The sequence below is a fragment of the Mus caroli genome, unplaced genomic scaffold, assembly GCF_978045245.1.
Source record: "Mus caroli unplaced genomic scaffold, Mus_caroli_1 scaffold_13, whole genome shotgun sequence".
NCBI lineage: Eukaryota > Metazoa > Chordata > Mammalia > Rodentia > Muridae > Mus > Mus caroli.
This window is the reverse complement of record NW_028227268.1, coordinates 98,773,559-98,917,737: the sequence shown is the minus strand read 5'-3', so window position 1 is coordinate 98,917,737 and position 144,179 is coordinate 98,773,559. Positions and strand designations below refer to the sequence as shown.

Below are 144,179 nucleotides of genomic sequence, written 5' to 3'. Positions count from 1 at the left end.
TTTCTTAACAACCCAGTACAATGTGCTTCCATCTTGTTGGGACTCTTGCTGCCCTGATATGATGCTTTTTCATTGGTCATGGCCTCTTCCATCTTAGAGTTGCTATTAATGACACAAACATACATCTCTGTTTACTGAGCTCTCTTCTCTCATCTGCTGTTTCCCTTGACTTCTCCTATTAAAGCCCTGACTATCTTCCTGTCCCAGGTTCACTCCCAGGTTACTAACTGTAGCTGGAGAAATCCCTCAACTCTGATGGCTTTTCATTGATGAAGACAAGCTTTAGTACCACATTTTCTCTTGTTGCTTTTGTGACTTTATTTTACCTGTCTTCAAGACAATAATTCTGACTTCTTTTCCTTCCCAAACACTAGCAGTCCATCTTACTCTTTCCTTTACCAAAAGGATCTCCTTTCTCATTTCTCCTGAGACAAAAAGATGCCATGGCTGAGAATTATTTCTGTGTATTACCACACATACCAGCCTACCTGCACAAGAGGACACTTCTTATCTGTCTAAGTGGGTTCTGCCTGCCTCTGACTCTGCAGAACACAACCATATGCTCACTACATGTCAGCCTGTCCTAGTGTGCTACTATACAAGGTCCTTTCTGCCTGGGAGGTCTTTCAGCCCTAGTGTTTCCTTATCTCCATATCCACCCTCTTGAAACAATTGCCTGGTACTTCTCTATCTAGTTCTAAGCCTGCTTACATTACCTTCTGAACACAGTTTTCCTGACAACCCTACTTAAAATAGTACATCTTCTTTCACATTACCACTATGTCCTTACCCTGCTCTATTGCAAATTTCTATCTGAAAAATAACCATTATTTACTTGTTTATTTCTGTTTTTCCTAGGAGAATGTAAGCAACTTGACAGTATGATACTCAAATGCTTGTTATGTTATTTGCATATGGCTTAAAATTACCCATCAAATAGTAGGTGCCTCAATCTGATGAGCAAATGCATGCAGAAACAAGTCTGATCGTCTGCATGATCTTAGATAAATCATTTTATAACTGTTGCCCTTTGTTTTCTATAAGGTAATGTCCTGTTCATTTTCTGTTGCTATTATAAAACTGAGCAAAAGCATCCTGGGGAGGTAGAAACATCATGTGGTTTTTTTGTTTCATTGTTGGCTTAAATGTCTCAATCAGTGTGTCACTGAAGAAAGTCAGAGTAGGAACTCAAATGGTAACAGTGGAAGGATGCTGTTTATCAGCTTGCCTTCTCTGGCTACCTTGCTTATATAGCCCGGAATCACCCAGTCAGGGTTGGCATCACCCACAGTGGCATAGGCTAATTCTACATGAATTAGAAATCAAGACCATGCCCCACAGACATGTCCACAGGCCAGTCTGGTAGCAACAATCACTAACTTCTCAAGTATGTCTAGTTCTATGTCGAGTTGACAACAACTAAGCAGCACAGGTAGATAGGATGCCCACTGACAGGAAGGGATGTCTGTTCCAGGTTCTGTTCTTCCTGAATAATGAATATCAGAGTAGTTCTAAGACACCGTCTCTCATCTAGCTATTGGCTTAGCTTGTAGGGTTTTAAAAGCATTTTTACCACTCTCTCTAGGTGAGCAGTGCAAGTCCAAGATGACTCCCTCTTGGTGCCATGTGACCAGGGTAGGTAAAGCATGTCTGGGACAGCCTGCCACATGGTGCAGGTTGGGCAAAGCACACCTGAGATGATCTCAGATACCATGATGCTGCCAAGAAACCATGATGCTGCCGAGGGCCTGGGTAGATCAATGGGCCTGCAGCACTAGGGTTCTGTTACCACCAAAGACCATGAAGATGCTCTGAGCTGATTCTGTGGTTGTATTGATGTCTGAGGGCTGTACAGAGATGGCCTTGCTCCTTGCATCACTTGGAAGAGTGACCCCACTTCTCACCTTGACAGCACAGTAGAGCTGACCTTGGTGGTGTGGCCCTAAGAATGTGAGTATGGGAGAGATGGCTTCACCCCTTGCCTGGGCAGTGAGGTTGAGCTGGCCCCACCCTTCACCAACTGAAGCACTCAGAAAATCAGGCTCTGCATATCACTTGGGAGGCACAGTAGAACTGACTTTGGTGGTATAGATTTGGGAAAGCTAGTTCTGAGGGCATGAGAGCAGGTGAGCAGGCCCCACCCCTTGCCCAGGCAGTGTTGGCAAACTGGCCCAATGATGTGAGTATGGGAAAGCTGTCATGTTGATCAGCTCAGCTTGCTACCCAGACCCAGATCCAATGCTTTGAGTTGGCATTGACTCTGTCTATAAAGGGGCCTGTCCTCCAGATCTAAAGCTGCAGGACCTCCATGTAATAAGGCAACAAAAGCATATCCAAGAGCAGTCCCAGTGAGGATCCAGTATTGCTAGTGTAGCAGAAGACAGAAACCTTGAATCAGACCAATGACTTAACTGCAAAGGTCATTTGCAAGAAAAGCTGTTTGGGCAAAAGGATATACAGTGTAACACATGATACACTACAGCTTTCATGAAGAGATTTTTTTTTCTTTTGGAGGGAGATTGCAAGAGTGGATATGGAAGAATGTGGAGAATGAGTGGGATTGGGGTACACAATGTTAAATTCACAAAGAATTAATAAAAAGTTATATATTTTAGTTAATTGATTAATTAATTAATTAATTAATAAGTGTGTGTGTGTGTGTGTGTGTGTGTGTGTGTGTGTGTGTGACATGTGAGCTGGTGCCTAGGATCCAAAAGATGGTTTTGATCCCATGGAGCTAGAGTTACATTCAGTTGTGAGTTGCTCACTCCAACACGGACACTAGAAAATGAACTCCCGTCCCCTTAAGAGCAGCAAGTGCTCATAAGCACTGAACCGTCTCTCCAGATCCTGTTTTGATTTTAATGCCCATGAGCTTCTTGGAGATCCCAGAGGCTTCTGCTTGGCTAGAGTTCTACATCATTTGGCTGAGCTGTGCCAACTCAAACAATAGAATATGAATGGAGAATGCTGTGGATATTTGAGACTGTGAGTGCTAAGAGAGTCCAAGGAAATGTTATAAAGGGCCCTGTCCAGGTCAGTACAACTTGAAGAAGTGGCAATTAAACCCTTAGCTAGACAGAGGGAGAGTCGGTAAGGTATTGTGCTGGGCTAAACATTCTCTGGGGAGTTCCTTAGGGCTGTGTGTTCTGTGTGGTTAGTGACTGCTCTGTTCATATACTCTTTGGCTGGAATAGATGATACTACAGAGGGACTTTTGGGTTGAATCAAGTTGGAGAGGTATTATCCTTGCCTGTCTACTGAGGCCCATCATGGAGTGCATTCTGAATTAAACATACTAATAATGGTGGCCTGTGTATGTGTTTTCAAGAGCCACTGTGTTGGGTTTTATGTTCAGCTTTATTTAATCCCTTATCATCCATGGAGTTAATCATAGGTCATATCAGTGTACATCAGTCCTGTCTGTGGCCCCACCCAGCCCAGATGCACTAGCCATTTCAGACCTCAGGTCCCTAGGCCTCTCTGCTTCTATGACCTGTGTCATTTGGTGTGCAAGAGCTTGCTCTGCCCACAGGAAGGGCAGCCAAGGAGTACCAGTTCTAGGGATACCTTCAGGTAACCAGAACAGGAGCTAACAGATGTACAGAATGGCCATTTCATCCTTCTGGGAGGGGCAATTCTTCAGATAGTCCTAAAAGGTTCTCTAAGTGGGATCTATTCTTACCAGTGACAATGGTAACCAGCTTATTGTCCAGTATTCTATCACATTTTCTCCCTCCTTCTCTGTGACTCTTGCATTGGCTTCCCAATTACTGTATCTGTGTTCATGTCCTTCCTCTACCATCTGCTTTTAGGGGAACTGAAACCTTGGCCATAATTGATTCTTAGTTTATAAATGAAAACATTACAGACAGGAGAACTGGAGGCTAAAGTGTACATCTTTGCATTTAAATAGACTAGGCAGGACTCACCTACCCTGCTTGCCTGTGAATGGTCACCAGTGTCTTGGGTACAGGTCCATTTGTTTTTGAGATATGAAAGGATTTGCCTATATGGACTCCCTGGCAATGGGCAGAGCATCCTTACAGAACTATAGGTGTGACCTGTGTAAGGCACACTGCCAAGATATCTAGGCTCATCTGGTTAAAAACAACATGACACATGTTCTAGAAACACCCACTTCAAAGCCCGAGCAGACGTGATCTGACAGGCTGAATCTGCCCTACTGTGTCCCACACTGAGTCCCACACAGGCACAGGTGCATCTATCATCTTTCCCAGGCTCTATGTACCACCCCAGACATCTGGGCTATGTGTACGTTACAGCATGTCTTTCTAGAGGCACCCTTTAGCCCATAGTATTGGAGGGACCAAAGCTCTGAGCCATGGTGGGAATGATGGAAGTCAAATTAGGTATTTAGAAATAAATAAATAATGAGGTGGTGTTTGAGAAGGAAATATTGGCAGAAGGGGAACTATACTTTCTAGATCTTAAGGTAATTTTGGGGTCTAATGTCTTCCATAGTGGCATTCTGGAGTCAGAATAATGGCAGTACTTAAGCAGAAGGCAGGGCCTGTCAAACCAAGAACACCTAGTGAGAGGGTTAGACTCTGCCATAAAACTGTGATAATGATCTGTTACTCACTCTGATCTGTTGCTGTTCTAAGAGCAAATTGGGATTACAACAGCTGCAAAGTCCTGGGTGGTACCTGACTCAGCAATAGCATGACATGGCCTTCTGTCTTCTGCTTTCCTACATGCTGTGGAATGGCAAATGACTTAGAGAAGGGTTCTCATACCTCCTTGAACTTCAGAAGGAAAATAGTTCTGTAGAAGAAAATATAAATATATGACACATCAAAACGATGAAGATAACTCAGGATTTGAAATTAAAAGCTCAGAAAAGAGAAAGGAATATTAAAGAGAATTATTAAAGATAACTCAAGCTGCAATGAAAATGGAATTGAGAAACTCAGTAACACAGCTAGGAAACTCAAGAGAAAGCCTTAGGAGCTGGAGGACTCAACTAGGTGACCAAATATCAGCACCCAAACATAAAGGGAGGGAGCTAGACCAAATGAACAAAGGATATAAAAAGAAATTTGAAAAGCACAAGAAAGGAACATGGAGGGATTTCGGATACCATGAAAATATTACATCTGAGTTATAGACATAGGTAAATCTCTGGCATTTGACAGAGTTCAGGTCTTCAACAAGGCAGAAGGAAACTATCCCAAACTAAGAGAAGACATGCACATACAGTTACAAGAAGCTCACTGACTCTTCTGGCCTGACCAGCACCAGGGTAGCTAGAGCGCAGGGTCAGCTGACACCCGCCAGCTACCCACGACACCCGCCACAGGATTTTGAGACTTCTGGTGAGTGGAACACAGCTTCTGCTCCAGTCCAATCACGCGGGACCTGAGACTGCTTTGGTTGGGGAGGCAGAAATCCGGCCTGAGTAGGGCCACAAGCCTCTTCCCGTCAGAACAGCACCGGGGTAGCTAGAGCGCAGGGTCCAGCTACCCACGACACCCGCCACAGGATTTTGAGACTTCGGGTGAGTGGAACACAGAGTCTGCTCCAATCTTTAAACAGTGACAACGATAACAACTAACCCCAGAGATTACCAGATGGCGAAAGGTAAACGTAATAATCTTACTAACAGAAACCAAGACCACTCACCATCATCAGAACCCAGCACCCCCACTTCGCCCAGTCCAGGGCACCCCAACACACCGGAAAAGCTAGACACGGATCTAAAAGCATATCTCATGATGATGGTAGAGGACATCAAGAAGGACTTTAATAACTCACTTAAAGAATTACAGGAGAACATGGCTAAAGAGTTACAAGTCCTTAAAGAAAAACAGGATAACACAATCAAACAGGTAGAAGTCCTTAAAGAAAAACGGAAAAACACATCCAAACAGATGATGGAAATGAACAAAACCATACTAGACCTAAAAAGGGAAGTAGACACAATAAAGAAAACCCAAAATGAGGCAACACTGGAGATAGAAACCCTAGGAAAGAAATCTGGAACCATAGATACCAGCATCAGCAACAGAATACAAGAGATGGAAGAGAGAATCTCAGGTGCAGAAGATTCCATAGAGAACATCGGCACAACAATCAAGGAAAATGTAAAACGCAAAAAGATCCTAACTCAAAACATCCAAGAAATACAGGACACAATGAGAAGACCAAACCTACGGATAATAGGAGTGGATGAGAATGAAGATTTTCAACTCAAAGGACCAGCAAACATCTTCAACAAAATTATAGAAGAAAACTTCCCAAATCTAAAGAAAGAGATGCCCATGAACATACAAGAAGCCTACAGAACTCCAAATAGACTGGACCAGAAAAGAAATACCTCCCTACACATAATAATCAGAACAACAAATGCACTAAATAAAGATAGAATACTAAAAGCAGTAAGAGAAAAAGGCCAAGTATCATATAAAGGCAAGCCTATCAGAATTACACCAGATTTTTCACCAGAGACTATGAAAGCCAGAAGATCCTGGACAGATGTTATACAGACACTAAAAGAACACAAATTCCGGCCCAGGCTACTATACCCAGCCAAACTCTCAATTAACATAGATGCAGAAACCAAAGTATTCCACGACAAAACCAAATTCACACATTATCTCTCCATGAATCCAGCCCTTCAAAGGATAATAACAGGAAAAAACCAATACAAGGACAGGAACCACGCCCTAGAAACAACAAGAAGGTAATTCCTCAACAAACCTAAAAAAAGACAGCCACAAGAACAGAATGCCAACTTTAACAACAAGAATAACAGGAAACAATAATTACTTTTCCTTAATATTTCTTAATATAAATGGACTCAACTCCCCGATAAAAAGACATAGACTAACAAACTGGCTACACAAACAAGACCCAAGATTTTGCTGCTTACAGGAAACTCATCTCAGAGAAAAAGATAGACACTACCTCAGAATGAAAGGCTGGAAAACAATTTTCCAAGCAAATGGTATGAAGAAACAAGCTGGAGTAGCCATTCTAATATCTGATAAGATTGACTTCCAACCCAAAGTCATCAAAAAAGACAGGGGGGGGCACTTCATACTCATCAAAGGTAAAATCCTCCAAGAGGAACTATCAATCCTGAATATCTATGCTCCAAATACAAAGGCAGCCACATTCATTAAAGAAACTTTAGTAAATCTCAAAGCACACATTGCACCTCATACAATAATAGTGGGAGACTTCAACACACCACTTTCACCAGTGGACAGATCATGGAAACAGAAACTAAACAGGGACACAGTGAAACTAACAGAAATTATGAATCAAATGGATCTGGCAGATATCTACAGAACATTCTATCCTAAAACAAAAGGATATACCTTCTTCTCAGCACCTCATGGTACCTTCTCCAAAATTGACCACATAATTGGTCACAAAACAGGCCTCAACAGATACAAAAATATTGAAATTGTCCCATGCATCCTATCAGATCACCAAGACTAAGGCTGATCTTCAATAACAAAATAAATAATAGAAAGCCAACCTTCACGTGGAAACTGAACAACACTCTTCTCAATGATACCTTGGTCAAGGAAGGAATAAAGAAAGAAATTAAGGACTTTTTAGAGTTCAATGAAAATGAAGTCACAACATACCCAAACTTATGGGATGCAATGAAAGCATTTCTAAGAGGAAAACTCATATCTCTGAGTGCCTCCAAAAAGAAACTAGAGAGAGCACACATTAGCAGCTTGACAACACACCTAAAAGCACTAGAACAAAAGGAAGCAAATTCACCCAAGAGGAGTAGACGGCAGGAAATAATAACTCAGGGGCGAAATCAACCAAATGGAAACAAGAAGAACTATTCAAAGAATCAACCAATCAAGGAGCTGGTTCTTTGAGAAAATCAACAAGATAGATAAACCCTTAGCCAGACTCACTAGAGGGCACAGGGAAAGCATCCTAATTAACAAAATCAGAAATGAAAAAGGAGATATAACAACAGATCCTGAAGACATCCAAAACACCATCAGATCCTTCTACCAAAGGCTATACTCAACAAAACTGGAGAACCTGGATGAAATGGAGAAGTTCCTAGACAGATACCAGGTACCAAAGTTGAATCAAGATCAGGTTAATGAACTAAACAGCCCTATATCCCCCAAAGAAATAGAAGCAGTCATTAATAGTCTCCCAACCAAAAAAAGCCCAGGACCAGATGGGTTTAGTGCAGAGTTCTATCAGACCTTCAAAGAAGATCTAATCCCAGTTCTTCACAAACTATTCCACAAAATAGAAACAGAAGGTACTCTACCCAACCCATTCTATGAAGCCACAATTACTCTGATACCTAAACCACAAAAAGACCCAACAAAGATAGAAAACTTCAGACCAATATCCCTTATGAATATTGATGCAAAAATCCTCAATAAAGTTCTTGCTAACCGAATCCAAGAACACATCAAAACAATCATCCATCCTGACCAAGTAGGTTTCATCCCAGGGATGCAGGGATGGTTCAATATATGGAAATCCATCAATGTAATCCAGTATATAAACAAACTCAAAGACAAAAATCACATGGTCATCTCGTTAGATGCGGAAAAAGCATTTGACAAAATCCAACACCCATTCATGATAAAAGTCTTGGAAAGATCAGGAATTCAAGGCCCATACCTAAACACGATAAAAGCAATCTACAGCAAACCAGTAGCCAACATCAAAGTAAATGGTGAGAATCTTGAAGCAATCCCGCTAAAATCAGGGACTAGACAAGGCTGTCCACTTTCTCCATACCTATTCAACATTGTACTTGAAGTCCTAGCCAGAGCAATTTGACAGCAAAAGGAGATCAAAGGGATACAAATTGGAAAAGATGAAGTCAAAATATCACTTTTTGCAGATGATATGATAGTATATATAAGGGACCCTAAAAATTCCACCAGAGAACTCCTAAGCCTGATAAACAGCTTCGGTGAAGTAGGTGGATATAAAATTAACTCAAACAAATCAATGGCCTTTCTCTAAACAAAGAATAAACAGGCTGAGAAAGAAATTAGGGAAACAACACCCTTCTCAATAGTCACAAATAATATAAAATATCTTGGCGTGACTCTAAGGAAGTGAAAGATCTGTATAATAAAAACTTCAAGTCTCTGAAGAAAGAAATTATAGAAGATCTCAGAAGATGGAAAGATCTCCCATGCTCATGGATTGGCAGGATCAACATTGTAAAAATGGCTATCTTGCCAAAAGCAATCTACAGATTCAATGCAATCCCCATCAAAATTCCAACTCAATTCTTCACAGAGTTAGAAAGTGCAATCTGCAAATTCATCTGGAATAACAAAAAACCTAGGATAGCAAAAACTCTTCTCAAGGATAAAATAACCTCTGGTGGAATCACCATGACTGACCTAAAGCTTTACTACAGAGCAATTGTGATAAAAACTGCGTGGTACTGGTATAGTGACAGACAAATAGACCAATGGAATAGAATTGAAGACCCAGAAATGAACCCACACACCTATGGTCACTTGATCTTCGACAAGGGAGCTAAAAACATCCAGTGGAAGAAAGACAGCATTTTCAACAAATGGTGCTGGCACAACTGGTTGTTAACATGTAGAAGAATACGAATCGATCCATTCCTATCTCCTTGTACTAAGGTCAAGTCTAAGTGGATCAAGGAACTTCACATAAAACCAGAGACACTGAAACTTATAGAGGAGAAAGTGGGGAAAAGCCTTGAAGATATGGGCACAGGGGAAAAATTCTTGAATAGTACAGCAATGGCTTGTGCTTTAAGATCGAGAATTGACAAGTGGGACCTCATGAAACTGCAAAGCTTTTGCAAAGCAAAAGACACCATCAATAAGACAAAAAAACCACCAACAGATTGGGAAAGGATCTTTACCTATCCTAAATCAGATAAGGGACTAATATCCAATATATGTAAAGAACTCAAGAAGGTGGACTCCAGAAAGTCAAATAACCCCATTAAAAATGGGGCTCAGAACTGAACAAAGAATTCTCACCTGAGGAATACCGAATGGCAGAGAAGCACCTGAAAAAATGTTCAACATCCTTAATCATCAGGGAAATGCAAATCAAAACAACCCTGAGATTCCACCTCACACCAGTCAGAATGGCTAAGATCAAAAATTCAGGTGACAGCAGATGCTGGCGAGGATGTGGAGAAAGAGAAACACTCCTCCATTGTTGGTGGGATTGCAAGCTTGTACAACCACTCTGGAAATCAGTCTGGCGGTTCCTCAGAAAATTGGACATAGTACTACCGGAGGATCCAGCAATACCTCTCCTGGGCATATATCCAGAAGATGTCCTAACCGGTAAGAAGGACACATGCTCCACTATGTTCATAGCAGCCCTATTTATAATAGCCAGAAGCTGGAAAGAACCCAGATGTCCCTCAACAGAGGAATGGATACAGAAATTATGGTACATTTACACAATGGAGTACTACTCAGCTATTAAAAAGAATGAATTTATGAAATTCCTAGCCAAATGGATGGACCTGGAGGGCATCATCTTGAGTGAGGTAACACAATCACAAAGGAACTCACACAATATGTATTCACTGATAAGTGGATATTAGCCCAAAACTTAGGATACCCAAGCTATAAGATACAATTTGCTAAATGCATGAAACTCAAGAAGAATGAAGACCAAAGTGTGGACACTGTGCCCCTTCTTAGAATTGGGAACAAAACACCCATGGAAGGAGTTATAGAGACAAAGTTTGGAGCTGTGATGAAAGGATGCACCATCTAGAGACTGCTGTATCCAGGGATCCATCCCATAATCAGCTTCTAAATGCTGACACCATTGCATACACTAGCAAGATTTTGCTGAAAGGACCCAAATATAGCTGTCTCCTGTGAGACGATGCCTGGGCCTAGCAAACACAGGAGTGGATGCTCACAGTCAGCTATTGGATGTATCACAGGGCTCCCAATGGAGAAGCTAGAGAAAGTACCCAAGGAGGTAAAGGGATCTGCAACCCTATAGTTGGAACAACATGATGAACTAACCAGTACCCCGGAGCTCTTGTCTCTAGCTGCATATGTATCGAAAGATGGCCTAGTCGGCCATCACTGGAAGGAGAGGCCCATTGGACTTGCAAACTTTATATGCCCCAATACAGGGGAATGCCAGGGCCAAAAGAATGGGAATGGGTGGGTAGGGAAGTGGGGGGCGCTATGGGGGACTTTTGGGATAGCATTGGAAATGTAATTGAGGAAAATATGTAATAAAAAATATTAAAAATTAAAAAAAAGAAGCTCACTGAATGCCTAATTGTCAAGAAAGACTGTAAAAGAAATGCACATGGCATATCAGAGTTAAAACACTAAATATGGAGAACAAAGAAAAAGTATTAAAAGTCACAAGAGAAAAAAATGTAAGTCACATATAGAGGAAAGCACACCGGAAAACAGTTCTTTCTAGAAGAAACCCAGAAGAGCCTGGAACAATTCACTCTGTTCTAAAAGCCTCTGACTGCCCACCTAGATTACTGGACCCAGAAAAAAAAAGCTATAGTGGATGGAGAAAGAAAAACTTTCCATGATACAAACAGTTAAAAAAAAAATAGCCCTAAGAAGCATATTGAAAGCAATGCATTCAACTGATTGAGGAGGAAGTATGGCCGGGAGGCTCTGAAAACAAGTGACACTATAATTAATAAAATACAAAGCATGACAAAAACAAAAACAGTAAAAATTAACCCAACTCAAATCACCAAATGACTATAGTCAACACACACACACACACACACACACACACACACACACACACACACACACACCCCTCTCTTTAAATAAGTTGAAATATTTATAGTCCCAGTTTTTCATTCAAAAGATATAAACCGTCTGAACAGATTAAGAAACAAAATCTAAAATTTAAGTACAGTGGTACACGTCTTTAATCTCAGCTTGGGAGACAGAGGACAGTTTGAGCTATACACTGAGTTCCAGGACAGCCAGAAGTATACAGTGAGACCCTGTCTCAAAAATAAAACAAAACACAAAACTAACAAATAAACAAACAAAACCCACCAAAATCTTAAGAGCCCTCTCCCACAATAAAACAAAAGAAACCATCCCTACCAGTCTGTTGCTTATATAAAACTTATCTCAGATTTAAAATTAGACACCAGTTAAAGTAAAAGAGTGAAAAACTGTACTCTAAGCAAATGGGATCTGGAAGCAGACATCCATTGCCATCATAATCTCTGACAATATAGATTTCAATCTAAAACTGACCAGAAGAGACACACAAGGCATGTCACTCTAGTTAAAACAAAGATCAAGCAAGAAAAGATTACAATATTGAATGTATGTGTACCAAACTCCACTGCAACAAATTCCATACAAAAGCAAACTACTGGAGTTAAAGGCCTAGATTAATACCCTTCCAATGTCTCATTTTTACCAATAGATAGATTTTTTTTTTTGGATAAAAGTAAATAGAGAAACTTTGCAATTAAATAACATCTTATATCAAATAACTCTACACACATTTACAAAATATTCTACACAATAAAGAATATATAGTCTACTCAGCAGCCAATGACCATTTCTCTATTTTGTCCCCATCTGGAGACACAAATCAAACCTTAACAAATTGAGAAATACTGAAACAATTCCATGTATCTAATATGGCCATTATACAACAAAAACTTAAAATTAACAGCAAACAAATCTCTGGTAACTGCAAATCTTATGTAGATTAAATCAGTCATTGTTGAATGATGAATGGGTCAAAAAAGAAATTAAAAAGGAGAATTTTTAAAAATTCCTGGAACTAAACAAAAATAAAACACAAAACAGCAAAACCTCCAGGAGACATTATAAGCAATTTTAAGAGGAAAATTTATAGCTCTCAGTACCTACATTAAAAAATGAGAAAGAGTACAATTAGTTGACTTAATGGTGCAACCCAATAATTAGGAAAAAGAGGAACAAACCAAACCCAAATCCAATAGATGGAGAGAAATAATAAAAAGGATGGAGAAATGAATGAAATAGAAACAAAGAAAACAAAACAAAGAAACATTTAATCTAATATCTGGTTCTTTGAGAAGATAAGATCAACAGTCCCTTGGCTTAATTAACCAAAAGAAAGAACGAGAGAGAGAGAGAGAGAGAGAGAGAGAGAGAGAGAGAGAGAGAGAGAGAGAGAGAGAGAGAGAGAGAGAGAGAGAGAGGAGAGAGAGAACCTAAATAAATAGAGCCAGGAAGAAACACATTTTAACAGACACCAAAGAAAATCAGAACATTATAAGAGAATACTTTGAAAACATGTACTTCATTAAGTTGAAAAATCTAAAAGAAATGGATGAATTTCTAGATTCATGTAAACTACCAAAGTTAAGCCAAAAATTGATCAAAAACCTAAACAAAGCCATAACAAACGAGAAGGTTGAAAAAGTCTTCTAGAAAAAAATTGGGGCAGGCAAAGATTTACAGCAGAATTCTAACAAATCTTTCAAAGATTTGGAACAAATACTTTACAAATTATTATTAAAAAAGAAAAAGAAACAGAAACAGAAGGAGCCTCTGAAACTCCTCCCACCAAGCTATATTTCTCTAATATCAAAACTAGGCAAACATACAGCAAAGAAAACCAAAGTCATGGAGCTATATTCTTGATGAGCATATATGCAAATATTTCAATAACATACTTGACAATCAAATACAGGCACATATCAAGAAGATCATCCATCAAAGTCAAATTGGCTTTATCATGGAAGTAGAGGGATTGTTCAATATGTAATAAACTATATAAATAGAATTAATGACAAAATCACATGCTCACCTCAATAGATACAGAAGAAGAAGCTTTTGATGAAATCTAGCACACATTTGTGATAAAAGTTCTAGAGAGAGTAAGAGTGGGTGCATGCAGCAACATAATAAAAGTAACATAATATAGCAAACCTAGAGCCAACATGAACCTGAATGAAGAGAAACTCAAAGCAATCTTATTAAAATCAGGAATGAGACAGAGCTGTACATTAGTCCCACTCTTTTTTAAATATAGAATTTGAAGCATTACAGCTAGAACAATAAGGCAAGAGAAGAACATTTAAGGGACTTGAATACGATAGAAAAATTATCTTTCTTTTACACATGATAAGGTGTTACACATAAGAGATTCTAAGAAGTCCATCAGAAAACATGTAGAATAATGAACAGTGGCAGCAAAATGGTGGGATATTAACCAACATACAAAAATCAGTAGCCCTTCTATACACCACCAAATAACCAATTGAGAAAGAGATAATGGATACTCCCATTTACAACAGTATCAAAGACTATAAAATATCTTGGGACAAACTTAGTCATGGAAGAAAGACCTCTACACTGGAAACTTCAAATCTCCAAGGAAAGAAATTTAGAAAGGCATTAGAAAATGGGAAGATTTCCCATGTTCATGAATCAGTTGAAATGATTTTGCAAAGCTGAGCATTCTATCAAAAGTGTTTATAGATTCAGTGTAATTCCACTCAATATACCCACAACATTCTTCACAGAAATAGGAAGGAAATCCTAAAATTCACATAGAACTCTAAAAGATCCTGGAGAGTGAAAAGAATCCTAAGCATGAAGAACAGTACTGGAGGGATTACATTCCAGATTTCAAAATACATTTCAGAACTATAATAATAAAAAACATATGGTACTGGCACAAAAACAGACACATAGACCAATGTAACCAAGTAGATTACAGGCATCTGCCATTTGACAGAGAAGCCAAAAACACACACTGGAGAAATGACAGAATCTTTAACAAATAGTGCTGGGAAACTGGATATACATATGCAGAAGAATGAAATTAGAGCCTTATCTAGCACAATGCATAGAAACTAACTCCAAGTAGATCAAAGACCTCAATTTGAAATCAAAAAATGCTAAAATTTCTAGAAGAAAATATAGGCAATACCCTAAAAATAACAAGTGTAGGAAAGGACTTTATGAACAGGACTCTGCGCAGGAATTAAGGTCAACATTTGACAAGTGTGACCTCACAAAACTAAAAACCTAAGAAAATACTCAGCTGAGTAAAGGAAGAAACCTACCAAGTGGGAGAGAATTGTTGTCAGTTATACATCTGATAGAGAATTATTATCTAGAATATAAAGAACTCAAAGCAAGGAGCAAGAAAACAAAGGATCTTATCAATAAATGGGCTATGGGTATTGTCTTAGGATTTCTATTGCTGCAATAAACACCAGGACCAAAATAATGTGAGACATAAAAACAAATTTTTGAGCCTATGACTCTTAGTCATGCTCTATCACTGATGGAAGTCAGGGAAGGACCCAGAAGTATATACTGAAGCAAAGGCCACAGAGAAATGCTGCTTACTGGCTTGCTCCTTATGACTTGCTCAGTCTTTGTTATCCTTTCAAGACCATCTGGAATGTGCCCTGGAATGGTCACAGTCATGGGGTCTTCTACACTGATCATCAATGAATTTTTCACAGCCAGTCTTAAGGCTGCATTTTCTCAATTAACATTCTTCTTTCATAGGTATGTCTAGGTTTGGACCAAGCTGACAAAACCCAATGAGGATAGATCTGAAGAAAGTTCTTAATAGAAGAAATAAAAATGCCTAACAAGTGATTCAAAAAGCATTCATCATTCTTAGCAATTATGGAAGTGAAAATGGAAACTACTTGAGATTTTATCTCATACTAGTCAAAATGGCTAATATCAACAGAACAACTGACAGCAAATGCAGGCAAGGGTGCAGGCAAAAAGAACTCTCATTCACCATTGCTGGGAATGTAAACTGGTGCACTCACTTTGGAAACCATATTAGAGAATGCTCAAAAAGCTAAAAATAAACATGCCATGTATAACTATACTGCTTTTTGGCATATGCCTAAAGATTTGATGCTCTACACCACAGATAATTGCTCAGCCACCTTCATTGCTGTTCATGATAGATAGAAAATAGAAACAACCCAACTCTCCTTCTACTAATGACTGGATAATGAAAATATAAACCATCACACAATGGAATGCTGTTTATCTGTAAAGAAAAATAAAAATTTCAGGTAAATTAACAGAACTAGAAAATATCATGTTGGGTGAAGAAATGTAGACCCAGAAACACAAAGTTGCAAGTTTTCGCTCATGTATTGTTCCTAGCTCTGGATGTTCAGATGTGAGTATATAATTGGAGTAGCTTCAAAACCCGGGATATATCAAGGGTAGAGTGGGGAACAGCAGGATACACATGATATCAAGTAGGCAATTTTAAAAAGTGGAGCTGTGAGTCCTAAAGAGAAAGAAGGAGGGAGGTCAATACCACAGAGAGGGAGAGAGGAAGAACGAGCATCAAGAATGTTTAATAAAGCCCCCAGCATTCATACTACTTAATAGTTATATAAAATCATACTTTATATATGAAGCTCTGCTACTTGGGATGGTATTGAGTCCCACAAAAGCCATAGACCAAAACTCCAGAAGGAGTCTTGAGAAACTGTTCAGTTATTGCTCAGGGTGTACAAGCAACTTTCAACACAATGTAGAGCATTGTTGTTGCTCTTGGTTTCCCTTTCGAAGGTGGAGGGAAGACTCTCTTGTTAAAGACACCATTCACTTAGGATACAGGACTTGGGAGATTTGAGCTGGATCTAACCTGAAAGCTTCCTTCCTGTGGTCTAGTTTTAATAATATCAGAAATTACTATGCAAGCTACCAAGGGAAGGAAGCAATTACTAGTCCTATCTAGTTGGGATGCTTATGAACCCCAATAATGACCAGCATAAAAAGATGCACCTAAATATACAATAGTGCTACTCATTTATTGGTAGTAACAGCTATCTATTAGGCTTATAGCCTATCCAACAAGAGGGAAATTATGCCTGGCACTAGAAATCCAGCGAACTACATGGTGCTAGACACTTTACTAGACTGGCATTCTAAAACATACCCATATACCCACAGGTAAGAATAACTTTTACCACCAATCAAGGAAGCATCCCTTCACAGCAAGCAGAGACCATTACAGATTCCCATTGGTGGTCATGATGCAGATCACGGGGTCATGGGAATCTCCACCCCAACACACTCATTTATAATACAACTGTTATACTCAAGGTTCAGAAAGCATCAGAGAAAAAAAAAAGAAGAAAGCATCAAGGAGGGAGGAAGATTCTCAGCATCAGGTCCAGGCACTCTACTGCTAGAACATTTCTCTTAAAAATGACAGAGAAGATCTTGGGTCCTGGATCCCTCAGAGACTAGTCTGAGCAGGTAAGAGTGCTGACTACAGAAGCAACACAGCTTCTGGGACAGGCTGAAGTGACACAGCTTCTGGGACAGACCCCATTTCGGGCTCCAGATATCCGGGCACCTTCCCCACCAGAGGAGAGGTGTCTGCCTGGGAGGGCTCTGCTGGAGCACCTGGGGGAGCCATCTTGGGTCTCTGATCCCTCAGAGATTAGTCTTCGCAGGTGAGAGTGTGGACTTCAGAAGCTATACAGCTTCTTGGACAGGCAGAAGCAACACAACTTCTGGGACAGGCCCTGTTTCGGGCCTTCATTTTCAGCCAGGAGGCAGGTCTGAATGCCAGATATCTGTGCACCTTCCCTGCAAGAGGAAAGCTTGCCTGCAGAGAGTACTGTGACAACTGAGACTCAGGAGAGAGCTAGACTCCCAGGTCTGCTGACAGAGGCTAACAAAATCACAGGAGGAACAAGCTCCAACCAGAGACAACTATAACAAATAACTTCAGAGATTACCAGATGGCGAATGGCAAACATAAGAATCTTACTAACAGAAACCAAGACCACTCACCATCATCAGAACCCAGCAGTCCCACCTCAGCCAGTCCTGGGTACTGCAACACACCGGAAAAGCAAGACTTGGATTTAAAATCATATCTCATGATGCTGGTAGAGGACATCAAGAAGGACTTTAATAACTCACTTAAAGAAATACAGGAGAACACTGCTAAATAGGTAGAAGTTCTTAAAGAAATACAGGAAAACACAACCAAACGGGTGATGGAATTAAACAAAACCATCCAAGACCTAAAAAGGGAAGTAGAAACAATAAAGAAAATCCAAAGTGAGACAAAGTGGAGATAGAAACCCTAGGAAAGAAATCTGGAATCATGGATGCCAGCATCAGCAACAGAATACAAGAGATGGAAGAGAGAATCTCAGGTGCAGAAGATTCCATAGAGAACATCGGAACAACAATCAAAGAAAATGCAAAATGCAAAAAAGATTCTAACTCAAAACATCCAGGAAATCCAGGACACAATGAGAAGACCAAACCTACAGATAATAGGAGTAGATGAGAATGAAGATTTTCAATTTAAAGGGCCAGTAAATATCTTCAACAAAATTATAGAAGAAAACTTCCCAAACCTAAAGAAAGAGATGCCCATGAACATACAAGAAGCCTACAGAACTCCAAATAGGCTGGACCAGAAAATAAATTCCTCCTGACACATAATAATCAGAACAACAAATGCACTAAGTAAAGATAGAATATTAAAATCAGTAAGGGAAAAAGGTCAATTAACATATAAAGGCAGGCCTATTAGAACTACACCAGACTTCTCACCAGAGACTATGAAAGCCAGAAGATCCTGGACAGATGTTATACAGACCCTAAGAGAACACAAATGCCAGCCCAGGCTACTATACCCAGCAAAACTCTAAATTACCATAGATGGAGAAACCAAAGAATTCCATGGTAAAACCAAATTCAGACAACATCTTTCCATGAATCCACTCTTTCAAAGGATAATAAAGGGAAAACACCAACACAAGGACAGAAACTACACCCTAGAAAAAGCAAGAAAGTAATCCTTCAACAAACCTAAAAGAAGACAGCCGCAAGAACAGAATTCTAACTTTAACAACAAAAATAGCAGGAAGCAACAATTACTTTTCTTTAACTTCTCTTAACATCAATGGACTCAATTCCCCAATAAAAAGACATAGACTAATAGACTGGCTACACAAACAGGACCCAACATTTTGTTGCTTACAGAAAACCTACCTCAGGGAAAAGGACAGACACTACCTCAGAGTGAAAGGCTGGAAAACAAATTTCCAAGCAAATGGCCCAAAGTAACAAGCTGGAGTAGCCATTCTAATATCTAATAAAATTGATTTCCAACCCAAAGTTATCAAAAAAGACAAGGAGGGGCACTTCATACTCATCAAAGGTTAAATCTACCAAGATGAACTCTCACTTCTGAATATCTATGCTCCAAATAGAAGGGCAGCCACATTCATTAAAGAAACTAGTAAAGCTCAAAGTACACATTGCACCTCACACAGTAATAGTGGGAGACTTCAACATCCCAGTCTCACCAATGGACAGATCCTGAAAACAGAAACTAAACAGAGACACATGGACACTAACAGAAGCTATGAAACAAATGGATTTAATTGATCTCTACAGAATATTTTATCCTAAAACAAAAGGATATACCTTCTTCTCACCCCCACATGGTACCTCCTCCAAAATTGACCATATAATTGGTCACAAAACAGGCCTCAACAAATACAAAAATATTGAAATTATCCCATGCATCCTATCTGAGCACCACGGACTAAGACTGATCTTCAATAACAACATAAATAATAGAAAGTCAACATTCACATGGAAACTGAGCAACACTCTGCTCAATGATTCCTTGGTCAAGGATGAAATAAAGAAAGAAATTAAAGACTTTTTAGAGTTTAATGAAAATGAAGCTACAACATAACCAAACTTATGGGACATAATGAAGGCAGTCCTAAGAGGAAAACTCATAGCCCTGAGTGCCTGCAAAAAGAAACTAGAGAAAGCATACACTAGCAGCCTGACAGCATACCTAGAAGCTCTAGAACTAAAGGAAGCAAATTCACACAAGATAAATAGACAGCAGGAAATAAGCAAACTCAGGGCTGAAATCAACCAAGTGGAAACAAAAAGAACTATTCAAAGAATCAACCAAACCAGGAGCTGGTTCTTTGAGAAAATCAACAAGATAGATAAACCCTTAGCCAGACTAACTAGAGGGCACAGGGACAGTATCCTAATTAATAAAATAAAAAAATGAAAAAGAAGACATAACAACAGAACCTGAGGAAATTCAAAACATCATCAGATCCTACTACAAAAAGCTATACTCAACAAAACTAGAAAACCTGAATGAAATGGAGAACTTCCTAGACAGATACCAGGTACCAAAGTTAAATCAGGATCAGATTAATGATCTAAACTGACCCATTTCCCCTAAAGAAAGAGAAGTAGTCATCAATAGTCTCCCAACCACAAGAAGCCCAGGACCAGATGGGTTTAGTTCAGAGTTCTATCAGACCTTCAAAGAAGAACTAATTCCAACTCTTCTCAAACTATTCCACAAAATAGAAACAGAAAGTACTCTACCCAATTCATTTTATGAAGCCACAACTACTCTGATACCTAAACCACACAAAGATCCAACAAAGAAAGAGAACTTCATTCCAATTTCCCTTATGAATATCAATGCAAAAATACTCAATAAAATCTTCGCAAACCGAATCCAAGAACACATCAAAACGATCATCCATCATGACCAAGTAGGCTTCATCCTAGGGATGCAGGGATGGAACGTAATTCAGTATATAAACAAACTCAAACACAAAAAACACATGATCATCTTATTAGATGCTGAGAAAGCATTTGCCAAAATCCAACACCCTTTCATGATAAAAGTTTTGGAAAGATCAGGAATTCAAGGACCATACCTAAACATAATAAAAGCAATCTACAGCAAACCAGTAGCCAACATCAAACTAAATGGAAAGAAACTCAAAGCAATCCCACTAAAATCAGGGACTAGACAAGGCTGCCCACTTTCTTCCTACCTATTCAATATAGTACTTGAAGTTCTAGCTAGAGCAATTCGATAACAAAAGTACATGAAGGGGATAAAATTTGGAAAGGAAGAGTCAAAATATCACTATTTGCAGATGATATGATAGTATATATAAGTGACCCCAAAATTCCACCAGATAACTCCTAAACCTGATAAACAGCTTCAGTGAAGTAGCTGCATATAAAATTAACTCAAATAAGTCAATGGCCTTTCTCTACACAAAGGATAAACAGGCTGAGAAAGAAATTAGGGAAACAGCACCTTTCACAATACTCACAAAAAATATAAAATACCTTGGTGTGATTCTAACTAAGGAAGTGAAAGATCTGTATGATAAGAACTTCAAGTCTCTGGGGAAAGAAATTGAAGAAGATCTCAGAAGATGGAAAGACCTCCCATGCTCATGGATTGGCAAGATTATTATAGTAAAAATGGCTATCCTTCCAAAAGCAATCTATAGATTCAGTGCAATCCCCATCAAAATTCCAACTCAATTCTTCACTGAGATAGAAAGGGCAATTTGCAAATTCATTTGGAAAAATAAAAAAACCTAGGATAGAAAAAACTATTCTCAACAATAAAAGAACCTCTGGTGGAATCACCATGCAAATTGCAAAGCTTCTGTAAGGCAAAAGACACTGTCAATAAGACAAAAAGGCCACCAACATATTGCGAAAGGATTTTTACCAATCCTAAATCTAATAGGGGACTAATATCCAATATATACAAAGAGCTCAAGCAGTTGTACTCCAGAAATTCAAATAACCCCATTAAAAATGGGGTTCAGAGCTCAACAAAGAATTCTCAACAGAGGAATACCAAATGGCTGAGAAGCACCTGAAAAAATGTTCAACATCCTTAATCATCAGGGAAATGCAAATCAAAACAACCTTAAGATTCAACCTCACACCAGTCAGAATGGCTAAGATCAAAAATTCAGGTGACAGCAGATGTTGGTGAGGATGTGGAGAAAGAGGAACACTCCTTCACTACTGGTGGGATTGCAAGCTCATACAACCACTCTGGAAGTCAGTCTGGAGGTTCCTCAGAAAATTGGACATAATACTACTGGAAGATCCAGTAATACCTCTCCTGGGCATATACCCAGAAGAAGATCCAACTGGTAATAAGAACACATGCTCCACTATGTTCATAGCAGCCTTATTTATAATAGCCAGAAGCCAGAAAGAACCCAGATGTCCCTCAAGAGAAGAATGGATACAGAAAATGTGGTACATTTACACAATGGAGTACTACTCAGCTATTAAAACTATGGATTTATGAAATTCTTGGACAAATGGATGTATCTGGAGGATATCATCCTTAGTGAGGTAACCCAATTACAAAAGAAGTCATCAGATATGCACTCACTGATAAGTGGACATTAGCCCAGAAACATAGAACACCAAAGATACAATTTGCAAAATCCAAGAAAATCAAGAAGAGGGAAGACCAATGGATGGATACTTCATTCCTCCTTAGAATAGGAAACAAAATACTCATGAAAGGAGTTACAGATACAAAGTTTGGAGCTAAGACGAAAGGATGGACTATCCAGAGTCTACCCCACCCGGGGATCCATCCCATAATCAGCCACCAAACTCAGACACTATTGCATATGCCAGGAAGATTTTGCTGAAGGGACCCTGTTATAGCTGTCTTGTATGAGGCTATGCTAGACAAATACAGAAGTGGATGCTCCCAGTCATTTGTAAGATTGAACACAGGGATCCCAATGGAGAAGCTAGAGAAAGCACCCAAGGAGCTGAAGGGGTCTGCAACCCTATAGGTAGAACAACAATATGAACTAAACAGTACCCCCAGAGCTTATATCTTTAGCTCCATATGTAGCAGAAGATGGCCTAGTCGGCCATCATTGGGAAGAGAGGCCCCTTGGTATTGCAAACTTTTTATACCCCAGTACAGGGGAATGCCAGGGCCAAGAAGCAGGAGTGGGTGAGTAGGGGAGCAGGGCAGAGGGAGGGTATAGGGAACTTTCGGGATAATATTTGAAATGTATATAAAGAAAATATGTAATAAAACATTAATAAATAAAAAATGACAGAGAAGCTTCATCCATGATGCACAAGCATGACTGTCCAAACTATTTTCAATAGACACACTAACACAGAAGAAGGAAATCTCAAGGGGTCCTATCATAGACACAGAATTATATGCAATTGAAGACAGTGGAGAAATGTGAGAATTAGTCTTCTTCAGGGATGAGTCCCATAACTGATTGTCCAATACAAAGTGATCAGTCCTGAAATCATATATACACAATCAACAAAAATCAGCAAATTGTATTTATATATTTGTACCTATATGTGTGTGCATATATGTAATTAATTGGTGGCATTTAAATATTATTGCTAGAGAGAGAGTAATATAATATAAAATAATACATAAGGATAAAACAATAATCCTCAAAGAAGGCATCAATTTGAGAGGGAATGAAAAGAGAGGGGTTGTGTGGGGGGGATATAGGAGGATATGGAGGGAGGAAAGGAGAAGTGATGTAATTATACTTTAATTTTTAAAATATCTTCTTAAAAGGCATTACATTAGGGAGTTCAATAAATGGTGATTATTTTCCAGTGCCCTAACAGTCTAATTTAATAGGTGTCTACATTTTATTCAGCAACACCAGCGGATTTAATCTAGTTTTTCTGAACAATCTCATAGAGTATTAGGATTCAGGAATGCCAGCACCTACAAAACTATGAAGGCCTATATTCTCAGAACTTTATCTCTGGTGTTTTGGGTGATGGTTAATTACATACATCAATTTGAGTGGGGTAAGTATTCCTCAAATCTTACTGATGAGTGTTTTTATGAGTCTATTCCTAGAAGAAGTTAGGGTTGGAGTCAATAGATCCAGTAAGAGAAAAAGTATCCTCATCAATATGAATGGGCATTGTCTTAGTTAGGTTACTATTGATGTGATAAAGCACCCATGAGCAAAGCTACCTGAGAAGGAAAGGGTTCATTTGGTCTACAATTCCACAGCACTGTTCATCATTGAAGAAATCAGGACAGGGCTCAAACAGGGCAAAAGTTCCGAGGTGGAGGTGATACCCTGGCCACGGCAGAGTGGTGCTTAGTAGCTTGTTCAGTCTGCCTTCTTATAAATCCCAGGACCATCAGTCCAAGGCTGGCCCCACCCATAATGGGCTGAGCCTTCCCACATCAATCACTAAATTTTCTTAATAGGCTTGCCTACAGCCTGATTTATGGAGACATGTTCTCAGTTGAGGTTCCCCCCTCTCAAATGAACTTAGCTTGTGTCAAGTTGACATAAAACCATCCAGCACTGGCATTCTCCAGTCAGTGGAGGGAAGGCAAATTCACTTTCTTTTCTTGAGCTGAGCCAGGTATTTTCTCTTGCTCTAGGCATCAGCATGTCTGGTCCTCAGCCTTTATACTCCCAGTAGATTATACTCTTGGCTTCTCTCATTCTACAGCTTGAGTATGGCATGTTATAGGACTTCTTGGCTTTCATAATTACATGAACCAATTCCTATAACAAACCTCCTCTTATGTGTATGTATTCGTAGAGATTGGAAGTATTCCTCAAAGGCCCATGGATTTACATGCTTAGTTGCTAGCCTATGATGCTGGGCGACGGGGTAGAAGGAGGTAGGTCACGGCGATATCCTTGAAGCAGTTTTTGGAACCCTGACATAATCTGATTTTCTCTTCATTTTCTGGTTGCTGTAAGTTAAATAGGCTTCTTCTACTACATTCTTCCCCTATGCTGTCCTAAGCATACCACAGAACCAGATCAATGGGCTCAAGTGGCCATGGGCTGGAACCTCTAAAATGTTGAGGCAAAAATAAACCTTTCCTCTTTGCAAGTCCATTTTTTAGGTATTTTGCCACAGTGATAGGAAGTTGAGAAAGTTGAAGTAATGTGTGTGTGTGTGTGTGTGTGTGTGTGTGTGTGTGTGTGTGTGATATCCTGTTGTTTCTAATTCTCTAGAGAACCCTGATGTACATACACAACTCTCTTCAGAATGTCACCAATGACAAAGTTTTCTTCAGCAAATCCCGAGCAATAAGAAAAGATGATTACTCAGAGACTCTCACCACAGAATGGCATCTTCCATGGATACAGTCGGACATTCTCAGCAGCTTTCCAAAGGAACTCTGCTACCTTGAAAGTAATTTTCTTTTCACCTAAAAAGAGGCAGAAAATTTTCTTCTAACCTTGATTTTATGTTTACTTCTTAACAACTCAAGTATAGTTTTCCTGTGTATTGCACATTTTTCATGTGTGTGTTTGTTAGGGGTGTGTGTGTGTGTCTCTGTGTATGTGTGTGTGTGTGTGTTTGCATGTATGTGTGTGTGTATGCATGCATGTATGTATGTATGTATGTATGTATGTATGTATGTATATATATATATGTATATTTGTGTATACATGTATGTGACTATGCACATATGTCTGTGTGTGTGTGTTTGTGTATGTGCACGTGCATGTGTGTAGGCCAGAAATAACTTTTGGAAGTTTGAACTCAGCTTGTCAGGCTTGGTGGCAAATGACTTTATTCACTGTGCCACAGGTTGTACAGCTGCCTCTGACTTGACCACACATGTGGGGCATCTTAGCTGAAGTAGAGCTTACTTGTTAGGAATTGAAGATTTGGTTTCTTTTCATATCTGAGCAGAAGAGCGTCACACATAGCTTCTGGAGTCCAGTTGGCATCTTGAACCCCAGAATGTTGTGTGGTGGACTCTTGATAATTATTCTAGGTCAGGGGAACCATGGAGACCTTCTCATCAGGCCTGCTGCCTGGCAACCCACGCTGAGAGTTCCACTTCAGCCTTTCCAGCCCAGCCCAGCTCATACCCCCTCCCTCTTTCCCTCACTCTCTCCTTTCTCTGTGTTCCATACCTGCAATTTTTTTCAGCCTCTACAATGGAAACATCTGTCTTAAATCTGAAAGACTAGTCCAAATGTTTACTCGGCTTATTTAATAGGAAGAATAATGATAACTGCTTCTGTTTGTTTTGCTAAGTGATCCCCAGGCAGAAGGAAAGAAAATCCGTTGCCCAAAGTGAAGCTACAATCACCCTAAATCTGTATTCATAAAGAGGAGGATGAGACTAATATCGTGACTGTAGCAGCTATTGCTCAGTATCAAGTTCCTCTCTCTATTCCCATCAGGAATAATGTTGCAGATCAAGGGCTGAAGAGAGGAACATCCTTGAGGATTGGGTGAGGTGGGGATGGCCTCATTACTATATGGAGCCATGTGAGCTTTTAAAACAGCAGTATTGGTATATAATTGTCACATCATTTAAACTATATGTAAAAAGCATACACTTTGATAAATTTTGTTAAATACATATGCTTGGGAAACTATCCCCATGATAATGAGCCTATCTAGTACATAGAATATTCTTGTGTCTGTCATCTTTTACTCCAGGCTCTCCATCTGCAAGCAGCCACTGATCTGCTGTGGCCATAAATACAGTTGCTTCATCCAGAGCTTTATGCAAGTAGATCCATGCAGTGTGGTGTGTGTTCTTTATACCTGACCTCTTCAATCCAGAATATTCTTGGTTTGTCATGCTGTTGGCCATATCACTACTTCTTACCTTTTACAGCTGGAGAGTATTAATTATATGCATGTAATAGGTTTATTTAGCTAATCTTCTAGTTTTTGTTGTTGTTATTTTTGAGACAGGATCTTATTAGGCAGCTTAGGCTATCCTATCATCGGGATCTTCTTGCTTCTGGGGTGGGTGGCAGACAGGAGCCATCACCCCTACCCCATTCTTTCCCTGATAGGTATTTGGAACATTTCCAGTTTGGACAAGGTAATAAAGCTTCTAGAAAATTTGTACACAAGTCTTTGTGTGGGTAATTTATATTCTCCTTTCGATTGGATAAATAGCTTGGAGTACAGCGTGGAGCCATGTGGCTTTTAAGAAGTGTGAGGGATGATTGGAAAGAATCTAGGTCTGGCAGTCAGAAAATTGTGTTTAATCTTAATTTTCCTAGTTACTAGCTGTGTTACCTTAGGCAAAGCACTTTACAACTCTGAGTCTCGAATTTCCTTGTCTGCCAAATGAGATGAAAATTGATCTCCTTTTCACATACAAGAGCAGACGACCGTGGGACGTAACCCAGGAGGATGCTGCCAACTTTAAAGGCTTCATAGAGCACTTTGGAGCCATTATCGAGAATACGCTCCCAGAGGGAATAAATTTCTGCATTAGTTCTTGCTTTGCCAAGAGATGGAACGGTCCAAAGCTTTTGCAGGTGAAGAATTGCATTCAGTATTTACTTGTTGCCTGTGGTTCCTAAGTTGCTGCAGTTTTTCTCTCCCTGATGCCCTGTCCCCTCCATCTCCTTTGATGGTTCCTCAAAGAAGACAGGCCCATTGAGCAAGGCTGAACTATCAGAGTCATCCATGAAGCAAGCTACAGTTACAATAGTTTCTTCTCCTGACTTTAGTTCATAAATCCAAATGGCAGAAGTGAATCAGGAGGGCAGTGTCAGAGCTGAGAGGCCAGAACAACTTTGTGGGTCTAAATTTCTACAAGGAAAAAAACATTGTGAAAGGGTTCTCATTTAGGTAGGCTTGCCTCTCAGGAGCTTGTTCTCCTGGGAGGCATTGCCCATGAGGGTGGATAGCATCTCAGACATGGGATGTGCTGTGTTCACACTCAAGTCTTGCTGTGTATTGACTGCTTTACCCAATAGACCCTGATTTGCCCACTGTGAAATACAAGTAAATGATAATGTTTACAGGCTAGATTAGCTCTTGTGTAACTGTGACTATGATTCCTAACAGAAATAGCTTGTGGGAGGACAATTTTATTGTGGTTCATGGTTTCAGAGGACTTGTTCCATTATGGTGGAGGAACATATGATAGAGCTGTTAAGATCAGAGTGACCAGATCTATGGCAGACACTGTTCACATCATGCTGGTCTGGGAAGCAGGAGAAGAGTGAGGCAGGAAGCACGGACCAGCAGTAACATTCAAAGGCCTGCTCCTTGTGACCTACTTTTACTCTTATCTTGCACCTCTTCCTGGTTTCACTGGCTGGCAAACAACCCTCAGACTATGAGTCCATGGCAGACACATGAAATTACAGCACCCAAATATCCCAAGGATTACCTTAGCCATGCTTTGGAAGTACACAGTTTTGCTATTTCTTTATAGGTATATTCTTAAGGCTGCATGAAAGGATGGATGGGATGGCACAGTCCCCCTTGTCAAGATGTTTTCTCCACATTGAAAGTCTCTACTGCCTTGAGTCATCAACTTCTACATAGCAGTACACTTATCTCAGCTAGTTAGCCCTGAATAGTGTCTAAATCGGAGCACTTTCCTAAAAACATTCAGATCATGAGAACAGAGTGGATTTGGGAAAGGTGGTTGAGAATGGTGATCCCAGGGCTTTCTATTTATCTGCAGGGCCATGCCTGGTCAGGGGAGAAAGGTGAGGAGTTTTTTTTTTTTTTTTTCAGCAGTCCATTGAAAATCCATTCTTCATCTGCTTTCAGCATTTCACTGTGTCTTCCCAAGTCGTCTGTCTGCACTAGTGAAGCAACATGGGTGTCCTTGGACAAGACCAAACCAAACACCATTAGATAGGGAAAATTTCCTGTTATCTCCTTTAGTCTCATGTTTTTTTTTTCTATGAACAAGTGAAAAAAAGAGATGGTGTTCTATCCATTATACAGACAGGAAAATTAATTAGAGGCCTTTTAAAAGGCTTCCCTTCCTTCCTTCCTTCCTTCCTTCCTTCCTTCCTTCCTTCCTTCCTTCCTTCCTTCCTCCCTCCCTCCCTCCCTCCCTCCCTCCCTCCCTCCCTCCCTCCCTCCCTTCCTTTCTTCCTCTCTCCCTCCCTCCTTTCCTTCCTTCCTTCCTTCCTTCCTTCCTTCCTTCCTTCCTTCCTTCCTTCCTTCCTTCCTTCCTTCCTTCCTTCCTCTCTCTCTCTCTCTCTCTCTCTCTCTCCAAGATCATAAATTTAATGATAACACTAAGTACTAAGTTGCTGAGAATGCCAAGTTTTGAGGTTTGAGGACTCAGGGGCTTTGTTCACAAGGTTCTGGGTTTCCTAGAGAGGAAGGTGTTCCTACTGTTGGTAAAACTGGGAGGATCCTTTTCCTCTGAGACCTTAGGAAGACTCTATTAGAGTCTGGATCCTACTTACTTACTCCAGGACCTCCAAATCACTAGGATAAATGGAGGACAAAATTTAGTCAAGAACATGACTGCCATTTATTTTCCTGGAGATGGGTACGACATGGTGATTATGACTTTTATTACCCCATTCCCTTTTGTTCTGTAGAGTGCTGCCTTTTCTTGTTACTGAAACCAGGAATACAGGATCTCAGCTTTTCCCAGTTTTTGTCTGTAACACAGAAAGGCAGATGGGATTTTTGTAGAGCAACATTTTTAGCTTTTTTTCTAAGGAAACTTGGGCATGAGGACATGAGTGACTCACTCAAGGTCATGCAGACAGTTGGTGAAACTCAGCTCTCCATTTATTCTCTGTGCTGTCAGGAGTGGTGTACATCTCCCCACTAAACTTATAGAGAATCTGACCTACTTGAAGTAAAAATCCTACACTTCCTACTTGCTCAGGTCCCTCTCTGGTGGTGAAGGTGTGATGATTGGAAGGAAAGCTACAAGTAGGAAATAATATCTTGCCTAATTCTTAGAAACAGAGCCACAAAAGTACTAGAATATGGTGCCTTCTTCTCTGACAATGTGATTCACGCCATGAAAACCCATGTGTTTATATCTTCATACCTTTAGTTCACTTTTGGGCTCCTTGCATACAGTTCTCTTAACTCTCTGCAAAGTGGAAACAGCACCAAGAGTAGGTTTCCAGAGTTAGGCACAGTGATTAATAATAAAGAAATAGGCTAGCCAAGCAAGTAATTAGGAAGTAGGTAGCATTTGTAACTGGATTCTATTTTACACCATGATATCCCCTTCCCTGTTTTATATTTTTTTGAGCACCAAGATCTTGATCATTCCTGTGCCCCACCTTCTGAAAACTTCTTCAAGCAGAGCATTTAGTATATATGCCTTACATAAAAAATGTCTTCTCCTTTGACGCAATCTGTTGCTGGGGAATCAGTAAAGTCTATTCCAAAGGACAAATGTCTGAAGAGGTAGAGGCTTCAAAGGCTTTGTCATGCTGTCTCCTATTCTGACTCAGTCAGAACTCTTGGAATCACTACTACAAGCTAGGTATCAGGTAAGTTCCCATAATGCTCACCCCTGTCTCCCATCACATACACTAAAACAGTCTTGTGACTCCAGAAGAAGCCAACATCCTCACATGGATACTGCCTAGTAGCCTCTCTTGGTCCTGTTCTAGTACTTCAAGCACAAGAAGAGCTCTTGAAATTTTACCATGTTTCCATGACCTTCTACTCCAGTATCTCTGTGGTGGTTAATCTTCATTGTCAACTTTACTGGATTTGAAATCACCGAGGAGACACAGCTCTGTCAAAATTATGAGTTTGAGGAACTTACACTGATCATAGAAGATCCACCTTGAGTGTGAATGTCACTTTTGTTTGGGTACCAGACTTAATAAGAAAGAAAAAGGCAGGCAGATGGATGAACACTAACATGCATCTCTGCTTCCTGATTGCAGAGGCAATGGACCAGATGTCTCACAATCTCACAATCATTATATTCCTGTCCTAATAAACTGTATCTCACACTATGAGCCAAAGCAAGCTCTTCTTCCCCAAGTTGCATTTGTGAGCAATTTTGTCATAGCAGGTAGAGAAGTAATTAATAGAATGCATCTTCTTGAAAAGACAAAACACAAACAATATCATTCATCTGTTCACATGTACATAGTCACTTCTTTCCTATAGACTTTGCCTCCATGGCATCCTGAATGTATTGAGAATTGGCTATAGATTTATTCAAATATTTGTAGAATCTAAGACAAGAGTACAAAGGGAGGCCCATATGATACATGCCCTAATATCCAAAAGATGTAGATTAAGCTAGGGAATTCTTACATAAAATATATTTATTTTCCTATCTTGATGATTGTATTTCTTAATGGTAAAATCGACAAACATGTGCAAAGCTATTCTTTTTATGTAGCTAAAAGTTGACATAAAAATCAAAGAAGACAGAATTTAATTGTTTCTGGGAAGACCTGAATCATTTTTATAGTTGGAGGTATTTGGTTAAATAATAAAATGAAGGTGTCTATGTATTTTATTCCCTTACTTTAATTTAAACAACAATCATTGATTATGGCAACCAAAAGTTTTGCATATTTGGTTTTCTTTTGACAGTAATGATCTAAGAAATAAAAATTATAACTGTAATAAATATATACCAATGAATATGTTTTCTGAAAAATGATGAATGGTAAATATAGCATATAAGTTAAAATTATATTTACATATACCTTTGACAAGTTCTTTTTTTTTCTAAATATTTCAGACTATTATAGCGAAGAACAAAATATAAACTGTAATTAATCATATGAACACTTTTGCTTGGAGTTATGTAAATAAAGGTGACATTTTAAGTTTGTGAAATATAATTAAATCATGTTTTTGAGAAACTCAAATCGTTCTAGTTTTAGCACCTAAAGTCTACCTACTTGCTGTGGTAATGCTTCCCAGCATGCTTCGTGAACACTACACCTAGATTTACATACGTACATAAATCTAAGTGTAAAGGTACTGTGATATTGCAAAATGTTCCCCAGTCACTCTATGCAACTGCTGTAAATGTCGTATTTATTTGTGAGTGCCTCCAAAATTATGAATTGGGACACAAAAGCATAAAAAGAATGCTTGGTGCTTGTGGGAAGCCAGCATTGTGCAAGAACCGATTGAGTTTCAGCTATTTGAAGAGAACTTGTCATGATAACTCATATGTTTACCATTTTAGTTAAGCAGTTTTAATGCTTTGTTTCTCCATATCACAAAACAGCATCAGGATCAATGTCAGCAGCAGCAGCAGCAGGAGCAGCAGCAGCAGGAGCAGCAGTGTTGACAACAGGATAGCCCATGAACGTTCATGGCATTCCAACACAGGTGCTTTCTATGAGAATTTTGGGTGAAATTGTTCTGACCAACTGCTGGAATTACCTGTAAGTCATTGGGGAGCTCTGAAGATGTAGCATTCATGACTTATGAAGACTTTGTCCTCAGATATGGAGAGATTGTCCTCAGAGTCTGGGAAGTACAAACCAGAGTGTAATGTGTAAGGTGGCAGCTCTTCTGTGGCAGTTGTGAGTCCTGGATATGGAACTCCCACGTTTTCTTTGATACATGCCCTTTTATCTTATGAGTGACAAGTAGGATTCTAGGTCAAGTCCTTTTTGCCTAGATTTTGTGTGATTTTTCCCTGTGGATACATAAACAAATGCCTACCCATCCTATATAAGACACCAACAACAGACCAAAGAAATAATCCTCCTAAGTCTAGCTCAGAGAGTCAGTGACTTTATTGAGATTGCTTGTGGGAATGAAAGGGAAGAGTTCCTCAGAGGTGGATGGATGACCCAAAGCAGCTTTATTGCCATAAATACCACCCCATCATGGGACAGTTCATGAAATCTATATCCTTTATGCTCCCTGAATGACTTACAGACAGCTCTGGCAGCTGGTCAGACAATCTCCTCTCTATAGTAATTGCTTACCTCTTGTAAAACTTTAGGGAGCTTTTGTGAATCTAGTAAGCTTTCCTGTATTGAGCTAAGTTTTGGTATTTCAGAGTCCCTTGAGTTTCCCTCTTTCCTACAGGAAGGATGTCTCAAGTTGGAGGATATTACTATGTAATACTAGATTTAGGTAGACATAAATGAAGTACACTCACAGTGTTCCAGAGAAATGTAATCAACAGAATCTATAGATTTGTAGATACCTATCTGCCTACCTGTCTATCTATCTATCTATCTATCTATCTATCTATCTATCTATCTATCTATCTATCTATCTATCTATCTATCTAACTATCTGTCATCTGCTTGTGTGCCTGTGGTGTTTTAAATGAGTACAATCCTCACAAGCTCATATATTTGAATACCTCATCCCCAGTTGGTTAAACTGTTTGGAAGGATTAGGAGTTATGACCTTGTGTCACTGGAGCCTGGCTTGAGGGTTTCTAAAGACTCTTGTATTACCAGTGTGGCTCTTTCTGCTTTGCTCTTGTGGAGGAAGATGTGAGCTCTCTGCGACAGGTCCAGCACCATGCCTGTCTGTTTGCCACAATACTCCCTACTGTGATGGTCATAGATTCTACTAACCCTCTGAACCTATTAGCCTCAAATAAACTCTGCGTTTTGTAAGTTACCTTTTGTAAGCTACTATGATACTATCTCTGTCTATCCATTATCTGTTTACTCACCCATCCACATAGGCTTTGTGGTTGTGGAGACTGATAGGCACTAAGATATACTAGTGACGATTAGATACAGATATTCTGTCTGCTCTCTCTCACAAAAGTCAAGCTAGGTCATTCTTAGGATCTCTCCAGGGCCCTATAAGCAACTCATTCTGTGACCTTGCAGCTCTTACAGAGTTGTGTTCTGTCCTTTTCACTTGCAGTTGTGAGCAAGACCTTCTCCCTGATACATGTCTAGTCCTTTCTGTCTGGATCCTGACACATAGACTAAATCACAGATGTAGAACTTATTTCACCACCCCCAAGGAAAGGGATTAGACACAGAAACTGCTGTGCTCTGTGGAACCAGTCTGGCTTTCCCATCTCTCCCTCCAGGACCACATTACACTGACCTTATTTACCATGTGGGACCACATTACACTGACCTTATTTACCATGTGAAATGGTTTTTATTGGAATATCTCCCACAGACTCATCATATATTTGAATGCTTCGTTATTAAGGAGGGCCAATGCTTGACAGGACTGTAGATGGTGTGGTCTTGATGGAGGAAGTGTGTCACTGGGGGCTGGGCTTTGGAGTTTCAAATGCTCAAGCTAGGCCCAGTCTTTCTCTCTCTTCCTGCGAAACTGGATGTAGAGCTGTTAGCTACATCTCCATGGCCATTTCTACCTGCATGCTGCCACATTTTCTGCTGTAATGATAATGGACTAAACCTCTGAAACAGTAAGCCATCCCCAATTAGATGCTTTCTTTTATAAGAGCTGCATAGTCATGGTGTCTCTTCACAGCAATAGAACTTTGACTAAGACGTTATGCTTACTTAATACTCTGGAAACTAAAGGGTGCCACACTTAGGAGCCTCATCTGCTATCCATAATGGCCATCTCTCCTAATGAAACTTTCTCTGATATGAAAGCTTGCTTTTTCACTTCAGGATAAGATGTAGTAACTCTCCTAATAAAGCCTGTCTGAAGGGTAATTTATCTTAACTACCTATATATGAACTTACCATCTTTTACTCGTAAAAGTGGAAAGCTAGAGACCCTGGGGAATGGATGGCATAAGTTCTACTCTGACAGCCAGTAGGCTCAAGACCTAAGAAGAGTCAATTTTTCAGTTTGAATTGAAAAGCAAGAAAAGACCTATGTCCAATGTGAGCAGGAAGCATTGGCATTTGCCTAGTCCTTATGTTTTGGTTAGGTGTTTAACTGATTGGATGGGGCCCATTTATAGATTACAATTGGTTTTGTTTAATCCAAGGACTCAACTGTTAATTTCATTTAAACACATCCTCACAGATAAACCCAAAATATTTGACAATATAGAGCTGGCATATAAAATTAACTATTATAACAACTATGAGCCAAATACATACTACATTGGATTGGATGGGGCCCATTTATAGATTACAATTGGTTTTGTTTAATCCAAGGACTCAACTGTTAATTTCATTTAAACACATCCTCACAGATAAACCCAAAATATTTGACAATATAGAGCTGGCATATAAAATTAACTATTATAACAACTATGAGCCAAATACATGAAGTAGACATTTCAAATTCATGATTACAACTATTGCTTGGGAGATGGGACATCTGTGCAGAAACCTTCTATTTTCAACATTAACATGGCATATCCTTACTGTAGGCTAATCCAGTAACACTGAATACTTAATTCATAGCAATCGGATTAAGATATATGTCATATGCAAATGCTTATATGAAGGGCATACTAGTGTACATATCAATGCAAAGAAATGTGTAAAATGTTAACATTGTCTTCATCTAGAATTTTTATAATATATTGAAGACTATTCATGATATTGTAGTTTTCAGTGATCAAAAAATAATTATTAGTGTGGATAGATTTTTTCCTAATGCAAAACACATGAAGTGTACACAAATTTGTGAATGAATCTCATTCAATAACTGTGTACTTTCCAGGAGTAAAGTGATCTACATTTTCCAAAGCAGCTAGGGAAGAAGTAAACTCCTCAACAGCATGAAGTCTAAAGTCTTGTGAGGAATGTAAGAAAGAACAAATACGTTCCTACAAGCACTGACTATGGAAATGAACTCGAACACAGACAGTGTGCACATCTCAAACTACACCTTTTCTCTTCCTACTTGTTTTTAAATTTTAATGGTGGTGGTGGTGGTGGTATTTGGATTTGTTTCTTTGTTTTTGAGTTATATTTCCTGGGTATCTAAAATGTACCAGACACTAAGATGGTAGCACAGACTTTAAATGTGTCATTTGAGTTTTAAATTGTTCATTGAGGTGAGCATTTTACAAAGGAGGAATCAAGTCTTTTTTTTTAGTAGATATTTTCTCTATTTACATTTCAGATGATATCCCCTTTCCTAGTTTCCCCTCCGAAAATCCCCTATCCCCTCACCCCCTCTCCCTGCCCCCTAACCCACCCACTCCAACTTCCTGGCCCTGACATTCCCCTATACTGGAGCATAGAACCTTCATAGGACCAAGGGCATCTCCTCCCATTGAAGGCTGACTAGGCCATTTTCTGCTACATATGCAGCCAGAGCCATGAAGTCCCACTATGTGTTTTCTTTGATTGGTGGTTTAATCCCTAGGAGTTCTGGGGATACTGGTTAGCAGTTCCTCAGAAAATTGGGCCTAGTATTGCCAGAAGACCCAGCAATACCACTCCTGGGCATATACCCAGAAGATGCTCCAAGTTGTAATGAGGACACATGCTCCACTATGTTCATAGCAGTTGTCTTAGTCAGGGTTTCTATTCCTGAACAAACTTCATGACCAAGAAGCAAGTTGGGGAGGAAAGGGTTTATTCAGCTTACACTTCCATGCTGCTGTTCATCACCAAAGGAAGTCAGGACTGGAACTCAAACAGGTCAGAAAGCAGGAGCTGATGCAGAAGCCATGGAGGGATGTTCTTTACTGGCTTACCTCCCCTGGCTTGCTCAGCCTACTCTCTTATAGAACCCAAGACTACCAGCCCAGGGATGGTCCTACCCACAAGGGGCCTTTCCCCCTTGATCACTAATTGAGAAAATGCCTTACAGTTGGATCTCATGGAGGCATTTCCTTAACTGAAGCTTCTTTTTCTGTGATAACTCTAGCTATGTCAAGTTGACACAAAAATAGCCAGTACAGCAGTCTTATTTATAATAGCAAGAAGCTGGAAAGGACCCAGATGCCTCTCAACAGAGGAATGGATACAGAAAATGTGGTACATTTACACAATGGAGTACTACTCAGCTATTAAAAAGAATGAATTTATGAAATTCTTAGACAAATGGATGGATCTGGAGGATATCATCCTAAGTGAGATAACCCAATCACAAAAGAGCACATATGATATGCACTCAGTGATAAGTGGATATTAGCCCAGAAGCTCAGAATACCCAATATACAATTTGCAAAACACATGAAATTCAAGAAGGAAGATCAAAGTGTGGATACTTCCATCCTTCTTAGAAGGGGGAAAAATACCCATGGAAGGAGTTACAGAGACAAAGTGTGGAGCAGAGACTGAAGGAATGACCATCCTGAGACTGCCCCACCTGAGAATTCATCCCATAAACAACCACCAAACCCAGACACTATTGCAGATGCCAACAAGAACTTGCTGACAGGAGCCTGATAAAGCTGTCTCTTGCGAGGCTCTGCCAGTGCCTGGCTAATACAGAAGTGGATCCTCACAGCCATCCATTGGACAGAACACAGGATCCCCAATGAAGGAACTAGAGAAAGTATCTAAGATGCTGAAGGGGTTTGTAGCCCCATAGGAAGAACAACAATATGAACTAACCAAGTCTTTTTCTTAATTAGATATTTTCTTTATTTACATTTCAAATTTTATCCCCTTTCCCCATTTCCCCTCTGAAACCCTCCCTATTCCATCCCCCTTCCCCCTGCTCACTAACACACCTACTCTCTCTCCCCTCTGTCCTGGGATTCCGCTGCACTGGGACATCCAGCTTTCACAAGACCAAGTGCCTCTCCTCTCATTGCCATCTCACAAGACCATGCTCTGCTACATATGTGGCTGGATCCATGAGTGTCTTCTTGTGTACTCTTTGGCTGGTGGTTTAGCTCCTGGGAGCTCTCAGTGTACTGGTTAGTTCATATTGTTGTCCCTCTATGGGGCTGCAAACCCCTTTAGCTCCTTGCGTCCCTTCTCTAGCTCCTTCATTAGGGACCCTGTGCTTAGTCCAATAGATGGCTGTGAGCATCCACTTAAATATCACTATTTGCAGATAATATGATAGTATACTTAAGTGACCCAAGACTTTCTTTAAAATAATACTTATTTTTATTTCTGTGTACTTGTATGTTCTAACTGTCTCTATGTATCTGTCTACCATGAATGTGCAGATCTTCTTGGAGGTCAGCTGTAAGCTATCTAGTGTGAGAGCTTGAAACTGAACTAGGACCTTCTGAAAAAGCAAGTACTCTTACCTTTAAAATTATCTGTTCTAATCTTCTGGCTCTTTCTAATTCTATGGCTTGTTCCGTCGTCACCCATCTCTAGGTTCTCTCTTCAACCTTTTTCTATAAAGCTCTCCCAATAAAACTTCCCTCCCTCCCTCCCTCCCTCCCTCCCTCCCTCCCTCCCTCCCTCCCTCCCTCCCTCCCTCCCTCCCTCCCTCCTTTCCTCCCTCCCTCTTTCCTTGCTTCTTCCATCCCTTCCTTACCTTCTTTCTCTTCCCCCTCTTCTCCTCTTCCTCCTCTTCTCTCTCTTTCTGTCTCTGTCTCTGTCTGTCTGTCTTCCTGTCTCTCTCTGTGTCTCTGTCTCTGTCTCTGTCTCTGTCTCTCTCCTGCTCTCTCTTAAGTAGCCTCTATTTTTTTCTCTTCTTGTGAGAGTTTGCAACATCCTATTCTGTCAAATTTTTCATCAATGTCTGCTTCTCAATTAGAAATTACTTTTATTATTCAGAATGCATTTGTTAAACAAGTTAGCAACATAGAATTGTCAGCTTCCTTCAGTACTGTCCTTAATAGAAAGATTAAAGACAGACGATCTACAATAGACACTTTATTATTTGCTCATGTGATCTAGTATTCTCAGAGAGGTTGGCCTTCTGAAGCTAATTAAGTACTTTCTTGCAAGTATATCTGAGTGATATGCAACTTTGGACTAGGAATGGTAGTATTCAGATCCATGTTTATTTGCTCTAACATATATTATCATGGGACTGGAGAGATGGCTTGGATCACTTTCAAATATGGGTGCTTCCTTCTACAAACTAATTTTATCTTCACTGTTTGGGATTAATGATGTATACTAACAGCATGCCCATATTCTGACCATAGGAATTAAAGGTGTGTGCTGAGACTGAGCCACACCACAACAAGAAACAGGTTTTTCTTGTAAACAACACAATCTCAGGGTTCAAAATGTGGTCAAATATTGTGCAACACTTACCTTCCAAGCCAAGTAGAGTTTTATACTTAATACAATGGCAATCACCCTGTGTATTACTTACTGGGACAAAGCTCATAGGTACAGGGGTCCTGCTATGTGTACCACAGGCAAGGATCTCCTTCCCCCACACTCCCTGTAATCTTGCTGATAAATGAGATGGACTGATAGCATCCACTGAGTTAGAGACCCTTCATTTTAGAATTATAAAACAATGGCAGAAATGAACACTGCTTATGGTTTCTTTCTTGTCATGTCTTGCTACCTAGGTAAAAGGGATCATTTCTGCTCACCGGATTTTTCCAGGTAATTAGTGTCACTGAATTATCTCAAGTAAATCCCATGGTTCCTGCAATCAGAGATATCAAGGGACTATTTTAGAACTAGCTGGTATGATTTAGATTTTGATCTACACCTTCAATTTTCTTGTGATTCATTTTGATTTCTCCAGTTTAGTATGCTGATTCACTCTGTGTGTGCTTGATCCACTTGTTTCTCTCCTTGTTGGCTGTAGGTTTATGTTTCTAGTCTTCTGCTTTCTTTCTTTCCCCAATATTTGATCAGAAGGTAGCTTCTTCTTTCCTCAGTTGCTATTTTGGTTTATCTACTCTGCTGTCGGGCCTCATGTTGTCCATGAGAAAATGGAAATGGAAGTGCTTTTGAATCTGTAAAGCATTATTCAAATGTATGAGAAAGATTACTGATTTATTAAAAGTAATAACCTTTCTGGAACTCTGAACCTTCAAGCAGTACAAGGGTAGAGGAGAAAACCTGACTGGACAGACGGGGCATTTTTATGCACTGAGAGCCTGCTGTAGCAATGGAGTGGCCTGTGTTTGCATTCCTCAGTTCTCTGTGAACATATATTTACATCTTTTGCATCTTGAGGATGGAGACACAAGCCTAGACAGGAGACTTAGGAGTACATTTTGGTTTTTCTTCCTTGACAAATGATCCTAGTTTTGCATAGAGTTATTCAGTGTTAGGCATGCTGGATGCACACCATTTTATTGTACTGGTGTTTCATTATGGTTATGCCCGTACCCTGATTTTGGATACCTGAAATACTCTTCCAACCCAGGACTAGATTTCCTCCTATTCTTGTTGAAGAGGGAAATGAGTTGTGGCTTATTTGGATATCCCCTTTACAGAGCATGTGTAGCAAGAGGGCAGTGCCTTTGTGGACTCTCTTTCATCATGGACAAATTCACATTACCTTTCCAAACCTAATTTTAGGAGTCTTTTAAAACTCTTAAGAGAGGATTTCATCTGTGTAAGTAGTTCTGCCACCCTATCAAAGAAGTTCTCCTGATTATAGGCCTGTAGTAGGCCTTTGCCCAGTGTGTAATGACCCTTTCTCAGCTGGTATAAAAGGCCACAATATGGATACTGATGCCCTTAACTTGCTTATTTTTACCTATTGGAAAGTTGATTTTGGTTTTAGGTAAGCTGCCATTACTAGAATCCATTTTAATCTTTAATTGATTAATTAATTGTTCATCATCATTATCTCTATTGGCTCCCTAGTAGTTTAAAAATGCTAAAATTTCACTCTGCAGGAAGGGGATGAGTCTTTGACTCTCCCTAAAACAGTGTGAAGAGTGAAAGTTGGTTCTCAGGAGGTAAGAAGCACATTGTAAGAGGTGACAGACATGTCTATGACTGAGTGCCCATAGATTGGTGCGCAGGCAACATTTAAGTCTAATGATGTTTTCACATCTCTTCTGCACCCTGTACTCTTATTCACTTATTAAACAAAAGTAGACTGAGCATGCACTTAGCACCAGGCAGATTCTGGGCTGGCAGCAGAGATTACTAATCCAAGCATCTGGGTCATGCAAACTTGTCCTCTAGTGCCTTTTCCTCTGTTTTATGTTTAGTGTTACTTGACAAATCGTACCCCATTGTACTCTCTGGTGTTTTCAACTCTTTTTAATGCACCTATAAATTTGAATAATAATGGTAACCACTCAGAGCTGTGCGGGGATTCCATAAATGACATTATGAGACTCATCTTCCTATTAATTTCGTGCTCACCACCTCAATCTCACTGATGCTTCTGTTGTCCACAGAGCCATTCATCTTCCAAGAGGAGTTTAATAGTGTTTTAAGTCTTTGTGTGGGCAAGACAAGATCTTGTCGGTAAAATGAAACAGAGTCTTGCGATGTGGCACAGGCTGGCCTAGAGTTCATGAGTCTTCTACTTTATATCCCAGGTGATTGTGTCAACAAGCTCACCTATCTGATTAGTTCACAGTCTACTTCAGGTATAACTGACTAGAAAAAGCTTTATATATTTAGAGTGTACAAACAATGTTTTGAAATTTACCCAGCCAAATACAATCACCCTAGCTAAGTAAACAACTATTAAAATAACAAAAGAAAGAAAGAAAGAAAGAAAGGATGATAACATTGGAGAGAAAATGGAATAATAAACAGTATGCCATCAGTTCAAAAAAGTATGAAAAGAGAAGAAAACTATATACATGTCTCTAATAGGAAAAAATAGAAAAAAATTGAATTTAAGCTAAGCAACAGCAGTGATCACATCAACCAATCACCATAAGTATCAATATACAAACAAATAAGTTATGATGTATTAAAGTAGATCAAAAGCAAAAGGCCTACTATGCTGACACTTTTGCTCTAGAAAGTCTATATTAATATCAGACAAAATAGCTTATACAGTAAATGACTGACTAGGGATAAAGAGTAGCATTTTGGCTGGGGAAATGGGCAGGGAAGAGTATTTGTCTCTCTTACTAAGGATCAGCATTCAGTTCTAAGTCCCTTATAACCTGCACATCTAGCTCCAGGACACCTAACACTGTCCTCTGACCTCTGTGGGCACCTGGATGAATCTGGTGAACATATAGACAAACAGACACAGACACACACACATGCACATGCACACACATTCATGTACAATAAAACAAGCAAAATTTTTAAAAGGGTAAAATTTTATAACAAAGAAGTCTATACATCAATATGATTTAACAGACTTAAATGTATTGTGCACAAAATAACAGAACTTCCAAATACATGAAACAAAAAATGAATTGAACTATAGGGAGTTATATAAACATGCAATTATAATGAGAGACTCAGCATCTCTCAATAATAGATGGATGTTTAGAATGTAAATGGATAAACTAACTTGACATAATTGGCCTTTGTAGACGATTTCATCCAGCCATGGAACACCTGGTCCTCCACACCTGACAACACACCCTGAGTCAGCACTCTGGCCAGTTCTCTCTGTGAAGAAAATACTCCCTATAGAGAGTACCATTGTTTTAGGCCTTTGCCTGCCTCTGGAAACGGCACAGAATTCCTGTGAGATATTGTAGAGGCCCCAACTCTGACTCATTGTTGCTGGAGAGCCTACTAATAGCTCCAAGAGAAGGTCATTGTTTCAGGGGAACAGCTCACCTTGCTTAGGATGAGATCAGAGATTGAATCTAAATCAAAGCTCTAACCCACCCACTGCCACCTGCTGAGGAGCATAGAAGCCTGTAGCTGTGTCTAAACCCATTGATACCAACATACTAACATTGCACTCAGAGACTGAGCATTGAAAACGTAGCAACACCAGAATCCCTGGACTGCTGAAAATCTTATGAGATCTTATTTCTTATTTACTTTTTATCCTTGGATATGTATGATTGGTCTTTTTATCCCAAACCATTCCAAATGCAGAAAACTTATGACCAATAAGAAATATGATACATCGGTGAAGTCTACATACAACCGACTTCAAGTTATAAGATGTAATTTATGTAATAATAAATTACAATTGTCTGGTTGAAGAGGAAAATATAAGCTAGAATAATACTTAGTATAATGATGCCACTTCATGATGTCATTTTGTGAGAGATGTAGCACCAGTAAGCCCCAGTGAACTGTCCTTGTGACACTCAGATGGACAATAGAAGAATGCAGGTTTGAAATAGCTTTAGCTGTGCCACAACCTGCATCAATTTGGGATTGACCTGACTGGGGCAACAGGGAATAAAGAAAGGACAGACACACATACAGGAAGGCTAGAATCAGCTTGGCTATGCACTTTTAGAGAGATGTACCAGCAACCCAGAAACATGGCATGTTTATTATATATAGCTGAAGAAGGAGGCATGTTTATTATATTACATATAGCCGAATGAATAAGGAGGCAGGATAGCTAATTTTGAGAGGGGTGTCTTTAGGGGAGACATCTCAGGCTGCTGAAATTTGAGGAGGAAGGTATGGTAGATATCTGCATACAGTGTCATCTATGCTTGGACCAGGAGAAGACTTTGCCATTTCCCAGAGTCTGACCTAGGGAAGGCCTTGCCTTACCCTTGGGTCTAGGGCATTAGGTTCCTGATAATGCCATGTTCATGTCAACTATACATTCAGTTAGGTACCTACTTTATCCATATACTATCTTGACAGTTATACATACCTCACTATGGCACTTGAGGAGTTTTCTGTTTTTGCAAGCTAAATGGGTGTTCTTTCTGTAGCTGCCCCTCTTGTTTATATGAAGTGATGCCCACTTCATAGCATAATGCTTCATTGTATCTATTGTGAAGTAAAGCCATACTGCTTTATGCATATAGTGTGTATACTTTGTAAAAACAGACTGACATTTCTCCTCTCTTGGCCTTTGTGCTATTATACTTGCATATATATTATAAAACTCACAATAGATTTAAACTTGATTTTGTGTTAAACAACCAATTGTCTTTTAAGTAATTTATACAATCTAAAATATATTTTGTTAATCTAACCATTTAGCTTTCTTTTCTAGTACTCTTCATATTTCTGTGCAATTCAATTTGTATCTTCTATCATTTTTTCTCCTGCTTTAATTATTTGCCACTTCATGTAATGGATGTCTTCTGGTTGAGAATTATTTTAGCTTTCTTATATTTTATAATATCCTCATTCTGCCCTTATTTTAATGGTCTTTTTTATATTGACAACTTGGCTCTCCATTCAATGACAATGGATATGTCACTCCACTGTGTTCTAGCTCATGTTATTTCCAAGTAAAACTTTTCTCCATTCAACTCTCTGTTCTGGGTGAATGTACTTTTCTTCTTTATCATTCATTTTTAAGACATTTGATAATGATGTGCCTTAACATAGTTTACTGCTGGTGTGTGTGTGTGTGTTTGAAATTTCTGCTTTTCAAACATATTTAAAATGTGTGGCCAATCTTCCTCACTATCATTTCTTGACTGCTTTCAGAGTCTCAGAGACATGAACAGCTGGCCTCTTCTCATCGGCCCACAGCTTGTAGTTTCTCCATTTTTTCCTACTTGGAAAATTTCTATTGACAAGTCTTCAATGTGCTAATTTTCTATTTAACAGCGTTTAACCTGCTCTTCATCTGATCTAGAATATGCTTCATCTCAGACCTCGAAGTTTCTATCTTTACAAGTTTGACTTGGGTTGTTTTACAAATATTATTTTTCAGATTTCAAGTGGCATGACAAAATACTCTTTTATCCTTTTTAAGTCTCTCTTTTTTCTTCATTTTTTTTTCTTCAAATCTCTTTTATCGGAAGGTCAAACAAAAACTTCATTTATTGTATTTGAGATCACTGTTTTGTGAAAATGCTGCTTACATTTTTTACTACAAAAAAACCTATAAATTATTTTAGAAATGTAGAGAAATATCCATTTTAAATTGTGAAAAAAGGTGTGCCATAATTACTGTTGCAGTGCAGCCATGACTGTGTCTTCCATGTTTCTTAAATACCTATCTTATCTGATAATATATAATATGAAGAATAGTTATTGAGAATATCTTGTGGCTGTAGATAGCCAATCATAGGCACAGGAGCTGCAGAAGCAGACTATGCATATGACTGTTGGTGCATATCTTTGTGCACATATGCATATGCCTGTTGGTACAGATCTTTGTGCAAATTTGCAGCATTGCTTCCATATTGTCAAGTGCTATCATAACTTCTGCTAAGTCCCTGTTGGGTTACTAGTCCTAAAACTGGTCTGAATAGCAGCAGATCGAAAATTACTTCCAACACTCCCGCTGGTATAATTTACATCACTATAAACACCATTCTGAGTTTTAGTCACAAATCTCTGTAAAACAGACTAGAATAATCTGTCAGAATTTTCCCTGTCTCTAAAGATGAGTTTCTGTCAAGAGGAACATGCCTACTCTACCTCTGGAACAACCTCTGCCTCTGTCTTCAACCAATTGAAGCAGCTTGGGATTAATAGCTTGATTAACTTCCTGAAGCACAGTGATAAGGTCACCCACTATAGTAATTTGAGTAGGAATGGCCCCCATAGACTCCTGTGTGTGAATGCTTAGCCCATAGTCAGTGACACTATTAGAAGGTGTGGCCTTGTTGGAGGAAGCCTGTCACTGTGGAGGCAGGCTTTGAAATCTTACAAACTCAAGACAAGCCAGTGTGTCTTAGTCTTCTTCAGCTGTCTTTGGATCAAGATGTAGAATTCTAAGCCCCTTCTCCAACACCATGTCTACCTGCATGCTGTCATGCTTCTTGCCATGGTTAAACCTCTGAAACTGTAAGCCAGTCACAATTAAATGTTTTTCTTTATAAGAGTTGCTGTGGTCTTATTTCCTTTTCACAGCAGCAGAAATCCTAAGACAGTTGCCCACTTGCTTTATGTATGTGCTGTGCCTGGTTTGGTAGTGTGAGCATGTCTTCCAATATGATGAATATAACCCCCTGAGGAAGTAGGATAGTTATAATTGATGACAAATTTCACATCCTCCACATCGATACCTCTCGAGGCCATATGGATTGCAATCAGAATAGGAGCTTTTCCATGTTTGAATTTATTTAGAACCTAGCCATGCTCCTGTTGATTCTTGTCAATATAGATGCCCATGGTAGGGCACCATTCCTCCTCAATTTTCTGGTAAGTTCATCGAATTTTCTTTTCATTAAAAAGCAAACAAACAAACAAAAAACCACAATGGTTTTATTCTCCTCATGCATGATCATTAGATGAAAACTTATTTCACCCTTTTCTACATCATGACATATATCCACAGTCTTTGTTATGTCTTGTGCTCAGTTCTAGTGCACCAATATTGATATGAATATAGTCTGTCAGGAAATCTTCATCGAGCTGTCTTACTTCTTTTGGCCAGATTGCACTCTACATTAATGTTTGCCTATCAGGTCTTATTTGATTCATGATTTGCCTGATTGGTGTTCAAAGCCCATGTCAAGCATTCTATCAGCTTCACAAAGTTAAGATAGGTTGTTCTCAGATAGGTTGCTCCACACTTTCAAATGTCCATCAGTCTTCCAGGTGTTGCAACACCGATTTCCATACCTCTCTGAAAGTATGGAGTGTTTCACAAGTTTTTCTGCCATCCTTGTTCAGGAGACATACTAATTTTCTCTGGTGTAATATGTAGTATGTATGTGTCTGTGTAATATAGTGTTTCCTTCCAGAGTAAGGAATCTTTCACTTTTTACCTGTTAACAAATATCATTTTAATTACTTTTAATATGCTTGTCTACTAATTCTATCATGGGTCTGTTTAAGTTTTTGTTTGTTTGTTTGTTTTGAGACAGGGTTTCTCTGTATAGCCCTGGCTGTCCTGGAACTTACTTTGTAGACCAGGTTGGCCTCGAACTCAGAAATCCACCTGCCTCTGCCTCCTGAGTGCTGGGATTAAAGGTGTGCACCACCATGCCTGGCTCTGTTTGAGTTTTTTAATTTTCTTTTACTTATCATAATATTTTTCTACTTTTTGTAGGCCTGATGATTTTAATGGGACAGTAGAGATTATGAATTTGATCTTGTTAGATGTTACATATTTGACTGTTCTTTTTAAAAATTTATTCTTCTCTCACATATTACATCTCAATTACAGTTTCTACTCCCTCCATTCCTCAGTCTCTCCACTCCCCCAATCTCCTTTCTTCCCCAGATCCACACCACATCCAACTTCCCTTAGAAAAGAACAGGCCTTCCAGGAACACCAACCAAACATGGCATAGCAAGTTACAATATACCAGGCATACACCATCACATCAAGGCTGGACAAATCAATTAAGTAGGAAGAAAAAGGTACTGCAAGCAGACAAAAGAGTCAGAAACAACTCGCTTCCCCACTATTAGGAATCCTACAAGAACACCAAGCTAATCAGCCCTAACATATATGCAGAGGACCTAGGTCATACCCCTCCAACTTCCCTGATCTCTGCCACTCTTTATGAGTCCCAGTCACTTGATTTTGTGGATTGTGTTCTCCTAGTGTCACTGTCCTCTCTGGTTTCTCTGATCATTCCTCTCCCTCCTCTGCAGGAGTCCTCAAGCTCTACCTAATGCTTGGCTGGAGGACTCTGCATCCATTCCCATCAGTTGCTGGATGAAGTCTCTCTGGTCTCTCTAATGATGTTTATGCTATGTTCTGATCCCAGAACACTCTGCAGGCAGGATAAACTGTAGGGTGAAGGTTTTTTGGCTGTGTCGGTGTCCTAATCCCTCTACTTGAGACCTTGGTTACAGAAGATGGCCCATTACTATGAGTCTTTGCCAAGTTTACTCCTCAAGTACTATATAATAAATAGATATGGAGAAAGTAGACAGCCTTCTCTTGTTCCTGACTGCAAACTTAATGCAATTGTAGTGGAATTGCTTTAAGTTTCTCTTCATTTAATTTGTTGTTGGGTATAGGCTTGCTATAAATTGTCTTTATTGTATGAAGTATGTCACTTTTATCCATGATCTCTTTAAGACATATATCATGAAGAGGTGTTAGATTTTGTCAAAGGCCTTTTCAGCATCAAATGAGATGATCATATGGTTTTCTTCATTCAGTTTGTTTATATGATGGATTACATCAACATCTATTGAAACACCTCTGTGTCTCTGGAATAAAGCCTATTTGATCATAGAAGATGATCTTATTTTATTCTTGGATTCAGTTTGCAATTACTTTATTGAGGTTTTGGTTTTTTTTGTTTGTCTTTTCATCAATGTTCATGAGGGAAATTGGTCTGTAATTCTCTTTCTTTGTTAAATCTTTATGTGGTTTGGGTATCAGGGTGACTATGGCCTTTTAAAATAAAATTGACATTGTTTATTCTGTTTGTACTTTGTGGAATAATTTGAGGAGTATTGGTACTAGCTATTCTTTGAAAGTTGATAGAAATCTACTCTAAAACCATCTGGTCTTAGACTATTTTGGTTGGGAGACTTTTAATGAATAATTCTATGTTTGTTTTTACAGGTTATAGGACTACTTAAGTAGTTTACCTGATTTTGTTGTTGTTGTTTAACTTTGGTAAGTGATATCTATCTAGAAAATCATCCATTTCTTTCAGATTTTCTAATTAGGTGCATTATAGGTTTTTGAAGTATGACCCAATGGTTCTTTAGATTTTTCTCAGTGTCTATTGTTATGCCCTCCTTTCTTTTCTAATTTTGTTATTTTGGATATTGTCTCTCTGTCTTTTAGTTAGTTTGGATAAGTGTTTGTCTACCTTGTTGATTTTCTCAGTAAATCAACTCTTTTTTTCATTGATTCTTTGTATTGCTCTTTGTCTCTATTTTATCGATTTTTGGCTCCCTGTCTGATTATTTCCTTACATCTACTACTCTGAGATTTGGTGTGTTTGCTTTTTTTTTTTTTTTTCTTGTCTTTTTGTTCTTTTGATTTTCCCCTAGAACTTTCAGGTTTGCTGTTATATCACTAGCATGAGAACTCTTCAATTTCTTTATGAAGGCACAGGAACTTTTCTCTTGGCATAGCTTTCATTGGACCCCATAAGGTTGGGCATGTTGTACATTTATTTCTATTGAATTTTAGGAAGTCTTTAATATTATTCTTGGCACAGTAGTCATTCACTATAGGGAAATTTTCTTCTATGATTTTGTTGAAGCTATTTTTAGCCTTTAATCTGAGAATCCTCTTCTATTCTTATTATTCATAGGTTTGGTATTTTCATAGTGTCCCAAGTTTCCTGGAAGTGTTGTCTTAGAAACTTTTTAGATTTGACATTTTGTTTGATCAATGTTTGTATTTCTTCTATGATATCTTCTACCCCTGAGATTCTCTCTTCCATTTCTTGCATTCTGTTGGTGATGTTTTTGTTTGTAATTCCTGTTCTCTTTCCTAAGTTTTCTATCTCTAGTATTGCCTCTGTGTTTTCTTTATTGATTCTATTTCCATTTTGAGGTCTTGAATAGTTTTATTTATTTTCTTCCCCTCTTTGGCTGTATTTTCCTGTATTTCTTTCTATTTATTCATTTGATTGTATTTTCCTGTTTTTCTTTCGAAAATTTATTTATTTCCCCTTTAAATGTCTCATAATCTCCATAAGATTCTATTTAAGCTCATTGTCTTGCTCTTAAGGTATGTTAGGATATGCAGGGCTTGCTGTAGTAGGAGAGCTGGGTTCTGATAGTACCCTATTGCCCTGGCTTTTCTTAATTCTGTTCTCATGCTTGCCTTTAACTGTCTGGTTGTCTCTGGTGTTTGCCTGCCTGGTAGCTTGACTCTGGGACTTCAGGTATAGCTAGTAGTCTCTAATGGCAGCAGGCCTTTAATTGTCTTGGGTGACAGCAGGCCTCTGATTGGGTGGCAGTGGGCCTCCAGGGAAGCATGCAGAGCTGGTTGTCTTGGGTGTAGTAGGCAGCCTAGAGGCAGGCTGAGCTGTGTCCTGGGTAATGGAGTGCAGATCTGGGATTGCAGGTAGAGGTGTGAACCAGAAGATGGAGCATCAGAAGATAAGGCCAACCTCATGGCTGCTAGGCTTGCCAGGATATCTAATTTTCATTTTCTTTATTGCTTCTATTTCCATTTTCAGGACTTGAACAGTTTCCTTCACTTGTTTGTTTGATTATTTGTTGGCTTTCTTGGCATTCTTTAAATAATTTATTGAATTCCTCCAATTTTTATTTGTCTTTTTCTTGACCTTTAAAAACTTTGTATTAATTCCTTGTGAGTTTCACACCATGCACACCTTTGGCCACCAAGCAGGGCATAAATCTAGGATGAACAAAGAATTGTCATCTGCTCTGCCCTTGAAGAAGAACAGCACCAACAACAAGGTGTCTCTTTTCCAATTGCCAGGGAGGTTCCTCAAAAATGTAAAGGGATTTTTTTTTCATTTCCTTTTAAGGACCTCTATCATCTCCATAAAGTTATTTTTTAGGTCATTTTCTTGTGCTTCAGCTATATTGTAAAATCCAATATTTGGTGTTGCAGAATAGCTAGGCTCTGGTCATGCCATGTTGCCCTGGCTATTTTGAATGTGTTCTTACACTGGCATTTGGGGTATCTGGGTTTAGGATGACTATAGGTTTAGGTGCTGACTTCTGAGTTTGTCTCTATTGGATTGGTGTTTTGTTCTTTGGTTTTTGTTTCCTATTTGACTGTCTAGTTTTTGTACCCTAATTTCTGGCCACTGGCATGATCTCTGACTCAGTAGGCAGCCTCTGTCTAAGGGGCTGGACTTAAGGTGGCTAGCTTGGCTTTGGGTGTAGCAGGAGGTTTCTGCCTGAGCTGGGGGTTTGGGGGATGGGCTATATTGATGAAGAGGGGGATGGAAATTGGGAACTATGAGTGAGAGGAAGAGGCCTACAAATAGGCTTCCTGTCTCGGGTTCTGGTGGCTGGTGTGGTCTCTGGTCCACCAAAGAAACTCTGACTGAGTTCGCCTACCTTTTTTTTTTTTTTTTTTGGTTTTTCGAGACAGGGTTTTTCTGTATAGCCCTGGCTGTCCTGGAACTCACTTTGTAGACCAGGCTGGCCTCGAACTCAGAAATCTGCCTGCCTCTGTCTCCCGAGTGCTGGGATTAAAGGCGTGCGCCACCACGCCCGGCTCGCCTACCTTTTATTTCTGGTTTGCTTGGTCTGCATATGATCTTCAAATGACACTAGTTCTTCTGACTGGTGTGGTCTGAACCTAGAGAGCAGAACTCCACCTATGTTGGAGCCAGGGATACAGCATGGGGAGAGCTTTGCAGTGAGATGGAATGAGGGTGGAATAGGTCTTTGGGAACCGAATCTTGGGTATGGGACAGTTCAGCTGGCAGGTGGGTCGCTTACCTTTGGTTCTAACTGGTATGGTATTTTAGTGTTCTTATAAATATTTTGAGCTTTATTCTGAGATATTATAAAATTATTTGGAAGTAGTTTGAGTCTTGTAGATCATACCTGTATTTATCAGGCCAGATCAGAGTAGTTTAGAACTAATTTTCCCACCACTAAAGCAAAAACCTTCATTTGTACAATTATTGTTCTTGACCCTGGCTGGCAGAGAGGCCCTATGCTTTTTTGCTATTTCCACCCCCTATTGCCCCACTCCTCACCCCTGCTGGAATTGCTTAGTTCCCAAATTTCCTCTAGCAGGTCACTGTTCTGCCAAATCCTGCATGGACCTTCCTAAGCTACCACCCAGTTCGTGTCTCTGCAGCACTCCTCCAACAGTATCTTCCCTGGATACTTTCACTATCAATAAGAAAACCAGTGTCCTGGAAGAGCACTGGACTCCATGAAAATCCCTCTCCTTGCACAGTGATCTGGAACCTTCTGCAAGTGGTAATTTGGGGGAAAATACTGTGAATTTGGATCTAAATCATGCTCAAAGCCTCATGTGTCCAAGTTGTGGCTGCCACTTTATGGTATTATTGCCAAGTGGAGTTTAGTAGAAAGTCTTGGTGGGGGTGGGATGTGGGGTTGGGGGTGTGTGCTTAAAGTATTAAATTTCACATTCCTTACTCTCTTTTTCTTCTCAAGTGCTATGAAGGTTTGAATATGCTTGACACATAGAAAGGGCTACTATTATGAGGTGAGGCATTGTTGGAGTAGATGTAGCCTTATTGGAGGAAGTGCATCACTGTGGTGGTGGGTTTTAATGTCTTATGCTTAAGCCCTGCCCAATGCAGAAGAGACCCTCTTCCTGGCTGCTTGTGGAAGACAGTCTCTTCTTGGTTGTCTTTGGATCAAGATATAGAACTCAGCTCCTCTCCAGCACCATATTTGCCTGCATGTTCCCATACTTTCTGCCATGATGATAATGGACTGAACATCTGAAACTGTAAGGCAGCCCAAATTAAATGGTATTCTTTATAAAAGTTGCTTTGGTCATGTTGTCTCTCCATAGCAGTAAAACCCTAATGAAGACAGAAGTTGGTACCAGAGACTGGGTATTGCTGTGAGGGGCCTGACCATACTGGAGATGTCAGTACCAAGGGATGACCACCAAGACCATCGGCAGTAATGGAATAGAGTCAACAAAAACCTAGAGTACTATATAGGGCAGAGCTGAGGAAGTGATGAACTCCTCTTTTGGAGGACTACAGAAGATCATATCATCTGTAGATCCTAGACATTGGAACAAGAAGCTCTAAGGTCAAAGTGGCCTTGGATACTCCAAGATATTGAGATGTCAGAGCCATGGGGTACCTGCTGATGAAAGCTGCCACCAAGAAGTAGAAACCAGCCCAAGAAAAAGAAGGTTGTTGCAGTCAACAAAGATAGAAGGAGTTGGAGATCTGAAAAACACTTTGACATCAGACATGGAGATGCAGAATTTAAAGTTTGCCTACCTGGTTTAGGTCTTGGCTTAGTCCAGTATTTCCCCACTATGACATTTTAGAATGGTAATGTATATATCTCATGATGTTGGAAGTCTATGATCTGCTTTTTAAATTTTGACCTTATAGGGATTACAGTTAAGAGATTGCATCAATCTCAGAAGAGTCTTTGAACTTCAAACAGTGTTGAGACCATGAGAGACTATGGGGACTTTTGAAGTTGGATTAAATGTATTTTGTATTATGCTCTGGCTAGGTATGGCTCCCATAAACTCATGTGGGACCAAGGAGTAGAATTTGATGATTTAAATATGTTTGGCCTATGTGAAATTCTCCTACTAGGACTTGTGGCCTTGTGGAAGAAGTGTGGGGGTAGGCTTTGAGGTCCTATGCTCAAGCTCTGCCCAGTACAGAAGAGACCCTCCTCATGTCTGCCTGCAGAAGACAGTCTCTTCCTGTCTGTGTTCAGATTAAGATGTAGAGCTCTTAGTTCCTTCTTCAGCAACATATCTGCCTAGATGCTGCCATGCTTTCCACCATGATGATAATAGACTGACCATCTGAAACTGTAAGGCAGCCCCAATTAAATATTGTCCTTTATAAAATCTGCCTTGGTCATGCTGTTTTTTCACAGCAATAAAACCCTAACTAAGACAAGTACCATGATAGGATTATCATACTCTCCCTAACCATGATAGGACTCTCCATGAGCACAAATTCACTGGGCCAGGTGACCATGAATTAAAACATGAGCAGATTACAACTTTGCCCCTTTTACATACTTTCAGATATTTTGTCACAGCAATGAATGGAAAAATGAGGATCATAAAGATTCCATGTTTATTTCCTTGAGAACCCTGGAATTTAACAAGTAGTTACTACTCTAAAATACATTTTTAATTCGATATCTGTTGCTTGTTTTTTAATTGTTTTAGGTGTAGAGGGTGAAACCAATTCCCCTCATTCCCTATTGGCTAGAAGCAATATTTGCACTATTCTTTATAATTTAAAAAGTTTTTGTATTGTTTTCATTTTTTACATATATTTATTTTATATGCAAACATATCTCTCTCTCTCTCTCTCTCTCTCTCTCTCTCTCTCTCTCTCTCTCTCTCTCCCTCTCTCTCCCTCTCTCTCCCTCTGTGTGTGTGTGTGTTTGTGTGTGTATTGGAGTTTATAAAAAGAAACCAGGGCTTCCGGTCGGTGCAAGCTGTAGGCCACCTTGGGCTCGAACTCAGCAGATGGTCCCACAGTCCCCAGAGGACTCTCCACACCGCAGGCTCCCTAGCACACCCAGAATCTTAGGATCACTGGTGAGTGGAACACAACATCTGTTCCAAAACAATTGTGACTGGCCTGTGACAGCAGGAGCAAGGACACGGGAGCCCTGCATGGTGATCCTTCTGATTGGTGCTGGTATACCATGGGTTCGAACACAATCATACAGCCCCATGGTCCCCAGAGGAGACGCCACTTCCAGGTGCTGTAACATGCCAAGGATCTTAGGATACCAGGATATCAGAAGCTTGGGCACACCAGGATTTCAGGGTCTCAGAGGAAGCTTGACTTCCAAGAACTCTGACACACCCAGAATCCCAGGTTCAAAGAAGCCCAGAATCACAGCATCACAGAGAAAGCTGAACTCTGAAGAGTCCTGAATCAACCTGGCTTATAGGAAGGACAGGCTCCAATCAGATATATTGAGGGCAGCAAGCACTTGAGATAAGCAGATGGCAGGAGGCAAGCCTAAGAACAGAAGCCACAGAAACTAAGGTAACTTGGCATCATGAAAACCCAACTCTCCCACCATAGCAAGTCCTGGATACACCATCACACCAGAAAAGCAAGTTATGGATCTACAGTCACTTCCCACGATAATGATGGAGGACTTTAAGAAGGAAATAAGTAACCACCTTAAAGAAATACAGGAAACACAGGTAAATAGCTAGAAGCCCTTAAAGAAGAAACACAAAAATCCCTTAAAGAGTTATAGGAAAACACTACTAAACAGGTGAAACAATTGAATAAAACCAACCAGGATCTAAAAATGGAAGTAGAAACAATAAAGAAATCACAAAGGAAGACAACTCTGGAGATAGAAATACTAGGAAAGATATCAGGAACCATAGATGTGAGCATCAGAAACAGAATACAAGAGATGGAAGAAAGAATCTCAGGTGCAGAAGATTCCATAGAAAACATAGACACAACAAATCAGAGAAAATGCAGAATGCAAAAAGATCCTAACTCAAAACATCCAGGAAATGCAGGACAAAATGAGAAGTCCAAACCTAAGGATAATAGGCATAGATGAGAATGAAGATTTTTCAACTTAAAGGGCCAGTAAATATCTTCAACAAAATTATAGAAGAAAACTTCCCTAACCTGAAGAAAGAGATGCCCATGAACATACAAGAAGCCTACAGAACTCCAAATAGACTGGACCAGAAAAGAAATTCCTCCTGACACATAGTAATCAGAACAAAAAATGCACTAAATAAAGATAGAATATTAAAGGTAGTTTGAGAAAAAAGTCAAGTAACATATAAAGGCAGACCTATTAGAATTACACCAGACTTCTCATTAGAGACCATGAAAGCCAGAAGATCCTGGACAGATGTTATACAGACCCCAAGAGAACACAAATGCCAGCCCAGGCTACTATACCCAGCAAAACTCTCAATTACCATAGATGGAGAAACCAAAGTATTCCATGACAAAACCAAATTCACAAAATATCTTTCCATGAATCTAGTCCTTCAAAGAATAATAAGTGGAAAACATCAACACATAGAGGGGAATGATGCCCTTGAAAAAGCAAGAAAGTAATCCTTCAACAAACCTAAAAGAAGATAGCTGCAAGAATAGAATCCCAATGCTAACAACAAAAGTAACAAGAAGAAACAATGACTTTTCCTTAATATCTCTTAATATCAGTGGACTCAATTCCACAATAAAAAGACATAGACTAACAGACTGGCTACATAAACAAGACCCAACATTTTGCTGCATACAGGAAACCTACCTCAGGGAAAAAGACAGACACTGCCTCAGAGCAAAAGGCTGGAAAATAACTTTCCAAGCAAATGGTCAGAAGAAACATGCTGGAGTAGACATTCTAATATCGAATAAAATCGACTTCCAACCCAAAGTTAAACAAACAAACAAACAAACAAACAAAACCCCCCAAAACCAAGGAGAGGCACTTCATACTTATCAAAGGTAAAATCTTCCAAAATGAAATCTCAATTCTGAATATCTAAACTCCAAATTCAAGGACATTCACATTCATTAAAGAAACTTTAGTAAAGCTGAAAGCACATACTGTATGGCACACAATAATATTGGGAGACTGTAACACCCCACTCTCATCAGTAGATAGATCCTGGGAACAGAAACTAAACAGACACTGTGAAACTAACAGAAGTTATGAAAGAAATGGATTTAACAGATATCTACAGAACATTTTTCCCTAAAACAAAAGGATATATCTTCTTCTCAGCACCTCACAGTACCTTCTCCAAAACTGACCATATAATCGTCTCAAAACAGGTCTCACTAGATACAAAAATATTGAAATTATCCCATGCATTCTATCAGATCACCACGGACTAAGGCTTATTTATCTTCAATAACAACATAAATAATAGAAAGCCAACAATGAAATGGAGACTGAAAAATACTATACTCAATGATAACTTGGTCAAGGAAAAAAATAAAGAAATTAAAGACTTTTTAAAGTTTAATGAAAATGAAGCCACAATATACCCAAACTTATGGGACAGAATGAAAGCAGTTCTAAGAGGAAAACTCATAGCTTAGAGTGCTGCCAAAAATAAACTAGAGAGAGCACACACTAGCAGCTTGACAGCATACCTAAAAGCTCTAGAACAAAAGGAAGCAAATTCACCTGAGAGGAGTAGATAGTAGGAAATAATCAAACTCAGGGCTGAAATCAACCAAGTAGAAACAAAAAAACTATACAAAGAATCAACCAAACCGGGAGCTGGTTCTTTGACAAAATCAACAAGATAGATAAATCTGTAGCCAGACTAACTGGAGGGCACAGGGACAGTATCCTAATTAACAAAATCTGAAATGAAAAGGGAGACATAACAACAGAACCTGAGGAAATCCAAAGTATCATCAGATCCTACTACAAAAGGCTATACTCAACAAAACTAGAAAACCTGGATGAAATGGACAAATTTCTAGGTAGATTCCAGGTACCAAAGTTAAATCCAGATCAGATTAACTATATAAACAGCCCCACCATATCCCCTAAAGAAATAGAAGCAGTCTATTAATAGTCTTCCAATCAAAAAAGCCCAGGACCAGATGGGTTTAGTGCAGAGTTCTATCAGACCTTCAAAGAAGACCTAATTCCAATTCTTCTCAAACTATTTCACAAAATAGAAACAGAAGGTACTCTACCCAATTAGTTCTTTGAAGCCACAATTACTCTGATATGTAAACCACAAAAAGACCCAAAAAGAAAGAGAACTCAGACCAATTTTCCTTATGAATATTGATGCCAAGATACTCAATAACATTCTCACAAACCGAATCCAAGAACACAGCAAAATGATCATGCATCCCAGGGATGCAGGGATGGTTTAATATACGGAAATCCATCAAAGTAATCTACTATATAAGTAAACTCAAAGACAAAAAACACATGATCATCTTGTTCTATGCTGAGAAAGGGTTTGACTAAATCCAACACCCATTCATAAGTCTTGGAAAGATCAGGAATTCAAGGTGCATACCTAAACATAGTGAAAGCAATACACAGCAAACCAGTAGCCAACATCAAACTAAATGAGAGAAACTTGAAGCAATCCCACTAAAATCAGGGACTAGATAAGGCTGCCCACTCTCTCCCTACCTATTCAATATAGTACTTGAAGTCCTAGGCAGAGCAATTAAACAACTAAAGGAGATCAAGGGAATACAAATTGGAAAATAAGAAGTAAAAATATCACTATTTGCAGATGAAATGACAGTATATATAAGTGACTCTAAAAATTCCAGCAGAGAACTCCTAAACCTGATAAACAGCTTCAGTGAAGTAGCTGGTTATAAAATTAACTCAAACAAATCAGTGGCCTTTCTCTACTCAAAGGATAAACAGGCTGAGAAAGAAATTAGGGAAACAATACTATTCACAATTTTCACAAATAATATAAAATGCATGGATATGACTCTAAGAAAGTGAAAGAACAGTATAAGAACTTCAAGTCTCTGAAGAAAATAATCGAAGAAGATTTCAGAAGATGGAAAGACCTCCCATGCTCATGGATTGGCAGGATTAATATTTTAAAAATGGCTATCTTGCAAAAGCAATCTACAGATTCAAAGCAATCCCATCAAAATTCCAACTCAATTCTTCACAGAGTTAGAAAAGGCAATTTGCAAATTCATCTAAAAAAAAAAAAAGAAAAAATGTAGGATAGCAGAAAGTATTCTCAAAAATAAAAATAGCTCTGGCAGACTCACCATCCTGACCTCAAGCTGTACTATAGAGCAATTGTGATAAAAACTGCATGATACTGGTGCAGTGACAGACAGGTAAATCAAGGGAATGAATTGAAGGCCCAGAAATAAGCCGACACACCTATGGTCACTTTAACTTTGACAAGGGTTAGCAGGTAGAAGAATGTGAATTGATCCATTCTAATCTCCTTGTACAAAGCTCAAGTCTAAATGGATCAAGGAACTCCACATAAAACCAGAGACTCTGAAACTTACAGAGGAGAAAGTGAGGAAAAGCCTCAAAGACATGGGCACATGGGAAAATATACAGCAATGACTTGTGCTGTAAGACCAAGAATCAACAAATGGGACCTCATAAAATTGCAAAGCTTCTGTAAGGCAAAAGATACTGTCAAGACAAAAAGGCCACCAACAGATTGGGAAAGGATCTTTACCAATCCCAAATCCGATAGGGGACTAATATCCAATATATATAAAGAACTCAAACAGTTGGACTCCAGAAAATCAAATAACCCTATTAAAAATGGGATACAGAGCTAAACCAAGAATTCTCAATGAGGAATACCGAATGGCTGAGAAGCACCTAAAAAAATGTTCAACATCCTTAATCATCGAGGAAATGCAAATCAAAACAACCCTGAGATTTCACCTCACACCAGTGAGTATAGCTAAGATAAAAAACTCAGGTGACAGCAGATGTTGGTGAGGATGTGGAGAAAGAGGAACACTCCTCCATTGCTTGTGGGATTGCATGCTGGTACAAACACTCTGGAAATCAGTTTGGTGGTTCCTCAGAAAGTTGGACATAGTACTACCTGAGGATCCAGCAATACCTCTCCTGGGCATATACCCAGAAGATGTTCCAACTTGTAATAAGGACACATGATCCACTATGCTCATAGCAGCCTTATTTATAATAGCCAGAAGCTGGGAAGAACCCAGATGCCCCTCAAAAGAGGAATGGATACAAAAAATGTGGTACATTTACACATGGAGTACTACTCAGCTATTAAAAACAATGGATTTATGAAATTCTTAGACAAATGGATGGATATCATCCTAAGTGAGATAACCCAATTCCAAAAGAACACACATGATATGCACTCACTGATACGTGGATATTAGCCCAGAAAATTAGAATACCCAAGATACAATTTGCAAAACACATGAAACTCAAGAACAAGGAAGATCAAAGTGTGGATACTTCATTCCTTCTTAGAATGGGAACAAAATACCCATGGATGGAGTTACAGAGACAATGTTTGGAGCAAAGCCTGAAGAAATGACCATCCAGAGACTGCCCCACTTGGGGATCCACCCCATAAACAACCACCAAACCCAGACACTAGGCAGATGGCAACAAGAGCCTGTTGACAGGAGCCTGATATAGCTGTCTCCTGAGAGGCTCTGCCAGTGCCTGGCAAATACAGAAGTAGATGCTCACAGTCATCCTTTGGATGGAGCACAAGGTCCCCAATGAAGGATCCAGAGAACTACCCAGGGAGCTGAAGGGGTCTGAAGCCACTTAGGAGGAATATCAATATGAACTAACCAGTACCCCCAGAGCTCCTTGGAATTATATCACCAACCAAAGAAAACACATAGCGGAACTTGTGGCTCTAGCTATATTTGTAGCAGAGGATGGCCTAGTCGGTCATCAATGGGAGAAAAGGCCCTTGGTCCTGTGAAGGCTCTATGCCGCAGTATAGGGAATATCAAGTCCAGGAATGAGAGTTGGTAAGTTGGAAGCAGGGGGAGGGGATGATAGGTGATTTTTGGAGGGGAAAGTAGGAAAGGGGATAACATTTGAAATATAAATAAAATATCTAAAAAGAAAGAAAGAAAGAGAGAGAGAGAGAGAGAGAGAGAGAGAGAGAGAGAGAGAGAGAGAGAGAGAGAGAGAAAGAAAGAAAGAAAGAAAGAAAGAAAGAAAGAAAGAAAGAAAGAAAGAAAGAAAGAAAGAAAGAAACCAGGAATAATATTTCCTTTGGATTTAATGCTAAAATCTGCCTTTCTTTTGCTCCTTTTCCTGTTACAGTTCTTTGTTGAGGCTATCTTTACTAATCTGATCGTCTGTCATTCTTGCCTAAATCCACCGTAGCTTGTGAACAATGCTTAGTCAGCATCCCGGGGCCTCTTTCCAGTAGTCACAGTTGTCCCCATTTCCCATCTTCCCTTCAGGCATGCTTCTGCTCTCTGTCATGGTGGTAGAGATGGTCTCTGGAGAGAGAGGCTATTCATTCCTACTCTTTGGCAACTCAACCTTAAGAAACTATCATTTTCCAGATTTTATCTGATAAGAATAATTATATTATGTACTTTCCAGAGTTGTTGGGAACATGGGGAGAACTTTGGGAAGCTTGACTACCAATCCTGGTGGTGAGTTCTGTAGTGACATGACCCATTATTATGATTATTCCTTTAAGGAACAGTGCTCCTTGCTCTCTAGGCTCTTTTTAGCATTGTTCTTCCTTATGGAACCTCTCCCTATCTCTAGCCTCATGAGTTTTCACCTAAGGAATTCTTTTTTTCAAATGAATCTCAAATTTTTCCAACAAGGAAAGTGTCTCTGCCTCTGGCCTTGGCAGGATCTCTGTGGCATACTGTGGCATAGAATAATTTTTTTTTAAAGATTTATTTATTGATTATATGTAAGTACACTGTAGCTGTCTCCAGACACTCCAGAAGAGGGCGCCAGATCCCGTTACGGATGGTTGTGAGCCACCATGTGGTTGCTGGGATTTGAACTATGGACCTTCGGAAGAGCAGTCGGGTGCTCTTACCCACTGAGCCATCTCACCAGCCCCGAATAATTTTTTTTTTGTCTTTGTGTTTTTGTTTTTGTTTTTGTTTTTTTTTTTTGCCATTATTTTCTCTTCTGTCTCTGTTTCTGTAACAGATGCAGAGACTGGGAAGTTACTGCAGGTCATCAAATAATAGTAAATGAAGAATGAATGAAGTCCGATATGTCTAGTGAAAAAAACAGATGAACAGAAAAATCATGCTCAAGATTGCCTTTGGAGCTTCCCTGTGAACTACCAGATAAGGCTGCAGCAGTGATTTCTCTAGTTCAGTGCTAAGCAATCCTACTTGACAATAAAAAGTTTATAACCTGGAGATGAAAAGGGAGGGGGAAAAAGCAACCATGAATCAAAATGAACAAGGACTCCTAACCCCTGTCCTTGCTCTGTGGCCCACATGCCCAGTGTAGACACTATTACTACACAACTGGGCTTTCAAGAATTGCCTGCCAATATTGACATTACTCAATCCTATGGAAGGAAATCAAGGTGGACTGGTGAACAATCACTTTCAAAGCTAATTATTAAACCTGCAGGTCAGAACTCTCAAGCTAATGCTTGTTGACTTAATGGCAATTTTGGTGTTTGCTCTTTAAAAAAAAAAAAGAAAGAAATGATATTTTTGCTCTCTTTTCACTATGACACAAGGTAGAATTCTTACATTTTCTTTTTAAGGCAGTTTAAAGGGCTTCCTGCTTAAGTTTTCTGAGCAGTTGTTTTCTTTCTATCCCTCTGCTCTCTTCTACTTCTCTCCTTTCCATTGGATGTTAACTTAGCAGCAATGTTTGTCTTGTTCATTAGTTCTTCTGCAAGGACATTTAGAAATCATGGTAAGTCCACTTCCCATTGTCCTTTGTCCTCTGCAAATCTCTGGAGGCTTTGTGCGGAGATCCTTCATGAACAAGTCATTGGTGATGGGCTCTGAGTATTGTCCATTCGTGGGCAGCTCCCTTTCTGAGTACTGGCTATTCATGGGCAGCTCCCTGGCAACCCTGGAGAGTGAAGGTTGGGAGTAACTCTGTGTTCCTGGCAGGGTTCTCCCCTGAACACTAAGCCTTGTGCTCCTGGTTTGACCCTCCCAGAAAAAGCCATATCCCACTGCTTGGATCTCCTTGCCTTTCCTTCACACTACATCTCAGTCTACAGTGAATGACAACAGGGGTGTTTGGGAATACTTATTTGGGGAAGGAAACTGACAAGGTATCAGTTCTTTCTCTGCTAACACTTGGCATGAATTTGAGTCTATCAGTATATTTCCACTTATTGATGAGCAGATCACAGACTAGCCCCTGGGCATGTTTTCAAACTTAATGAAGAAAAGACAGTTCATGACACAAGAGCTCTTCATCTCACTGACAGCATCAATCAAGAGGTTCTCTGATCCTCTGACTGCTCCAGGAGTAAAACCTTAAGTGCAGAAAAGGTAAGGGCCATGGATGGGAATGGAAAGGAGATAGAAGTTTCTGGTTCATGTTGTGTGCCCTGCTTTACCTCACTCCGGACTCTGCTGAGGACAGTAAAACCAGGGGTTAGAGTTGGTAGCTGGGAGATCATAGAAATTATGAGGGATGGGTGGCAGTGGCTTTACACATAGTGGAGTGTTTTATTATTCCTAGAGGTAAAGATGCAGTGATGGGAGATTCTCCTCCCAGCAGCTCACTGCCCTTTCTGTTTACTAAACCAACCAAGCAAGCAACAAGCACAGAAAACAAAATTGGGAGTTGTCTTGGAAATTAGTCATTTTCAGCTAGGAGAAAATTTCCTTTTCCTTCACAGGAAAGCTAGCTCTTCTATAAGAGCTTACGAACAGACCAAACCAAAAGGAGGAAAGAAGAATGGGCATTCTGAGAACAGGGAGAAGTGGAAAGAATGGGTGGGTTGGCTTAGACACCTCGGATAACTGTGGAGGTTATGAAGTTTCTCTGAAACCCTGGAAACCGTGAGTCTGGTTCAGGGTTTTTCAGTCTAGCATCAGAGTGGCAGCCCATCTATCAGAGCTCAAGCTTTCAGAGTGAGGCCAGCTTCTGGCCCCCTTTCACTTTACAATAGGTACCTAATGACCCTGGGGAGAAGAGGTGATACATAAGCTTTCTGTCCATCATTGAGAACTTGTTGACACAGTAGGTTGCTCTACCACTATCTCTGCTTCTCCAGCCACAGTTTTATTATGGCTCTGGGGATTCCTGTGTCTGTGATGGAGTAGCTTTGCACTTCCCCTGACAAGAGCAATGATTTGCTCTCATTGGTCAGAAAACTACAAAAGGCCCTTGTTATTGCCAACACCACAGTTCAAGGCAGTCTACAGCACTGCCTTTCTTAGAACTCTGATCCAGAACACCAGACAGTAGATCGGCAATGGCCTCCTTACTGACTTTGTTCTTTTATTCTGCTCTCTTTAATTTCATTTGTTTTTTTTGAGACAGAACAAAGCTGTCCTTGAACTTGTCATCCTCCTGTCTCATCCTCCAGAATACTAAGATTATTCACTCTGTAATTGCTCCCAGTGTTCATGCTTGAGAGCTGTCACTACTGCTATTCTCTTGGCTCCCCACTGGAGCACTTCTAAATCTTTGTCACTTTGGAAGGGGAGGTGTCTAGGTTGGAGTGCTTCTGTCCTTTGGCTGTGAGTACTCAGGGGCTGGCAGGTCAGAATGCTACTGGCCACATTCTCATCCTTTGGACTAGGACTTCTTAGTCAGTCACAATGTTAGTTATGAAAAGCAGCAAGGGGCAGTCACAGCTCCTAGCACTCCATCTCTGAGGACCACACTGAATCTTCTGGGTCTGTGGCTTCGACCAGATGGCAAATAGTATTTGGTCACTTTTCCTGCAGTGGGAATTTAGAGCAGAATCTGGCCAGAAAATATGGGAAGGAGTTGTTTATAGACACTAGAATCCCTCTGCTGTTCCACATGTGATGATATTGGCATGTGACACTTGTCCATTTTCTCAACTGGTTTTAGCCTGTCCTACTCTGGCATGACTGGCTCCCACTTCTCATTGTTTCTTCTCTGTCACCCCTATTGTGGACAGCTTCTCTGTGCAAAAAGCAACCCCAAATGTCTACACAAAATTTGAGAACCACCTCCCAAGAATCTTGCATCAGAAAGGGGTGCAGCTTTGTAATAATCTGTCATTATCATATGACTTCATGACCTGGCAGTCTGGGGCAGGGATAAGTTTTCAGACTGGATAATTTATAAAGGCACTCTGTATTTCCTTCCTTTCCTTATAGCTCAAGCTAAGATAGAGTAATCAAAGTGAATGAGGACTAGTCTTGAACAAATAGGTTGAAAAGGTTTTTTCCATCTTAAAACCTTAGTAGTAAATCCTTTTACTCCCCATATATGGTTAAGATACACAGGCCTAGGATGAAGAGTCCAGTGAAGATCTCCCAAGAGTCATCCTCAATGGCTGCTGGGGCACATAGTCTTTTGGAACACTGGGAACAGGTAGTTGGGAATGACCTTGAGTCTTACTTGAAATGGCCACAATATTCTTGATGGGGCTCCTTGAGCATTGAACCATATGATTCTTTGATTCACATTGACAATGGAAGGGCTGGCTCTATGGCACACTGTGTGAAACTGTTTCTGAAGCTTTTCTTCTCAGCTTGAAATGAGAGTGAACTCTTGGTGTCCCCCTTAGAATGTAGAGTCCAGGCATAGACCATAGTCTAGCAGGACTGAAGTTGCAGCTCTACACACAAAGACAGCCCTGGCTTCTGAGAGAGTAGTGACAATGGCAGGGTGGAAGAGCATAGAGGCTCTATATGACCCTGCCAGCTGATGTCTCCTCTCAGTTATCTCATGTCCCCTGATTCTCTCTGAACTCTGCCTGAGGAAGTCCCCAGGGTCCCAGCTCTAAGAATTTATGGAGAAAATGACTCTGTGCCCTTTGAGTCTTAGATGAGGCTGTGGCTTTGATACCTATCAAGTCTGGCTGTAGCTGAGGGCGAGGGGTTATGGGGATGGATAGATGTGTGGGTATTATCTCTGTCCACATCTCTCTTGCCATGCTGACCCCACCCCTAGAGCAGCAGAGGTACCTCAGCTTTGCAGTTGAGCATTGGCCAGTCGTGTATCGCCCAAACAGGTGCTTGTGGCTGTCAATGTCTTGAAGCAGTTAAACTTGCCTTCACCTCTGGTGCAGTTCCCTTAAAAGAAAATAGAGAGATCTTGGAAAAGTGGAAAGGGTGGCAGGCCAGAACAGTAAAGTGTGTGCAATCGCTCAGATACAAGTGGCACCACTAAAAATTGCCTTCATATATCAGCTTATGGTTTACACACTCTGGCAGAAAGGACACTGAAAGGTCAGCTGGAAAAAAAATCGGTGTCAGGCCTGGAGCTGAGGCTTCAAAGGTGGTGAGAAGACATGGTCTCAGAAGGGTTCTAGAGTTCCTATTAGATGGGGTAGGATTTGGGTGTTTTTTGTTTTTTGTTTTTTTTTTCCTTTATTTTCCTTTGTTTTTAAAGAACTTGCCTGCTAACATCAGCAGAGAAGGTAAGGTATAGACTCCAAGTAACCTTTCCATCTGACCTCTGGTGACAAGACGGATAGTTCCATTCATCTGTGGGTGAGCAGCAGAGGCTCCCTGCATTTTTTCTCCCCTTTGCTTGGATTCAGGATATATTTGTTTGCAGAAAGGAATGTCACTCCTGTGAATGCACTGCTCAGTCATGTGCCTGCGGTGGTGAAATCTGTGGAGGGGAGAAGAGACAGGAGGGAAGGGGGGTGGTGTGGGGAAAGGGCAAGCTATACTCTGGGGGCTTTGAGTGATGCCAGCTCAGATCCAGGAACAAATCTTCAACCAAATGATAATGGAGAATGTGCCTTCCAACCAGAAGAATCACAAATGTACTGTGAATTAATAATGCAGCCTTTTAGTAGTGATTGACTTGTGAGATGGTCTGGGGAGGACTGTTCACCCACTCTCAGTCCCATCTATGAGAAGGAAGTAGGTGCTCTGTGGCTTCCTTGGAGTTTTGTTTAAGACTAACTCTCCTCCTTACTTTATTAACCATGTAACATTTTAAGGTTGTTTTTTCCTCTCTGTCTCCTCCAGCAAGTCTCTATCGATCACTGTTTACAGTTATAATCCCTTTCAAATTTATCATCCATGACTAACACCACATGTATTGATTAGCGTTGACGGATGTCCCTCTACAGCATAGAACTGCTGTGATCTTGGCTAGGGAAACACAGCAGAGATGAGAAGAGATGGAGGCATACATTTTCCCCTTCTCCTTCATTTTTCTCTTGGTATTCTTTTGCTCTCATTTTCTTCCTAGCTGACATGAGTAATTTTCTATGGAAATTGAAGGATGGCTTTGCATATTTTAATTATATATTTTTTACCCCTCCCCATAGCATTTGTTGGGGGGAAGAAGGGGCTGTTCAGTGTCAACTGGGGTGAGGGGGGCTACCAACAGGTCCTAAAGGAGCTCAGATTTATGAGTGGCTGCAAGATATCTTAACCTACAGCCTTGAGTAACAAGGATATAAAGGGTAGTTATTTTAGGGACAAATTTGATGTCACTTGTGACCAAGGACAAGGTATCTAAAATTTGAAGTATAAATGGTAACATTTGTCAATAGTGGAATTTTGTATCCCCTTTTGCTTGCTCTCTGAGATACTTTCTTTGCCTGTGATAGCAATAGATCATCAAGCTTTTCTCGTCACACTTCCCCAGCCAAGTTTCTTGGTCTCCCTATCTTAGAACACTGCTGTGCCCACTCATTCCCTTTACAGAAGACATCCAGCCTGTGTGGCTAGTCTAACAAGTTAACCTGGCAGCCTCACACTGAACTGCTCAGGTCTGGTCCCACAACCAGATGTGAGTAGAATCCTGTCATCAGTGTGACTGAGTAGTAATCCTTTTCTACCTGTCAAACAGTAAGGCTGAGGGAAGCTTCAAATGTCTCAGAGGATCGCCCAGGACCTAAGCTCCTCCCTTATTCTCAGATTCCAAAGATGTCCTATTCCTCTGGAAAGCATTTCTTATAGTCAGCATTCTAGGACCAGTATGAGAACAGAGTGAAGGACTATAGAACTCACAGGGAGCTTAGCGGTCTTGGATCTTAGCTTACTAGCTACCATGAGGGACCTGATGGAGCTTCAGACATTCAGAGTAAATTGTTCCATGCCATATGTGTGAGGGAAGCCATTCAGCCCTGTAGTTCAACAAATGACTCAGTTTCTCCTCCTGTCTGGAATACCATCACCTGGCCTCCTCTCTACTTCTGTTTGTCTGTCACATCTTCATGCCCCACTCCTCTCTTCTTCCCTTTCTTACCAGTGCTTCCTCAGTGACATTCTAGATGGAGAGGGGGATCACAAGGACTCGTTACTCAGCTCACTCTACTTTGCAAGGCCATTTTCTAACAAATTCAAAGGTTTCTTTACCACAGAGAATTCACATTAAAAAGCTAATTTTCTTTCCAAAGGAAAGAAGGGAGGTATAGTCAGCTCCTAGGAGAGGGCAAATCTACATAGTGGTGTGCAGTTCTGTCATGCTATGGCGCCTTTGAATAGCTATTTAGTTGAGTCATATGGAAATGATATTTTGTCCTCCCTCACTGCCTCTACCCCCACAATTGACAATAATTTGATGGGATATTTTTTGCCTCTTTGCTTATCTATTTCCTAAGTTTTCATGGTCTGTTTGTAATAGTGTTTTGAGTTCTTTGAAATACTTTAAATTAAGTTTCTCATATGGGTCTTATTACACCTGAATACTGTTCAGCTACTTGATGACATAGTTGTAAATCCTCAATAAAAAGATCTTTAATAATCAGTTGGCACTTATTTTGTACACCACCCATCTTATTAAATCTAAGTCTTCACTCGGGTTTAGTAGGCTGGTTTATTGTGTGTCAGCATCAGATCAGCGGCGCTCCAGTTCTGCTTCGGAGGGTACTTTCATTACAGATTCCTGTTTTTAGGCACTTATAATTTTCTCAAGTAGCACACTTATTTCAATGTGCAATCATTTTTGGTCCTCTTCTCCCTCCCTCTCTCAACTTGAACCATCCCTCCCCCTCACATTTTAAGAAGTTTAACATGGAAATACATCTCAAATTTTAGAGGAAAAAGCTGTGTCAGTGGCTGAGAATAGCTGAGCAAAGCTGCCAGGCTCCTCACTATCCAGACTCTTGCTTGGTACCATAAGCTATCTTGATGCAAACAATAATGGGGCAGGGGCTGGTGGCCCCAAGCATTTTCAAGTGTATCATTCCCTCTCTGCTCAAGATACTCCAGCATTCCCAGTGATAAGAAACTAGAGAATGCAACAGACAGTAAACAGGCTAGAGGGGAAAACATTCCCATGCATTACCCATTCTTGTCCCCTTCTTGTCCATTTTGTATGGAAGTATGAACCAAGGTCTATCACCTAGGTTCTTTACACAGGATCTTCCTCCATGCCCACTCGGAACCTGACTACTCTCATTTCTTCCCATCTCTAAACAAGTATCATTTTCTTCAAGATGTCTATTGGAACTGTGCAAAATGAATTGATTCCCTTATATGTTGTTTTAGAACACACATTATACTTCTGTTTATTTTGTGGCCCACTATAGCTGGCACTTTCTGTCTTATACAAAACATTGTTCCCAATGCTTTATTCAGTGCTACAACCTTTAAGCATGGCTGTAGTGAAGTAATTGCACAAAAGGATGGGCAAGTGGAGCATATCAAAGTCTAGTTCCTTCTATATATGCTAGGGATAGTTAGAGACTGAAATCTGATTCCTCTCCTAAGTCTTTTGCTGGATGAGAACAGGGACTTGGTCTATTTTAGTCTATGTTATATTTCTGTCTCAGTGTCTGGCAGATAGAAGGTAGTCAAAGGACTGCATTTAGAAAGAGAGACCTGAGTATAGATGCGGTCTTATTTAAGCAACTAGATTAGACCATTCAAAGATCTTAGACTCACAAAAATCAACATTCTCCATGATTTGCCTATAAGAGTATTTTACCTCATATTAAGATTTAGCTTTCTAAGAAAAGGGAAATTCTTAGACCCTCAGTTGATTATGCTTCTAGAGTGACCCATCATATAGCCCTTGTCATTATGTGACTAGGTACAGAGAAGAAGAATGCATTTAGTCAAGAAAAGAGAATAGGTGGCCATCTTTTAAAGTAAACATTGCTTTATAAGCTTTATATAAATACATTGCAAAGAAAACGAACCTCACTCAGATTAGCCAGATCTACATTCTATACATCTCAATAGCTTCTATATGGTTAGAATAGACATCTGAAGCTATAGAGATCATTCTTGAGTGTAATATTATGCACTTATACACCATCCAAAATGAAGCATTCATGACAGAAATAATAACAAGACAGTGAGCTTCGTGTTCTTATTCATGACTACACCACTATCTGCAGTCAGCCCTCTGCCATCCCTGAACACTCTATGCCATTAAACTTTCTCTTGTCAGCTTGTCATGGTGGTGGTGGTATATGTCTGAAATCTGTTCTTGAGAGTTTTGGTTTCTGTAAGGAAGACTAAATAAACTGAATAGCTTTCACACTATTTAGAACAAGTAGGGAAAAAGCTGTAACAAGAATCTATTGAAAATCAGAACAGGGCTAAGTTGGCAGTGCAAGTTAATAGGAGCCAGACTTGTGGGTATCTTGGAACCAAGGTAGATAAACCCAGTCTTGGAGGAGCTTCCTTAGTGGAATCTATAGAACTCTTAAAAGAGGCTCTTGGCAGTTTCATAGGGCTGATGTAGAAATTGTGTTCATGGATTGCCAAAAAGTATGAAGTGGTGGAAGCACCAAGCTTGCAGTTGGATCAAGATAAAGTTAATTTTGTATCAATGAACAGGGGCTTTTAAAGCCCAGTTCCAAACCACCTTAAGGTCTTATTGCAATGAGGTGACCTGTGTCCCTCAAAGGCAAATGCAAATCTTCTTAAGAGGACATTTTGTATCCTAGTCCTGAAATTACTGCAATGTTTTCTATATATGGTGTTGTGAAGCAAATAAAGATATCCTGACATATAACATATTAAGCAATATGATACAAATTAAGAGAAATAATATATTTTATAAACACACCAAAATGTAATATCAATGTAATAGAATTATCAGACATTACTTTTAAAATGATCATGTATGGTTCTTATTGCCAAGAATAAAAAAGAGATGATTGTATATTTGGGAGGATACATCAAATATTTTAGTAAGTAAATATTTCTAGAACTGATAAATATAATAATGATAAGAGCTCAAAGAATAGGCAATAAATAGACACTGTGGGATAGAGGATTACTTCAGAATATCTCAGAATAAAGTATTCAAATGAAGCTTGTATAATGGAAAGCAATAAATGAAAGAAGATGTGGAAGAGATGCAGAAGAAATGTCTAACCAGTGAAGCAGAAGAGAACCAGGAAAGAAGAGGAAAGACTGAGTAAAAGCAGTATAGTAAAGGAGAATGTCTGATGTTCCTTCAAATTGTAGCAAGACACCTATGAAATAATGTGAACTCTGAGCATGAAGTAGAATAAGTTACATGTGACATTACTCTGATGAAAGCAAAAAGAACCCAACAACCAATTTTCCATCAGTGACAGTAGAAGCCAGGAGTACATGGACTCAAATAACAGCAATGTAGAATTCTGTGCCCACCAAAATTATCCTATAAAATGAAGACATAATGAAATATATTTTCAGATAAGTAAAACAGAGAAGGTACTCCCATAGATCTATAATACAGAAAAGCAGAACTATCCTATGATAATTTCAGACTGAAGGTTGAGAATATAGAAGTAAAAGGTATAGGAGTGTGGATAAATGTAAATGAGTCTGAATTATATAAATAATAGTGCCATTTGAGGAGGCTAAATAAATACAGTCTGTCTTACAATGGTTTGACTTAAGGGTGTCCAGCTTTACAAAAATATAAAACTAATGTTTAATAGAAAGTGCACTTTGATGCTGAAGAGTTCCAAGACTAGGGATCTATGGCAAGACTCTGCATGATACTGGACAGCAGCAGGAAGCTGAAGCTGTCAGTCAGTCATATGACTAGAAAGTGCTCAGCTATGTTGCTAAGCTATCATGTTCTGAGGGCTTGTTGTATTAAGTCTATTTCATCTTAACAATATTTTCAATTTACAATGGATTTATTAGAATGTAACTCCATCATAAACTAGAAAGCATCTGTACATATAATTAAAATGCACTATAACAGTGGCAGATACATTGGAGAAAATGATAGAATTAAAGTGTTGTGAGGTCCCTGAATAATTTGGGAAAAATGAAAAGTGTGAATTAAACTTAGACAACAGTATAAGTCATGACTGTGTATTTTTATTTCTAGATAGTCTTAAATAAAACACAAACACTCTTATTTTTTAGTTTTTTTTTAAGACAAGGTTTCTCTGTATGGCCCTGGCTGTCCTGGAACTCACTGTGTAGACCAGGGTGGCCTTGAACTCAGAAATCGACCTGCCTCTGCCTCCCAAGTACTGGGATTAAAGGCGTGCACCAGCACTGCCCGGCTAGATACAAACACTTTCATTAAAAGAATGGATAGAGAGATAATGAGAATGGTCTAAGTAAAATACATAGCCTATAAGAAAAGAGGGAATGAATAGCAAAAGAATATAGAAAACAGAACATGGCAGGATAGGGAAAGTAAAAAGCACAGCTTTAAACCCAAGCACATCAGCTACTCTAGTAAATATCACGGATTAAACGAAGTAGTCTTGTAAATTCTCAGCTCAGAGAAGTGACAAAATCGAACCATGTGCTGCTGTCAAGATGCGACTCCAACGCATGGTCTTATCATACAGAGGTGCTGAAATAGAGTGCTTTCCCAGAAGGTTCAGGGCTCTGGGTTCCAAACCTAGTACCTTGCCCAAACTGAAAAATGTTTAAAAACATAGGAAAACATCAACCATAAGAATGCAAATATAGCCAAATTAATGCTAAAGAAGATTTTAAAGCAAAAATATTATGAGAAATGAAAATGGATATATTATAATGAAAAGATAATTTTTTTGCAAAGATAGCACAGTTCCAAAGCTATAGTCACCTAGTAACAGCCCTGAATGTGCATCAACCAATTTAAAGGACAACTGTATTGATTACCTTTCTATTTTTGTGATAAAACAACATGACCAAAATAACCCATGGAAAAAAGTTTACTTGAACTTGCAGTCAGTCCATGTGAGACAGCAGTGATGGCTGAAGAGCTGAAGAGCAAGCTGAGTGCTCCTGTCCTGTCGTGACTTACAAGCAGAAATCCTACAGAGCAAACTGAGAATGTCATGTGGCTTTTGAACCTCAAAGTCATCTCCAGTGATACACTTCTTCCATCAAGGCCACACCACATGTCCTAGAACCAGCCAAAGAAGGCCACCAACTGGGGAACAAGTATTCAAATTCCAAAGACTATGGGAGACAAATCAATCAAACCACAACATGCAAAGGAGTCAAGAACTCATAATTGAAAAGTAATGAATAGAACATGAAGGCCAACAGTTAATAAGGAGGGAGAATGATGAATAGCATGTACACTCAATTGTCCTAAGGAACACATACTGAATACTATGTCCAATAATGTACTTTTTATTATGCTAAAACATATCATAATTTAGCATTTAATTGTGTAATTCCATTTCAATGGTATGAGATATACCCAGTACCATACAACAACCACAACCCATCCCCAACAGCTTATGTTTACATATACAGACAGCATAGATCAAGTTGACCAATGCAATAGTTTGCAAAGCAAGTAAATTTTCAAATAATTGAAATCTTACAGAATATATTATATAAATAGAATAAAAAAAAACCCTATGTATCAACAAAAATAGTCTCTTGAAAAGACAACTGCCAACTGCTTGTAATTAGCTAATATCCTTAATAGTTATTGCATTGAGAAATCACATTGGAAATAATACAAACAATATCTGTAGTGCAACAAAAAATAACATCTACCATGACATTAGAGGTGCTACCAAAAATGTGATTAGAAAGAAACATGGCATATTATTTAAAGGGGAAAAGGCTGTATCTGGTAGTTTTAGAATAGCAAAGAAAAAAAAAACAATAAACATAAGAGCAAAACCTAGTGTGTACACTTTGAATATTTAATGACAATGGTTAGAACCGCCAAATGATCATTCTTCAATAGAGAATGCAAAAGCCACAAGTTGTATTGATTACAAAGGGGAAGAAAGACACAAAGTACCAACTAGGAATGAACATACAATACAGATACTGTCAGTGTTTAAATAATAAAGAGAATAATAAAGAAAATTATATGGCATAAAATTTAGAAACTTGAAGAAAAATAGATGAATTTTGACAGGATAAAAATATATAGAAAGGAAATATCAAACAAGAACATGTGATCAATGTAGCACACATGCAGCTCAGCCTCCATGTCTGCCTTGTCTAGCCTCAATATAAGAGGATGCGCCTACTCCTTGGTTGGTGTGTATGCATCCTCTTATGTTGAGGCCAGACAATGAGTACACATGGAGGAACCCATGGCTCCAGCCGAATATGTAGCATATGTAGCCTTGTCGGTCATCAATGGGAGGACAGGTCCTTGGTCCTGTGAAGGCTCAATGTCTCAGTGTAGGGGAATGCTAGGACAGGGAAGTGGGGGTGGGTAGGTTGGTGTCATGGTTTGTATATTCTTGGACCAGGGAGTGGCATCATTTAGAGGTGTGGCCTTGTTGGAATAGGTGTGATCTGGTTGGAGTAGGTGTGTCACTGTGGGTGTGGGCTTAAGGCACTCACCCTAGTTGCCTGGAAGTCAGTCTTCCACTAGCAGCCTTTGGGTGAAGATACAGAACTCTCAGCTCTGCCTGTGCCATGCCTGCCTGGATACTGCTATGCTCTCACCTTGATGATAATGGACTGAACCTCTAAGACTGTAAGCCAGCCTCAATTAAATGTTGCTTTTTATTAATAAGACTTGCCTTGGTCATGGTATCTGTTCACAGCAGTAAAACCCTAACTAAGACAGAAGTTGGTACCAGGGACTGGGGTATTGCTGTGATAGGCCTGACCATGCTTTTATTTGAAAAAATGTGGATTTGGGGACTTTGAATTTGGAACACAGTGGAATGCTTTAAATGGGGCTTAATGGATCATCCTAGTAGGAATATGGAAGACTTTGTTGTTTGGAGTAATTTGAACTGTGTTGACCTGGCCCAAGAGATTTCAAAGGAGAAGAATTTCAGAATGTGGCATAAAGACTGTTTTTGTGGTATTTTGGTGAAGAATGTGGCTACTTTTTGCCCTTGTCTGAAAAGTCTGCCTGAGGTTAAGGTGAAGAGACTCAGATTAATTACATTGACAAAGGAAGTTTCAAAAAAGCCCAGCAGAGACTTTATTCTCTGGTTAAGTCTCATGAAGAGAAGTTTGAACAAGCATAGCAATCGTAGAAAGGAAAAAATATAAAATATATGGTTTGAGTATTAAAGGGGTACCAGGAAGTGAAATGGAGCAAAATCCTGTGTTCTAGGAGATAACATATTAAAGGAGTGGGACCTTGGGGCAAGATCCTACCCAGCTAAATTTAGATCCAGGCATGGTGGTACACACCTTTAATCCCAGGAGACAGGCATGCTGATCTCTGCGTTCAAGACCAATCTACAGAGCAAGATTCAGGATAGCCAAGCTTAGGCAGTGAAGGATTTGTAAAACAGAAAGCCAGTGACAATGTAATAGTATAATCAGGTCATGTTCTAGTTCCTGCAAGCAGCAGAACTCTGCAGCTTCAGCCATGTGGCTCGGACTCTAGAGTTAAGAATGGAAGGAACAACTGGGACAATTGATGCTGGTTAGCTGGAGCTAAGAAATTAACAGTGATTAAGAAGAGACCAGCATCACTGAGGTGAAATCTTCTGGGAAGTGTTTTCTGGGAGCACAAAAAAGCTGTGTTCCAGAGATAGCCAAGGTTGTACCTCCTGCTGTGGCTGGACTTGGTAATATGTAAGAATCACCCATGTGGTACTGTTTTTGAAGGCATGAAGGTGTCATGAGGAACAGCTGAGACTTGGCACTGTGAGAAGTCATGGAAGGCCATTGGAGAAGGTATAGCCTCAGCTGAAATTGATGGACCAGGACTGAAGGAGAGTCATGTAAGGATTTGAGGCTTGGCACCATGAAGAGAGCCTATGAGAGGCTATTGGTGAAGCCTAGTTGGAGTGGAACACCCCAGTGTATTGGAGATGTCAGTACCATGGGATGATCACCAAGAACAGCAGCTGTAGTGGAGTGGATCAACCTGAGCTTAGAGTACTACATAGGGCAAAGCTGGAGAAGTGATACAAGCCCTTAGGAGGAGCCCAAAAGATCAAGTGGAATCCTAGACACTGAAACAAGAAGCTGTAACATTGAAATTGCCTTGGAGACTCAAAGATGTTAAAGATGCCAGAGTCATGGGATACATGCTGAGAAAAGCTGGGAGTAGAACCAGTCCAGAAGAAAACAGTTGTTGCAGTCAACAAAGATGAAAAAGGAGTGGAGATCTGAAGACTGCTTTGACATCAACCATCTCCATGGTTGATAGTTGGAGATGCAGAGTTTGGAGTTTGCCCAGCTGGTTTCCTGTATTTCTTTGGGGATTACAGTTAGGTGATTGGATGAATCTTGAACTTTGGACTTTTAACATTGTTGAGACTGCTATAGACTATGAAAACTTTGTTGCCACCCCCATAGATTCATGTGCTTGAACAAGTCTATGGGGGCCAGGGAGTGGAATATCATGGTTTGTATATTCTTGGACCAGGGAGTGGCACCATTTGGAGGTGTGGCCTTGTTGGAATAGGTATGACATGGTTGGAGTAGGTGTGTCACTGTGGGTGTGGGCTTAAGACCTTCTCTCTAGTTGCCTGGAAGTCAGTCTTCCACTAGCAGCCTTTGGATGAAGACATAGAACTCTCAGCTCTGCCTGTGCCATGCCTGCCTGAATATTACTATGCTCTCACCTTGATGAGACTGAACCTCTGAGACTGTAAGCCCGCCCCAATTAAATGTTTTTGTTTTTTTTTTATAAGACTTGCCTGGGTCATGGTGTCTGTTCACATCAGTAAAACCCTAACTAAGACAGTTGGTGAGCAGTGTGAGGAAGATGGGATAGTGGGTTTTCGGAGGGGAAACCAGGAAAGGGGATGAAATTTGAAATGTAAATAAAGAAAATATCTAATAAAAATCTCTTAAAACAAACAAAAACGAGGATGCAACTAATCTGGCAGAGACTTGATATGCCAGGCTGAGGGGCATACCCAAGGGGGCTGCACCATCTCAGAGGAGATAGGTGAGAGACTCTGTAATGGAGGGAGCAGGAGGTGCAGTAGCATTTGGGATGGAAACAAACAAACAAATGAATGAAATATGATCTATTCTTACAAGTTTTCACAAATTTTTCAGGCCTATCTGATTTGACAAAGTGTTTAAATTTTTACTTAATCACTTCTTGGCCTTTTGGCTAGGATCAAGTGTAAATTTTTACTTAAGATCCATTTTATAGTCTAGAAAATGCTTTGCCTTGGTAACTACCTTGGTCATTTTTTAAAATCTCAACTATTTCTAAGTATATAGTTTAGTGTTGTCAAGCAAGGTCATATTGCTTTCCAAATCAATCTCCAGAACTTTATTTTGCAAAATTAAGTCTATACTTATCAGACAACTCCAGTGCCTACCCCTCATCAACCAAGTCTTTGGCCACTATTAGTGTGCTTCACATTTTTATGATCTTTACTGCTATGGAAATCTCTGAATGAGATTATGTAGTATTCGTCATTTTGGGCTGGCTTGTTTCTCTTAATGCACTCGCAGCTCTATGACTAAGCACATGTCAGAATTCCCTTCTATTTTAGAGGCGTGTAACTTATTTTATTTTACTGTGCTAGATGTTTTTATTGCCGGAATCAAATCCTGGGCTGAAATTACCACTGGAAGAAAGAAAAATTTCCACAAGTTTCAGAGGCTTCAGTTTGTCAATGCAATAGAGGGTAAGGGGAACCATGCTAACACCAGGGCTGACAGGAAACAGTGGAAAGAACACCAGAAGTGATGAGAGCAAGATGGAAGCCCACAAAGACAAGCCCCTCCTGTGACACACTTCCTCCAACAATGCCCAACCTCCTACTTTTCAGGGCCTCTTTTAGGGCCATCATATTGTGAATCCATCAGGAAAGTAAGAGATTGAAGAAATCAGAGCCCTCAGGATCAAATTGCCTCCCCAATACCTAAACATGTGGGCAACATTTCATACCAAGCCATCACAACCTTCTTCTGGTGGATGTATGAGCAACCTCTTGACTACTGTACATTTTGCAGCAATAGACATAGATGTAAAAATGTTAGTTTTAAGGTCTCACTTTCAATTCATTTGTTCATATACACAGATGTGGCATGAAAGTATTATATAATAGATGCATTTTTATTTACTGAATGTGGTTATTTGTTCTAACAGTGCCTGTGACACACACATGCGCTAGTATGAGAGTTTATGGATAGGATCATGTTGTATGAGAAACATACTTTTACTTCATTTTAAGTTTAACAGCTTTTTGTTGTTTTCCTTGATAATTTGTTCTGTGACTTGTGGCATCATGTTAATATGATGTGAACATGTTCTTTTTTTTTTATGGATCTTGACCTTTAAGAAGAGGATTTCAATCTTTTACCATGAAGTGTGGTTTGGGGAGGGGGATGTCAGTGAGTTTTTCCTCATAAGCTTTCTTATGTGAAAGCGGTTTCCTGCAGCACCTTGCTTATGGAGTGATATTTTGTATTTTTAGAATGAATGTTTCTGTTGTTGGGTCGATTTTTGTGTAAATGTCTCCTAGGCCATATTGTCTGACTAAATTTCTCTGTTCCCTATCTCCACTAATTTCCTGTCCCATTTTTTTTTTTTAGCAATTACTAAAAACACTAAAAAAACTATTTCTTGTTTATTTCTCATTTTCTCTATCCACGTTTTGCTTTGACATTGTGAATGTTCTGTTAGTAAGTGAAAAATGTTTAAGATAATCATTTCCTCATACCGAGTTGATTCTTTTATATTTTGAAATGACTTTTATAAGTATGCTCTGAAATCTATATCAAACAATCTTAACATAATTACTCTTCTCTCTTGAAAAAGGTGTTAAAATAACATATACTTTAGCATTTCTCCTTTTTAGACAACTTCTACTTTCATAGTTGAGTTTCTTCTGGTCAGTCCTTTTGAGTAAGTTCCTGGATTCTGTGTTTTAATCCTATTCTTATTAATTTTTTTTTGCAGTGTTTAATCTTTATTCTCTTTTATTTAAAAATTACATTAAGCATTTGATAAGTGACTCTTAGTAGGTTCCACTTTAGAAACACCCAAAGAATCTTTATAGTTCTTAGCCCCATACCATAAGATTCTAACTGAGTAGCATAATGTGCAAACATTGGTATTTTCAAAGGACACCCAGGTGCTCTCAGTTTTGCAGCCATTGCTAGTTTCTGCTAATACAGTCTACATATTAGTAGACAGTACAACCCCCCATGTATTATTAATTTGAATTTTAAGTTGCTAATTTATTTAATTCGCACTAATATGTGACTATAAAGTACCCAACCAAAGAGATTCATTCTTAAATGCAATTATGTAGAGTTTATAGGGGTACCCTTCCATGAACAAAGCCCAGATTGATAAACATGGTTCTAGAACAATAAGACTGTGAGATGATCTGCTTATACATGCACGTGACCACTCACCATTATACAAACATTTCACTATTAATTTGAAACCAAATTTTATTAATTATTTTTTTTTATGTTCCAAATGTTGCCCCTGTTCCTGGTTCCCCCACCATGAGTTATTCACCTCTCTCCCCTCCCCTTTGGTCACCCACCCACTATTACCTCATCCCACTAGCATCCCTCTTACCTGGGGCATCAAGTTTCTACAGGATTCAGGGCGTACTTTCCTAGTTCTGGCAGACAAGGCAGTCCTGTTACATATGTCGTGGGGGCCACTGACCAGCACATGTATGCTCTTTGATTGGTGAGTTAGTCTCTGGGAGCTGTGAGGGACCTGGTTAGTGAATACTGTTGTTCTTCCTATTGGGTTGCAATCTCTTTCAGCAATTTCAGTGCTTCACCTAACTCTTCCATATGTTTGGGCTATAAGTATCTGCATCTGCATCAGTCAGCTGCTGGTAGAGCCTCTCAGAGGACAGTCATGCTAGGCTGCTCCTGTCTGCAAGCACAATACAACATCAGTAATAGTGTCTGGGTTTAGTGCCTTTCTGTGGGATGGATCCCAAGTTGGGGTGGTCAGTGGGTGGCCTTTCCTTCAGTCTCTGCTCCATTTTTGTCCCTGCATTCCTGCATTATAGACAGGAACAATACTGGGTCAAAATTTTTGAAGATGAGTGAGTGACCCCATGCCTCAATTGGGAGCATGTGTCCTTGTAATATAGTGGAACATCTTTTGGTTATATACCCTGGAGTGGTATAGCTGGGTCTTCAGGTAGAACTATTTTAAATTTTCTGAGGAACTTCTGGATTGATTTCCAGAGTAGTTGTACTAGTTTGCAATCCCATCAGCAGTGGAGGAGTGTTCCTCTTTCTCCACATCCTCACCAGCATCTGCTGTCTCTTGAGTTTTTGATCATAGCCATTCTGATTTGTGTGTGGTAGAATCCCAGGGTTGTTTTGATTTTCCTTCCCTGATGACTAAGGATGTTGAACATTTCTTTCTGTGGTTGTTCCTTTTGTTTTTGTTTTAATATTATTTATTTATTTATAATTATCTTTAATCTTTTATTACAATCTAGTCATTATCCTCCTCCCGTTCCACCCTCCAACACTTCCTCATCACATTCCTCCTCCTCTGTCTCCAAGAGGATGTTCCCCTGACACCCCTACCTCGCCAGACCTCCCTACTCCCCAGGCCTCAAGCCTCTCCAGGGTTAGGTTCATCTTTTCTCACTGAGGCCAGACCAGGCAATCTTATGATGTATTTGTATCTAGGGGCTCATATCAGCTAGTGTATGCTGCCTGGATCGTGGCTCAGTGTCTGAGACATCTTGGGATCTAGGTTAGTTGAGACTGCTGATCTTCTTATGGGGTTGCCTTTCTTACAGCCTTTTCTTAATTTAACCACAGCGCTCCCCAGCTTCTATCCATTGATTGGGTGTAGGTATCTGCATCTGACTCTTTCAGCTGCTTATTGGGCCTCTCAGACGGCAGCCATGTAAGGTTCCTATCTGTACACATACCATAGCATCAGCAATAACTTCAGGCCTTACTGAGCTGAATTCCAATTTGGGTCCGTCACTAGACATCCTTTCCCCCAGTCTCATCTTCATTTTTGTCCATGCAATTCTTTTAGACAGGAACAATTCTGGGTTAGAGTTTTTGATTGTGGGATGGTAACCCCATCCCTCCACTTGGTGCCATGTCTTTCTACTGAAAGTGCACTTTCCAGGTTCCCTCTCCCCACTGTTGGGCATTTCATACAAGGTTCCTCCCTTTGAGTCCTGAGCATCTCTCACCTTAAAGGTCTCTGGAGGATTCTAGAGGGTCGCCATCACTTCCTACCTCCTGAGGTTGCCTGATTTCATTCTTTCTGCTGGCCCTCAGGGCTTCAAGAACTCAAGAAGCTAACCTCCAAAAAAACCAAACAACCCAATTTTTAAAAAATGGGGCATAAAACTAAACAGAGAATTCACAACAGAGGAGTCTTGAATGGTCAAGAAGCACTTAAAGAAAGTTTTAAAGCCCTTAGTCATCAGGTAAATGCAAACCAAAACGATCCTGAGATTCCACCTTACACCAATCAAAATGGCTAAGATTAAAAACTCAGGTGACAGCACATGTTGTAGAGAATTTGGAGAAAGGGGAACACTCCTCCAATGCTGGTGGGATTGCAAACTTATACACCTGTTCTGAAAATCAATCTGGAGGTTCCTCAGAAAATTGGAAATAAATCTACCTGAAGATCTAGCTATATCACTCTTGGGCATATACCCAAAAGATGCCCCCTCCATGCCATAGGGCTATGTGCTCCTATGTTCATAGTGGCCTTATTTGTGATAGCCCAAAGCTGGAAACAACCCAGATGTCCCACAATGGAAGAATGGATACAGAAATATGGTACATTTATACAATAGAATACTATTCAGCTAGTAAGAACAAGGATATCATGAATTTTGCAGGTAAATGGATGGAACTAGAAAATATCATGAGTGAGGTAACTCAGACCTAAAAGGACATGCATGGTATGTACTCATTAGTCAAAAACGTACAGAATACCCAGGATACAATTCACAGAACTCATGAAGGTAACCAACCCAAAGGGCCCAAGCAAGGGTGCATCAATCTCACTTGGAAAGCAAGCATGGGGGACAGAGGGAGGGAGGGACCTGGGTGGGACAGTGGGTGGGGAGTGGGGAAGGGGAACATGATCAGGTATTGGGGCAGACAGGAGTGAACATTTCTTTAAGTGCTTCTCTGCCATTTGAGATTCCTTAGTTAAGAATTCTCTGTTTACTTTTTCTTAATTTATTTTTATTAGATATTTTCTTTATATACATTTCAAATGCTATCCCAAAAGTTCCCTATATCCTCCCTCTGCTCTGCTCCCCTACCCACCCATTCCTGCTTCTTGGCCCTGGCATTCCCTTGTACTGGGGCATATAAAGTTTGCAATACCAAGGGGCCTCTCTTCCCACTGATGGCCGACTAGGCCATCTTCTGCTACATATGCAGCTAGAGACACAAGCTCTGGGGGTACTGGTTAGTTCATATTGTTGTTCCACCTATAGGGCTGCAGACCCCCTTGGGTGCTTTCTCTAACTTCTCCATTGGGGGCCCTGTGTTCCATCTTATAGATGACTGTGAGCATCCATTCACTTCTGTGTTTGCCAGGCATATTTTTAAATTGGGTTATTTGGTTTTCTGGAATCTAATTTCTTGAGTTCTTTGTATACTTTGGATATTAACCCTCTATCAGATGTAGGGTTAGTAAAGATTTTTTTCTCAATCTGCAGGTTGATGTTTTGTCTTATTGGCAGCGTCCTTTGCTTTACAGAACCTTTTCAGTTCAATGAGGTCCCATTTGCCAATTGTTGATCTAAGAGCCTGAGCCATTGGTGTTCTCTTCATAAAATTTTCTCCTGTGCCAATGCATTTGAGGTTATTTACCACTTTTTCTTCTATTATGGTCAGTGTATCTGGTTTTAAGTAGTGGTACTTGGTCCACTTGGACGTAAGCTTAGTACAAAGTGATAAATATGCATCAGTTTGCATTCTTCTACATGCAGATCACCAGATAGACCAGCATCATTTGTTGAGGATGCTTTCTTTTCTTCACTGTATGGTTTTGGCTTCTGTGTCAAAGGTAAAGTATCTATAGGTATGTGGATTTATTTCTGGGTCTTTAATTCTATTCCATTGATCTCCCTGTCTGTCTCTGTGCCAATACCACACTTTTTAAAAAAAAAAAAGTCACTATTGCTTTGTAGCATAACTTGAGGTCTGGGTTGATGATTTCCCCGAAGTTTATTGTTCAGAATTGTTTTGACTATCCTGGTTTTCTTGTTATTCCATATGAAGTTGAGAATTGCTCTTTCCATGTCTGTGAGAAATTGTGTTGGAATTTTGGATTTCATTGAATCTGTAGATTGCTTTCAGAAAGATGGCTATTTATTACTATGTTAATCCTATCAGTCCATGGGCATGGAAGATCTTTCGATCTTCTGAGGTCTTCAATTTCTTTCTTCAGGGACTTGTCATACAAATCTTTCACTTACTTGGTTAGAGTTGTACCAAATTATTTTATATTACTTGTGATTATTGTGACAGGTGTTATTTCCCTAATTTCTTTCTTGGCCTGTTTTTCCTTTGTATAAATGAAGGCTACTGATTTGTTTGAATTAATTTAATATCCAGTCACTTTGCTGAACTTGTTTATCAGCTGTCAGTGTTGTCTGGTAGAATTTTTCGAATCTCTTATGTATACTATCATATCATCTGCAAATAGTGATACCTTGTTTTCTTCCTTTCCATTTGTATCCCTTTGAACTAATTTGTTGTCTAATTGCTCTAGCTAGAACTTCACGTACTATATTAAATACACAGGGAGAAAGTAGGCAACTTATCTTGTCTCTGACTTTAGTGAGACTGTTTCAAGGTTCTCTCCATTTAATTTGATGTTGGCTGTTGGTTTTCTGTATATTGCTTTTATTATGTTTAGATATGTTCTTTGAATTCCTGATCTCCCCATGACTCTTAACTTGAAGGAGTATTGTATTTTGACAAAGGCCTTTTTCAGCATCTAATAAGATGACACAGGGCCCTCAATGGAGGAGCTAGAGAAAGTACCCAAGGAGCTAAAGGGGTCTGCAACCCTATAGGTGGAACAACAATATGAACTAACCAGTACACCCCCCCCCCCAGAACTCATGTCTCTAGCTGCATATGTAGCAGAAGATGGCCTAGTCAGCCATCATTGGGAAGCGAGGCCCATTGGTCTTGCAAACTTTATATGCCTCAGTACAGGGGAATGCCAGGGCCAAGAAATGGGTGTGGGTAGGTGTGGGTGGGTAGGGGAGTGGGGGTGTATGGGGGGCTTTTGGGATAGCATTTGAAATGTAAATGAAGAAAATACATAATTTTTAAAAAATTGGACATGATAAAAATAAATAAATAAATAAATAAATAAAAATAAGATCATGTCAATTTTTTCTTTGCATTTGTTTATATAGTGGATTATGTTGATAGATTTTCTTATACAAAACCATCCCTGCATCCCTGTGATGAAGCGTACTTGATCATGGTGAATGATTCTTTTGATATGTTCTTGGTTTGGTTTATAAGAATTTTATTGAATATTTTTGCATCGATATTCATAAGCATAATTGGTCTGAAGTTCTCTTTCTTTGTTGGGACTTTATGTGGTTTAGTTATCAGAGTAACTGTGGCTTCATAGAATGAATTAAGTAGTGTTACTTCTGTTTCTATTTTGTGGAATAGTTTGAGGAGTATTGGTATTAGTTCTTCTTTGAAGGGCTGGTTGAATTCTGCACTGAAGCCATCTGACCCTATGTGTTTTTTTTGTTTTTTGTTTTTGGTTTTGGTTTTGGTTGGGATACTTTTAATAACTGTTTGTATTTCCTTTGGGGGTTATAGGACTGTTTAGATAGTTTACCTGATCTTGATTTAACTTAAGTATGTGGTATCTCTCTACATTTATCTAGATCTATCTAGATTTTTCCAATTTTGTTGAATATTGGTTTTTATTTTGGGATCTGATGATTTTCTAAATTTCCTCAGTTTCTGTTTTTATGTTTCCCTTTTCATTTTGTTAATTTGGATATTGTCTCTGTGCCCTTTAGTTTTGTTAAGGGTTTATCTTTCTTATTGTTTTTCTCAAAGAACAACTTTTTGCTTGTAGTTGGTTTATTTCAATGCTGAGTTTGATTATTTTCTGCCATCTACTTCTCTTGGGAATGTTTGCTTCTTTTTGTTCTAGAGCTTTCAGGTGTGCTGTTAAGTTGTCAGTGTAGGATCTCTCCAATTTCTTTCTGCAGGCACTTAGTGCTATGGATTTTCCTCTTAGCACTGCTTTCATTGTGCCCCATAAGTTTGGATATGCTGTACCATCATTTTTATTAAATTCTAGAATGCCTTTAATTTTTTTTCTTTATTTCTTCCATGACCAAGCTATTATTGAGCAGAGAGTAGCTCAGTTTCCACAAGTATGTGGGCTTCCTGTTGTTTTTGTTGTTATTAATAACCAGCGTTAGTCCATGATGATCTGATGGAATGCATTGGGTTATTTCAATCTTCTTGTATCTGTTGAGGCTTGATTAGTGTGGGATTATACGGTCAATTTTGGAGAAAGTACCATGAGGTGATGAGAAAAAGGTATATTCTTTTGTTTTAGACCAAAATGTTCTGTAGATATCTGTTAAATACATTTTATTTATAACTTCTGTTAGTTTCTCTGTGTCTCTGTTTACTTTCTGTCTCAATGACCTGTCCATTGGTGAGAGTGGGGTATTGACATCTCCTACTATTAATGTGTGAGTTTCAATGTGTGTTTTGAGTTTTAGTAAAGTTTCTTTTATGAATAAAAGTGCCCTTGCATTTGGGGCATAGATGTTCAGAATTGAGACTTCATCTTGGTGGATTTTTCCTTTTATGAGTATTACATGTCCTTCCCCATTTCTTTTGATAACTTTTGGTTGAAAGTCTATTTTATTGGCTATTAGAATGGCTACTCCAGCATATTTCTTGGGACCGTTTGCTTTGAAACCTTTTTTCCAGTTTTTACTTTGAGGTAGTGACTGTCTTTGTGACTGAGGATATTTCTTATATGCATCATGATGCTGGGTTCTGTTATGTACCAATTCTGTTATCCCTATGTCTTTTTATTGGGGAATTGAGTCCATTGATGTTGAGAAATATTGAAGACCAATGATTGTTGGTTCCTGTTAATTTTGTTGTTGGAGGTGATAATATGTTTGTGTGATTCTCTTTATTTTGGTTTGTTGTGAGATGATTAATTTCTTGTGTTTTCATGGGTGTAGTTACCCTCCTTGTGTCAGAGATTCTTCTTCTAATATCCTTTGTAGGACTGAATTAGTAGAACCTATTTTTAAATTTGGTTTTATCACTGAATATCTTGGGTTTTCCATCTATGGTGACTGAGTGTTTTGTTGGGTATAGTAGCCTGGGTTGGCATTTGTGTTCTCTTAGGCCTGGATGGCATCTGTCCAGGATCTTCTGGCTTTCAGAGGCTATGTTGAGAAGTCTTGTGTAATTCTGATAGGTGTGCCTTTATATGTGACTAAGCCTTTTCACCTAACAGCCTTTAATATTCTTTCTTTGTTCTGTGCATTTCGTGTTTTGATTATTATGTCCTATCTATTTGGTATTCTGTAGGTTTTTTTTTTTTTTTGTATATTTATGGCTATCTCTTTCTTTAGGTTGGAGATGTTTTCTTCTATGATTATATTGAAGATATTTTCTGTCCCTTTGAATGTGGAATCTTCTCTTTCTTCTATTACTATTAATCTTAAATTTGGTCTTTTCATTGTGTCCTGAATTTAATGGATGTTTTGAGTTAGAAGCATTTTGCACTTTGTATTGTCTTTGACAACTGTGTCAATATCTTCTATGGTATCTTCTATGCATGATATTCTCTCTTCTATCTCTTGTATTCTGTTGGGGATGCTTGTATTTGTAGCTCCTGACCTCTTCCCTAGGTTTTCCATCTCCACAGTTGCCTCCATTTGTAATTTCTTTATTGTTATCTTGGACTGTTTTGTTTAATTCTGTCACCTGTTTGTGTTTTCCTGTGTTTCTTTAAGGGGTTTATTTGATTCCTCTTTAATGACTTCTACCTATTTGCTTGTATTTCCCTATATTTCGTTAAGGGAGTTATTTATATCTTTCTTAAAGGCCGCTATCATTTTCATGTGATGGGATTTTAGGTCAGAATCTTTCTTTTCAGGGGTTTTAGGGTATCCAGGGCTTTCTGTGGTGGGAGAACTGGGTTCTGATGGTGTCAAAGTACAGTGGTTTCTGTTGCTTATATTCTTGCACTTGCCTCTCACCATCTGGTTATCTCTAGTGTTAACTGGTCTGGGTGTCTCTGACTGGACCTCCTTCCTTGGAGGGAGATATAGCTCTGTGACTCGAGTTAGAGAAAGCCTGCTGAGAGGCAGGCAGTGCTGTTTCTGGTTTGATGGGATCTCCTGTGTCCCTGGTTGTCCCAGAGATCCTGATAGACAGCCAGGCTATCCCCCTGGTTAAGGCAGATCTCCTGAAAGACAAGTTTGTGGGTGTGGGATAGGGGCAGGAGCACCTGATCTGTCTCAGGTGGAGTTGTAGACCATAGCAAGATGGGGCTCAGGCAAAGCAGCTAGATCTGTCCACTGGGCTCTCTGGGGGTCCTAGCTGTGGCAGGTATTGTGACAGGGGTCTCACCTGTGTCCTTGGTTATGGCAGCCCTCCTGGGAGAAGTGTGTCCAATCTGCCCTGGGTAGAGTCGCAGGCTGGCTGTAACCCATTATTACACCACTTGTATTAACTGTGCTTATTGATATAGTTGGACTTAAATGTGCCTCATATTTTGTTTTGAATTGTATTGATATCATCTTACCTAGTTTCAACTCTTTGACTGATATATGACCTATAACCTTTATTGCTTCTGTTCATTGTAGGGTGATCTTACTGGCAGCATAATTGTTTGTTTTAATGTTTTGTTCAGTATTTTCCCTCAAAATAAAAACATGACTGAGTATTTATTAGTAAATTTACTGTATTAGAGGATATTAGTGAAGAATATTTACATGGAATGGTTTTGGCAAAATTCAACATGAATTCACATTTATCTGCTAGGGAAAAACACAGAAACATATTTTTCTTAATATGATCTGTCTGTGAAAAACAAAACTTTGTGTACATCTATGTTTAAAGACATAATGTTCAATGTATCCTTATGCAGTTAGGAATGAGACAAGGAACCTGGATAGCTTTATTTCATTCAGCATTGTTTTGGAGTTCTCCCCCGCACAAGCCTACAGTTCCAAAGAAGTAATTCTCTTACTCTTTATAGACAGCATGATTTTATTAATAGAAAAATCCCCAAATATCCATATGCATTATTAGAATTTAGAAAGAAACTTAGAAAGACTGCCACAATATTGGTACACCTAACAGGTATTTTTATGTTCCCAAAATATGAAATGAATGGTGAAAAGATAACATAATAATATTAAAATATTAATATCTTTTAATAGAGATAAGAAGTATTTGATATTTATAAGAAACACTTTTAAATGCTTTTAAGATAGTAGTTCTTATATTTATATACAGAGCCAACACAAGCTATAGAAAACTCCCAACAGATTTATCCTGTGCATATGCAAAACCTTAGTCTAATATTTATCTAGAAATGAAAAAAGTTGTGGATAGTTAAAATAATCTCATAACACAACCAGGTGGGAAACACACTGTGTGGCATAGCAAACATATGTGAAGCTATGGCTAACAAAACAGTGTGGTGCTGGCATATATTTGCACAAGGCGATCAAGAGACCACAGGAATAAGATACACATATATTGATGCTTGATTTGGGCCAATAGTAGAAGGCCAGCACAGGAAGAGTCTAGCACCTTTGCTCGACGACAGAGCAGTGTTGATTCTATGACTTCCTATTGAAGTTTGACTTTTACTATACATTATACAGAAAACCCAGGTAGAGGTGACTTGTGTGACTAAATGTGAAAGCCAAACTATTAACAATTCTGGAAGATAATTTAGAACAATCTCCTTATGATCTAGAGTTGGAGAATGTCATCTGAAAAGTACTAAATGTTTAGGAAAAGACCAAACTACATTAAAATTAAGAAATCATGCATATCTATTGATACTATAAACTTTTAACACAAGCCACAGGGTGAATAATATTTTCAATATCTAGAACCAAGAAAATGTTCATGTTCAAGTTACATTAATAATGCCCATACATCAATATGGAAAAAGATATAGACTAATATGTCTTTTAGACTAATAGACATGCAACTTGGTAAGCCCTTCATAATGGGAGAAATATGAATGCCCATGAACCTGTACAATGGTATATGACCTCATTAGCAATCAGAGAAATGAAAATTTAAATTAAATTAATTAGTTCCTGCATGTAATTTGTATTTGTATCCTGCATGCATATAGCTGGCACTATACACATTTTGTGGTGGTTTAAATGGAAATACTCCCCATAACCTCCCTCATGTGTTCAAATACTTGATCCTCAGTTGGTGGAACTGTTTGGGAAAGATTAAGTGTGGTCTTATTGGAAGAAACCTGTTACTGGCATTGAGGTTTCAAAAGTCTTGCACAATATCCAATGTGCCCTCTCTGCCTTTTCCTTGTAAATCAAGTGTGAGCTCTCAGCTTTTTCTTCCATCATGTCTTTGTTCCACCATGATGGACTGTAACTCTCTGAAACTATAAACCCAACTAAATGTTTTTTTTTTTTCATAAGTTGTCTTGGTCATGGCAAATGTCACAACAATAGAAAAATAACCAATTCAGTATTAAGATGGTAAAGTGACAGCAGCAACAAGTAAGACAAAATAATAATGGCAAAGAAAGCTGATCTGGAGCAATTGTTCCTACATGTAAGAGTGTTCTGAAATTACCCTGGTGTTACTGACTTCAGCTGGGATTCCCTACCGTCCAGCTGATCTGCTTCTAGGTTTATGACAATAAACACAGCACTGAAGGATATATGTGCTGATGCTCACAATACTGCTTGTAAGAGTCCCAGTATGTCTTTAAGTAGTGGCATTATAACAATTAATATGTATGTTATGTATAACTACCTGCCAAAGAACCAAGGAATCCAGACACAAATGCATGGTATGATTTCCTGGAGTAAAAGTCTAAAAAGGAAGAGCATACAACCCATGGTATTTGATCTTTGAGGGAAGGAGGGACTGTGCTGGAGCGAGGATTTACTCATTTTTGTTGTCACTGTTACAAATTGCCAAGTTAGGGGCTTCACACAGACCGACTTTGCTGACTTACAATGCCATTGGTCAGAAGTCCTGATTAAGGTGTGATTCAGTGCAGTCACCTGGAGGTTGAAAAGGGAACTGCTTTCCTTGCAACATTAGCCCCTGGAGGCTGCTAATGTTCTGTGCTTCATCCTTCTTTGCTATAGAGTTGAGTCCTCATGCTGGTTCCTCTGTCCTGGCTGTTATCTTTTACTTCTTCATTTTAGGACCACATGATTACATTGGAACCACCATGGTAATTCAGAATAATTGCCTTACTTCAAAGTCAGCTGATTAATAATCTTAATTAATTCCCATTTGTCACATGAAATGTAACATAGTCACTCATCCTAGAGATTCAAATATGGAGATCTTGAGGGCCCAGTATTCTATCCATCCCAAGAGTTGTGGGGACTCTTCCCTTTCTGTCTTCCTCCTCCTTTTCTTCTTTCCTTCTTCATTGCTGTTATTGTCATCTCCTCCTCCTCCTTTCTTCTTTTCCCTTTGAATATAATCTGAATTGGCAATCACTTCCATTACTATGCCTTATTCCACTACTCAACCTGAATAATTCTTTCTAATTATCTAGAAACTGCATGTTTGGAGACTAGGGTAGCAAAAGAAGTGTGTTCTCTGTGACATTGCTGTGTCAGTGATAGAGACTGGTGACACCTTCTCTATCAACACCAGTGTGCTGATGCTTTCTAAGCGAGACCACAGAGTGGAACCATTGTGCTTAGTTTCCTTCTGGAAGTGTCAAGGGGAATCCAAAGAGCTTCCATGCAGAGAATCTTCTCCCTAAAGGATCCCAAAAGTCTTCTATGCCTCTCATCCTGGAATAGGGAGTTATTAGATTCCCCAAGATTCTGTCGTACAGTGTTGACTCTTAATATTGCTTTAACCATGTAAGTTAGACAGCAGCTCAAAAGCCAATTTACACCCTTTCTTATTTTAGTTGTGAAAATAAATTTCAGTGCAAGCAGCCATCCAGCAGTGTCTTGCCACCTCATCTGTTGGAGCAGACTTTTCCCGAGATGACTAGAGAAAGGTATGGTTTCAGCATGCCAAGCACACATCCATGTGTTATGGAGACATGGCACATAAGGTATTAGAAAAAAAACCCCACACATTAAATTATTAGGACAAGTGCATTTTGAGTATGTTCCTTTCTTTCCAATGATTTCCCTCTTCCTAGTTCTGCCAGAAAAGAATTATTACCTCACTTTGGACTGACTGGCTTTTTTCTTTCCTACCACGTCATGTTGTTCCCTTTTGAGTAAGGTTTGGCTCCCATACTGAAGGAAGCAGAGTCCTTAGAACTGATGCAGAGAGCTGCCTTCTCCATATCACGGTGGTATCTGCCCACCTGCACCTTTGAGCTTGATTTCCTTTACTTCTCCCTCCCTTTGTTTTTATGGCCTTTAGGCTACTTCTGGGTGTGGGCTTTGATTTTCACATTACCCCTTTCTACTGTGATTTAAATGTGGGTAGACCATGTAGCTGTTTGCCCTGCTTCCCCTTTGCAACCACACAGTGAGCAGATTGGCTGGGAGTTGCATCCCCTCATGGAAATCAGCTATGTTTGTGCAAATGGCCAGATGAGGAAACAAGGGGAATCTGCCAGCTTTGCTGATATAGATAGTTTATCAAACCCCCACAGACATTATACTTTATGCCTGTATCTACAGGCACCACAGTCTGCACAATCAGTCCTTCTGAATTCTGAGAGAAATCGTGTTAATGTAAGTAGTCCTCTCAATGGTGTTTTAAGATATTGGTGACCTTCTTCAAGAACAGAAATCGGAATCTGTAAAATCCAGACTTTATCATTAAATAAATTAGATGCCAGAAAAAAAAACCATAAAACAGTGGTAAATTTAATTTCTGCCCAAAGAGTTTATAGAACTACATGATATTGATTATTGCCCCCAACACATAGATGTTCTTAATCAGGTCCAAGGTGATGATGTATATAAATTCTAAGTAAAACTGGACTTTTATCTCTACAGGTCACTCCTGGAAATTTCTATGAGGATCTGTAATTTTTGTTATTCAGCAAGTACAGTAATTAACACATAATAGATGACCAATAAATGTATGAAGAATGAATTTTAGCAAGAACTGATGTTGTGGCCAAAAGAAAAAGGGGGAATATGTGGACCATTAACAGTATCAATACTGAAAGTAACCTTAGAATTAGGATGTCATTCTAGTTCCCAGAGCCCAGGTTTGAGAAGAGAGCAAACATCCAAAGTAAGGGGACCTATAAGATCAGAGTTAATGACTAGATTCAGAAGCTATTGCAAAACCCCCACAAATCAAGGCTTCAGATTGCTTGTAAAATGAAGTGGGAATTGATTTCTTTTCAGTATGTCAGTGATGTCAGTATTTGAGCCAGGATAATCTTTGCTTTTCATCCATTACTTTTTGTTGAAGATATTCCAATACTTATATGAATTACAAAGTCATTCTAAGGCTGTAGGACAATGTGCTAAATGAGTTACAAATAAAGTTTACTTTGACTTATCTATTATTCATTTAGGTTGCAGAGATAGCATTAAAAGAAACACAATGCTAATGCCAGATAGAAGGGAGGATGATGTATAAAGTAGATGAGCACTGGCAGACAATGGTGAACTACATGGGAAGGTCTTCCCTTGAGGTGTTTAACAGAGTCCCTGTTAAATACTTCAAAGTCCAAAGGCTTGTGGCTGAATATGAAGAAGAGTAAGGAAATAGAGATAAAGGTTCACCTTTGTTGTTCAGTGAAAGGAAATCATATTATTGGAGAGTTAGTGGCTAGTAGCTAGCTCTTCTACAAGCTTTCTGCTACCTATGTAATTTAAATTAGAGTTTAAGTAGAGAATTTCATTGAAAGTGTGCGGGGCCATGGGTGTGGGGGAAAGAAGGGAGTGGGAGAGAGCCTGCATTCCGCAAGAGTTCCAGTGCTCTGGGTGGGCGCACACCGGAGGACTGTGCACACTTTCCATGCGGCCCCAGGTGGGCATCTGGCTGTGTTAAGCCACTGACCCCACTTGGTGGGTGGTGGACAAGGGGCAGCCCCAGGTACCAGATTCGATATGGTGGAGGAGCTGAGAATAGAATAGGGGCCCTGGGGTAGCACTAGGCTCCAGGAGGAAGGGAAGAGAGGGCAGGAGGAGAGGGGGGCTCTGGATGGTTCCCATGCAGGTGAGAGTCCTTTGTCAGGTCCATGGCTGGAGCACATGGCCTTCTGGTGGGAGGTTAGGCATGGCTTGTTAGGAGAAAGCCTATCCCATCGTTCAAGCACAGGGGGCCTCCATGATCAGAGACAGACTATGATTTTAGAGCTTTATTGTAGAAAGGCAGGGAGAAAGGGGAGAAGGTAGAAAGAGAGAGGCCAGCCATGGCCACATGGAGAGAGGGGGGAAGAGAGAGAGAGTGAAGGAGGCCTAGAGAGTAAGAAAGGTAAAAGCTTAAAGAGAGAGAGGTGGGGCTAAGCAGCCCCTCTCTTAGTGGGCTGGGCTATCTTGCTGTTGCCTGGTAACTGTGGGGAGGAGCATACCTGGCTATAGTCAGGTAACTGTGGGGGTGAAGTCTAACCAGAATGCCAGAAGCTTGGGACATTGTCTGCGTGACTAATTGCCACAGACCTCTCTTGTGGGGGCTGTGGGGGCTGTGAGGGCTGTGGGGGCTGTGGGAGCTGTGGGGGCTGTGGGTGCTGTGGGTGCTGTGGGGGCAGCAACTTTGACAGGAACCAGCAGTCCAGGAGACATGATCAAATGCCTTCCATCCCATGTAGGTGGAAATTACCACCCACTGGGTCCTACCAGGGTTCAAGACCTAAGCTCGACTGGAGACCAGGCTGTCTGTGCATAGCCCATTACCCTACAAAAGTGGTCTTGTTTAAATACGAAGCTGGGTGACTTTCTTCCTTTGTCTAAAGAAAGCCATCTCCAAGCCAAGTCTAAAGTTCCAAGAGAGGACCCTGCAAAGTCATTGAAGAGTTAAGGCAGGTATAAGCAAACCTATTAGGAAGCAAGTCCACATGTGTACATGTGTAATAGGTGAGAGAAAAGGCTGAATTCCAAGTTAGACTTGGAGAATCTTCATTTGCTGAAATTACCAGACTTTCAGCTTAAAATACCTGTGCTCAATCTATTAAAAACTTAAATGGGAAACCTTCAGCTATGAGAAAGGGAGAGAGACTAAGATGATTGAGATGAATTTGTTGAACAGAAAAGTATGCTAAAGGTTAGCTTGCTGGATGCCATGAAAAAGCAGACAGAATCAAGCAGGGATTTTATCTCGTTAAGTGGACTACAGGAGACACCAGAAATCCCAGCAAGGACCAACCTAGAAGACAGATAATGCAGACAGAGTCCAAGAAGCTAGGGAAGATGTGGGATGGGATAAAAAGGCCTAAAATATATCTCATCAAAGATATCGACAGTTGTTACAGGAAAAATGGAAAATGCCATATTAGATGAATAATTGAGAATTTTTATCAGTTACTTAGCATAAATCTTCAATAGTTCAACATAAATTGGGCAGGATAAATATTGGACAGAAAAGCTATAAAGTATCAAAGCCAATGAAAGGACTTAAAAAGCAGTCAGAGAACACTATATATTTTCTGCAGAATATTGTATTTAGACTTTCCAACAGTGGCAATAGAATATAAGATATTAAGGTATTCTACATACTGGGAAAAAAAAACCCTCAAACCCAGAGCCCTCTATTTGGAGTTTAACATAGAAAAATCTCTAGAGAACTGCTCCAGATAAATTAAATAAAAATCACCTTAATTTGAGGCTACCAAATAGGAGGACTCAGGAAAAATGAAAATGGTCATTTACAAAGTGTGGGATCCTGGATGGAGTTACATAAAGTAATTAAGAGTTGGATGAATCAGAATGGCTAAGATCAAAAATTCAGGTGAAAGCAGATGCTGGCGAGGATGTGGAGAAAGAGGAACATTCCTTCATTGTTGGTGGGAAATCAGTCTGGCGGTTCCTCAGAAAATTGGACATAGTACTACCGGAGGATCCAGCAATACCTCTCCTGGGCATATATCCAGAAGATGTCCCAACCGGTAAGAAGGACACATGCTCTACTATGTTCATAGCAGCCTTATTCATAATAGCCAGAAGCTGGAAAGAACCCAGATGCCCCTCAACAGAGGAATCGATACAAAAAATGTGGTACATTTACACAATGGAGTACTACTCAGCTATTAAAAAGAATGAATTTATGAAATTCCTAGGCAAATGGTTGGACCTGGAGGGCATCATCCTGAGTGAGGTAACACAATCACAAAAGAACTCAAATGATATGTACTCACTGATAAGTGGATATTAGCCCAGAAACTGAGTATACCTGAGATATAAGAGACAATTTGTAAAACACATGAAACTGAAGAAGAATGAAGACCAAAGTGTGGACACTTTGCCCCTTCTTAGAATTGGAAACAATCACCCATGGAAGGAGTTACAGAGACAAAGTTTGGAGGTGAGACAAAAGGATGGACCATCTAGAGACTGCCATATCCAGGGATCCATCCCATAATTAGCCTCCAAACGATGACACCATTGCATACACTAGCAAGCGTTTGCTGAAAGGACCCTGATATAGCTGTCTCTTGTGAGACTATGCCGGGGCCTAGCAAACACAGAAGTGAATGCTCACAGTCAGCTATTGGATGGATCACAGGGCCCCCAATGGAGGTGCTAGAGAGAGTATCCAAGGAGCTAAAGAGATCTGCAACCCTGTAGGTGCAACAACATTATGAACTAACCAGTACCCCGGAGCTCTTGACTCTAGCTGCATATGTATCAAAAGATGGACTAGTAGGCCATCACTGGAAAGAGAGGCCCATTGGACAAGCACACTTTATATGCCCCAGTACAGGGGAACTCCAGGACCAAAAAGTGGGAATGGGTGGGTAGGGGAGTGGGGGGGGGGGAGTGTATGGGGGACTTCTGGGATAGCATTGGAAATGTAATTGAGGAAAATACGTAATAAAAAAAAAAGAGTTGGATGAAGGGTTAGAGCATAAATGAGCTAGGTTTGTGTGGTTATTAGGAGGGCAATAACTGTAGGAATCCACTTTGAGCTTTGGCAACTTACTGTCCACAGACAGAGAAATAGAGAACCAGAGAGAGAACAGCTTAACCTTCAAAAAGGAAGGGAGTGAAATTTAAAAAGAGGAAGAAAGTTAGTAGGGCAGGGCTGGTAAGATGGCCAGGGTATAAAGGTGCTTGCTGCCCAAGCCTGGTGACCTGGCACCCAGTTAAAATCGATTGAGATAACTAACACTGCAGAGTTGTCCGATGATCTCCACACTCATGCATAGACACCCTAAGCACACATCATGAATATAACAAAAACAATTTTTTAAAGTGGCAGGGCAATAGAAGACATGTGGTAAGATAATAAAACAAACTTAAATATAACAGCAATTACTATAAATAAAAATTAATTCTCTGACCAGAAAGCACAGGCATCATATTAGGTTTTTAAAGTATGTTAAGTAGTTTAAAACATATTCTTAATAGCTAATGACAGGGATGTATATAAGTGCTATCCTAGCACTTGTGAGGCCAAGGCAGGAGGTTTATGAGTTTCAGACAAGCCTGGGATCTGGAGAGAAACTCTTAGACAAACAAAAGCAACAAACACCTAAAGACACACAAAACTTGAATGAAAAATGTATCTAAACAAATTCTAACAGAAGCTTGAAATTTCTATATTAACTTTAGAAAAAAGCATTACCAAGAAAAATGTCACATGATGAAATATCAAATTCTTAGAAGGCTATTGTAATTCCACATTGTGGTATATCTTGTATTCAACAAAGATAGGAAGAACCTTTAGACAAGTCTAACTCGTTTTGTGATTCTGTGCCTATTCTTTATTAAGTGATGCACAAGTGAAGAAACCTCAGGAAGACTGTAGAAGATTTAAGGTATGCATAACAATTTGCCACAATGGACATAGTGAAACGGTGTGCCAGTTTAGAACACATGTTTTTTATTATTTTTTGAAGGCACACAAAATGTGTTATCATCTAACATGTACTGTCAAATATCATTACTAGAAAGCCACATCTTCTGAACACAATGAAAATTTACTATAAAACAGTAGCATGGGCTACCTAAAGGAAATGTCCAAGAGGATTGCCCCACTGTGTAAGGAATTGGTCCCAAGACTCTGGTAGATAGGGAAATTCAGAGTCTCAAGCAGATACAGAGGTGGAATAGTCTTTCGATATATCCTACATTCATTTTCCAGTATGTTTTAAATGTTAAATTTAAACCTTTTACAGGTATAAATAGTATGTAAATAGTTGTTAGATGCTTAGGGAATAATAAAATGAGTTTGTTCATGTTTTAAATCTCTGGTTGGTTGAGCTTGTATATGCAGAACCCACAAATATGAATTTATAATCCAGGTAAGTAATATGTCACAGAAAAAAACACAAGGCATTTAGGATTGCATAATAATTATTTATGTTTCCAAATTATGTGCTATAGCTTATGCTATGTATAGAGATAAGTTTATAGACTTAGACATTTAGAAATTTAGAAGTTTAGGATTACATAATAATAATTCATGTTCCCAAATTGTGTGCTATAGCTCATGCTATGTCTAGACATACATTACAGACTTAGAAAATAAGAAATGATGAAAATCAATGAACTAAGCCTCCTGGTTTAAAAGCTAATAGTGTGGAATAGTATAGAGCCCAAGAAAATAGAAGGGGGATAGTGCAGATAATAGCAGAGATAAAAAGACTGGAAAACAAATGTGGAACAGAGGAGACCCAAACCATTCTATCTTGATTAGAAGCACTAATGATAGATCTCTCTGAAGTCAATATTTCAGAAAAGAAGACAAAATAAGCATTCAGGTTTGGATGTGAAATGGTCTACACAGGCTGTACTGGCTAGTTTTGTGTCAACTTGACACAGCTGGAGTTATCAAAGAGAAAGGAGCTTCAGTTGAGGAAATGCCTCCATGAGATCCAGCTGTAAGGCACTTTCTCAATTAGTGATCAAGAGGGAAAGGCCCTTTGTGGGTGGGACCATCTCTGGGCTGGTAGTCTTGGGTTCTATAAGAGAGCAGACTGAGCAAGCCAGGGGAAGCAAGCCAGTAAAGAACATCCCTCCCTGGCCTCTGCAACAGCTTCTGCTCCCTGACCTGCTTGAGTTCCAGTCCTGACTTCTTTCAGTGATGAACAGCAATGTGGAAATGTAAGCTGAATAAACCCTTTCCTCCCCAACTGCTTCTTGGTCATGATGTTTGTGCAGGAATAGAAACCCTGACAAATTGGTACCAGAAGTGAGGTGTTCCCCTGACAAGGTTTTGAGGAGGACTGCGGAAGGACTTTGGAACTTTGGGCTAGAAGATCCATTCGTTGTTAAGAGCTCTGTCAGATGTTGTGCAGGAACTTGGAAGATAATGTTGAGAACAGTACAGAAGATGGAGGCCTGGCTTGTGAAATTTCAGAGGGAAAATTAAAGACTTTTTTTTGCGGCCATTGCTATTTTGGAGTTTGATTATTCTGTGGTTCTGGTTAGCTGGGGCTGAAGAATCAGCTGTGATTAACAAGATACCAGAACTACTAAAGCAAAATCTTTGCATTACTGGGACTATTGATACTGGTTAGCTAAGAAATTAGCGGTGATTAAGAAGAGACCAGCATCATTGTGGTGACATCTTCTGGGAAGTGTTTTCTGAAAGCACAAAGAGGCTGTGTACCAGAGATAGCCAAGGTTGTACTCCTGCTGCAGCAAGACTTGGTAATGTGTAAGGGTCACCCAGGTGGTACTGGTTTTGAAGGCATGAAGGGGTCACACAGAGCAGCTGAGGCTCGGCACTGTGAGAGGCCATGGAAAGTCATTGGTGAAGGTGCAGCCTCAGTTGCAATTGATGGCCCAAGACTGAAGGGGTGATGCAGTGTTCTGGAGATGCCAGTACCATGAGATGATCACGAAGAGCAGCAGCAGTGGAGTACAGGTATCTGGAGACTAGAGGATGATGCGTGTGCTACAAAGGGCATGGCTGGAGAAGTGACCCAAGCCCTTGGAGGAACCCAGAAGATTGTGAGTTGGATCCCAGACATTGGATGGTTGGAGATTGATTTTTGCTTTTGATTGTGACTGTGCCCTGATATTTTTATTTTAGTGGAGAAGGAAGAAACTATTTTAGTGGAGCCCACAGTTAAGAGACTTTTAATTGTAAAAAGACTTTGGGTTTTAAAAGAGATGGATATTTTAAAGAGATTGAAAATTTAAGAATATGTAAAGACTTGGGACTTTTAAAGTTATTTAGATCTTGGGGATGAATAAGAATGTTAAGAGTTCTTTTATCCTTGAGAAGAGTTTTTGCTATCCTAGGTTTTTTGTTATTCCAGATGAATTTGCAGATTGCCCTTTCTAATTCGTTGAAGAATTGAGTTGGAATTTTGATGGGGATTGCATTGAATCTGTAGATTGCTTTTGGTAGGATAGCCATTTTTACAATGTTGATCCTGCCAATCCATGATCATGGGAGGTTTTTCCATCTTCTGAGATCTTCTTTAATTTCTTTCTTCAGGGACTTGAAGTTCTTGTCATACAGATCTTTCACTTCCTTAGTTAGAGTCACGCCAAGGTATTTTATATTGTTTGTGACTATTAAGAATGGTGTTGTTTCCCTAATTTCCTTCTCTGCTTGTTTATCCTTTGTGTACAGAAAGGCCATTGACTTGCTTGAGTTAATTTTATATACAGCTACTTCACCGAAGCTATTTATCAAAAAAAAAAAAAAAAGAATGTAAGAGTTGAGGCTTACTAGTGATGTTTGTGTGTCAAGTTAACAAATGGGTCAATTGTACTGGCTAGTTTTTGTCAACTTGACACAACTGGAGTTATCACAGAGAAAGGAGCTTCAGTTGAGGAAATGCCTCCATGAGATTCAACTGTAAGGAATTTTCTCAATTAGTGATCAAGGAGGAAAGGTCCCTTGTGGGTGGGACCATCTCTGGGCTGGTAATCTTGGGTTCTATAAGAGAGCAGACTGAGCAAGCCAGGGGAAGCAAGCCAGTAAAGAACATCCCTCCCTGGCCTCTGCATCAGCTTCTGCTCCCTGACCTGCTAGAGTTCCAGTCCTGACTTCTTTCAGTGATGAACAGCAATGTGGAAATGTAAGCTGAATAAACCCTTTCTTCCCCAACTTGCTTCTTGGTCACGATGTTTGTGCAGGAATAGAAACCCTGACTAAGATACAGGCTTATGCTTTGAAATGCATGTTCCATTCTGTGGTGTCATTTTGGGAAGCTGGGTAATCTTTGGGACATGGTACATTGTTGGCAGAAATGGGTCCCTGGATAGAGGCTTTTGAAAGCCTTAACTCGGCTCCTAGTCCATGCCTCACTTTGCTTCCTGGTCTACTATATTACTGGTAGACAACTTCATAGCACTCTCTGCTGCCACTGGCAGAGCTGTTTGGCCATGCCTCCCTGACACAAGGGACTCAAATCTCCCCACACCATGAGCCCAACTTTCCTGAGTCATTTCTTTCTGTATTTGCTCATAGTGACACAGAAGTAAGTGGTATAATAAGTGTGGACCGAGGGAAAGGGCAAAATAGAAAGTGCTGTGGAGACAGAAAGCTGATTCAGTGTCTCATCATCACTGTGCTAAATACTTGTCTCAAGTGCTGTGTGGGAACTGCTGAGAGGCCCAAAGGGAGGGGTCAGCCAGTATGCACAGGTCATCTAGCAATCTGGAGGGTGTAAGTACAGAACTTGCCAACAGGTCATCTGGTGATGAAAGATGGTACAAATCTCGGGGGCAGGGAGGAGTCAGTACAATCGTCCCAAGAGACTCCAGCTCTCCCTTTGGGATGGATTTAACTGGGAGCTTGAAATGGGTAAAGAAGGGTGGTGAAAAGCTCACCTTTGGGTAGCTTTCAGACCTGGAAAGCTGGGTCTTCTTGTACTATCAATCCGAGCGTTGACTGACCAGCTAGCTCTTGTTTTGGTTCCACTACAGACCTCCAGGTGTTCCTTCTAGGACAGTCACAAGGCTGCTCCCAGGATAAACTCTTATTCAGGGTGTAAACAGCACTGCTGTATGATCCTCCCAGTGACTGGCTCCCAGGCCCTTCCACTAGCTTGTGACTATCTCCTATTTGCCTTGTGCTCATTTTCTGTTTCTGTATCTATATTTCCCTCCTTTCCAAGCCTCCCCCTTATCCTGCCTCCCTTTCTGCCCCATCTCTCCTTTCTTTTCCCTATACCTCAAACATTCTTAAGTCCCCATCACCAAATGGGGGAGGGCCAGACTTAGGCTCTGGTCTTTGTCACAGTTGCCCAACCTTGATTTTTTTTTTTTTTTTTTTTTTGGCCCTTTATATCTGACATGACCCAGCTTGACCACCGAAAAGTGGTCTCTGCTTTGCAGCTTCCATGTGTGATTTCTTGTTCCCCCTCGTTTCTTCCCTCTAAGATTTAGCGAAAGGCCAAGGAACTGAAATATGAATTGATTGTGCAAAACAAGCTAAAATCTGCCTTGGGGCAATATACGGATTTTTCATTTATTTCCCTTAACATCCTTGCAGTTCTTGAGTGTGTGTATAACGGAGAGAAGCCCTAATTTATCACAGGGCACATAAGAGACACCATGGCTTTTGTCTTTGTCTTCTAATGATTAGATGCTATTGTCATTTAGAGGTGGGGGCCTTAGGGCTAAGGAAGCCCATTTAGGACCCTGGCTCAGGCTGTAGCTTTTTATGATAAGAAAGCATTTTTTTTTCACTTTCCCCCACAGTCTCTCTGTGAAAAGAGCCTTGGAAAACTGGATAAAGATTCAACTGGGAAAGGGGATAACATTTGAAATGTAAATAAAGAAAATATCCAATTAAAAAAAGATTCCAGCTCAACTATTTGCTAACTTTATTACTCTCTCTCTCTCTCTCTCTCTCTCTGTGTGTGTGTGTGTGTGTGTGTGTTCAGTTAACCTCTTTGAAATCCAGGCAAAGCAACCTACTCTTTAAAATGGTGACAATTAATAGCTTTTAATTGTGGGGCTGCTGAGGAAAAACTGACAAAAGAGTGCTTTGTGAATGTGTGACTGTGGAGAATGATGCTAGAGTGTTCTTCAGATCACTCAAAGCTCCTTGGTGTTCCCAAAGACCTTATTGGAGAAGATATTGAAGGCTAAGGAAGAAAGCCAAATGATTTCTTGGTCCCAGGGATTCTTTGCCTCTGTATTTCTTCCAGAGTATCTGTCTTTGGTATGGAATTCTCTTCTTTTCCCAAGCTCAGCTATTGTCTGAAAATTCCTAGGTCCTTTTTTACATATGATTGCTAGCAGCTTTGAGGAATCCCCTTCCCTCCCTTTAGTTCTGGAATTCTTTCATGATTTAGTACATATATGCCCCCCCACCCGTGTGTGTGTATGTGTGTGTGTACATCTACACTACAGTCTTCGATCTATTATTCGCTCAATACTTGGCCAGTTCTGAGCCCAAAGTTAGTAACTGATAAGTACTTGTTTAGGAAAAATTAAGTTGGGATATACAGATTGCCTGAATTTGAGTTTGTCTTCCCCAGGTCTCTGAATGCCTCATAGGCTAGTGCACACTCTGAATTTGCTCTGTCTGAGGCTGGTTTACTGGGGTGTTATTAGAATGTCTGCATGTTTAAGTAGCTGCTCCACTCTTTTAATACCAACTGCATAGTATGCCTGGTACCCAAGGGAAATCAAGAACTAATGAAAGCTTCCAGTCTGGGTCCTCTGTTCCATCCTAGAGCTGATCAGAGATGCCTGTCTCCAGACATTTTGATAGGCACTCTAGGGCTTGAGGGCCTCTCAAATTAGATACTGCTGCTGGATTTGTGGTGAGTGTGTGTGTGTATGTGTGTGTTGAAATAAATTGGTCCCCCCAACCAGTAAATGAGGCCAGTTTTCTTTTATGGCTACTAAAATAATGATAATAATAATAATATCAATAATATTCAGTTCAGTTATAGCATGCACAGAGTGGGAAGAAATAGATGCACAAATGTCTGATTGTTTTCTCAATAAAGAAATTAGATTTTTTTCTGCTCCTGGTGGCAATGTGTGTTGTGGACAACTTGTGCCACTAAGGAAAAAGATCTTAGGAAAGCAGGAAGGGCTGGAGAGGTGGATTGGTGATTAAGAGCATGTGCTGTTCTTGCTGAGAACCTGAATTTGATTCTCAGCACTTGTACCTGCAGCTTACAGTTGTTTGTAACTCCAGCTTCAGGAGGAACGGCCTCTGCCGTACTCACATTGGTACTCAGTGAGACTCATGTGTATATACTCACAACCTAGTAATAAGAAGAAATCTAAAGATTCTAAAGATCTGAGAGCAGTCGAGGACACTGCCTGGAGAAGCTGACTTCGGAAGCTGGCTCAGTGCAGCACTGCTGGGTGAACACTCACCATTGTTTTCATCCATGGATCTGTAAAGTCATTATCTGTGAGGTTCTGGCTCAGAAGGATGTAGGGAATCTGTTTTTTTTTTGTTTGTTTTATTTGTTTTGTGGTTGTTGTTATTGTTGTGTATGTTTAGTTATTTAATTTCTAATTAAACAATTAGTGTGAATACCAATGGTATTTTAAAGTGTTTTATAAGATCTATCTATCTATCTATCTATCTATCTATCTATCTATCTATCTATCTATTTATTTATTTATTAAGTATGAATGCATGTATACAGGTCAGGGGACAACTCTCAAGAATTGCTCCTCTATTTGTACCATGTGTGCCCATGTATACACATGTAATCTAGCTGAGCAGCCAGCACTTCTATGTACAGAGCTACCCACTGCATGTAGAATATAGAATCATTGCTCAAATGAGGGACTAGCAATTTACTCCTAATGGGCCAGACCATAAATATTTCAAGTTTTGTTGGCCATACAATTTAGTTACAACCACTCAACTTTGCCACTGTGAATGAGTATTAACGAGTCATTGATGAACGAGTGTGACTCTGTCCCAGGGAAACTTTGTTTATTTAAACAAGTGACAAGCTGTATTTAGCTCTTGGACTAAAGTTTTCTGAACCTGCTCTCAGATCTAGGCTAGCATTTTTATAGGACATGGTGCTGTGTTTGTGAAATTCGATTCTGGGTCCCTTAGCATAGTGGCCTGGCATGAAATAAACACTTCATAAATACTAAATTAGACTGAACTCAGTGACCTTGTACTTATGGAAAAATACCCAAGAAAGCAGAGTAGTAAGTCTTGGTGAGGGGAGTTTAAATGGCAGAATTTGGCATGGAAACTATTTATGGTTAAAAAATTTGAGATAATTAAGCTAAAATTCTATTTAAGTTTGTTAAATTTTGTTGAACTCATTAGTAAAACTTTTCAAATGAATTCATACTAAGCATGTATGTGTGAACATGCTTATATATTAGAAGGGGAAGAGAGAGGAGAAAAAAAGACAATGATAGAAAAATAGACAAATAGGTTCTCAAAATAGACAAAAGCTTGAGAATGATTTGATTTCATATAAAACGTGTCTGTCACTATAAAATTCCAAACATCCAGGAGGATTTCTATGAGTTAGTCACCTTGTGGTGTCTGTCAAGTCTGCTCTGAGTCGACTGAATTGCCCAGACTATTAGACCTTTGTATTGGCAAGCTCTTGCTAACACAGTCTCTGTGTTTTATAGACCAGAGTGAACTATAGAAGAGATACATACTTTCTCTGTAATTCTAGACTTGATGGCCATAAAAAGGAGGAGGAGGAGTAACAGGAGGAGGAGGAGCAGCAGCAGCAGCATATTAGTAAATGAGTGCCTGAGAGCCACCATCAAGCCACTGGATAAAAAAGTAGACGCCTACAGCTCTTGCATCACAGCCTCAAAAATGACCAAATGGCCACAGGGAGTGGCTCACTATGGTAACTAACAGAGAAGAATTTAGGAGCAATCACAGAACACATGAGAAAAGCATACAAAGAAGTAATTCTTTCACAGAGATGCACAGGGAACTAGGCCAGCCCTCTATTGATCAACTGCCCCTGTCTCATTGATAGTTCATTTATCCCCCAACCCCATTGCATACAGAGTATCTTTTATTAGAACTTACTGTTCTCTTGGGCTTGGCATTCCTAAGTTCTGCCATCCTAGTTCTATAGAAATGGTGAAGTGTGTGAATGGTTGTTGGATACAAGTTTCTTGAGCCTCAAGTAGATTTGTGCCTATGAGCATCTAGTAAGCAGAGACTGTCTTCCTGAAGCCTGCAGACTCCATGGAGAACATTCAGAGCATTGTCTGATCAAGCTGAAGACTTTACCATGAAGGTCCTTGGATTCATATAGACCACAGAGGATCCTGCTAAGGAGCCTTCATGTGGACAGGGCTCACAAAGGAGGGGTATGTGCAGGAAAGCTGTATCTATGAGCTGTAGGTCATTCTACTTTATGGGATGGCAAGCATCTGTTATTAAAATGAGCTTATTGGCACAAAAAGGAGCCCACCTCTGGCACAGCAGCAGGGAAAGGGTTTTAAAGTTTTAATGGAAAGCTAAAATTGCTGTAGACAATCGAGACAGTTTCCTCTTCCCCACCTGTGACTTTGAAATGGAATTTCTCTCAGGCAGTAAGTTATTGTTTACCCAGGACAGAACATGCAGAGGTATGCCTTTTTATGCTTTTGCTAGAACACCTCTGAGTACAATTGTTAATGCCAGTCCTTTGGGGAATCTGTTCTTCCATTCACATGTCCCAGATTGTCTTTCCTTTTCCCCTCCTCCCACCCCTTCTCTTGCAGCAGAGTAGCAACCCTCCTGCCATTAGCAAGATGTCTATTATAGTGTCATTAAAAAAGCCATAGTCAGTACGAGGAATGACTCATGTCATGGAGGACTTAATAATTCACTGTAATAAAAGTATAAAGTTTTATGATAAACCACTCTCAGGGGAGTTAAATATAATCCTTAGCAGGTCACACACTGACTACAAAGCTTACATTTGTAATGGTAATTTGAATTTACTACATTGCCTTTAGTTTTTAAGCGTTTGTGTGTCATTAGACCTTATAAATTGATTTATATGTTTCAACTCCAGTATAATTCTGCATAAAAGTACAATAAATTTTATGGATTGGAGATATGGCATCTAAAACATTTTAATAAAATTATTATTCTAAATTCATTTAAATGGCATTGACAAAAGGCTGCAACAAAGAAGCCAGTGATTCAGAAGTGTCGTGGACCAGATGAAGAGGATGTGGCAGGTGCGGGGAGTCTTTGCTGTCTGTCCTTTTCCAAGGTCCTCTGTCAGTAGATAGAGAGGCATGAGCTTGCACTGGGACAGACACCTACTGCAGTGTGCCCTGTGGGACATCAAAGCTCTGGGAAATTTGCTGAGGGTGGGCTTGCAGATGACAGCGACAGGATCAGCCTTCCATAGGAAGGGCTGTACAAGTATTTGTTAAAAACAAATGTAATTTCCAGTCTTTCCAAGGAGACCTAAAGATGTGTTCAAGCAGGCCACCTTCCAGGAGGAAACAATACCTGGTATTCAGTCTTTGACTAGTTTCTAGTGTCTGAAGCAGAGACTTTAAAAAAGAGGAGGAGAGACAAGGAAACGAGAGAGGAAAGCAGAGGAGAGTGGGTGCTAAGGAGAGGGAGTAGAGCCTGCTACTGTGCTGTGGGTGCGCTGTGCTGCCCTGCCTGGCCCTCAGCCTTTACTCTCATCAATTGCATTTTGGAGGAATGTTTGGGCCAAAAGCTCCCTTATCCTTCACTATCAGAAAAATAAAGGACAAAGAAACTGAATTATGAAAAATGAAAATAAAAACCTACAATAACAAAATTTTTGTTTGTTTTATGGGCTCGCATTAAGTGGCACAAACACAAACTCTAGTCCTGGGGAGAAAGGGACACTCTTGTTCCTCACGCTGCTTTTGATGTGGGGTGCCGATTGTAGGGAAATAAAGGGGTGGGAGGACCCGCATCCCACCAGAGCTCAGAGAGACTGCTGTGAGACCCCACGGAACCACTGCTGTACAGGTGTCAGACCTCACAGGCCACACAACCCCTCTCCAGTGGGGGTACGGGTGGGAAGGGTGCAGTGTTGGCTCTGACTCTCGGGCACCACAGATGGCTGGGTACCGCAAAAGAACCACATGGGGCCAGGGATGACAGGTTTTAGCTCTCGTACATTCCAGACCTCTGTATGTTGTGAAAGAGCTGAGAACAGACCCTCAGGCAGACTCTGGCCCTGAGGACGAAGGAAGGGTAGGGGGAGAGCTCTAGCAGGTTACCTTGGGACAAGAGTCTGGCTAGCTCAGGCTGCTAGCTTAGCAGGTGGCTTAGGTTGATTGGTGGCCATGGAAGGCCTCCCAGAGGGAGGTGAAATGAGACGTTCCTTAGAGGGAGACCTGCTCCATTGCTTCAGCATGGCACTTCGATGAACAGAGACAGTCCATGGTTTTGGAACTTTATTGTAGAAAAGGAGAGAGAGAGAGAGAGAGAGAGAGAGAGAGAGAGAGAGAGAGAGAGAGAGAGAGAGAGAGAGAGAGAGAGAGAGAGAGAGAGAAAGAAGAAGAAGAAGAAGAAGAAGAAGAAGAAGAAGAAGAAGAAGAAGAAGAAGAAGAAGAAGAAGAAGAAGAAGAAGAAGAAGAAGAAGAAGGGGGAAGGGAAGGGAGAAGGGAAGGAAAGGGAGAAGGGAAGGGAAGGGAAAAGGGGAAGGGAAGGGTAAAGAGGCAGAGGGCAGCCATGGCCACATGGAGAGAGGGGTGAAGGGAAGGGTAGAGGGAGCAAGAGGGCTAGAGAGAAAGCAAGAGAAGCAAGAGAGGCAAGAGAGGCAAGAGAGAAAAGAGTGTGAGGAGGGGCCAAGCAGTCCCTTTTATAGTGGGCTAGGCTACCTTGCTGTTGCAGGGTAACTGTAGGGGTTGAGTCTGGACAGTCTATGTGACTGATGGCCACAGAATGATGGAGTTGAGGGCTCATGTGTCAGGCGTTTGTGTCTGGGGGCATAGCTCACTGTTCTGTCCCTTGTAGAATTAACTACTAGGTCTCTGGGGTAAGCCTCACTCAACCAGAACACAGCCTGCCTTTCACGGTCCCACACACTGACTCTCCAGTCTTTTTCTCATCGGTATTATTTCAGCTACCTGTCTAAGACAGAATTAAGATTAGTTATATTTTCCTTCTGATTTAGTAGATTTGGGGGGGGTCACTATTTCTTGGCTCTTTCCTATGAGTACTTTTGTAACATTTGGCAGGGGCAGGGGACACAGGCCTGGACTCCTGAAAACAGACTTGATAAACTATACTGCCTCTTTGGAGAGATTTAAAGAACTTCCTGGAAATTATACATATACATATACGTAAGTGTATGCATATATATATATATATATATATATATATATATATATTTGGTGTGTGTATGTTGTATATGTATGTATTATATATATTCACTATATAGGTGTTGTATACAGATTTGTATATATGTGTATATGTGTGTATATATATTTATCACAATAGGATTATATATATAATCCTATTGTCCCCAAAGTGGACATAATTTTAGTGTGGAATTTCAACCCCCTTTAATTTAACTCTGTGTACAGCCTCGCTGACAGGCAATAAAACTCATTTGTCCCACCCTCTGGAATGGACATTTTGCATTGTTTCCTCCACACATGCTTAGTAGAAAACTTTTATCTGCACATTGATGCAGCTTTTTCCTAGAAGAGAATAGAGCACCAAATTTAACCTCCTGGGCTCTCAGAACTCAGTGGGTATTGTGGATGGAATGAGAATGGCCTCCATAGGCTCATATATTTGAATATTTACCCTCCAGTTGGTTAGGGATAGGATGTGTGGCCTTGTTGGAGGTGGTGTATCACTGGAGTGGGCCTTGGGGTTTCAAATCTTACCCCATTCTCAGTGTTGTGCCCCACCCCCACACCCTTATGCCTGCTGTCATGCTCCTCACCAGGCAAGTCATAGATTCACCCTCTGAAACCATGAGCTGCAAATTAAAGCCTTCTCTTGTGAGTTGTTTTGGTCATGGTGTTTTGTCCCAGCAATTGAAATGTAGCTAAGACAGTGGGCGTGCCATTGCTAAATGACAGTCAGCTGGACAGGCTGGGTTATGGTTTACTGGAAATGTATTTGGAGTTTCTGGGGAAATGATTTCTACAAACGTTTCTACTCCTGCTGTGCTGAAGATTAGAACCCCAGTGTGCAACTGAGAAAAATTAAATTGTAACAAGAAATGCCCACGCACAGTGAAACTTGTGGAAAGGAAGCACATGAGCTCTAGTAACTTGCTGCGTGGGCCCACTTTAGACCTGCGCAGGGCAGTGACAGGGCACAATGAAGTTCTACTAGGTGACACCTCAAGTCGCGGTACATTTTCCAGGTAGCCCAGTGTCCTTCTCTCTGTTCTCCACTCTTCACTTTGCCCAAGTATGACATCCTTGGGGGAACCAGAGCTAGCAGCCTTACAGAGGCTGAAAAATAGCTAAATTTGGCAATTTTTCCTCTGGTATGATTTTGCACATAAGACAACTTTCAGGATGACATGGGATGTCCCTCATCAACATGTTATTTCCCTCAAAGCAGGGACTCTCTAGGAATCCCCATTTGAAATGCAAATGACCAAGAGAAAGGGTATAGATATTTATCAGTCATTAACACCATGGTAAGAATGAGTGTCATCAGGATTTAGGGAGCTAACAATCAAGACCCTCAAAAAGTGAAACAGAGGAACTTTCATGAGTAGGATCTCTTTTTTTTTTTTTAAATTAGGTATTTCCTTCATTTACATTTCAAATGCTATCCCAAAAGTCCCCCATACCCTCCCCCCTCCCCTACTCACCCACTCCCACTTCTTGGCCCTGGTGTTCCCCTGTACTGGGGCATACAAAGTTTGGAAGACCAAGGGGCCTCTCTTCCCAATGATGGCCGACTAAGCCATCTTCTGCTACATATGCAGCTAGAGACATGAGCTCTGGGGGGTACTGTCTTGCGCGTGCCCGACTGGCCAGGAAGAACGACGCTGCAACAGGATCCTTCTGCACACGTTTATTGGGAGAGCTTGATTTTAGAGGCGAAGAGAGACCCCCAAGCCCAGAACTGGTGCTGCTTATATAGACCTAGGAGAGGCGTTCTCTCTCATCTGATTGGTTAACTTGTCTCTCATCTGATTGGTTAACTTTGGTTAATTCTCAAAACCTCATCTTGGCAAAAGAACCTTTACTGCATATGTATGTGTGGTGGCCAGCAGTAGCCAACTGCCACTCTGCAACTGCCACTCTTCAACGGCTTCCCACGTTACTGGTTAGTTCATATTGTTGTTCCACCTATAGGGCTGCAGACCCCTTCAGTTCCTTGTGTACTTTCTTTAGCTCCTCCATTGGGGGCCCTGTGTTTTATCCAATAGATGACTGTGAGCATCTACTTCTGTGTTTGCCGGGCACTGGCATAGCATCAAAAGAGACAGCTATATCAGGGTCCTTTCAGCAAAATCTTGCTGGTGTATGCAATGGTGTCAGCGTTTGGAGGCTGATTATGGGATGGATCCCCAGGTGTGGCAGTCTCTAGATGGTCCATCCTTTCGAATCAGCTCCAAACTTTGTCTCTGTAACTCCTTCCATGGGTTAGGGGAGGGTGCACCAAAAAAGGATCAAAGAAAAGCAAAGGGATAGGAAAACCAATGTCCCATAGTTACCTTTCAAGTGAAATGAACAATTCAAAAAGTCTTGTTCCTAGAATTTAGTCCTAAAATTTCAAAATATTTCTGAATTTTGATCTATTAGTAATTAACCTTGAGCCAATAAATTAAAGTTCTGAAGTATATTAAACATATATGAAGACAGGCAAAGCATTTCTGTTTGTGTCCCCTTCAATTAGTTTTATGATTGGCCTGACACATTTACATGCTTCTTTCAGAGTAAGCACCCTGGGGAAGGGGGACACTTACTGGTTTCCCTCCCATTTTTGTACATAAAAAAATTGAGACTTGAAAAGGTTAAGAGACTCACCAAAATATTAAGTGCCCTTTGTCTACTTTGGTCTGCCCTCCTTACATAGCCCCCAAATCAGTCCTTTTGCCTTCCAGTTCTGACTCACAAGCCAGCCCTCTTTATTGCTTAATGTAGGAAAATACTACCTGGCAAAGTCCCTGTTCAGCACTTCATTATACTAAGTCTATGTGAGAGTTCAATGTGATCTACAGGGAAGCACTTGCCATTTAAATCCATTCTGCTGGGTCTGGTGGACTTTTAGTCCCCAATTGTCCAACCAGATAGACTTCTTGGGTCACTTGAGGTTTTGAACATTTAGGGTGTAGCTTAGAATTTCATTTCAATAGAAAAACCAGACATAAGGGCAAGGAAGGCTTATTGTCAGTGTTGCTTTTAATTGAGCATTTCATAAATGCCTAAGATTGAAATTGCTGAGTAGTCTTTTCATCTATAAGGTAGGTTTATGGAGAGCTTGGCTGGAAGTATGAATTGGCTTATAGATTCAAGGTCGAACACAAGTATAGTGCAGAGGTAGTTTATACATCTTGTTGTGGAAATCTAATCAGAATTCTCTAGGGAAGCCTCAAGCTGGGGCTATAGGTCTGAAGTCCAGAATATTGGTGGAGGCTTCACAACACAGTGCTCATCATCAGGATGATGGAATCTCCACCAGAGATTGACTTGATGTTAGAGAGTATGATGGGTGTGCCTCATATACAGTGCTTGCTCCCTCTTCTAGAACTTTGGCACGCTCTTCCTTCCTCAAAAAGACCTGGGCCATCTCTGTTCTTTGTAAAGTGTGTGAGTGACTCCAAAGCTCAGTGTAGTCTAGTCCGGTGGCTGTTTGAGGAAATTCTTTACATTATTGTCTACCATTCCCTGCTCCCCTTAAAAAATATCTTTGAATCCATTTAAACTAAAAATTATTTGAAGATAGTCATTGGAACCTACTGTCATGAGACACAGGAGAGGGCATTTCCTAGACTGTCACTTTTTGAAATACACGTGCCTCAATCATTCCATACTGTTCTTCTGCTTCTACTATTACATGATACTCATTTCTTTCTATCTATCACAGTTCCTTTGTATGTGGGTATGTGGGTCTGTAATGTGCAAGAATGAAATGTGTGGGAAAGAAGGTGTGTGACCCTTTAGGTTTGCACCATCCCCCACTTGGAGCTATTAGCCACTTACATGCACAATTAACCAGCTGATTCTTAGATTGAAGGCTTAGGGAGTTAATTGCAGGTACAAAAATTCCACCCATATAAGAGGAAGTTATACTGGACATTTAATCTTTAAACCTTCTTCAGGGTGGCTAGGTAGTGTGTGTGTGTGTGCGTGTGTGCACGCGCTTGCTTGCTTGCGTTTATTTAACTTATCAGTTGCTGTCCTGAGTCCCTTCTTTGCTTTTTGCATTATTATTAGTGACATCAGTAGAGTTCTCCTACATATGACAAAAATAGAATCTATCACAAACATTCTACTCGAGTTCTGGTATATGGATTTGTTGCAGGCTCTTTCTCTTTAATATAGAAATAGTTTATTGAAAACTATGAATGATGTATATGTCTGTATGGGAGTTGAATATCCTGTTTAGAAGTAATTTTGAGAAGATAATTTATCTGAACTGATAGTTTATTTTGAACCAGACAGCTTCATCCATTACTTTATCTTCTTAAGAACCATGAGATTGTTAAGTTTTATCATTTAACACAAGTGCTTATTAAGGTTTTCCCAAGTGTTCTGGGCCACTTGACCTGTCCAAATTCACAGCACTCATCTTAGATGTGTTTGAGGTCAGATTCTAAATGTTTGAAACACTCAGCATTGGTTGTAGAATTTCATGAGGTGGAGGAATCCTATCTTTATGCCTCTGAGTAACTATGGAATGTCTCTGAGTAAATATGAAATGCCTATAATTCAATAACCTTGAGAATTCAGAGTTGATGATAATCAGAACTAGATAGAGTCCTTTGACCATCTAGATTTGTCTGGGCTTTTCACAAGACTACCACACTTATGTTAAAGGATCATGTTCAGCTCTCTCTCTCTCTCTCTGCTTTACTTCCATTTTTCACAAGGTTTCTGTAACTTGGCTCCCCATTCCTGTTCTTTTTGTGCCCAGAATAGATGGTATCTGGACTTTTCTGCCCATTCTATCTGAGCTAATTCCTCAATGGTTATGTAAGTCCAGTGATCAGAAGAAAGTGTAACTCTGATGTTCTTGCCTCCAAGGCTAAGTCTTATGTTTCCCGCCTAGCTAACTGAAACATTCCATATACACATGGACATCTTTAGATGCTAATGGACTGATAAAATATGGTGCAGCCATTTTCTCCACTATTGTTCTCCTCCTTGGAGAATGAAGGAGTAGAGGTACTGAACAGACACTAAGACCCCACCTCTTAACTTCATCTTCTTTCTGTGGTCCATGAACCTCTGAACCCCAAGGAGGGTTCTATATAGAATGGGTCTTCATCACTGAGCGTCTTTTCTGCTCCATAAATGAAGTGCCCCAAGCTTAATTCTTGTTATTTCTTGTGGGATATCCTGGTGACCTCACAATTCTGCTGATGGCACCTAAAGCAATGCTTCCATTTGGTCACCAATTTGAGTACAGTTGTCTACACATATCTGTTTCCTGGCCATTTCCACTGCAGCCTTGTGAAGCACTATGACATTGATTGAATGCAAGATGAAATCATTATTTCCATCCTTCCCTGCCTACTCTTCTTCCTCTGTGACTATATCCATAATGAGTGCCCTCAACCACCCCTGGTTACCACAAGTGCTATGTACTTATTCTTTCTCTTAAACCTTGCTTTTATCTGTCCAGGCCCTCAAGTCCCCACAATCCTATCCCTTGTAACTTATTACAAAGATGACATGAAGCTCCCACTATCTAGTGCTGCTCCCATCAGAACTTCCTATTGTTCCCAACCTGGAGTTTTAGTGGGAGAGGAAAGAAGTGGAGGTGTAGCCACCTGAGCTGTAGAATCTTGACTAGTGCGCTTTTCTGTGTGTTGTGGTTTAGAAAGGTGAAGTGTGTATTCTGGCTTCTGAGCCTTTGGGGCACTTTCCATATCTGCTGTGGTCATTTTTCTCTATTCTTTTTTTCTCTTTTTTCATTAGAAATATGATTTCCTCTGTTTCTCGGCTAGTCTGCTGGCCTTGAACTCTTAGTCTCAAGTAATCCTCTCACTTCAGCCATCTGAGTTCTCTTCTGTTAAAAAAAATAATGACATTTCCTCCAATTCAAGCTCTGACACAAATCCAGATCTTCTAGGAGCGCAAACTGACCAGCTATTCCCGACTGCAGTGCCTTCTCTCCTAACCCCTGTGCTTATTAATTAATTAAACTCTGGAATTGCCTTTTGAATTCTGGATTCATGGCTTATTCCTTATGATGGAAGGTAGGGCTATTTGCAGGATAAGAACATATCTTATTTGGCTAAAGTGTGTTCAGATATATTCAAACTGATTGGATGGGAAAGAGGGGGAGGGAAAGAGAGAAAAGGGAGAAAGCGAAGGACCCTTTGGTAGCCTGTTGACTTGGTTTGTAGTTGCAAATCTGGCACACTGTGACCAGTACAGGAAGTATGACCTATTCCTACATTCCTGCACTCCTGAGACCCAGATATCAAAGCATCTGGATCCTGGACTCATGTAGAGGGAATGGAACAATGACAAATTCCTCAAACCCAACTGTTCTTTTGGCACTTCCCACACCTTGGACTTCCTTTCTTCAGGTAGTGGTGTACCAGGAGGCACATGCGAAGATAGTTGTAGGAGGGAAATGTACAGCAGGTAAACTGAGAGCAAGCCTTTCTTCTTTAGCCAGAACATCCCAGGTTTGGAACCCCTTGTTTCTCCCTGGCCAGATGGGTACACTTTGAAGCAAGTGTGGTCAGTGGGGATTTTGTTTGTTTGTTTGTTTATCCAAATACATAATTGGACAGTAAATGACACACCAGAAAGCCCAGCGTCAGGGTTCCTTATTCATTGCCAATTTTAAATGAAACTTGATGCATGTGAGGCCATGATAGGCAGCCTATTTTGGTTGAATGAGGCTTGTTCTGGCGACCCAGTAGAAAACTCTACAAGGGACAGAAAAGCGAGCCACATTCCCAGAGTCAGGTGCCTGACACCACAGAGCCTCCAACTCAATAACTCTGTGACTATAAGTCACGCAGACAATATCCTAAGCTTCTGGCATTCTGGCTAGACTCCACCCCCACAGTTATCTGACTATAGCCAGGTATGCTCCTCCCCACAGTTACCTGATAGCCCAGCCCACTATAAAAGGGGCTGCTTGGCCCCTCCTCTATCTCTCTCTAAATCCTCACCTTTCTTACTCTCCTCTCTAGCTTTCCTTCTCTCTCTCTCCCTCTCTCCCTTCCCCCCTCTATCCATGTGGTCATGGCTGACCTCTCTCTTTCTACTTTCCTCCTGCTTTTTTTTTTTTTTTCCAACAATAAAGCTCTAAAACCATAGACTGCCTCTGCTCATCAAGGCCGGCTGTGCTTGAGTGATGGGATAGGCTTTCCCCTAAGGAGCCCCGTCTAAACCTCCCATTGGAAGTCCTTTCTGCACTGCAGCCACATACCGGACCAAGGACTCTTGCCTTCCTGAGAACCACACAATGCTCCTCTCTCCCCCTGCCCTCTCTCCCCTTTGGCCCTGGGGCTGACCGAGCCATCCCCAGGACCCCCATTCTGTTCTCAGCTCTTCCACAGTGTCCAGTGGTGTCTGGGATTCCTGGGGATGAGAACCTGGTACCTAGGACTGCCCCTTGTCCACAATCTGCCGAGCTGGGGTCAAGTGGCTTCACACAGCCAGACACCCACCTAGGAGAGCATGGAAAGAGTGTGGCAGTCCTTCCACATCTGCTCGCCCAGAGCACGGGAACTCTGGCTGGACACGGGTTTTCTCCCACTCCCTTTATTCCCCTGGCGCCCACTGCTCCGCAGATGCATAGGATGAAAAGAGCCATTAGCAGGAAAGAACTTAAGCCACATTATAAGGGGGGGGAAGGGAGAAAATTGTCCTGCATTTGGTCAGTCTGATGAGGAAAAAGGATTGTGGGGTAGGGCCAGCTATTAAGGACTATAAGGCGTCCTCCGACAATGAACAGGCATGGTGTGAGAGAAAGAGCCTGTGTAGGTCTGGAAAGAATGCATGCATTCATGCAACGTGACCAGGCATGAGGACAATCCGTTCTGTCCTCCACAGTCAGAAACACTACAAATGCCTGCATGCTCTGCCTCCTTCTCTAACTATGCCTGCCCATCCCTTTGATTCTGTCTGTGGAACTTAAAGCATATTGGAGGTGCTTAAAAGAAGCCTTCCACTACTGTTTAACAAGTCAATACTAATTATTGTTTAGCACTAGATTGTGGGCCAGATCATGGAATTAAAACAGAGCTGTTAGGGCACCTTTGTACCTGGCAAAGAGTTAATGAGCACATGCTGAGTCCCTGTGGAAACTGCCAAGCTGGTTTACTATTTTATTTCAGTGGAGCAGGAACAAAAATCTAATAAATAGTTTTACTTTTATTTGGATGCTTGCTTCCTTCATTAGGAAAGTGAGGATGCTTTATTGTAGCCTAAGTTATAAAAGTTCTTTTTTATATTATAAAATTGGTTGGTTACCCAAAGAGTGATATGGTGTGTATACCTGAGAGAAAAAAAAATGCAAGCAAATCTGGTGTCAAGAGAAGGTAGTAATTTCACAGCAGAGGGTGTGAGACTACAGACAGTGACTGGGGTACATGACTAGTGTATGTGTGTATGAGTGTGCCTGTCTGTTTCCATACCTTGATAACTTATACTTCTGTAAATGCAAGGGGAGGGTGTCTGCTCTAGATCCAGTCTCTTGGGGTTTCTGGGTTAAAGTTACATTTCCAAGACAGGATGGGGGAAGGGAAGGAAGCTGGGGGGGGGGGGGGGTGACCAGGGGTGAGTTTGGAACAATCTGTTTGCTCTGATTAGATATCCAGCTGGGATGGTACCTAGACTTCCCGTAGCAACTCAACTTACCAGATCCCCAAGCAACTAAAGGGTCACAGCTTTGGGGTCCTGCTGACTGGAGTGGGATTTGAACCAGTGATATAAGTGAGAAATGCTCTTTGCTCTTGCTTAGTGCATGTACTCTTTAGCTTGACCCTCTCACCACCCCCCACTGGCTCCTCAAAATTAACATTTAGACTTGTTTGTCTCTGAAATATGGGGTGCAGATGACTGTCCCACTCACTCTGATGGTTGGGTCTAGGACTGATTTTAAAAGCTTCGGAAATGCTTGGCAGAGTGTAGTATTTGTTGTATACATTCCATGAGTTTCTGTTTTCTTTGAAAACAAAACAGGGAAAAATAGTTCATATGTATGTCAAAGGATGTCAGATATAATGGATAGCTTAAAAACAGGCCTTCCATTTCTACTTTTCTCCAGTACATACTTCATTGATATACAGTTCTGGATTTGTTCTGTAAAAACCAAGATGTGAATCATACGTCCACATAAAATATCCATATGGATGTGTATATATTTTTGTAACTCTCAATCTTTTGCCCTAGTATGGTATGAAGATGGAGGGATCAATTATAGATAAAAGGAGTGGCCCTCTTGGAGAACTCTCCAATCTACGGCAGTTTCTCAAGACCCAGCGCTGGCTCTGTATCTACTGGTATTTAGCTTTGCAGGATTCAGACAAGGGGCAATGTTGATTTATTTGGAAGCAAAAGTTGGGGGCAAAGGGAAACTTTTAGTTTTTAGTATTTGCTTTCAGCCTTATAAGCCCAGCATCCCCTCCTGCCTGCCAGAGGTGTTTAATGGTGTGCTTGGGCTTTTTTTTTTTTTTTTTTTTTTATTTAAATAGAAGTGTGAATGGGTGCCTTAGGCTAATTCAGCCCTTTCTTTCTAACCCAGAGACTGTGGGAATGATCCCTGCCCTCCAGACCCATCCTTAATTGGCCTATAGTAAAAGAAGCAATTAAAATTAAGAGTCTGATTCATAAAACATGAGCACAGCATTTAAATGTGTAGTGAGATTCCTGTTTGTGTGGGTGGAGCTGCAGGATTCCTTTGTCTTTGGAACCTACCTGTGCTGACCTCACTTTCCTTGGTGTCCTAGAGCACTCCATCCTTTCCTGGCAGGTCAGTCTCAGGAGTAAGGTTGGGCTCAAACCCTGGGGAACCTTACATTGATCTGCCAGCTTATCCCTTGCCCTGCTTCTTCCCTGGGTCAAAGATTCTAATCTTGATCCTTTTAGATGTGAGCTATTCTTTGTTAAGCAGTTTTACATCGTACCTCACTGTGCATGGGATAAAATTGTTGAAAGTTTGCGTCTGTCAGAGATTGAAGCAAATCCAAATCTGCCAATCCCTGCTGAGACAAGCTTCAGAGATGAGTTGGATAGAAAGAAGAACCCCAGAATTCCAATATGTTTAATTACAATATCAGGGAAACCCTCATTTGTATAATTCCCACTCCAGTTTCAGCAGAATTCACATTCCTTTTGTACCCACATGTCCATCTCACCAGCACTAATGTCTGAAGATTTCTGAAAGGCTCTTGAATGGGAAACTCCCACATTGATCATCATCTCTGGGAGGTGTTATAATTGTTGTCATTATTTATTTTATGACAAACTCTGAGACATAGGGAAGATATCCAATCAAGGCTTAGAAGCCATACTTTTTAAAGCTCAGTCATACTTTCCAGCATAGAGTTCATTTGAGATGTCTTTTAGAGTAATGTCCAACTCTAGAAAAGAATTGTAAAAATATGCCCCCAGGAATATTTTGTTAACTGTCTGGGACAAACTAAGTTGACAAATAATCGCAGGATTCAGCTCTCAGAGTTTGCTCTGTTTAATAAACAATGGTGACTCACTCAGTATTCCCTACTGCTTTATTATCCTGCAATCCACTATTTTCATTTGTTTTCCAGAATGGTATACTAGGCCTCATTATCCGAGAATCTTCCTTTTAGCCTCTCACATGGGGTGGGGGACTATTAGGCTCTTCTGTCCTCTACAGGGCTGCATCTACACCACACCAAATACCAGGCAGCAAGTGACAAAATCCAGTCCTTCTCCCAGATGGCTCCAGATGCATGGCACTGTGTAGACAGAAACAGCCAGATGGCTGAATGGATTTTTCACTTTCCATCTGGGTGCGTGACATGGTGGAGATGCAGCCAAAGCCTTGAGCCAAGAGAAAATGCCAGCCAAGGAGATGAGGTGCTGCTACTTTGCAGGACCTGATTCCTGCTGGGTGCTATGTGTGACCTTGCTGTAATTTATTCTCACAGAAACAGGTCACTCTATAGGAGCAAGAATTGTCAGCCCCTAGAAATAAAATAAGGGAGGCAGTCAGACCCAAAGAGACAATGAGAGGATGCCTCATTTGCTTTCTGGCAAGGACAAGTCTTTTCCTGATGGGGTAGGAATAGTAGCACCTTGGGAACGCCTTCTCCTTCCAGGTTTCTTGAGGTCAGAGAGCCAGAAGCATGACAAAAACACGAAGTGAAAATGAAAACATCAAGAGGCTCGCTGTCCATCATGGGCATCACTAAATCTTTGTGAACAACCCTGAGCAGTGAATTATGGCAGCATGGAATTGACTTACAGTTTATTTCTAGTAACAAGCAGTTACTATGTCAAGTCTGAAACCATTCAGAAAGGTCTATAAAAATATATGACAAAGTAACAGGCTACCTCTAGCTCTTTTTAGCATGTTTATGAGTTCAAACTACATTGAGCTTATTTTATAGAAATGAATAGAGGGATTTCTTCTCTCTCTCTCTCTCTCTCTCTCTCTCTCTCTCTCTCTCTCTCTCTCTCTCTCTCTCTCTCTCTCTCTCTCTCTCTCTCCTTCCTCTTCCTTCCTTATGACCATGGGGTAGTATCCAAGACCTTTGAAATGTTTGAACTCCCAACTAAAGTCACCACTCTGCTCAGAGGCAATGTTATATTGATGAACACAAAACTTTGGGTTTTCCAGGAAGGTTGAATTTCTTTTGTGGAGAAGCAGGATAGTAAGTGACAGTTTAAAAAACAAAAAACAAAAAACATTTGCAAGTTACCTTTCACCCAATTCTCTCCCCCCACCCAACCCTGTTTGACACTTACTGAGAAACTAATTGCTGCCTGAGTGGGGCCATGGGACAAATGCTGCTACAATCCAGGCAGAATGTGACACCAAATAGAATAAGGTAACATATTGTTAAAAGTCAATACTCTGAGTCTAACAATACGATGTCACAGACTCATAAGCATCTAACCATATAATATATAATTGTCATCTTCAGAGAAAAGATCTAATTTTGATAACACATATCAAGACTTGTTGTCTGAAGCATGCCTATGGCTCCAGAAGGTTTGACAGTCCTGAATATCACATAATAGCATGTAGCCAAGGAACATAGGATGGTGGCTAGGGGAAAAAGCCTCTATTCCAGGATGCAAGCACTCCCACTCACAGATTTAATTCCAAAAGAACACAATTCTGCTCAGACAATGAACATGTTTCCTGAGAAGAGTGATTTGCTCTCAAGTTTTCAAATACGGAATGCATGTGCTTGGGCTTAAGGGTCCTTCTTTTCTTTGGGGTACAGGACCCTTTTCATCAGGTTAAAATTGTCCAGAGTCTCTGATTTCTAAGAACTTGGGTTTGGGTTTAAATTCTAAAGAAATTAGCCAGATGACCTTGGCGCACACCTTCGATCCTAGCACTCCTCAGGAAGAGGCAGGATGAACTTTGAGGCTAACCTAGTCTACGAGCAAGTTCTAGGATAGCCAGAGCTACACAGAAAAGCCCTATTTCAACAAAAACCAGAGAGAGAGAGAGAGAGAGAGAGAGAGAGAGAGAGAGAGAGAGAGAGAGAGAGAGAGAGAGAGAGAGAGAGAGAGAGAATCTCATATTTCTTCAATTCTTGGAAATATTTCAAAGCAACTTAGGTATTTATGGTCAGCACACGTCTTACAGTCTATTGCAGTTAGGATATTTTTCTTATTCTTCCTTTTTTTAAAAAAAAAGTCTTTTTAGTATATTCTTTCTAATCAGGCTAGCGTCTCATTAAGGGTATGTTTTAATAATAGTATCTTGGCCACCACTGGGACATATTGTGGTCACACAAGAGGACAGAGTCCTTTGCACTTGAATTCTCTTGGGAACCTGGTAGAAGAGCTGATTTTATTCCCACTTTATATATGAGGAAACAATTAGCCATTGAACCCTATTAAAAGTTCTATTTCCCTCTGTTGCTTAAGATCTAGCCATCTTGGAATATGTCATCTCATAGGCAGGTGTAGAGGAAGGAGAGCTTTATTCCTACACTCAGAACTTAGTTGGAATCGGCTGACATGACTCACTGATGCTTGATGCTCACGAGTGCCAGGATGCTATGTCCCATCTCAGCTGGACTCAGAATTCAGTTCTAGAAACTCAAGCATCTCTTGCCTCCATCTAGCCTCAACATAGTCTGTGGAGAATAAACATGTAAGGAACAAGGGCACAGCATTAAAATAATCAGACCACTCTCTTTTAAAGACTGCTTGGGGATCCTTCAAACCACTGAGCTTGTTCTTAACTGCATCTCACCCCTCATGGAAGATTATCTCTTGAGATTTATCTATTTATTCATTTCTTCATCAACTTTTTATTACACATGGTTTCACCTCTTGGAGCATGGAGGCAAATAAGAAATAAAGCCTCTGTCTTTGAGGGGATAATTAGGTGAGACCACAGATGTAATGTTAGAAGAGACAGTGGATGTGTAAGGTTTACACAAGATTTTGAGTGATTATTTTATTATTATTTAAATTGATACTACCCAAGACAGAAAAATTTCATTGCTTTGGGAATACTGAGAAGGGAAACTACCAGCAGAAATCACTGGGAGAATGGTGTGTGTGTGTGTGTGTGTGTGTGTGTGTGTGTGTGTGTGTGTGTGAGAGAGAGAGAGAGAGAGAGAGAGAGAGAGAGAGAGAGAGAGAGAGAGAGAGAGAGAAAGAGAAAGAGAAAGTTATGTTGTGTATGTGTGTGTGTTCAAGCAGTGTTCAAAGTCGAACTCATGGAAGGCTGAACCTGGGGGCCGGGGTTGGGGGAGCCTCCAGAGACAGTGGGCCAGTGAAACCCGCCTTTGAGAAGGAGCAGGAAGCCATCACTCCATTCCCTCTGACAGGCAGGATGATGTTAACTTTCCCTTTTTTATGTTAACTCCATAAATCCCTCTAACATTCCAGCAAGGAAGATGCTATTATGTCTACTTTTCATGGGAAAGAGATGAGGTTCAAAGACTTTAAGTGACTCTGTCCAAATTAGAGAGGCAGCTTTCATGTTGGGTTTTATCTGAAGAATTGTTTGAGCCTTAAACCCATGCTTTCCTCCCTCAACCGACAGCATTACATTGGCATGCCTGATCATTGTCTATTGTTCAGGAGATTAGAGCCTGGGAGACAGTAAATATCCACCACCCACATTGCCCATACACTGCCAGCTCTGGCCCACCTGGAAACAGGAACTCTGCTCGTTGGAAAAGCAAGTCTCCTTTTGAAGGACAGAGCTCTGGCCATCTGGGTGCTACTTTTCCTCTGGCCCCCAACCTTAAGTCAGTACTGGGTGAGAAGCACCTGGCTAGTTGCTCTAGTTAGACATATATTGAGCAAGATTTCCCTCCATCTGGTTTTATTTACACTCCACTCCACTCATCATAGGCTGTACCTGAAAGAGGGTCTTCAGTTACACATCACTAAAGACTCCAGTTATTATGATTCATTTTAGACTCCTTGTCCTCATCAAAAGTGGATTTTTAGAACCAAGGCAGCAAAGCCATGAGCTTACCCTGGAGGCTAAAATAGTGCTTTTCCCATGTATGACTCTGTTGGTAATTAATGAGATGTCTGTGGCTGTGGAACTGGTCCAGGGCTCTGGTCCCACCTGTTTTTCTAAGGCCACACCCATGACCCATATGAAACATACCTGGGTGGTCATTGGCTAGAAGCTCTATGTTAGGATGAACTATGCCATTGATTATCTTTCTTGGTGGTCGATTTATAGATTTTTCACTAGTGGTCAGCACAGACTTTGGCTTAAAATAGTTATCTGTGGATGATGGGACACATATTTAAATTATACAGTAAACATGTTCTTTCAGCTTTGTCTTGATTTGGTATAATTTTACCTGGAAAAGTCTGTATTTGGTTACTTTGACAGCCTGATGTCCTGGCAGAATGTACCCCTGACACGTGCAGTCAGTTGCAATGGCCGATGATAATTATAAGCCACGGAATTGTATTTTCTAACTGCCATATGCAAACTAGTACTCTTTTATATGAAATTTACTCCTCACCACAGCCAGCTGTATTCCTGCTTGCCAATGGATATGCCAAAGTACAGAGGGACAGATGAAATGGTTGGTTCAAAGTCACATGGCTACTGAATGTTGAGAGTCTCTGACTAGTATCAAGACTATAGACTTCTAGAATTGTTATAGAAATCTCCTCTGATTCAGAAAGAGAGATACAGGCTTCAGTGTTATTTGCTAAAAACTGGCCTTAAAAACCACTCCCTCAAAGCTACTGACAGTAGAAGGAAGGTGGATGTCATTTAGTAGTTTTGAAATCCTTTGTACCTCTACATAGCAAATGACCATTATTTATGACTTAGCAAATAAAACTATGTGACACACATTATTCTGAATTTCAGATAAACAATAAATATTTCTAGCATAAATATGTCATAAATATTGCATACAATATAGTTATACTACAAAATTACCTGTTGTTTGTATAAAATTGCAGCTAACCTGGAAGCCCTTTGCCTTACCTGTCAGTGGTAGGGTTGAGGCTGTCTGTTGGTAGACAGGAATTTCCTTTAACATTCATGACTCCTTCATAACACTACACAAAGGCAAGTACTATTAAAATGCAAAATAAATAATTATGACCATAAAATCACAGGAAAGAAGAAAGAGAACAGTAGAGAATTGTCTCAGCTTTGCTTTTCTTTGTTAGATGGTGGCTGGGTTCATACCAAGAATACACTAGGTTTTTGTGTCTTGTCTACAAGATAAACCAAAAGAAGCCAGTGAGGCCAGAAAGCTCAGAATGGTAAAAATACTGAAAATACAAAGGAATGCCAAGGAGGAGCAGTGCCCCAGACAGGGATGCTTTAGGGGACATTGGATGGCTGGAAAGAGAAATGGTTCAAAGTAGATGAAAGCAAGCATGAATAGACAGGACAGACTGACAACAACCAGGACTGTTTGTGTGTGTAGGGGTGGGCAGACTGACAACACAAGACTGCTCGTGGGGGTGGAACTGGCAACACCCCAGGACTACTGTGGAGACAAAGGGAGTAAATTGGCTTGAAAACTAATCAGAATATATCATGATGGGCAATGAAATAACATATATTTAGTACCAAGTAATAAATTGCTTAGAATTAAATAGTACCCACACTCCCTACTCCCTCCTGCCCCGCCCCCCACCACAATTTAAGTCCATTCACACCCTGTGGGTATAACCTTAATTGCAGACAGGATCTTTAAAGACGTGATTTAGTTAATTTGAAGTCATAGAGAATCAGAGATTCCAAACAAGGCCCAGTGTGATTGGTGTCTTTAGAGGAGTGAAGTTTGGATCCAGAGACACTGATATAGGGGAGATAAACGAAGATGGAGTGAGAAGTTGGAGTGCTGAGTCTACAGGACATGAAGCATCAAACTCTCTGGCTATCAGAAGCTGAAAGGTACAACGGAAACTCTCCCAAGAGCTTCAGAGGGAGAAGGCTCTTTTATGGCATGAGTTTGAACACTTGATCCCCAGCTGGTAGCACTATTTTCAGAGGCTTTGCCACCTTTAGGAGGTGAGATTCAGCTAGAGGAAGTGAGCCATTGTGTGGGATGGGTCTTGAGGTTACTTTAGCCTGTTCTAACATAAACTCCCTGATCCCTGCAAAGATGTAATCATCAGTACACAAGCCTTTGTCCTTGCAACTACAGCTGTCATGTCTTCCCCACCACAATGAACTACGCCCCTCTGAATTGTGAGCTGAAGTAAACCTCCCTTCCTTTAGGTTGCTCTTGTTAGGTATCTTTATCCCAGTGACAGAGGAGAGTAACTAGCCGCAGTGCCAACATGCTGTCTGTGGTTGGACTTGCAGCTACTGAAACTGATCTGCAAGCCTCCCAGTTATAATAATTTATTACCAGGGTGCTAGGTGATGGACGCAATTACACAGCATGTTCCGCATCACCATCTTTTGTTAGGAATAAAAACATTCAAATGCTACTGAGGAGGATTAGAGAGAAAAGACAACTCATTATAGGTTCCTATTTTAATTAGTCTCTGAAGCAGACACAAACAGAAAGGAAAGGACAGGTGTTGCTAAGTTTTTCCTATGAAGAGTCAGGAGTAAATATTTTAGATTTTTCTGGCAATGAATTCTTTGTGGCAGTTGCTCAATGCTGCACCATTGTGGGATGAGAGCAGTGGAGGTTCATAGATAAACAAAGGGGTGTGGCCAGGCTACAATAAAGCTTTATTTATAAGACAGATGGTCATCTGGCAGGATGGATTTTTCCCCTTAGGCTGTGACTTTGTGACCTCTAATGAAAAACAAGGCCTTTGGAGAAGCTCAAGCTGCCATGAAGGGCATGCCCTTTCCTACCCATCTTCAGAAACAGACCAGGGGACAATCAGGAAAAGTAGACTCATGCCTCTGGCCTCACCTCATTTGAATCCTGTGTGATGATCCTCAGCAGAATACTTACCCGGTGAACTAGGCATGTTTCTGAAATCTTTGTATTTATTCCACAAGGCAAATTCTCTGTCCGTAGAGAAAGACTTGGTTTTCTCCAAAAAATTTGATAAAAGCTCTGATAGACAGTCCAGCTGAAGAATCCCATGTTCGTCTTCCAGCAACATCTATTGACTAGTACTCCGCTCTGGGGAAACACTGGAACTGGTCATGTACAAATGGGGCTGGGCTTCTTCAAAGGTCATTTCCATCATCTTCAAAATTTTCTTTAATAACTGCCCAGCATTGGAGATACATGCTTACTTGAGTGTTTTAGGCATTTAGATGTTCCAGAGATTTGGCACTACCTGCATCATCTACTAGTGAACCAGCTGGACAACCAACACCTCTGAGGGCTGGTACCTATGTGGCTGAGTCCAGAGAGCACCAGCCTGCCAGGCCTCATCATGGCTTCCAGGGGAGCAGCTGCACACACAGCAGATTCTCAGTGTTGCTGAGAAGAGTTGTCTTTTCCCTGCTTGCTGCTGTAGGCGTGGGTCTCCAAGGAGCCCTTCTGGCTGAGACTGCGGATATTTTCTTACCCTCTCCCGTTTAGAGTGTCAGCTTCCCACTCACCATTGTGTTCTGTCTTGTTAGAGGGTTGCTGAGGGTGTGAGAGCAGATTCCACCTGAGACTCACTTAAGGCTGCCAGGCCTCATTTGACCTCATCTTCAGAGGTGCTGGGGGGCGGGGCCATGCCAGACTTCCTTTGAAAGCAGAGTCTCAGTCGAATGTAGTCAATGGTTGGTGTTCTGACAAAATGTTCATTATTTCCACTTTAAATTTGTGACTATGAGGATCATAATATGATTTATATCTTATATATGTTAATTATACTGCACATAAGCACATGTCTAATTTTGATGATGATACTATTTTCAAGACAACCAAGGAATACTCTCCTTAATATATGGAGAAGAGGAGTATTCTAGGTTTGACAAATAAAATATTCCTTCGTAACAATCCAACTACAATGATACCTGCAAATGGCTTGTTTTTTCCCAGCTCCTGAGCTTACCCCATTGACCAACTAACAACTACCTCATAAGTGCAATAATTTCTCAATACAGAGTCATATTTATCTGCTAGAAAAATAACAGCATCTGGGATTGTGACAAAATGTGAACTGTTCTTGTGCAGACTGAATGCTCAGTGATCTGAACTCTAAACTCTTGGGTTTGTGTGGTTTGGTGGATCTTACTCCTAACGAGTGAGGGTCATTTGTTTTTCCTGTTAGAAAAATTATATTTATAGACAATCATTGCTAAGTACGTATAATTATTCTATAAGAATAGAATCCCTGAGTCTGGCAGTACTGAAGCAAGAGTCCTTGACACATTTATGGATCTGTTTAAGTTTTATTTCATGATGACTGGGAGAAAAGCAGCATGAGCGAGGAAAGGAGGGGTGAAGTTGATGGGAATTGGGATGGTAGAGCTAGAAAGCCTACATGTTGAAGGCTTGGTCTCTTGGTTCCTGGACTGGACTGTCAGAAGTGGCACCTAGTGGGAAGTCTTACTGCCACTGGCATGCTTTTGAAGTGAGGGTTAGCCATGGTTCTTCCTCTTCTCTCTTGCCCTTTGCTGCTACATGATAAGCAGCTATTTGGTTATATTGTCTCATCTTGCATCAGGCTCCAAAGCAGTAAATCTGTGACATGAACTGATGAATGTAAACTGTAAGCCAGAATAATTACTTTCATTTTATAAGTTGATGGTTTCAGGTGTTTGTAACAGCTATGAAAAGCTAACTTACACAGTACTTTTGAGGGCTCTATACATGAAAGAGTAACCAATAGCCTATGTGGGGAGGGAGGCATCTCTTCCTTAGAGAGGCTGTCCTTGGGAATGCAGGGTAGACTGTCATCTTAATGTAATCAACTAACCAACCATATTACTTTCCATTTTTCTAACTACCCCCACAAAGCATTTAAACAGCTGCCTGAATTACGGACCCACCCTCATGGACAGAAGGCTAAATACTCAGGAATGCTGATCTCCTACCAGACTGTGGCAGAGCCAGTAGACATAGTGATTATGGCCTTGGTGGTCCTACACTCTTGGGCACAGTTACTCAATTCTGCCATCACAAATCAGTAGTTATAGACATGTCCCAATAAAACTTAATTACCAAAACAAACAATAACCATGATTTGTCCTGCAGGCCATAGTCTGATGACCTCTGCCCTATCGGGCTGAAAGATTCTATCTTTAGTACTTACAATCTTGTATTTATAGTCAAGCACGGTGACCAACACCTTTATTCTCAGTGTTCAGTAGGCCCAGGCAATAAAATCAAGAGGCCAGCATAGGCTACACACAGATACACTATCTCAAAACATGCCAAAAGCAAGCAAGCAAGCAAGCAAGCAAGCAAAACCCCAACCAATGAATAAAACAGACCCATATTTAAATAGCAATAGCAATTAAAAAAGATATAATTAATTTGGGGGAGAGAGGGATGAAAGTGATGTAGATGCAGTGTCAATGTATAGTACTCTCAAAAATATTATTTTAAAAAGGAAAAAAAAAGCAATTCTTGTCTTTCTAGATTTCACACAGGATAACACAGAGACCATTACTTTGAGAGAGATATGGTCTCTAACTTGAGTTTTGCAGCAGCGTACGTTGGCTAACCCCATCCTTCATTTCCTTATTAGTAAAGAAGTGATTTAATCTAGACTCTAAGGATCCTGCAATTTGGAAATTCTAATTTCTTTCAAGTGTGGGTAACTCTAAATGTTCATTCTTTATAATTATTTTCCAAGAAAAATCTTCCCGTCTTCATTTCATGTAGGGCTATTGATGGCAGAAGTGACATTGGGACTTTGTTGTCCATGAGAGTAGGAGAGCATTGCTTCACTACTTTCTGCTTACTGCTTCAATAAGCCACCCCCTACATAGCATTGGCTGCTGCGGTTTGGAGTCTTCATTTACCCTTTGAGCAAATCCTGCTTTCTGTGCATCCTCTGCTGCTTTCAATTTTCCTCACTGGTGATAACAGAGTTAGGAACTTCTTTGCACCTTGCTTTTGTTCTGTTGCTCCCAAACAATGAGAATTTTCTCTCTGCTCTGGGTTGGGAGGACTCTTTGCATCCTCTGTGTATCTCATAGAACCTCATATGGTGACATCACACAGCAAATGTTGAGTCCAGGGAAGATGCCTGTCTCTCTGGACACAATGGAAAGATTACTGAAAGATTTTATGAACTTATCTCAGGATGGCAATAAAACTGTGGGGTGTTGCTAGTACTCAGATCAGATGCTGTGATGTCACTTCGGTACAGAAGCAGACCCTTTGCTGCCAAAAGACAGAGGTTGCCACTGTTCTGGAGAACGATCTCAGGCACTCTTTCCCAGGCTTGGAGAGTTGGAAAGTTTCTAGAAATTTAAATTCCTTTGAGGAGATCTTAGTCAATTACTGATAGACCCAGAAATATGTTTCCTGCTTTCTTGGAACTCTGGATCTAACTTACCCTCCTCCTTTTATCCCACTTTCCCCATTGCTCTAAGAAGACACAGACATGCACTGATCCTTCAGAAAGCTCCTGAATCCTTGATCTGCTGTATTAGGTCCTTTTCATAATTTTATGTGAAATCTTTGACTGATCCTGGAAGCCAGGTAACAGTATTTTGCAGGTCAGCTAGTTATGGATGCAAGGGATTACCAGCTTTGCCAAACGATCTGTGTCTAGTGCCACACTTGCTTTGATCAATGAGGTCTGGTCCAAGTCAAGTCAGTTGTTCTTCCTGGTAAGTCTTCTGTCTGCCTGTCTGTCTATTATCTATCTATCTATCTATCTATCTATCTATCTATCTATCTATCTATCTATCTGTTTGGTTTTGGGAGACAAGATTTCTCTCTGTAGCCCTGGCTATCCTGGAGCGCACTCTGTAGACCAAGCTGGGTTCAAACTCAGAGATCTGCCTCCTGAATGCTGGGATTAAAGGAATGAGCCACCATGGCCCTCCAACCTGGGGAATCATTTTTAATATTAATTAATTAGCTAATTAATTAACATCTGGATGTCAGGTTTCCATCCCTCCTCTTCCCTCATTCCTTTCTTCTACCCTCCTCTCCCTGCTTTTCTCCCCAGAGAATATGCCTCTCCCATGTATATCTACCCATCATGGCATGTCAAGCTGCAGAAGGACTAGACACATAAAGCTCATCAAGAAGATCTTTACAGTACTACCTGGGGTTAGGAAGTCTTCTATAATAGAAAGTGCTCTGCTCTATATGGCAGGATTTAAGGAGGTTTTACCTCCACCTGGGAGAGAGCTTGGGCAATGGGAAAAGCTTTATATGTCTAAAAAAAGCCCAAAAGGCCAGACTATGTAAAATGGTAGCTGCCAGAAATATTAACCTCATCTCTTTCCAAGTCACAGTAAAAAATTAAGTTATGATTCTATCCTCTGCTGAAATGGGTATTCCCAGGATTGGAGCAGTGACGGTTCTAATCCACAAGCTATTCATCACAGTGGTATTGGCAAATGTTTGTGTGCAGTAACTTCCCCCTAGTGAATCTCTTACATTTCTACAGTGTTCAACAGGATTTGGACCCATATTTGCATCTCTCCTCACCTCTGGCAATTTGGTTATTAGTGCGATAAATATACAGCATTTAGTAACTCTTCACATTTCCACTTGGAAACCATTAGTTGTCTCTAGGTTGACCATGAGGAACTTCCAATCCCATTCATTAACATTTCTTGCCATGGGTCTCTTAGCAGCACAGGTCTTGCATTCCCATTGTGGACTGCCCTTAACCATGTTTTTTTTTATTTCTAACCTATTATTAATTAAAAAACAAGAAACAGTCTTCTACTCTCTCCACTACTGAATGAGATTTATATCCTTGCTGCATGAGCTGCAAATAAAAGAGGCCTTTAGAGTGTGGCTTGTAGTGTTTGATAATTGCTGTGGAGGTAAATAATTTAGATGAACAGGCAGAGTGCACATCTCCCTGCCTCGAGTGGAGTGGACAACTGAAGTGGCAGCCAGCTGGGCACTCTGTCCCAAAGCAAAGGGAGCCAGAGCTACATAAAATATCTGGAGCAATCAGGAAAAGATGACCTAACTCAGGGTGTGCCATGGTGACCCTTGCCTCTTGCTGTGGTGGGGATATAGCCCTGTTTTGCACATCTGCAGCCAGAGAGGGGCCCCAGATCCAGGGGCCCGCCCCTTCCCCCAGACACAGGCATCTTACCCAAAGGCTTTCAAGATTTTGCCATGAAGGACAAAGGAACAGGCAGATCCTCTGGGTGCTCTAAGCTTTTCTTCTCCTACTTCAAAGCCTCGGAGTAGTTTCACAGCCTGTAATTACCCTGGAGGTATTTTAGACTTGAACCGACACCGGCAAAATTACACTTCCTGATCTTGGGAGTCCACAGTTGTGTTTAATCAATTATGAAGCTGGTCACGAGATGGAGTTCTCAGCCATAACCATTAAAGGGGAATCGTGATGTAGCCCAACTCCTTGTGCTCAGGGTCCGGGACACACAATCTGAAATTAAAGAAACACTAGCCACTTGATGTGGTTTCATTTAGTCTCTACCTCCGTAATTAAAAGCATACCATTACCCGCCCACATAACAAACTGACACGTTTATGCCAGACTGTAACCAGAAGGGGACAAAAAAAAAAAAAAAAAGGAACTGCAAAAGTTAGATGAGTCTAAAACACGATTTTAAGATACCGACAGTCTCACAAACACCATGGTAGCATCTGCATTTATCTAAATTGGAAGCTTTAAGCCAGCTTCCAGGCTATTTAAGTCAACCCTGTGTCTCTTGTCTGTCTTTAGCAGAGCCCCACGAACATGCACAACCCACAACCACACACGTGCCTTTGCTTATTAGCCGGATGATTTTCACGGTGCTCTTTATGGAGATTTGTGAGAGCCCGAGTGGTGTGTAGTGGAGTCTAGATAGAACGCCAAAGGTAAAAAGGTCCAGACCAACTCTTGAAGTGAGTCCTTGGGGACTTTGGACCCCACACTGGATGTCCAGAAAGGGCTGGTTTGGAAGTGGCTAGTGGGTGCAGGTCTTTGAGCACAAGCTGTAGAGCTGACTTGAGAATCCTTTCTCTGTAGCTCTGCTCCCAGACATCCATCCACAACTTTCAGAGATTTAAGCTGTCAGCAAAGGAGCTAATTCCACAGAGCAGACAGCCTGGGCTCTGCCCCTCTGCTCAGATCTCTTGCCATCACCCCCCTCTGGTGCCTGAACCTCAGTTAGGAGAGTTAGACCACCCTTCTCATCGGCATGCTTCAGGGCTTCAGCTCTGCTCAATCTGTCTCATTCCTTTCTGGCAAAATCTTTTGATGTTGAAGGGTATGATTGTGTGGTTTTTCAGACCATGAACAATTGCACCATTTCGGGTAAGATTCCTACTTTACACTACTCTGAGGGACGCAAACTATACCTCAGTTTTGCTTATCTATTAAATGGGCATGGTACTCAAAATACACATTATAGATTATATGCATTTGTAGTACTAGCAATTAACAATGCAATGTATTTTCTTTGAAACTTCAAGCTAGGCTATAGAGGTAACTCAGTGGTTAGCATCACTGACTGAATAATCTTGAGGACTGGAGTTTAAATGCCAACTGTCACATAACATACTGCTCATGTATGAGCAAGGCATACTGTGCATGTCTCTAACCCAGCTCCTATGGGACAGAAACTGGAGAATCACTTGATGTTTTCCTCACTTAGCCAAAGCATCTAAATTCCCTCCCTCCATTAAATAAACATAAACATAAAAAAAAATAACTTTAAGCTCCATAAAGACAATGGAGTCTTTCTCTTGTTTTATTCCTGCGAGAAGCCACCAGCCATGAAAAACAACCCTTCAGCATCCCTATCACAATGTTTAAGAGTTTTCCTCAGTGGCTTCCTGTCTAGACTGTTTCTTTGGGGGGTAGGGGTAGTCCCTGAATCCTTCCGTGTCTCTCATTCTCAACTGTGAGTCTGCAGTCATCACTACCACTGCAAAAGAAGCATGCTTGCCCTTTACAGTCAGTGACAGCACGGATCATGAATGTCCACATGGTTTCTGGCTACAGCCCAGTCCATGAACATTAACATGGCTTCAGGTGGCAGCACAGACTGTAGACATCCCCATGGCCTTTGGTGGTATGGACCACAGACATCAGTATAGCTCCTGGTCACAGCTGGGCATGGACACCAACATGGCCCCGGTGGCAGCACGGACCACAGGCCTTAACACTAAGGGGCTGGCTACTGGGAAATTGACCACACTCCAGTGAGTACATGGGCAACAAAAATTGGACTTGTTTTGTTTTTTTGTTTGTTTGTTTATTTTGCTATTTTCTTCTTGTTTTGTCATAAGGATAGGGTGTGGGGCTAGGAAGTGAATGGGGCTAGGGTGCATTATGTGAAATTTCCAAATAATCAGTAGAAGTATTGTGTTTAAGAAAAACCAACTTTAGCCAGGCAGTGGTGGCGCACACTTTTAATCCCAGCACTTGGGAGGCAGACGCAGGTGGATTTCTGAGTTCAAGGCTAGCCTGGTCTACAGAGTGAGTTCTAGGACGACCAGGAACATACATAGAAACCCTGTCTTAAAACAAACAGACAAACAAACAAACAAACCAAAACAAAGAAAAACAAATTTAAGTGACTTCTATTTCTCATTCTTAGCTTTTCTTAATTCTTTGATCATAGTTGGTCTAACAATAAAACTCCAACTCAGAAGAGTTTTTTGTGTGATAAACTGGTAGGCTCATTATTTTGTATTATTTTTCATTTGTTTGGGTTTTTCTCTACTACTTTACAGTGCTAGAGATAAAATCTGGGGCTCCAACATGCTATCCAAATATTCATTCAGGAGTCACACTGATCCCGAGTTAGCAACATATTAGGCAGATTAAGTTACAGAGTGGACTCTGCTTAACCCAGAGCTCTTGAGTACCCTGCTAATGTTTCCTTTCACTCCTGAGCAGGAGTCTCTGGGACTTGAAGCTGTTGGAAAGAACAGCAGCTCTGAGGGCGAGCTTCCTAGGAGTAACACTTACTGTGGCTTCAGAGACATCTAGCAGTGGTCCAAGGGCGGGATCCTTGGAATTATTTGAGGGGTGTTTAAAAAGCCCCAAACATCTCTCCCTGCCTCAACTGGATTTTAGATAATCATTGTGCCACAGAAAAATACCAGGGCATTTTTAAAAAACTGTGTTTACAACTCTGAATATGCAGAAAACATCCACCATTTTAGTGTGAATGAGGTAGTTTCAGTCAGAAAGGGCTGGGGAGCCCAAGGCCCCAGGGAGAAAATTAGTTTTGAAAAGGGAGAGTGTATTCTGCAAGAGCAGAGGTCGTGGAAAACAAGCCATTTGGCTTCTCCCGTTTTGCCTAAGGCTAGTTTGTTCTGGTGATTCCAGCCGACCCCTTCTGGCCCTCTGCTGGTTCTGCCGGATGAATAATGGATTGGGAAGCCTGAGAATTATTGGGTGATCTGTGGTTGGTAGCAAGTTACTCAGATGACTGTAGATGTCCATCCCTGCCAAGGGTCATTCTGCGGGCCCTTCAACTTTCTGGGTTTGAATAGGAAAAAGACAGGAGCAAGATGGTCCTTTACTCCCATGTTATCTCAGTCAATGACACAGGATGCAAGGCCTAGCTGTAGCTCCAAGACAACAATGACTGCTCTGTGCATGTTGTTGTCATCTACCAGCCTGCACATGCAAAGCATTTGTGATGGGCAGACACTCCAAGAGACAGGGAAGGAATTGAGAATCCAATTCCTTAGCTCCTTGGCTCCCAAGTAAGGGCTCAGATCCAGAACACTTTTATGTCCTAGAAGAAGGTGAGAAGCCTGGTATGATACAGGATTCTGGCTCCTGGGGTTTTCACCTCTCTTGGTCCTAATACATAGCTCGAGTCTAAGAGTGTTGGAAGGAGTATGAAACGACAGCAAAGCCTCAATTCCTGCCTCAGTGGTATAATCCAGTTCTGGCCATGAGAAACAGCAGTGAGAGCAAAATCAAGGAACTGTCAACAAATAATTGACCCACATTTTTTCAAAACTGTCATCCCAGTTGAACACCCTGGCAGCTAGATCAGGCCTGGTCTCTGTTGACCGGATGCTCATTTCCTTTGGGAAGATCCCAAGACTTTCTGTGTGAACTGAAGTCCTACATGGTGATGGAAAACAGGAGCAGACACCCTAGATAGACTCCTATACCAGATAGGAGACTCTCTGTTCACCTTTTTCAGGATATTGGGAGATGATTATATGGCCAGATCACCTACACCTTCTTCATGAAATCAGTTTTCAGAGAGAAAGCATTGAAATCTAGGACATACTCTTACATACTGACTTGTCACACTTAGCACAGCTTGTCTAGGGAAAGCACCCTCTATACATGGCAGAAAGGTCACAAAGCTGTGTCGCATGAAACAAATGCCAGGCTATCCTTTAGGCCCAGTTTCTCACTAGCTCGAAACCCTTGACTATGCTTCTCTGGAGCCCCAGTCAGCCGATGTTCTAGAACAAGATGTGCTCTGTGACCCCAGCTTTTATTTTCTTCTTTAGTTCCATGAGGGGGACGATTCTGTGGTCTCTTCTACGTTTGTATGGCTATATTAATAACATATAACACACTACAAAGATATACGTGCATTGAATGATAGTTGTTAGTTTGTTATGTCTCCTGTAAGGCCTGTAATTTAATAGTGTTTATAAAGTAATGAGGATGACTTCTGGGTGAGTCTGGGCATTTCATTCATTAATCACACTTAGAAATAAGACCACAATAAAGAGCCTTTATTTCCAGCACAGTTCTGATCAAGTTATATGCCCTCAGAGAAGAATGTATATCATATCTCTTCTACTCTGAAAAGGAGGGGCTATAAAGTGGGTGTCTCTGTATTCCAAATACCAGATTCTAATGGTGTTCCCTCCAAGTTTCTCACACATCTGGAAAGCATAATGTCATATTCTGTGCAACTGAGACTACCATTCTTTGGTTATATGAGGCAGATTGGTGGCTTTAAACTAATTTTTTGGTAATAGATCTGTTTGAAAATTAAGCAAAAATCAATGACTCCTTTTTCCCAAAAGTGCCTATACCACACATGTAAGAAATTGTATATAATGTAAGAAGATCCTTGAATTTCCAGAAATTCCTAAATTTCATGTTGAGGACCACTGCTATATAGTTAAAGATACACTGATGAAGACAGAACACAATCAGCTCTTTACTCCAAGGTAGTTTGAAATGAAAAGGTAACATGTAACACAAATTCAAGACATAACCACTCTAGACTCCAAGGTGACATGAGGAAGCTAGTTCTCCTGCATCTTCCAAACAGAAATTGTTGGTATCAGGATACAAAAGGCTCCAAGTGAGCTTCACTTGGGCATTCTGGGGTAACCTTCCATCACCATGTTCTATGATTTTGGAGGACTGGTCCCATTTCTCAAGGATATGGAAAGGATGAATGTAGAGACCTGGCTAAGTCTCTGTGCTTAGGGAAGCCACCTGCCATATTGCCTGCTGAGCAGGTCTGCATGGGTGATGACTATAGGTTTTCTTCTTGACAAATTGCTCTGTTTACAATCCTCTATCACTTAAGAATTTCCAGAGAACTGTTAGAATTTGAAGGGTGGGGGAGGCTCACTGCAATTTTTTGTTTTTGTTTTTGTTTTTTTTAGGTTTTCTCTCTCCTCTGAGTGGGAATTTTTTTTTCTCTTGCAATTGGTTAGCACTGTATGGCTCTCTGTTATTTTGATTCATACCTCCTCTCAGTTCCCCACACAATGTAGGGGCTGTTTGCAAGGCTCCTTTCCTTCAGTTCTCCCAGCAGCATATGACATCTTGGGGATTTGCATTTTTTAATTTAATCATTAGCTTAGTGTTTGAGGGATGTTAGTCAGAGGAAGTTAAGTCTCATTCAACCAGATGCGTTTTTGAAAGTTACAGCTCTTCTCTCTGTCATAATGCCCCCCTTGAACATACCTTCTCCCATTTCAAAACAAACAAACAAACAAACAAACACACCTCTGTTCTGAAACTCACAAATGAAGACATCAAAGCTATGAGAAATTATTAATTCAGAAACTACATTTGAGACTTCCAGAGTATTTGAACCTGGCTAGAGTCATGGAGAACTGGTCAGGAAATTGTTTAAACTTGATCTTCAAGAGCCTCTAAAAATGAAAAGCCCTTCTCTTGCCTACTGTATTGGGTCTGGGGGACCCAAATACAGTGCTTGATTTTCTTTCAACACAAATGAAGGAGTAGAGTGTGCTTCCTTGGTTTCTGGCACCCCTTTTGGAAGCTCAGCAAGTTTTTGTATTCTTGGGCTTCATGTCTGGATAGGAGGTGCTGGAGAGGAAGGATGGATTTAAGCTTGAGGTAGAAGAAAGCATGATTATTTTAAATAAGCAAGGGCCACAAGTAAAATGTGAAGGCACGAGGCAATGTTAGTGCTCATGGCCACCAGTCCTAGATATGACAATTAAATTTGGTTTTTCTCTCTCTCTCCTCTCTCTCTCTCTCTCTCTCTCTCTTCCTCCTTCTCTCCCCCCATCTTACTTTTCATACATAAGAGTGAATGAAAAGAAAGTTGTATTGAACATGGCCACATTGGGAGAAAGAACAAATGAAGAGGTTCATTGAGGTCCAAGTTCATCTTTGTCATTTTAATGTGAGGTTTATGTTTGCACAGAGGGCAAGAGGTGTGCATACCAAAGCAGTCCTGGTCACGGTCACTATGCCCATGGTTGACCTGTCATTCTCTGGGCTCTAGTCTTTTATGCTAGATGGTCTGACAAGTTGTCAGAATTGTATGAAATCGTATACTATGTCTGGTATCATGGCCCCAGCCTTTTTCTTACTTAGGATTATGCTCCTGGGGAATTCTCAATTCCCTGGGGTCCATACTGATAGTCTTATAGCCAAAAGGAGGGGCACAAGTGTTTCTATTTAGAATATCTTTTTCCCTGCCAGAATAATTATAGAAGCAGGCATAAGATAAATATTCTAGCCATAAAAATTCATCCACCTGAGTGTCAGAAGATATTTAGAGTTGTTGACCCTGGATGGAGAAAAGTGGATCTAGGAAGAAGGACTTCTTGTCATAATAATCTGTATTCTATGGGTTATCTAGAGGCATTGAAAGCCTATGTATTTGGGGGTTTCAGGATTATCATAGCTTCAGAACTGTGAATTGGGTAGTGGTTATCAGGACAATATATTCAGAAGAATTTCTTCTGGGTGCTTTCTCATGAGCAAAAGCCAATGATTTTATTCATAATAAAGAAATTGTCACAGTTAAAGGTTAAACACACTTGCTAGTCTTTCAGTGGACTAGAGTACAGTTCCAAATATATTTTTTAAAGGAAATGCTATGCCCAGAGCATTGGCAAAGATCAGTTTCCTATATTTCACTTGAGCTGCTGAGCTATACTCATTCTAAGCACAAAACCTTGCCATCCTTGTCTTACAGAGTCTGTGCTCTGGTGTCTGAAGACAGCATACCTGTCTGTGATATTAATCCATAGAAGTGCCTCAACTTCTCAGGAGAACCTTGTTGGACTGAGGAGATGTCTCAGTTGTTAAAAGCAGGTACTACTCTTCCAGAGGACCGGAGTTGGATTCTCAACACCCACAATGAACAGCTCACAACTGACTGTAACTCTAGCTCCACTCTAATACCCTCTTTTGAACTCTTCAGGCACTGACACTCATATGTGCATATACACACCATTAAAAAATCAATAAACAAAATTGATTCTTCTCATCTTGCATCTCTTCTTCAGCCATGCCTTTATGACTCACTTGTTCTTCCATTTTCTCCTCACACTCTATGTGATATTATTTTTAAAATATTATTATTAATTTGTGTGGGTAGGTAGGGACTTGTGTGCCACAGTGTATATGTGGAGGTCAGAGGACAATTTTGTTTAATCAGTTCTTTCATTTTACCTTGCAAGGATCTGGGGATCAAACTCAAGCTTATAGAACAAATGCCTTTACCTACTGAACCATAAGTCCTTTACTTGTGTTATTTTTAATGTAATTATTTCTTATTAATTACTTCCTCTAGCAGAAAAAATGTTCTTGGCTAATTCAGGGATCAGAAAGTGTAACCTCTGCTTACAGCATGCCTGTCTATGTCCGTCACTAAAGTCTTAGAACTTCATAATGACTTGTATCCATCACTATTTTTCCATGTTTGCCTTTCATCTCACACATCACTTATGTATCTTAATATATTCACAATTCATAAAACATTTATAACTTTCCAAGAAGTTATATCTTAGAGGAGTATAGAAACCTATTGTCGAGAAAAGCACCAGGGCAGCTGGGGCGCAGGGTGGGCTGACACTCGCCAGCTACCCACAACACCCGCCACAGGATCTTAAGACTTCTGGTGAGTGGAGCACAGCTTTTGCTCCAATCCAATTGCGCGGGACCTGAGACTGCATTAGTTAGGGAGGCAGAAACCGGCCTGAGTAGGACCACAGGCCTCATCCGGCAGGATCAGCGCCGGGGTAGCGGGAGCGCAGGGTTGCCTGACACACGCCAGCTACCCACGACCCCTGCTGCAGGATTTTGGGACTGCTGGTGAGTGGAACACAGCTTCTGCTCCAATCCAATTGCGCGGGACCTGAGACTGCATTAGTTTGGGAAGCAGAAACCGGCCTGAGTAGGGCCACAGGCCTCATCCGGCCGGATCAGCGCCAGGGTAGCGGGAGCGCAGGGTTGCCTGACACCCGCCAGCTACCCACGACCCCCCGCCGCAGGATTTTGGGACTGCTGGTGAGTGGAACACAGCTTCTGCTCCAGTCCAATCACGCGGGACCTGAGACTGCTCTGGTTGGGGAGAGAGAAATCCGGCCTACATAGGGCCACAACCCTCTTCTGGTCAGAAAAGCACCAGGGCAGCTGGGGCGCAGGGTCAGCTGACACTCGCCAGCTACCCACAACACCCGCCACAGGATCTTAAGACTTCTGGTGAGTGGAGCACAGCTTCTGCTCCAATCCAATTGCGCGGGACCTGAGACTGCATTAGTTTGGGAAGCAGAAACCGGCCTGAGTAGGGCCACAGGCCTCATCCGGCCGGATCAGCGCCAGGGTAGCGGGAGCGCAGGGTTGCCTGACACCCGCCAGCTACCCACGACCCCCCGCCGCAGGATTTTGGGACTGCTGGTGAGTGGAACACAGCTTCTGCTCCAGTCCAATCACGCGGGACCTGAGACTGCTCTGGTTGGGGAGAGAGAAATCCGGCCTACATAGGGCCACAACCCTCTTCTGGTCAGAAAAGCACCAGGGCAGCTGGGGCGCAGGGTCAGCTGACACTCGCCAGCTACCCACAACACCCACCACAGGATCTTAAGACTTCTGGTGAGTGGAGCACAGCTTCTGCTCCAATCCAATTGCGCGGGACCTGAGACTGCATTAGTTAGGGAAGCAGAAACCGGCCTGAGTAGGACCACAGGCCTCATCCGGCCGGATCAGCACCAGGGTAGCAGGAGCACAGGGTTGCCTGACACCCGCCAGCTACCCACGACCCCCGCCGCAGGATTTTGGGACTGCTGGTGAGTGAAACACAGCTTCTGCTCCAATCTTTAAACAGTGACAACGATAACAACTAACCCCAGAGATTACCAGATGGCGAAAGGTAAACGTAATAATCTTACTAACAGAAACCAAGACCACTCACCATCATCAGAACCCAGCACCCCCACTTCGCCCAGTCCAGGGCACCCCAACACACCGGAAAAGCTAGACACGGATTTAAAAGCATATCTCCTGATGATGATAGAGGACTTCAAGAAGGACTTTAATAACACACTTAAAGAAATGCAGGAGAACACTGCTAAACAGGCAGAAGACAATAAAGAGGAAGCACAAAAATCCCTTAAAGAATTGCAGGAGAACACTGCTAAAGAGTTACAAATCCTTAAAGAAAAACAGGATAACATAATCAAACAGGTAGAAGTCCTTAATGAAAAACAGGAAAACACATCCAAACAGATGATGGAAATGAACAAAACCATACTAGACCTAAAAAGGGAAGTAGACACAATAAAGAAAACCCAAAATGAGGCAACACTGGAGATAGAAACCCTAGGAAAGAAATCTGGAACCATAGATACCAGCATCAACAACAGAATACAAGAGATGGAAGAGAGAATCTCAGGTGCAGAAGATTCCATAGAGAACATCAGCACAACAATCAAGGAAAATGTAAAATGCAAAAAGATCCTAACTCAAAACATCCAAGAAATACAGGACGCAATGAGAAGACCAAACCTACGGATAATAGGAGTGGATGAGAATGAAGATTTTCAACTCAAAGGACCAGCAAACATCTTCAACAAAATTATAGAAGAAAACTTCCCAAATCTAAAGAAAGAGATGCCCATGAACATACAAGAAGCCTACAGAACTCCAAATAGGCTGGACCAGAAAAGAAATACCTCCCGACACATTATAATCAGAACAACAAATGCTCTAAATAAAGATAGAATACTAAAAGCAGTAAGAGAAAAAGGCCAAGTAACATATAAAGGCAAGCCTATCAGAATTACACCAGATTTTTCACCAGAGACTATGAAAGCCAGAAGATCCTGGACGGATGTTATACAGACACTAAAAGAACACAAATTCCAGCCCAGGCTACTATACCCAGCCAAACTCTCAATTAACATAGATGGAGAAACCAAAGTATTCCACGACAAAACCAAATTCACACATTATCTCTCCACGAATCCAGCCCTTCAAAGGATAATAACAGAAAAAAACCAATACAAGGACAGGAACCATGCCCTAGAAACAACAAGAAGGTAATCCCTCAACAAACCTAAAAGAAGACAGCCACAAGAACAAAATGCCAACTTTAACAACAATAATAACAGGAAACAACAATTACTTTTCCTTAATATCTCTTAATATCAATGGACTCAACTCCCCGATAAAAAGACATAGACTAACAAACTGGCTACACAAACAAGACCCAACATTTTGCTGCTTACAGGAAACTCATCTCAGAGAAAAGGATAGACACTACCTCAGAATGAAAGGATGGAAAACAATTTTCCAAGCAAATGGCATGAAGAAACAAGTTGGAGTAGCCATTCTAATATCTGATAAGATTGACTTCCAACCCAAAGTCATTAAAAAAGACAGGGAGGGACACTTCATACTCATCAAAGGTAAAATCCTCCAAGAGGAACTATCAATCCTGAATATCTATGCTCCAAATACAAAGGCAGCCACATTCATTAAAGAAACTTTAGTAAATCTCAAAGCACACATTGCACCTCATACAATAATAGTGGGAGACTTCAACACACCACTTTCACCAATGGACAGATCATGGAAACAGAAACTAAACAGGGACACAGTGAAACTAACAGAAATTATGAATCAAATGGATCTGGCAGATATCTACAGAACATTCTATCCTAAAACAAAAGGATATACCTTCTTCTCAGCACCTCATGGTACCTTCTCCAAAATTGACCACATAATTGGTCACAAAGCAGGCCTCAACAGATACAAAAATATTGAAATTGTCCCATGCATCCTATCAGATCACCATGGACTAAGGCTGATCTTCAATAACAAAATAAATAATAGAAAGCCAACCTTCACGTGGAAACTGAACAACACTCTTCTCAATGATACCTTGGTCAAGGAAGGAATAAAGAAAGAAATTAAGGACTTTTTAGAGTTCAATGAAAATGAAGCCACAACATACCCAAACTTATGGGACGCAATGAAAGCATTTCTAAGAGGAAAACTCATAGCTCTGAGTGCCTCCAAAAGGAAACTAGAGAGAGCACACATTAGCAACTTGACAACACACCTAAAAGCACTAGAACAAAAGGAAGCAAATTCACCCAAGAGGAATAGACGGCAGGAAATAATCAAACTCAGGGGTGAAATCAACCAAGTGGAAACAAGAAAAACTATTCAAAGAATCAACCAATCAAGGAGCTGGTTCTTTGAGAAAATCAACAAGATAGATAAACCCTTAGCCAGACTCACTAGAGGGCACAGGGAAAGCATCCTAATTAACAAAATCAGAAATGAAAAAGGAGACATAACAACAGATCCTGAAGACATCCAAAACACCATCAGATCCTTCTACCAAAGGCTATACTCAACAAAACTGGAGAACCTGGATGAAATGGAGAAGTTCCTAGACAGATACCAGGTACCAAAGTTGAATCAAGATCAGGTTAATGATCTAAACAGCCCTATATCCCCCAAAGAAATAGAAGCAGTCATTAATAGTCTCCCAACTAAAAAAAGCCCAGGACCAGATGGGTTTAGTGCAGAGTTCTATCAGACCTTCAAAGAAGATCTAATCCCAGTTCTTCACAAACTATTCCACAAAATAGAAACAGAAGGTACTCTACCCAACTCATTCTATGAAGCCACAATTACTCTGATACCTAAACCACAAAAAGACCCAACAAAGATAGAAAACTTCAGACCAATATCCCTTATGAATATTGATGCAAAAATCCTCAATAAAGTTCTTGCTAACCGAATCCAAGAACACATCAAAACAATCATCCATCCTGACCAAGTAGGTTTCATCCCAGGGATGCAGGGATGGTTCAATATACGGAAATCCATCAATGTAATCCAGTATATAAACAAACTCAAAGACAAAAACCACATGGTCATCTCGTTAGATGCGGAAAAAGCATTTGACAAGATCCAACACCCATTCATGATAAAAGTCTTGGAAAGATCAGGAATTCAAGGCCCATACCTAAACATGATAAAAGCAATCTACAGCAAACCAGTAGCCAACATCAAAGTAAATGGTGAGAAGCTTGAAGCAATCCCTCTAAAATCAGGGACTAGACAAGGCTGTCCACTTTCTCCATACCTATTCAACATTGTACTTGAAGTCCTAGCCAGAGCAATTCGACAACAAAAGGAGATCAAAGGGATACAAATTGGAAAAGATGAAGTCAAAATATCACTTTTTGCAGATGATATGATAGTATATATAAGTGACCCTAAAAATTCCACCAGAGAACTCCTAAGCCTGATAAACAGCTTCGGTGAAGTAGCTGGATATAAAATTAACTCAAACAAATCAATGGCCTTTCTCTACACAAAGAATAAACAGGCTGAGAAAGAAATTAGGGAAACAACACCCTTCTCAATAGTCACAAATAATATAAAATATCTTGGCGTGACTCTAACTAAGGAAGTGAAAGATCTGTATAATAAAAACTTCAAGTCTCTGAAGAAAGAAATTCTAGAAGATCTCAGAAGATGGAAAGATCTCCCATGCTCATGGATTGGCAGGATCAACATTGTAAAAATGGCTATCTTGCCAAAAGCAATCTACAGATTCAATGCAATCCCCATCAAAATTCCAAATCAATTCTTCAACGAATTAGAAAGTGCAATCTGCAAATTCATCTGGAATAACAAAAAACCTAGGATAGCAAAAACTCTTCTCAAGGATAAAAGAACCTCTGGTGGAATCACCATGCCGGACCTAAAGCTCTACTACAGAGCAATTGTGATAAAAACTGCATGGTACTGGTATAGTGACAGACAAATAGACCAATGGAATAGAATTGAAGACCCAGAAATGAACCCACACACCTATGGTCACTTGATCTTCGACAAGGGAGCTAAAAACATCCAGTGGAAGAAAGACAGCATTTTCAACAAATGGTGCTGGCACAACTGGTTGTTAACATGTAGAAGAATGCGAATCGATCCATTCCTATCTCCTTGTACTAAGGTCAAGTCTAAGTGGATCAAGGAACTTCACATAAAACCAGAGACACTGAAACTTATAGAGGAGAAAGTGGGGAAAAGCCTTGAAGATATGGGCACAGGGGAAAAATTCCTGAATAGAACAGTAATGGCTTGTGCTGTAAGATCGAGAATTGACAAGTGGGACCTCATGAAACTACAAAGCTTCTGCAAGGCTAAAGACACCATCAATAAGACAAAAAAACCACCAACAGATTGGGAAAGGATCTTCACCTATCCTAAATCAGATAAGGGACTAATATCCAATATATATAAAGAACTCAAGAAGGTGGACTCCAGAAAGTCAAATAACCCCATTAAAAAATGGGGCTCAGAACTGAACAAAGAATTCTCACCTGAGGAATACCAAATGGCAGAGAAGCACCTGAAAAAATGTTCAACATCCTTAATCATCAGGGAAATGCAAATCAAAACAACCCTGAGATTCCACCTCACACCAGTCAGAATGGCTAAGATCAAAAATTCAGGTGACAGCAGATGCTGGCGAGGATGTGGAGAAAGAGGAACACTCCTCCATTGTTGGTGGGATTGCAAGCTTGTACAACC

General features: G+C 40.4%; 3 pseudogenes; 1 reads left to right on the top strand and 2 right to left on the bottom strand.

Moving 5' to 3' along the window:
* Positions 1 to 44,394: 44,394 nt before the first annotated feature.
* Positions 44,395 to 124,961, bottom strand: LOC110304172 (putative ATP-dependent RNA helicase DDX5; annotated as a pseudogene).
* LOC147001575 (U6 spliceosomal RNA) lies at positions 45,986 to 46,086 on the bottom strand (annotated as a pseudogene).
* LOC115032742 (U2 spliceosomal RNA) lies at positions 75,951 to 76,100 on the top strand (annotated as a pseudogene).
* Positions 124,962 to 144,179: the final 19,218 nt, after the last annotated feature.